The sequence below is a fragment of the Mesoplodon densirostris genome, chromosome 15, assembly GCF_025265405.1.
Source record: "Mesoplodon densirostris isolate mMesDen1 chromosome 15, mMesDen1 primary haplotype, whole genome shotgun sequence".
NCBI lineage: Eukaryota > Metazoa > Chordata > Mammalia > Artiodactyla > Ziphiidae > Mesoplodon > Mesoplodon densirostris.
The window spans coordinates 84,958,803-85,102,981 of record NC_082675.1 but is presented as its reverse complement, the minus strand read 5'-3'; the positions used below and the strand labels follow the sequence as shown (position 1 = coordinate 85,102,981).

Below are 144,179 nucleotides of genomic sequence, written 5' to 3'. Positions count from 1 at the left end.
CTAGAAGACATTCAGGTCTGTGGATTCCTTGTTTAGTGGTGAATTACTAACTTGGTCTAACTGGTCTATGCTAACATCTATTTCCAGGAAGTTTAGCCATGTTTACTGATGTCTACCTACAAACCTTATTTTAAAGGATTCTTACAACATTGATATACTCAAGTTATTTCCCCAAGGAGTTTTGTCTGAAAGTCAATAATGTCCATCTCGCTGTCATGTCCTGCTGTCACTGCATTGTACCTTCTAGAGGAAGTGTATCTTTAGGGCACCTTTGTATAGGAGATTTGCAAAGCGGGGAGGTGGGGAATAAAGCAGTAAGTTCTGTGTTATCAGAAGGGTAGGTTGGGGACTTCCCTGGAGGTCCAGTGGTTAAGACTCCACGCTTGCACTGCAAGGGGCGCGAGTTCGATCACTGGCCAGGGAACTAAGATCCCATGCCACGTGGCCCAGCCAAAACAAAACAAAAAATGGGTAGGTTCTAATGTTAGAGCAATTGCACGTGGGCAGCACAAAGGCAGCATAAAGTAAAGTTCTAAGGGGATGAGCTCAGAAAGGAAATAGAAGAATCCAAGGCACCCTAACTACTGGGCCTTGCTGACCAGGACTATTTAGTCCTCTGTATCACCGACCACCCCAGCTTAGTTCATCCTCACAGGATTATCCGGTCATGCCATAATCTGTAAATTGATTGCAATTAATTGATGAATTAATGGTTAACATTCATAGCATTCTCCAAGGTTAAATCCTGTGAAATGCATAGATTAACATTACATTTCAGTTATCTTTATACTAAAGCTTAAATGTCAACCTGACAAAAAACAGGGAAAGCAAGCAAAACTCAAATGACAAAAACAAAAAAGAAAACACCATAAAAGATGACTGTTGGTTCATGAGTAAGGAGTGCACTTTATTTTCTGAGAGAAGAAAATGAGGAGTAGTAATTTCCTGAAGATAACCAGTCAGTGACTTTTTCCGTTAAAAAAAGCAATCAGTGGTGTTTTTCGAAGTAAATTCTTCTGAATAAGATTCTCTGACCAGTTCTCTTTCAACCATGCTGCTTCTCACACCTTCATTAGGCTGAATTATGTTTTCAATAAAGTCACCAAAACATTAAAATTCTAAAGCCATCTGTCACTACTCATGCTTATTTTTTTAAACATCAAAGCTGTACTTGAAAACAATCAAGGGTAAGTCTTCATTCTCTTTGCTGGATTTGGAGAAATCAAAGAGATCTGAATCATCCACTTGTAATCTGTGTGGCTTTGGGTTAGTTACTTAACATCTTTGTGCCTCAATTTCCCCATCTATGCGAAGAAGATCATAATCATAATGGCCACATTAGTTTGTTGTGAGGAATCAATGGTAATAAAGGTAGAACACTCAGAAAAGACCTACCAAATAGTAACCACCAGAGAAGTGCTCTTTATACATGTCAAATACTCTTTAGCATCAACAAACCTGTTTGGAGAGATATGGGAGTTTATGTGCCCAATTGGAGTTGCTGCTCCCACTGTTACTCAGAATGCAGATATTTGCAAGATTTTGAGTACTGCTGCAAATTCCAACACTTATTTGATGTTTGACTGAACCGTGGAATCCATGCATAATGTAGCTATATTCCTTTAAATAATTTACCACCAACTGTATTGTCTCAAAAGAAATGTAAAAATGAGTGAAATATTAGAAAACCCCATATACCTCTTCTATCTGGAAGTTTAGGACTAGAGATTTAAGAAATGTTTACTCTCTTTTCTCTTATGAGCTTATGCCTCCAACTTAGTGAGCATTATGCTATTTTAAATTTTGTTTTCTTTAGGGAACGCAAGGGCAGAGTATCTTCTCATAACTACAGAGGAGAAGAACTGTATGTGTAGAATTACATGATGACAATTAGAATATGATCTCCCTGGAGGGTAATCAGCCATTATATTGTTTTGGGGGGGAAATAATTGGAAATTTTTATCCCATGAAAGGATGCGGGCACAGAAAGAGCTATAGGGTTAGCGTAAACAAAACAGAACAAAACAAAAACATGTAAGTACTTGGAATAATAAAATCCACACACCTTATGATGATCTAAAAATCTCTACATGATTTAGCTCCTATCTTCCATTCTAAACTCATTTCTAAACCACTTGTACTCAGTCCACTCCAGACCCAATGGCTCCCATTTTAGTTTGTGTTTGAACACGTCAATCTCATTCTTTGAACTTGCTCATCTCTCTGTCTGGAAAGTTTATCTCCTGGACCTTCACAGGTTTTTATTTTCTTACTTATTTTATTCAGGTCTTCACTGAGATTCAAACTGAAACAGTACAGCTCTAAAGATGCATTTCTTTCCATGTGAAATAAATTACGTGAGTCAACACAGTGTTGTGTGGAATGCCGTGGTGGTGGATCCAGCTTTTTTGAGTCCACAGATCGTGGTGCCAGCAAAAACATCATGCACGGTGTGGTGGGGAATCTATATCCAGAATATGTGTCTAATCCGGTGAAGAAAATTGTGGCCCTTCCCATGGTGAAAAATGACCAGTGTATTCTATCTGTCACCAGGTGTCAGGCTAGTCTACCTGGAGAATGGTTTCATAGAGGGGACAGATAAGGCACCCAGCAGTAGCCAGATCAGTCTTGTTGGGGGGAAAGTCCATGAATGGCCTCCACCCGTGCCACCGTGGCCACAGTATCTATGGACACACTGAGCAAGCACTGGATGACTGTGGAAAGAGGCTGACTTACACCCCCAAAGGGCATTATTTTGTCCTCCTGATTTTTAAGAGTCTCTTCTCCAGTTGATGCCTCTTTGGTGAGAGCTCATAGATGACAGAAATATTTTCACACTCCGTTCCCATTCTGAAAGTTCCGGCCACATATTTCTTCCCCCAACTTGCCTGTCACCAATAGTCTAATCTTATTCCTTGCAGGTCAAATCATTATTATTTTTTTTTTCTTTTTTTTTTTTTTTTGCGGTATGCGGGCCTCTCACTGTTGTGGCCTCTCCCGTTGCGGAGCACAGGCTCCGGATGCGCAGGCCCAGCGGCCATGGCTCACGGGCCCAGCCGCTCCGCGGCATGTGGGATCCTCCCAGACCGGGGCACGAACCCGTATCCCCTGCATCGGCAGGCGGACTCTTAACCACTACGCCACCAGGGAGGCCCTCAAGTCATTATTAATGGCTTATGAACTAATAAAATCAGTGCTTCCATCCACCTCCCACTTCAGTATTAGTGGACAATCAAACATACTGCTCAAATTCTTCCCACTGGGAAGATTTTCCTTCACCACTCTCCTCCAGGGTCCCCCTGAATGGTTTGGCAGTGTTGTAACCTTCTATATTCAAGTGGTGCCAGTATATCAGGGAGACCCATCTGTAAATCAGGCTCAAGTTTGTTTCTTATTAAGTTAGTGGTAAAGACACCACAGGTGGCTGCAGGCTTGGATTGAGAGAGAGGAGGTGATGCAACAGTGGTTGGTTGAAGGACTCTGGGTCACCTGTTCTTACTACTTACTTTTACCTTCCAACCTATCTGAGCTCAGTGTCTTACAAACTTTTCTATTTGATGGTAGAGTGTTTCTGTACACACCCAACCATATGAGTATGTGGGTCAGACAACAGCTAGTTTATTATGGATGCTCAGCTCACGTGGTCACCTGATAGCCCATGGTTAAGTATTCACTTTCTACAAGGCCAAATGCAGTTTCTCAAAAAGGAAAATTATCTGCAGAAGAGGGCACAGATGCTCCAGAGTCTGAGAGGTGTGTGCAGTGATTCTGGTACTGGCAATTGCCCGAGGCTCTGCACAATGGCCCTATTGGCCGAAGACACTTGGAGTGACCTTGGCACTGCTGAAGGGCAGAGCAGCCTGAACTTGCTGCAGAGGCTTCCTCTTCCTCTGCGCCCCACTCAGAGAGAGCAACCTGTGGGTTACTCTGTGCCTGGGTTCAAGTAGCACATCATATATGGCATGTGTTGCCTCTACACTCATATCTTGATTTTTTTAAACAAAATTGGGAAGTATATGTTTCCAGAAAATATACAATACTGCTGAAATGGTAACATTAAAAAAATCTAGTTTTATAATCTTTCAAATAATGCCCAAACACTTAACATAGATATAGCTGGATAAAAACAAAAACAAAAACAAACAAAAGACAAAGCCAAAGGTCTCTTGCAATGCTAAAATCATATAATTCCATAAATTATTTTGGGGTCTAAGATATTATTTGCAAAATAATTTACTATTAACAGAGCATACCATTCTATGTATCTTCATTATTCTCATTAATGATTAGCAAGTATATTTTAAATAGGATATTAAAGTTCATTAAGATCACATGTTTTTTTCCTGGTTGGAATTTTTTCTGAATGGATAAGCACAAAATTTTATTTAAATCTCTTTTAAAACAGATAAATAAGTAGAAAAAGTATATATATTAAATATATGTTATATTAAGCTAGGTGATTATTTTTCCCCATTTTAAAAGTCTATAGACTTTCCAGGATAAACCTTTAGGTGTTCAAAGTTGTATGCCAATAACTAATATTTTAAAGTTTTATTTTTTTTGTAGACTGCCTAGATAAAGCAATGATTTATGATGTATACACTAGGTACATAATAGAAATTTGTTGTATCAATAAAATAATTAATTACACATTTTATGGTAAAATAATCATTTAGAATGAACTCATTCTTTAATAAAACATACATTTACAACTGTGGAAAATGAGTATTTGAAATCTATAATGTTTAACTGAATTTTCTTATCAAATTCATCACGAGAGTTGAACCAAATATAAGGCTCAACTTTCATGGCTTCAAAGCATAACTCAAAGCAATTTTTTAGAAATGGAACTCATAGCAGCAGTCAACAATGGGGGTTGTTTTGACAATTAACTGCTATTTGTAACTACAATTTAAGATATACAAGAGGGAATTCAGACTCTTAGGACCTCTGCCAACAGGTACCAAACAGGCTGAACTCACCTGTAATAATTTGCCCAATCCATCCACTATTTCCTCCACAGAAGATGTTCAATGCACATTAGTTGAATGAATGGATATCTTATTAGTGAACTGTGACCTGCAAATGGTTCCCATATCGCCTCTTCACATCTAGCGTTTCCTTCAATATTCTCTGCTATATCTCTTACCTACCTTTAGGCTGGTCGCACTCCTTAATAACAGAAATGTTTAGCTCACTTCCCAGCCTACCGTATGCCCTCTCTGTGTTGCCTTGTCACTCACAGGACTCATTTTTCTGCTGCTCTTCACTTTTATGTTGTTCAACTTTATCTTATCTCTCCAGTAATACACATGCACTGTTAGCCAAAGACATATTTGATGATACACAAATTGCTTTGGTTGTTAGACTGATGTTTACAGACACAGAAAGGTTTTGATTTTCTGATGTTTACTCTAGGATGAGCTAGCATGAAGATTCAGTCTTACCAAGCAGACTATGAATCACACGCCAGAAGTGGCTGTATTTTGATTTTAGAAAAGTCACCATAGAAAATAATTTGTCAAGTGCTCATTGAAAGATTATTTCTTTTAAAAACCAAATTAATCTAGGCTATCCAGAATCTTACAATCTAAGAGGAAGCACACAACATGGATATATGGACAATGCAACGTCAGACAAATGCATAAAAGGCATGATATTTGCCAGTTTTAACTTTTCGGCTCATTAAAAAAATCATTTAATTATAAACTTCCATGGAAATTTATCAAAGGTGTACCTTAAATAGATACAATATTTTAAAAATATTTAGCCCATACAGGGAGACCTCACTGTGCGTGGTTCAGTGTCAACTGAAACTTCTGTGTAGTGGCTGAGGGGACCGTGTTGCTGGGCTCGTACCCGGGCTCCATCCCTGACACCATGGTGCTCTGAGGATGAACATTTGTGGAAGTAGAGAGGTGGGTGAGTTTGGAAGTTGTCTGACTTCCACTCAATGAGTTATCCAATCTACACAGTTGCTCAGTGTGTCCTCTGCAGTGGCTGATCTCCTGGGCATTGATATGAAAAAAAATTCCATACAGTTTTGCCTACTTATATGTTAATTGATAGCAACAACTTAGCGTTCTGGAAATTGACTAAAGGTGAAGAACAGTCTGAGAATCTCTCATGCTTGAAAAACCTCTGAATTTAAGGAGAATTCCAAATTATGTCTGTAGACACTCCACAAGCTGGAGGTAAAGCATAACGTGTCACTCCTCAAGTATCGGGTGCATATAGTGACTGTTAAAGGATGAACACCATGAAATCCACATTTAACATTACCTTTTATTCCCTGAAACTTGCTGGACAAGTTGGAGGAATGTCCTTGGCCCAAGAGACTATAAAGGGCTTGAACCAACCTGGTAAAGACAGGGCAGAGGCCCAAGGCACAAAAGAGTCAGAACAACAAGCCAGGAGCTCAAATTAACCAAACTATCATTTCAAACGGAAAGTATGGCATCAAATTAAACTGGCACATCACAGTCAAGTGTCTGCTTTTAATTTAAGGCCTGGAAGCATCAGCTAATTTAGGGTGGTTGTTAACCAACAATGTGATAAAGTCTGATTACAAATGGCAGATACACCAATGACACATGGCTCTGCCCGCAAGGACCTCACAGTGGGTGAAAGAAATACATTAAATGTTCACAATACAATAAGATTATGGCAACATTCCTAAAGGATATGCAACACAGAAGTGAACGGTCTCGTGAGGTGTGCTTGGGCTTCTACATGAGTTCAAGCATACATCTGTAAATTATTAGCACAGAGGGATTAGAACTGCTTGTAGAAGTAAAACAGGACAATACATAGATTACTACTTCAGGAAGTAGTAATTTCCAGTTGCAGAAGGGATGACTGGACAGCCTACTATTTGCCAAGTATTGTGTGCACAGAGCTTTCAGGTACATGTGCTTATTGCACTAATCTGCTATCTGGTTATCATTAAACACACTTGTTATAGTTACACATGAAAGGAACAAGAAGTCAGATAATTTTCCCAAGGTCAGTTGGCAGGAAGAAAGAGGATTTGAACCCGCGTCTGAGTGACCCTAGTGTTGACTTCCTTGTCGTGGAACCACATTCTTGGCAACCACCAAAACTATTCAATATAGCCCAAGTACCATACACTAAGTCCATCTATAAGATGTTTGTTTAGATGTATCAGTTAGGGTCCAGTTAGGACACTGAAGCCACACCAGTTGTTTTAACAGAATTTGGGAAGAATTTAACATACATATAATCATTAGCTAGGTTTTGAAATCTGAGCAGGCAAAAAAGCAACTCAGATACCAGGGGCAGTGCCAGAAGCAGCTACTTCTTAAAAGGTTGAACGAATAAAGGGCAGGAAGTAAGAGTATTAGAATTTAGACATTTGAAATATGGGCCTTTGAGTTGGGATGCAGATGTCTGAGGAGAGCCCCATCTCATCAGGACCCTCATTCAGGAGCTCAGAGAGGGGTCCGTGTATCTGTCAAAGGAGTAATGTGGTTTGTAGAAGCAAGCTCTTGCCTAACAAAGCAAAATATGCCAGGATGAATTTGAAGCTGGGAGATAGTAGTTTAAGAGCCATCATGCTCATTGAGGCTGCATTTCCAGAAACCCAGATGCCCTTTTTGATTCTTTTAGAAATTCTTCCCATAGGTACAACTAGTTATAAGTTACCACCATTACTGAAATTAACTAGTATCAGGAGCTGCTATTAAGTATTTTGTTCCCCAAATGCCATAATTTACAAAAAAGAATTCAGAATGTAGTTAATATATGATTCATGTTAAATTTTTATTTATCAAATGATAGTTAATTTTAATTTTTATCATAGACCCATGAATAAATATAGTTCCTCTGCTGCAAACTTACATAAAATATTTACTTAAGCATAATTATACCACAAAAGCTTATTCAAATGCCAGGCTCCGTTCAGAGATTTTCACAATTGTCTTGAATCTAGACAGGAGGGTTAATCACAGTGTAAGTACTCTGACCTTAAGCCACATATATCTTTTTTGTTTGTTTTTGTTTTAAAATTTTTATTGAAGTATAGTTGATTTACAACATTGTGTTAGTTTCAGGTGTACAGCAAAGTGATTCAGTTATACATATATTGTCTTTTTATATATCATGCTATTTATATTGGTTTTTGGCAGATTAGCCTTTCAAATGTATAGGAGCCTATTTAGTGAAAGGAGTGATTATAACTGTCATCAAGAACACATAGAGATCAGTAAGAAATGGCTACTGGACTCCACCTACATGCATAAGGAACTTCTGGAGATACAAGGAACTATAAAGAAGCTCTCAGCTCATGCTGAACTGGAATTTCTGTAGAAGATAAGCCAAGCACAGAGGCAAACTACATTACTCACAACATCTCATCAGAACCGAATATATGCTACAATCTATAAGTACAGTAAAAATTGAAAGAGAGAAAGAAATTCCCTGTGAGACTTGGGGAAGCTTTTGAGAATGAAGTGGAAGTTGAGCTCGACCTTGAAGAATCATTGCTTTCTGCTCTCATTTACCACCTGTACCAAACACTGTATCAGCACCTAATAGCCTTCCCGCTCCTTGCCATGTGAGCTGTCTCTCTATCAGTCTCTGAGTTCCTCCAGGTCAGGAGCTTTGCCTTGTTTATCCGTGAGTATCTAGTTTGCTTTGATAAGCATTATCCAAACAGTGTGTTATAAGGATCTAGATTAAACATTAACATCCTATCCATTAAGAAAAAAATTACCAAGTAGAATTTCTTCATTTAGTGAAATGAATATTGTACTATCTTCACTTTTGATTAATAATTTATTAGTAATGATTATCAACACACTTAAATTCGGTAAAGCCTAGTCAAGGGAGAGAAAAAATGTTTAGTATTCCTAAGAACTGGAATTAAATCTTGCTTCTATCAAAAATAAATATCAACACCCTTTAAAATCAGATAGTATTTGTGAGCATCTGTCTACATACTTGTAAAATTAGGGACTTGACCTCATTGTTCCATGAAGTGCTTTCCCATAAATAACACATTGTGTAACACATTGGAAACACTGAATAAATATTAGCCATTTATTGTAAAAAAGACAATAATTTAAGTATCCTCTTCTTCATATTCACTTCAAGTAATTAGTAATACTTAAGTAATCACTTACATGTACCAAGCAATCTTACATATCTAAATGATTTTTCTTTTAATAAGGAGAATAATTTATAATTAAAGCAATCACCCAAAAGAAATATGCTTAGTAAATTCAGGTTTTCTAAATTCTTAACTTGTCTTTATGTGCCTACAATTTCAATAAAGAATATAATCATTCTCATTTATTTGATTTCATGAAAAGAAGTTATTTTTATTTTCTCATATTTCTTTACATAACATCTAATTTACATTGTATAATGGTCTATAAAAGATTGCCAGACTAACATACATTATATGATTTGGGATAAATTGTTTTGGAAATGATTATAAATTTCTGTTTTCCTAACACTAATTGAATACAATATTTAAAGTCTTTGGCATCCTTCTGCATTAATCAGTATTCAGCAGTTGAGAGCCAATGATTTCCCTGGGAATACTGATCAAAATCCTACTCAAGACTTCTAAAAGTTGCTAGTCAGATGGGGACTTAATACAACACTGGATTTGTTTCTATATTATTACTTGCTTATACATTCTAATGCAAAAGTCAGATTATTATACATAGTAAACTAGAAAAGACTGAGAATAGTGGCTAATTGACCTATTTTAGATTGTTTTATAAAATAAATATTTAAAAATTTTACATCTGGCTCTAGAAGACCAGCCTTCACACCAATAACAACTAGAAGATCTGTAAAAGTGATCTTAAGAATCTGTTGAAATGCATCAGAGCAACCAAAGCAGCACTGACATTAAGGTCCACCGTTTTAGAGGAAAGGGAGGCCCAGGGACGTGAGTCCTGTCTTTGGTCTTTGGCAATACTTTTGCAATTGATGCATTTGCCCATTTTAAGGAGCAGCTGACACTAAGTAGAGCTTTCAGTGGTTTCAAGGAGCTGTAGTGGGAGTGAAAAATGATTGAGTTCAGGATTCTCCAAGGAGCATGTACCTAGGTAAGCACACCAGGATTTTTTATTGGACCCAATAATGCCCACAATGTAAGAATAAAAGCAAACCTGGTAAGCCAGTTATAAAAAAAACTCAAAGCCAGATTCCAGTACGTCAGTCCTTACTTGGTTCAAAATTATCTGACCTCATCTTAACTCCATTGCTGGAAGTATAATTCCTCTCTTGGGGAAAATAAAGTCATCTAGATTCTTAAGTTATCTTTATAATTTTTCAGACACAGCTCATTATTCAATCAGAAATAATAATGCATAAGAAGGAAAAGAAATGATGAAAATCAAGAGATAAAAATAAGTGTAGAAATAGACACGTGGGACAGGACAATATTGCAATTCACCAATAAGAACTTTAAAATAACCATGAGTAATATAGAATATTAAGGGAAAATAAAACACTACAAGAAGTAATCAAGAGAAATTGTGAAAAAATATAAAAATTGAAACAAGACAATAAATGGTTTTAACACTAGTTTATACACACATGGATAGAGGAACGGTAAGCTAGAAATAGGCTAGAAGAAAATATACGCATAAAGGCATGGAGATAAAAACATGAAATATACAGACACACATGGAAGATACAAATAGAATATAAAGAAAAGATCTTGAAACAACTGTGATCGAAATCTGAGAAAAGAGGAGGGAGGAGAAAAATGGGATAAAAGCATATTTGAAGATGCATTGGACGAAATCCCTCTCACCCCCAAATATGAAAAAAAAAAACCAAAAATATTCACAGTACTCTATAACCCCAAACAGGGTAAATATAAAGAACACCACACAAGCATATCACAGCAAAACTTAAAATTTAAGATAAAGAATCTTAAAAGCATCCAGAGAAACATGGACTTCTCAACAAGTAAAGATAGAAGGTTTAAGAAAATGAATAATTACCTTCAAAGTAAAAAACCAAACATAATACTGATCCAGAATTCTATACATAGCAAAAATGTCCTCAAAAAAAGAAAGGCAAATGAGTACATTTTCAGATAAATGAAAATTTAGAAGATTAGTGAACAGCAGGTCTGCATGAAAGGAAATAATTAGAGGACTCTTCAGACAGAAGGAAAATGATCCCAGATGGAGACATGGATGTGCCACAAGGAATACAGAGCCCACAGCAAGTAAATATGTGGATACATCTAAATGGCTATTGATTGAATAAAACATTAATGATAAAGTCTTGGATATATGAATGTATAGAACAGTAAAATAATTGACAACAATTGCACGAAAAAATAGGAGTTGGTTAGAGAATAAACCAAGAGTTAAATTGTTTTAAGGTCCTTGCAATGACTAAGTGTTAAAAGTCTACTATTTGGATTTTAATGTTAATGATGGATTTTATAATTTCCATATCAAACTCTAAAAATTAGTAAAATAATATATAATAGAGGAAGAAAATGAAATACAATAAAATTTGGTTATTTGAAAAATAGGAGAAAAGAAATAAAGGAGTATAAAGAGTTGGGACAAAAAAGTGCAGAGAAGATGGTAGATTTATGCATATATACCTTTAATGACATTAGATAAATGAGTAAAATTATCCAATTAAAACTCTAACCTTATCAAATTAGATCTTACAATAAATCTACTATAAGCTTCTTATAAGACATATCCTTTAAATATAAAGCTACAGATAGAGGGTGAAAATAAAAATATTGCAAGAGATATATGTTGCAAGTATGAAACAAAAGAAAGCTGGGAACAATATACAAAAAAACCCACCAGACTCAGTGTTCTTTAAGAAAAGATTACTGAGATAGAAACATTTCATAATATGAAAAAAAATCAATATATTGGGAATATATAAAAAGTCTAAATATGTTTGCGCCTAATAAAACAGCCCCCAAATATCCAAGGTTAAAAGAAAAACAGAATTAAAAAGAGCACCTGACATGAAAAATCACAGTGGAAGATATTAACATGCTGCTTACATGATTAAGTCATCATCAATTAAAAGTGACGACTAAAGACAGGAACGATTTACTCACGCCTGTCACAGCATCCTTATGAGTTTACAATTACACTCTCATGGGTTTGTTGAATTTTTTTTTTTTTTTTTTGCGGTACGCAGGCCTCTCACTGTTGTGGCCTCTCCCGTTGCGGAGCACAGGCTCCGGACGCGCAGGCTCAGCGGCCATGGCTCACGGGCCCAGCCGCTCCGCGGCATGTGGGATATTCCCGGACCAGGGCACGAACCTGTGTCCCCTGCATCGGCAGGCGGACTCTCAACCACTGCGCCACCAGGGAAGCCCGGTTTGTTGAATTTTAAATCTGTAATTAACATGTGAAATACCTGAGGACCAAAAAGAGCAGAGGTTTAAAATAAATAAGTTGGTGATGCTGTCAACAGCGAAGTATTATTTACTGTCCTCTGAATAAAAATGAATTCTAGTGATGCCTTTAAAACATCTCGAGTGTGATCATACCTTACAAAATAAAAAGGATCATGAAAAAACGAAAATAAATAGCCATGAAAGTTCATGTAAACATGGAAAAGGTTATAGAATCCTGGAGAAACAAGTTGACAAAATGAGGACTACAAGAGGCACTGGAGGTTTAAGAAATATATGCACTTTGTTCCATAAAACATTGAGGGACCCAAATTTGTAGCAAATTCCACGGCAGTTTTAAAGTTGAGCTGCTATAGTAAACTGGGCATTCTTGATACTTGAGCATGGAATGTGTGCACAGGGAAAGAAAATAGCATTGCACTTTACAAGCACTACATTGTAAGTGGAAAATGCAATGTCTTAAAGAAAACTGTATTTAAAATTGGCAAAAAAAATGAAAGAAAGAAATGCACAAGCTAGTCCATTCTGAACTACACTCATGATAATACCCCTGAAATCATAGCTTTCAGAATAAGTAAGTGCCTTATCAACTTTAAAATGAAATACTGTAGTATTGTGCTGAATTAGCTCTTAAATAATCTAAACTGATATTACTAGGAAAAGGTTAATTTGTCAGTTTCAGTGATTGTCAATGAAAAAATTTGAAATCAATAAAATTAATATCATTTCTCATCCTATTCTTTATTTTCTACTCTATGTAGAAAATTTACATCATGCCTTTATATTTGACTAACATGGAGGTGCTTTGTATGGGAAGTAGAATCTTTACTACTATTGTTTCCAATTTGAAGCCCTCATAAACCAATTTTAACAGGTATCCAGTGAACATCAGTTAGAGGTTGTGGCACTTCACTGTACATTATTCCTACTGCTTATAATATGAATAAAATGCTATTTTCCCATGATATGCTATCAATTTTTTTGCTAGGCATTGAGCAAAACAACGATGATAGTGAAAAATAAGCAAGAGCTTGACTTGGCCCAATTAAATAAAAAGCTGTCCTCCCATGGATCTGCTTTGACTATTGTTTAATGTCATAAACCAAACTTCTCAGTAGCTGTTGTAGAACAAGGCATAAATGATGGGTTTCTACACTTCCAGAAGAAGGGTGGAAATTCCTCCTTATCAAGTGTTCTTAGTGGATTACATACATATCACTTAAATACATGGAAAATAATTTACATTGAGGGTCTTCTACCTTTAGGTAAAGGAGATGCAAGAGTTCTCAAGACATAGCGCCTATAAAAGAAAACACTTTTGAATCATGCCATTACAAAGCTGTGATCGATGCTGTGGAATGGACAATACAGGCTTCAGAAGATATAAATAAGAGAATGTTTCCTAAAGAAAATTAACTTTAAGACAGAATATTAATGAGTTGTTATTAGCCCAGTGAAGAGGATAAGGATGGGGCTTGAACCAGGTAGAAGTTTCAAAATGACATTAATCAAAATAATAGGTAAAATATGTATCACCTATAATATATACTAGGCATTGTTCTAAGTACTTTTCTTAAATTAACTCACGTAGTATTCGTAAGAGCCTTGTGAGATAGGTAATATTACTATTTCCATATTGTAGATAAGGAAGTTGAAGCCCAGAGATGTTAATTAACTTCCTCCAATCACACAGCTAATAATACTGGCACCAGATAATCTGTCTCCTGAGTCTTACTATGGCCATTGTCCAAAGGAGAAAGCCTCTCTGAGGTGTAAAAAAACTCTTTAATCAAGATACACATATAACCCTTCTGTCTCATTAAAAGGTACATTTCCAATAACATTTTGCTTCTTATGCAATTTACAAAAGTATCATATATTTATATTGTTTTGATTATCTGTTTACCAATAATAATTATGCTACTCCAATTAAGAAGAAAAAATTTGACAATTTAGTGTCACGGGAACATTTTAAGTTTTATATATATATATATATGTGTGTGTGTGTAGTATACAAACAAATACATATATATCTACATATATATGTGTTTAGTAAAATATTTTCAAAATTAAAGCATATTATTTTAGGATGGGACACTGGAGGGAAGGTAATATGCAATTAGAAATTCAAAAAGGAAAATGCAGCAATGTAAAATTCACAACTGTTAAAGAAGAAAATTTTCTGTATTTTTAAAAGGACTATGGTGAGTATTGAGTGACATTGGTGTCTATAATCTATGGTATATATTTAAGTGAGGGAAAATAGTTGTAGTTCATATGTCAATATTTCCAATATTGCAAAATACATCCTTTATAACTATTTAAACTTGAGGTGAGAAACATAAGATACCAATTTAAATGTGAGAGGATGATGCTCAAGCACTTAGTGAAAGGATCTGTTTTCCCTCCAAAATCTAGAAATTTTATTCGTCTTTCCTCCTTCCCATCACATGGAAGGAAAATGAGATAACCTTCAATTTGGCCCCATCCAAGAGAAGGTCACAAATAACCACCCGGAGGGTATTAGGAAAAAATAAATTACTCATGAGTTACTGATTAAATTCTTAATATACAGGGTATGAGAAATGAACTTATAATGTTTTTAGATTACAAAATGTTGTGGACATCTGTATCTTTACAGGACACATCTTGATGAACTTTTCTGATTCTTAGAAATGACATGTGTCTGCAGATGAGATATTTCACCAAATAATTTTTTTAGAAAGAAAAGACCCAAGAGATTTGTTCTCCTTTTCATGTTCACTTAAGTTCAACTGTTGTGAAATAAAAAGTACTTGGCAATATATCTTCTGAGATTTTTAAGAGCTATATGTCTATGGCCTGGCAAGCCGCCAGAGTAGTATTCCAAATTCAGATGAAAACAGGTTATGCAGGAAGAGCTAACCTAGTGACTCAATAACGCTAATTATTTAAAACTCCTCATGAGAGTTAAGTACACTCTACAAGCCACTATCAATGTGACAGAGCTGTTTAATTCCCTTTATATTGTAATTTTAAAAGAAGTAATTGTTGCTTTTCAACAGTGGAAAACTTTGTCTACGATTGTTCCTTCAACCCCACCCTGTGGCAGATGGAGGTGGGCAAATCCTCAGAGAATGGAAATAGTTCCCAGAGACCTTATCTTTTTTCTTTTTTCACACCTACCAGGTAACCCTAGGTAAAAACAATAACAGAAATGAAAACTTCAAAGTTCAAACTTTCTAAAAGCAGAAGAGAGTCTCTGGGCCAGCATGGAATCCATCAGTGTTCTCAAAGTGAGGTCTCTGGACCGGCAGCATCAGCATCACCTGGGACTTGTTAGAAATATAAATTCTTGGGCCCCAACCCAAACCTACTGAGTCAGAATCTCTGGGGAGGGGTCCAGAAGTCTGTGTTTTAACAAGCTCTCCATTTACCATGGCAACAAAAGGAATAAAATATACTTAAGAATAAACTTACCTAAGACTTGTACTCAGAAAACTATAAAACACTGATGAAAGAAATCAAAGCTGACATAAACAGATGGAGAAATGTACCATGTTCTTGGACTGGAAGAATCAATATTGTGAAAATAACTATACTACCCAAAACAATCTACAGAGTCAATGCAATCCCTATCAAATTACCAATGGCATTCTTCATAGAATTAGAACAAAAATTTTTACAATTCGTGTGGAAACACAAAAGACCCTGAATAGCCAAAGCAATCTTGAGAAAGAAAAACAGAGCTGGAGGAATCAAGCTCCCCAACCTCAAACTATACTACCCTATCCTTTTAAATGTTCAATCCCTTCAGAACTATGTAGACATAAGTGATTTAATTAGAAGCCCATCCTGTAGGCTACTAAAAGTCTTCTCAATAGACAGAATAAATGTATTTAGAACTAAACTTCTTTTCAGGGAAGTGGTTGTTACATATACTTGATACATTTCAAAATATTTAACTATATCAATTTCAATAATTTTTGGTCCCTGTCAAAGTTTAAATGATAATCTTCATGAATGCATGTCAGTGCCCCATGTGCCATATGCTATAAATGCAAGGAGATTATTGAATTTAGTTATCAATATTTATACAGTAGCTTTTTTGACAAATGCTCAGAGAATTATAAAGTAGCTATTATGTTTGGAGATAAAGACTGAGATAGATTTGCTTCATATTCCAACAATGTTTGCTATTGTTTTAAGCCTATACTGTTGCCATAGTTACAGCATGAGGCTCAAAAATCCTCTCTTCTTTGTAATATGTTAAAGGATAACTTTATAATATTCTGGTAGACTATAATGTTCACTAAATATACCATCATATAAATACAGTTCTTATTTTACTATCAGGCCCCACTATATCAAACATGAAATGAGCAGGAATTTTTTGATATTAACTATGAATAATAATGTTTAATATTTTAGGGATTCTTACCAAAAAAAAACTAAAGGAAAGGGAGAGAAATAAAATAATTTTTAGTTTAGTTGGTTTTGTTACATTATTACAATTATGCATTATCATTTTTATTCACAGTACTCTAAGGCAGCCATTTGTTTTTCCAAATCAATGCTTGAAAATTAGAATACAATTTATAATTTCTACATCAGTGGAGACTTATTGTGTCTTTGAAACAGTGAACCCTGGAAGGAAGCCCTTTGAATGGTGGCTCTCTCTTTCCCTCTTCCCGTATCTCAGATCTCTCAGACTAAATGTTCTCCACTCCCCCTTTATCATCGGATTCTGTGTATCATGATTAAGTCACTTATCTTTTCAGTCCTTACTTTCTGCCTTGAGAATGCAAGGATGACAGATAAGTACATGTGACATTTGACATCCTCCTAGCAAAGATGGGAAATGAATAGGATCGAATGCTGTGAGAATGAATGAAACTGCATCTGCAGAGAGAATGTTGAGCTTTTCAAGAAAACAACTAACACGTTGCAGGTTGTCTGTTGATTGTAATTAATTCTTCAATTAGACAGGCATGTATAAAAAAGAGCAAACAAATGTAAAGAAACCCCTTGCCCCAAATGCCAACTGCTAAGAATTTTTTATCTTGAACTTTTTGATTTCCATTCTGCCTGTGCACTTTCAGGACAAGGTGAGTGCATTTGCAGCAACGAAAGCTTTTGTTGAATAACTGAATCACGCAACTCTTCATAAACCATCTACTACCTATGCCTGCCTGAAGTTGCCTCCCTGCTCTAGTGGCTAATTCCTTAAACGTACCAGTCATCTGTCACACTGAAAAGTCCTATGAACGGCTTCAACATGATTGTTTTTTTAAATTATTTTTTTGCGGTACGCGGGCCTCTCACCGCTGTGGCCTCTCCCGTTGCGGAGCACAGGCTCCGGACGCGCAGGCTCAGCGGCCATGGCTCACGGGCCCAGCCGCTCTGCAGCATGTGGGATCTTCCCAGACCGGGGCACGAACCCGTGTCCCCTGCATCGGCAGGCAGACTCTCAACCACTGTGCCACCAGGGAAGCCCAACATGATTGTTTTTTTTTTTTTTCTTAACATCTTTATTGGAGTATAATTGCTTTACAATGGTGTGTTAGTTTCTGCTTTATAACAAAGTGAATCAGTTATACATATACATATGTCCCCATATCTCTTCCCTCTTATGTCTCCCTCCCTCCCACACTCCCTATCCCACCCCTCTAGGTGGTCACAAACCACCTAGCTGATCTCCCTATGCTATGCGGCTGCTTCCTAGATAACATGATTGGTTTTTAACGAACAAAGAAGGGTGGTCTCTATTTACTCCTTTCATTCTCTTGAGGTAAAGAGATTGGTTCTCAATTTAAAACCAAATACTATTATCAATATCCCTTGGAAATTCTACTTAATTAAAATGCTCTGGTCATAAAATCTGCCAAATAAAAACTTAGTTAGGTTTTTCAATTAACTGCATTTAATTAGAATTATATAATAGGAAGTAGAGCTGCTTGTGGAGCTTACCTTAATCAAAGAGGTTTGGGTTTGGTCAAAATAAAGAGAACATTTAAAAAGGAATGGATATCGATAGGATAAAATGTTTTTCTTTCCAAGTTAAGTCTTCATCTGGCTGACACAACAAAGGAAAAAGTCTCACGTTCTTGTTTAGTCTATTAACAGGAATGTATTCTCAGGACTCAGATCGGCTGCAGTCTAATTCCTGCACACCTGCAGCCTCAAGGCTGTAGCTCAGTCCATAGGGCAGCTCTGTGTTTGTACCCAGCTCAGACCCAGTTCAACAGGCTGTTCTCATGGCACTTACCTGAAAAAGGAAAAGGTCATAAAAAGCTGGCATGTATATCCTAGGATTTATTAATTTTATTTTCCTCAGTTCAAAAAGACAAAAATAATCTCTACAGTATTAAATTACAATGCAACAACACCCTACCCCAGTTCTTAAAAAGAAAGGATTAAAAAGTGCGTCATTAGGAAAATTATGTGGTCAAGGTGTGTCATCTGCACTTCTCTTTGAGGTCCTACAAATTATTTTCAAGGGTGTTGACAATAATTATGTATGAACATCATCCCGAGTTGAAAGCAGGCTTCTTTGCATGTGAATCACATCTATGACAAAACCTAAGGAAATAAAATGTCTTGAAGTCAGCTTGGATATTGCACATTTAGAAGCATAGGTTAATATTTATGAATTTGTGTAAGAAAACTTTTGATGCTCATAAAATCTTAAATTTTAGGGTAAAGAGCTTTGTTTCTTATTGCTCAAACTACTGTGGAAAGAATAGAACCATATATTTTAGACTTGGAGGCTTCATGGCAGTCCTCTTGATCTGGTATTCTGGTGAAACAGGGCATTTTACAGGAAAAGGGGAACATAACTTGGCATAGGTCATGGCTTGACCTAGGTCAAAGGGAAGACCAGAAGTGTAGATCCTGAGCCTAAAAGTGTGCTACTTTGACTTAACTGGACAAGATACTACTGGTTTGTTTGCTTTCATTTCTTCAATTTAATTAATGTATTTTGAGACTTTCTATTAAGGTAATGCTAACTGCTATATCACAAAAGCAGAGCAGAAGTTTAATTATTACTCACATAAAGTCCAATTGGTGACTGTCATAGGTGCTTTTTGTTTTTGCGGTATGCGGCCCTCTCACTGTTGTGGCCTCTCCTGTCGTGGAGCACAGGCTCCGGATGCACAGGCTCAGCAGCCATGGCTCACAGGCCCAGCCGCTCCGCAGCATGTGGGATCTTCCCAGACCGGGGCATGAACCCATGTCCCCTGCATTGGCAGACGGACTCTCAACCACTGCACCACCAGGGAAGCCCCTGTTTTAGTCTTGACTGGTGGGTATCACCTCCTTCTCCTCCACCTGCTGTTTCTCCAGGCACCTGGTTCCTCTCCCAGCAAGTCTATGCATTACACAACTTGTAGCAATGACTTAATGCAAAACAATATTTTTTTCTATTTGATAATTCTTGAAACTGATTTAGGAAAAAGGAGATGGGATGAAGTATGACATGCCTTCTGGCATTACTAGCTGCAAGTTATGCATTTGATGTTTTATTTTCCTAATAACTAATCCATTTTTTGTGTGAACGTCACAGGGTACTTGTTCAAGGCCCCAATATTACTGGAATTTTTTTCATCATAAATGTTAAATTTCAATTCAGACAAATCTATACACAATTTTAAAAGCTGTATAATCAGAAGCTAAATTTCAATGTGTATTGGAGAAAAATTATTTCATATCTTACTGAAAAATAAAACAATAATAGCATGTATTATTCACTTACTGACAATTCTGGAGGTAATTTCAAACACCCAATGATTTCATCAACAACACATTTCTTTCAATACTCCATACCGCCATCTTCAGATATTAACTTTAACCATGAGCTTGCTCCCTTATGGTCAAAGTGGCCATGAAATCATCTCTTTATACATCTTCAGTTATAAAGATTTATATGATAATGCTCATAATTGCTGTGGATTTGCCTCTAGGCTGACATCATAATAAAAAAATAATGGATGATATCATCTTATAACTCACTATTGGCTTTTCCTATAAAACAAAGCAGTTATTTATCAATAACCAACTAAAACATAGTGATGATGTTTTATTCCTTAAAATAAGAAAATTATATAATTTCTTTTGTATTTATCTAAAGAATATTTTGGTTAATTTAATTTTCCAAAGTTGGGTCTAACTCTTAAAATTTTTCTAAATGGTGGTTATAGTAATTTTATTAATTTAACAGATAAACATTATATTTAAGTCATATTCTACTATCATGTCAATTTTCTGTTTATTCATTTAACCTTGAATTCATTCACATATTAATGCAGTTTATGTTTTCAATTAAACAAATGATAACATAGTGGGGAGGCAACACGATAAAATGTTCAAATATGTGGATTCTACAGCAAAACTTTCTGTGTTTGAATCTACTCCTTGGTATATCATTCAGTCTCACTGTGTCCAAGTTTTTCTACCTGGAAAAAAGAGATAAAATGCACATACCTCATAGGGTTATCATCTTTGTATGAGTTAATATATGTAAATTGCTTAGAAGAGTGCATGGTTCCTAATAATTACTAAATACAAATAAACAAATAAATATACACAATTGAAGGAAAAGATATACTGTTTCCATAATTGCCACACTTAGCTGTTTCTGTATGATTAAAAAGCTCAAGCATCAAAAGCAAAAATAGGCAAGTGGGACTACATCCAACAAAAAAGCTTCTGCACAGTAAAGGAAACAATCAACAGAGCGAAAGACAAACCTACGGAATAGGAGAAAATATTTGCAAGCCGTATATCTAATAAGGAGCTAATATCCCCAATATATAAGGAGCTCCTACAATTCAATAAAAACCCCCCCAAATAATCCAATTTTAAAATGGGCAAAGGACGTGAATAGATATTTCTCAAAAGAATACATACAAATGGTAAATAGATACGTGTACAGATGCTCAACATTACTAATCATCAGGGAAATGTAAATCAAAACCACAATCAGATATCACCTCATACCTGTTAGGGTGGCCACTAACAAAAAAACAACAACAGAAAATAACACAAGTGTTGGTCAGGATGTGGAGAAATTGGAACACTTATGCACCATTGATGGGAATGTAAAATGGTGCAGCCTCTATAGAAAACAGTGGGGTGTTTCCTCAAAAAATTAAAAAGTGAACTACCATATGATTCAGCAATCCCACTCCTGGGTATTTATCCAAAAGAACTAAAATCACAATCTCACAGAGGTACCTGGACTCCCATATTCACTGCTGCATTATCCACAATAGCTAAGAGGTGGAAGCAACCTAAATGCCCATCAGTGGATAAATGGATAAAGAAAATGTGGTTTATAAATACAATGGAATATTAGTCTGCCTCAAAAAAAACTAATCATGCCATATATGACTACATAGATGAAGCTTGAGGATATTATGTTAAACAAAGAAGGACATAGTGCATAATTCCATTTACATAATATGTCTATGGTAGTCAATCTCACAGAAGCAGAGAGTAGAACTGTGGTTCCCGGGGGCTGGGAGGGTGCAGAAATGGGAGTTGCTGTTCAATGGTATAGAGTCTCAGTCACACAAGATGAAAAAGTTCTAGAGACCTACTCTACAACAATGTCCATATAAATAACAACACTCTACTGTATACATACAAATTTGTTAAAAGAGTAGATTTCATATTATGTGGGGTTTTTTTTAAACCACAATTTAAAAAACAAAGTTCAATCAATTCAAACCCAGAAAAACTGGGTTTGTTTTGGTTGGATACACCACACAACCAATGGTCAGCTGATGACCTATATTCTCCATTTTCAAATTCTACTCCTGATAGGACAAAACCTAAAGAGTTTGGGCTTTGTGCTACCACCTGCTGTCAATCTGACTGGAATAAGATTTTGTCAGACAAAATTACTTTAAATCATATTATATCAATTAGGACTCTTTTCCTGTGCAAATGACAATAAATCAATGCACTCTGACTTTTGCAAAACTGAACTTATTGACTCATAAAACCAAAAAACCCAGGAGTAGTACTTTAGGCACAGTTTAATCCAGAAGCTCAAATTATTTGGAACAATTTGTTTCTGTTCTGCTTTTCTCTCTATTGGCTTTTTTCCCTGTGGGTCCTAATCATCCCCAGGCTCACTTTTTCCTTTCTGGCAGCTGCCCGACCCTGAACGCTGCATGCTTCTTTCCAAGTACACCTGTGTTATCTTATATTACATATGTACCATATACATAATATATATAGTATATCATCCTGTTTAACATAAATATATATAGTATATAAGCAAAAAATTATCATTACTGAGTAGTCCAGTAGGTTCAGTTATACTCAACAGACCATTTAGCCATATTATTAAAGCCCTAAAGGAAACATCCATTTGGCTCCTATTATGTGCAGATCCCTGTACCAATGGACTCTCTGAATACTTGACAGAAACAGTGTCATAGTATCATTTGCTTGATTTGCTGAAGTGTTCATCACTGATCAGTCACTTTGGCCGTAAAATTTAATGTATTAGTTGGACGACCCTAAATCACCCTCTACCCTGGAGGCAGGAGTGGATTAATATATTTTTATATTTTATACTGTTTAAGGAAACTGCAAACTTGTTATATTTTAATAATCTCTTTAAAAACTATGTTCCATATTTCATTTGTTTTATCCAAATTCTGCTTACAGTAATGGGCTTTAATTTTATATTCAGTATTCCAGAAGAGCAGATTTTCTTTTCAAGCACCTCTATCCATATGTATGTAGTTATGAATCCTAAGTTATGTGCCTAAAATTTTAAAAATGAGTCAAAGGTATATACTAAGAATAAATTATTAAAAAAATCCTTACTGCTAAGGGTAACAAGAACTATATGTTTCATCTTTAAAATAATGTCCTGATTACCTAAGGAAGTGCAAATCCTCATTTCCAAAAGATGGACAAGCTGGTACTTGAAAGTAAATTCTAGATAGATAAGATATTACATTCTAACATATGTATAAATATTCACTTCTTATCTATCGATCTACTATCTATCTAATATATTTTCATTTATTAAGCACTTTTTTCCCATTTTGGGGAATCAAAATTATAATTATTATTTTTGCAAGTAATCTATACTATTAGTATTATTACCTAGGTAAGTTGGCCTTGGATGTGCAAAGCATATCCTGTGGCTGTGTAAGGAGTGTTATTTTAGGACAGCACATTGGCTCTTCATGAATCAGTCTGACCTTCTTCTCTCACTCCCTGGCAAATCTACTCTGTTTATTCAATACCGAACCTTCTTGAAAAGGAAAGCAAACACTCAAAAAGAAGAGGCTTTATATAAGAGCTCTGTTCCTCCCTGGAAGATTTTGTCATCTGAAAACTAATATGGGAGAAACTCCAAAAACAAACAAAAGAGATAAATGTCTACTCACCAAGATGATTGTCATGACCACAAATTTACACAAATAATACATTTGGCATTAGTTTGATTACCCCTCTCAATTATTTGGAATCATTCCTAATATATATTGTAGGCTTCTGCAGCTGTAGCATCTATTACAAATATTTTTCCCATTTTTAGAGTTGAGGTTTCAGGTGGAATCTTCATGGTAGCTATATGGATATCGTGGGGAACATCTCATTCAAACTTGGAAATAAAATTGTTTTGTGGAGCAAAAGAAAATACTAAATGGATATAAATCTAACAGAGTGTGTACTCAATGCACAAAAATATGATGAGCTCTAGTTTCTTATTTCTAAAATCAATCTAACCTCAAGCTCTAACATTTGCTCAAATACAGGAAGACAATTATTTTCTAAATTGAATATACATAACCACTTACGATTTAAAACTCACTTCCTAAATGCCATTAGCTGATTCTCGACTGATGACTGGGCTCAAGGATCACCATGTCCCAGTGGCAGAAATTCTGTTAGTGTTTTGAAGGGAACAGAATTATTAGTAGGGCCTTGGAATTAATGAGCAGGTGCCATGCTGGGGACAAAATGTAAATACCAATAAGACATTTTTGACATGGGGGAACTTTCCTATAACTCAGAATTTAACGACTTGACAAGGACATCTAAAGCAAGCACTAATAGCTACTAATAAATCACTGGAATATTTCTTTGAAGCGTTAAGAAAACAATGGCTTACAATGGATCAGCTGGAGATGCTGCTTTTGAGGGCATGTAGCATCCTCAAGAACCATTCTCAGTTTCTGCTAATAATCTCTTTCATCTCAAAATGGAGACAGGACTTCCCTAGTTAAGCCACGCTGAGATTTGAACCTAGTATTTGGTCTTGAACCTTGTAGCAGGTGAGGTTGGATCTTGAGAGGGCAAGCATCATTCTGTACGGCCTTTGCCTTGGAGTAGGGAATTACATGGATTTGAGACAAGGGGAGGCTGCTTTTCTTGAGCAATTGTAGATGAGACACCTGCGCTGACCCAGAGGATTTAGGGAAATCTGAAAGTTCAAAGTTCCCAAGCACAGCCACCATGGTATCTCCATCACAGGTCTCAGGGTCCCACTTCCCTACCCCAGCCTGACTTTAATATAGAGATAGTAGCCATATGGCATATGCCAAGGCACCCTATTCTGTTTTCTATCCCAAATTTCCACAGTGCATAGTTGCTTGTCATCCTTCAGTATACTCCATATCAAATCCTTCTTGGGTTGAGCAATTACAAAAGAAGCCAGATGCTCTGGACAAGAGTAATACTCGGGACGGGGCTATTATGAGATGGAGCAAGGTATAGGGAATGGCTAAATCAAGAGGGAAACATTACAGTTTTTCTGACCCAAGATACACTGCAAAGTCCCATCACGTAATTTCAGGTGTAGAAGAACAAGCTAAGACTTAAATTTTTGTTCTTTCTTTACATAAGCATCATATCGAGACAGTTTCTAGTCCCAAGGGAATAATGAAAAATTTCACAATTGCTGGGTAAGCACTCTGAAAGGATGCAAGGCATCTGCATGAGACAATCTTAGTACATCACACACTAATTTAGCCACCAAGTGACTACTCCTGAATGAATGACCTGAGGTCAGACCAGCAGGAAATCTACCCAACTGAACCCAGCTAATTGTTGACCCACAAAATCATGAGCTAATAAATGGATTATTGTTTTTAGCCATTAAGTTTTGAGTTGGTTTATTTTATAGTAATTAAAAACTGACACACAAGGAGAATATATTAGAAATATTGGGCATAACAGTAATCATTGTTAAAATGTTAAATGAGTTGATTGAAACGGTCAACATTGAAGTACTTTCCCAGAAGGTATCAGGAAAAAAAATTCTTGGAGATGAACAGATGTAAGATTATGCACACATCTCAGAATGAAAGACGGGTAAGATAATAAAAAATGGGAAGAAATATTTCATGTTAATAATAACAAAGAATGTTATAGGACCTCGAACCAAAAACACATATGAATACTGAACATAATATTTTGGAGAAAAAATAAGCAGCTAGAATAACAATAATAAAATTTAATAAAATCAAATGCAAAAGAAATTTCTAAAAGATTATGAAGAAAGGAAAAAAGAAAACAACCAATGCAGATCAACAGAAACAAACACAGATCTCAGAAAATAAGAATTACATTGACAACAATCTTCTGAAAAGAAACATGGGGCACAAAAAAGTCAATAGAGCTATATTGTTAGTGTTAAAGAAAAAACACTTTGAAACTGAAATTTAAAAGCATGTAACCTATTACTTAAATTCAACAGTGAAAAGAAAGATATTTTTAGCATACCCAATTTTAAAGAATGCTTAGATGATGTGTTATAGCAAGAAGAATAATGCCTTCAGGAGGATATATTACTGTATTCTGATATTAGTTCTGTATGTTTATCTTTTGAATTTACCAGGTTTGTTTTTTGCATATGATGTATTTGTTTTTAATAAATGCTTAATAAGAGTTTAAAATGAGTAATAAACTCATTTTGTTTGTTACATTGAATTAAATTTCTGCTTACATCAAATAAATTGAGCTTATGTTCATATGTTCCCAACATTTGCTAATTTTAAATATATTTAAGCAGTCAGTTTCTGAGAGGATTGTGTTAAAAATCTTAAACTGCAATTATTATTTCATATAATTCACTATTTTTTCAGTTGTTCTTTTTTACAAAATGTTAATCAGGCTAAATTTTAGCTGTATATATGGTGAGGAACATTATATCAACTTGTCATATTTCTTTTTTTTCTATAAATATATGACAACTTTTTTTCTCATGATATTTATTTTGCTTTGATTCTATTTGCTTAATATAAAAATTACCATCTCAGTGTACATACCTGACTGGGACATCTTTTGCCCCACAGTGGCCACACCCCTGGTCTCCCTTTAGTTTTTTTGTTTTTGTTTTTGTGGTCGCATTGCTCAGCTTGTGGGGTATTAGTTCCCTAACCAGCGATCGAACCCGGGACCCCTGCAATGGAAGCGTGGAGTCCTAACCACTGGACTGCCAGGGGAGTCCCGTGATGTTCCTTTATACTGCACTCAGCCTTACAGTCACATTTATGCTTTCCAGCCCAGAGATAGCAATGGGGCATGTATGAGAGATCATATATTCTGAGGATAGGCTCCACAATCTCTCCAGTCCCTCATGTTCTTCTTCAATGTGACCATGTCACTTTGCCAATAGGAGGTAAATTCTACTTCTCTCTTCCCTTGAATCTGAGTGGACCCTGTAATTGCTTTGTTCAGCAGAATATGACAGAAATGATCATGCACTAGTTGAAGAGGACAGTTTCACTGGCCTAGCAGCTTCTATTCCCTGTTCCTCATAAGTCAGAAACCACTGTAAGATGTGCAAATAACCTGATACTACCATGTTGTGAGAAGCCCAGCCCATGCGGAAAACACTGGGGAAGGAAGCATCATTGCTTGAGAGTGGAAGAATGAAAGAGAGAAAAAGGGGCACCAAGGCATCACATATGGGAGTAAAGAAGTTATCTTGGAAGTTGATGCTCAGTTCTAGCTACATCAGCTGGTACCACATGGATCAGAAACAAGCCATCCTTCCACAATCTTCTTGATGGTTTGTTGTAAGGCAAGGTCTTGGAGCAGTATGTTACACAGCAATATATAACTGGAATAGAATTAGTAGCTGGAAGTGAGAAGATGCAGGTGTTAAAAAAAGAAAATAAGGCTAAATCAAGTGTCATTGGCTTTGGGACTGAGCAGAAGTTGGAAGCCTAAAGGTTTTTAAGGAGATTTAGTGGGAGCTGAGAAGATAATGCAGAAATTGTTACCAGAGGCAGGAGAAAAGTTGACATGCATTGTACAGTGGTGGAAAGTTTAACAAAACTGCCACCTTCTTTAATTTAGAAAATAGAAAACATACCTAATGATGTGATCAATCTGAGCTTTACTAAGAAAATGCCAATAGGCTTATTTTAGCTGTGTATGATAAGACACACCTAGAGAGAGAAAAGCTAATGATGGAACTGTTGACATTTCAAGCAGAATTTAGAGAAAACATAAAGGAGTCAGAACCTGCTAAATTCAAAAAATAAAACTTTTTGTCATCCTCAGACTTTGCAGATAGCAAAATACACTCACAATTAAGAAACGACTTCAAAATAAAAGTTAAAACCAGGACATAGCCAGTAAAACAGGACTTCAGGATAAGTTCAAATCAAAGTTACCACTGTAAGAATCTTGATTAATAATTCAGCTAGAAGAAAAGGTCTCAAGAATCTTACATGTACATTGTAGATTCTCTCAACTAGACAATAGGGCAACTAATGATCTTAAAAGGCATATTCCACAGCCCCTAACTCTTAGCCCAAAGCAGAGAAGGAAATCTCTCAAAGAGATTTATTAATGTAATTTTTATCTTATGGAGGAGACCCCAGTAAGATCTATAGGAAACCCACAAAGCTTTTAAGAAAAGTGTATTGGCAGAAGCATCCAGAGCAATGAAAGGGAGAGTTGTGACATTACTATAAAGCTCTCTCAGCAAACCCCACTCACAGCCCCTAGTCTTCTCTATCTCTGCTGCAGGCTCCAGGTTTCCCAACTCAGGACACAACTATCTTCTGTTTTCTTAAGAGTTTCTCACATTATTTGTATTAGTTATTTTGCTTGGCTGTGATATATGCCAAACTTTCTCAGCTTAGATATCTATAAGTATTTTTATATTAAGCTATAAAAGTATATAGAGCTTGATGATATAGCTATCCTACAGCTATAGCTATAGATAAATATATAGATATAGATGTAAAAATAGGTATAGGTACATGTATAGATATAGGTGTAGGTATAAATATTATCCAGGTACCTAGGTTTTTATGGAATTGTTTCCATCTGCAAGACACAAAAATAGGTGTTTTTGATCACTGTGTTAATAAAAACTGGCATAATTATTTATGCGTGCCTGACACTGTGTTCAGTGCTTTATCTGTCATTCCATTTAATTATTCAATAACTCTATATATTATTTCTGTTTTAAAGATAAGAGCAAGTAGGCTAAGAAAGTTTAAGTGATTTTATATATCTTCTAATTTACAGACCTGGCATTCTAAAAAGACATTACTGATTCCAGTGTTCTTAACTTCTATGCCTCACATTTAAATATTGTAAAAATCTTATTAAAGAATTGCAATTTCTTCTAACAAGTCATATGGTTATTATTCAGTTTTGGATATATGCAATGTCTACCCACCTTCTGTCTCCTTATGTTGTGTGTGTGTCTGTGTGTATAATTACTCATTTATTCCAGTAAGACTATAACAACACAAAAAACTCTGCCATTCTCCATTTTTACCTTCTATGTCCCAAGAAATTTCTGCTCCCTGAGCTTTTTCTTACAATGGACTTGCTATTTTCTTTAATTGCTTTTTGGATTTTTTTTAAGCTAAGGCCCATGGATGCACTTATTACATTCAGCAGTGGCTCTGGAGGCATGCACACTCTGGCTGAATGTGAGTAGTGAAAAAAAGCAGAAGAAATTAAGGCTTTCCTTTGAACTCAGGTGAAAAGAATCCAAATTGAGTAGCAAGCTTTTTTTCCTACTTTTCTTCCCCCTGTGAGTTAGAAGATCTAGGATTCCATCAGTTATTATGTTACAAATAAAGCAGCATTGGGGAAATCTCTGCACTTCTTTTGGTCTCATTTTCTTCATTTGTAAAATTATAAGACAGGATAAGACTGAGGATTGCTCACTCACATGCACACAGAGACCAGAAAATCACCACTCTATTGTGTCCTAAACAGTCAAAACTGGTATTATAAAATTGTTGACAGAGATGAAAACTATATGTTAGTGCAGATGAAATGGTAAAGTGGAGCAGATATTCCCTACATAGTATCTCAGAGTAGTTGAGGATGGAGGAGATTGTACTGAATTATCAATTGCTCATTCGGATTAAAAGGGCTGCTGACATTTAGGAATGTCAGTAAACTGTGGTCCACTGAGGATTTTTAAGTGAAGCAAGAATTATCCAGAATTGGATTGAATAAAATACATTAGTCAAAAGCATCAGCTTATAACTTTTGGACAAACAGAACTATGCTGTGCTTTTCAATTACAAACTAAGATAATTTTAACTTAGTCCTCTGTGATTTTAACTCAGATATTAACTCGGTTCTCATAATCTGACCTGATATAATACAATATATTCGTACTGGGAAGATAATCATAATTTATATTCCCTATTCATTTTCATAACATATCCTGTCTGGTTTAAATGTGAGATTTCAAAGGTTGTATCTGTCTTCTATTTTATGAAAATTTTCTACTCTGTCAGGATACATTTACAGACTGCAAGGAAATGGCTTCATCAATACTGCTTAAAACCAGTTTCATACTAGAATATTGCAGATAATTTTCCAAAGAAATTCCATTATTTGGCGGCAATTATTTATCAGGTGTTTTTGATAAACTAATATTATGACTTGTATATTGAGTTAATAAAATGGAAGAAACAGAACTTTACAGCTCAGAACTATGTCGATTAAAATATGGTAGGAAATTTTCAAGAAACTAATATAATACAGAATGTATCAGAAACATTATTGATTTTGGTCATTTTTTTTTGGTAACATCACTTATTTTAGCTATTAAAAAAAACCCCATGAAGATGTCAATACTGCAGATGAATTAATGAAAGATCCCTAGTGGGCCTGGAGCTTTATTATTTTCTATAGAGAACTACCTGTATGTAGCTAAATACTACTTACTTTTGAATCAGAAGAGCAAGTGTCCTACACCGATTCTTTATAGGGTTTTGGAAATCCTCCTTATCACTCATTGTTATAGGGTGCAGGCTCAAAGGAAGCGAGTGATAGTATAAATTGGGTTCAAGAGGCATTAATTCTGCCTTATATCCTATAAGTAGTCTCTACTGCAATGCTAACTTTGGAGAAATGTGACAAAGCACCCTCTTCTAGGACAGCACATTGAACTTATAAAAGCTAGCAGTTTATAAGCTCTCTCTTTCAACAAAATCACATCTTGAAATTTGGCCATATGTGTGCAAAACCTTCCCTTGGAGAAGCTGAACTTTTCCCATATGTCAGCTTTTCTCAGAAAGTAAAAACTCGTGAGTCTCCGTCAGGGAGGCAGCATTACTCAGCAAGCAGTAGTTTAGAACTCAAAAATGAGAAGAGTTTGCCAAGCAAGCAGGATGTGGTGGATGGTTAAAAGTCCTTGTGCATGTGTGTGTGTAGGAAAATGAATGGACTCTTCAAGGAAAAAGTTGCAGCCATAACCTGGAAGGATTAGGGGAGCAGAGGAAAAGTCTTAGCATCTTCCTGACTCTGTCTCTTGGTGAGTGAAGAAGTGAATAGAGGACCTGAGAGCCGCTGTCATGGACCAGGTCTGGGATGTGCACTCTCATTCCATCAGCACTGAGGTTTGAGCAGAAGTGCAACCCTTCAGCCCCAGGCACAGCCCAGGAGGCAGGCCCCTATTTATGAGAATTTGATCTCAAATACAGACATGCTGGCCAATGGGATATGGGAGGAATAAAGACATGGACAAAAGGTTTGGGTGCCCCTCTTTTTTTCCCCCTGGGATTTCCTTCCTGAATTTCCTGGATCCCCCTTCAGATGCAAGGACCACCCATTGGTCTAGGAATATTTCAGTGGCCACTTTCTTGGCTACATTACAACGACCTGTGTCCTGGGAAAGCAAAGAGAAGGGAAAAAATGTTAGACATACTTGAGTGGACGGATTTAGCAACGACCAACTTTCCCTTCTTCTACCTTCAAATTGCTATTGAGAAATACAGTGGTTTCCCTTAAGAAAAATGTTAACGTTGCCACTGTTTCATTGAAGGATATTTTTTTCCAAAAAATTGTTTCTGTAAATAAGATTTTTGGATGCAAAAAATAATTACTATCCATTCTTAAACACCTCAACATTCTACTACCAACTTGCGTCACTGACCAGTTTTCAATGACCCTCCCTCCCCCATCGGTGACCTGTTTCCTTTGTCATCTATTCACCATCTACTAACCGCTCTAACCGTGCACTAGCCACTCTTTCTCAACTCCACTCCCATCCACTCATTCCCCCGCCCTAACACACACACACACACAAAACCCCCACGCTGGCACAAGAATCGCACGTGGGTCACACAACTCCCTCGGGACCTTCTGCTATTTTTCCCCTTTGATCCTTTTACAAGTACATACGTGGGCAGGTACACCCGGATTTTCTGAGACACTCCTCCGGGCTCTTCATCCTTCAGCTCACCCCTTGCTCCTTTCTCAAGCCTGTAGCTCCCCTTGCAGGCACCAAGTTCAGATGGAGTTGGCGTTCCGCGGGCGCGCAGTCTCTCTCCCTCTCTGTGCTCTCTCTATCTCTGCGTCTCTCTCTCTCTCTCTCTCTCCCAATCTCACCTCTCTTTTTCTCTTGGTATGGCGGTCTGGCGGTCTGGCGTTCTCCTTCTCTCGCTCTAGCTCTCCATTCCATCCTGCCCCATCTACCCACTTTCCATTAAATGGACGGAAACACACACGCACGCCCGCACGCAAGCACGCGCGCGCCCTTCTGTATTTGATCACTTTACCCCACCGTCGAGGGCCTGCAGCTTCCGGGAATCAAAGGGTCAAAAGCTTGATGGAAGGAGTCTTCCAGGTTGCTTCCAGGGCTCGGGGATTCCCCCCGGCCCTGGGGGTGACCTCATTGCAAATTATTGGTCTGTAGACCTCTACCCTCTCCCAGCGGCTCTGCTGGGAAAATGAGGGCAGGACAGCAGCGAGCGGTCACCCGCCCCCGCGCGCATGCACGCGCCCACGCGGGCTGCCCCGAGCCGCAGCAGCAGGTGCTAGAAGGTGGAGGTCAGGCCGGGAGCCCGGCGGCGGCAGCAGCCCGGTGGCCACCAGTCTCCGGGCCACTCTCCCGGCCCTTGCCTCTCTCTTCTGCCTTTTGAGGTGACCCTAGTCTTTGCAGCAAAGCGCCTCTCCGCTTTCTACCTCCTTTAATTCTCCCTACGCCCACCTCCTCACCGCCATCATCCCCAACAGGAGTCCCAGTCCGGTCTGCGGAGTGGGAGGCGCGGGGCCTGCGGCTGAACGCCCCTGGGGTCCCGCGCCGCCGAGGCGGGGGCCGGGGGTCGCCGGCCTCTGCGTGGCCCGGAGGTGCGGCTAGCGGCCAGTGGGCGCGGGCGGAGTCTGCAGCGGCTGGAGGGCGGGACGCAGCCGGGAGGGTAGGAGGTGGCGCTGCAGCGCCCAGGGGGGACTCCCCGCTCCGCGCGCTCCTCGGGCCGCCCCGGGTTTACTGTTTTTCATATTCATTTATTTGCATTTTACAAACTGGGTTTTTTTCGGAGCTGTTTGCCTAGCAACTCTTTTTTCTTTCTTTCTTTCTTTTCTTTTCTTTCTTTTTTTTTTTAATTTCCTCTTTCTCTCCGAGTTGAACGCGCTGCGCGCGCGCGCGTCTATCCATGAAGGGGTGGGGTAGGAAGTGATCTGTGTTTGCCTTGGGGGTTTTAAATATTTTGGGGAGGGTGAAGGAAAATTGCTAGAAGCCCGTGTCTTTGCAGGAGCAGTTTGTTGCGGGCGACCTCCGCAACAGGCCAGGTGATAAAACGCGAAACTTTTAAGGCTGCCTTTGCCTCCGGCGCGCCCCTGCCTCGTCTCCCAGCCCGAGACCGGAGTAAATGGCAAAGCCTTCACCCCCGAAGGGAGTCAGAACCCATTTCTTCTAGACAGATCGAATATGAGGGGTGGGGGACAGATCGGCCGAAAATTCTAATCGTTAAAAAGTGAACATTTGAACCCCGAAAGGGATTTTCACATGGCGGCCCCTCCCCCTTGCACGCCTTTTATCCGGCACGAGGATGCAGCTTCGGATTTGCCGGCGCGCTTCTGGCCCCCTCGGCCCAGGCTGGCCGAGTGACGGAACCCAGCCTGGTCCTCCCCCCGTCCCCCTCCCCCCGCCCCGGGATCGGAGCTGCTGTGCTGTCCTTGCTGCTGCCGCCGTCGCCGCCCCATTCCGCTGCGCACCAGCCCCGGGGGCGCCGGCCGCGCGGAGCGGCCCGATTTCACGCCGGCCCCGGGCTTCCCGGAGGACCGCGCAGCCCCAGGCGATGACTCAGGCGCCCACCTGGTAACTCTATCATTTTCCCGCTCCCCCACAACCACCGCCCTCCCGTCCCCGCCCCCCTTTGCCACCTCGGTTCCCCTCCACCACCCTCCGGCCCTCCTCCCAGACGCCCACCCCCCCGCTCCTCGTTCCGCGAGATCGCAGAGGTGGCGCGCAGCCCGGCGAGCCGATGACGGACCCCTTCCTCCGGTCTTCAATGCCTCAGCGGAAGATCCCCAAGGGCTGGAGAGAGGAGGGCTGCTGGACATCCTCCCGCGGAGGCTGCTCCGACCTGCTGCTCGTGGCGTATGAAACCGGGGACTGAGCGAGCCCCACAGCCGCAGCCGTCCGCTCCGTGGCTGCCGTCGGTCCGGACTGGGCCCCCCTCCTCTCGCCGCGCCCGCCGCCCGGCTCCGGCTCGGGACGCCCCAGGGCTCGCCCGCGCGCCGACTGCCCGCGCGCCCTCCTGACGGCTGCGGCGGCGGCGGTGATGCAAAGGAGGAGGGTGCTGTCGCCGGCGGCGCTGATGGTGGCGCCCGGCGCCCGGGTGTGAGGCGCGCTTCACGGCAAGGATGCTGCTGGCCTCGCGGCGCTGAGAGGGCGAGCGCGAGCCCGGGGCGGAGGACGCACGGGTCCGGATCTTGCTGCCGTGTGGGCTCCGATCTCCTTCTCCCCTCTCTCTCCCCCGCCCCCCGCCTTCATTTGCTCTCGGTTTGCGTATCCAAAACACCTCTCGACTCCCACCTCTCCCCGACCACTGGAAGTCTCCCTGTCTCTAAATGGAATTAGTGGAGATCGGAGCCTCGGGTGTAACGAACAGACATGATCTATGGACGCAGTTTGTTTCACAGTGAGTACCTTTCCCGCCGCGCCGAGGCTCTCCGGGTGCCGTCCTCCCCGCCTGCCCTCCCTCGTGGCCGAACGCGCAGGGAAAGCCCGGCCACCGCCGCGCTCCCGCCGGACCGTGCAGGCCCCGCGAGTCTGGGGCAGATGTAAACTTTCTGTATCGCAGCATCATAGAACCGGCGTGCGGGCTGCGCAAGGCGGTGGTCACTGGATCGCAGAATCTGCCGCGGAAAACAGCGTTTCCGTGGGCAGGAACGTCCCGGGGCAGAGCATGGCGAGTAGTTCGGGGGTGGGCACGTGCGCAAGAGCGAGGTGGCCTGTGGAAGGAGGGAGAGAGCTGGCCTGATAGTTCCTTTCGGGGGCTTCTGGAGCTCGGCCGGCCCGCCTGCCCACCCCCGTGGGTAGTTTGTGGTTCATCTGAACGCAGCCCCCCGAGGGGAGGGCGAGGGCCAACCTCAACTCTGCCGGAGAGTAGATAGCCCTCTAGTGTTGCTTCACGAGTGTGGGGTGCGCGTGCAATTGGGGCGGGGGGGGGATTGGAGGAAAATAGTGTCAGAAGTCATCGAGTAAACGGCAGTGTAAGAAAATGTATGGTGGAAATCTCACAGTATAAAGCAAGGATTAGGGTGGCTATGCCACGCAGTCAAAGGACCGGCTTTGCCGCTGTGTTAATCACAGCACACGCTCCACGATGTGATGCCAGCAGAACAGGAAAAGCAGAGTGAAAACACCCAAACTCCAGCTTGATACTGATGGCTGTACACCCGGGTGTGTGCGCGTGCGTGTGTGTAGGTGTAGAAACACGGCAAGTTAAAGTAAGACTTTTGTTTTCCTGCTTGAACACAGACAATAGCAAAGACTGATATTTTAATCTAAAAGCAGAGAGCCAGGCTAGAGTACAAAGTACAATAATTGACATCATTTCTCAAATACTAATAGCAAGGCCCACATACTTTTCCTGGAATAATCTTTAAGCATAAATTTGTAAGATCCTGTAGTGACCTTTAGTTAAGGAAAGCATTGTGAATTATACCTTCCCTTTTCCAAATGCGTTTTAAAGTGGACGTATGATTATACACCTAATGGAACTTAGGGCTTTTAGGTAATCGAGCAAAAAAGTCAATAATAAAAACAGAAATAGAGAATGAAAAATCAGACATTATGAACACTAGATGACTTTCATACTTTTCTCAGTTTTAGGCTTTGCAAAAATATTAAGTAAATCAAGGATACGGAAGTAAAACAGAAGGGCAAGTTTCAGTGGTCTTCGTAGATTTACTGTTAAGTTACAGATCAGAGGCTCTTTCTGATACTGGAAAAACTGACTCAATAAAATGCTTATAGAAATAACCTTTCTCAAAATTATAAAATATTTCTGGATAATATTAAATAGTAAATCAAAGTTAAGGCTAGAAGAGATTAATTTCAGAGCTTAGAAAATGTTGAGGACTGGGGTTACTTGGTAGTTCATCAGTTTATAAGAAACATTTTTAATTATGCTGCTTAATGCCTTCAATCCACATTAGTCTGATTTTCTTCTGTTCCCCTCCCCGACCTGCCATAGGATTTTGCCTAAGTATTTATTTTCTAAAACACAATAACATGGCTGATGAAAACACAACTTTTCCTTTTCATCCTTTTACCTGCTGTCCCTCTTTCTTCCTTTAGAGATGCTAGCAAGGTCATACACAAAGAGCAGCTCAGACATACTCCTGAAATCCTGCTGTAATGGGACATGAGTAGGTGACAATATTGACTCTTTAGTCATGAAGTCTGCATTTGCCTTAGGAGTTTGGGTCTCAGCCATTCCTAACTGGCATTACTTCCTGAGGAGATTCCTAAGTTGTCCTGATTTGTACATTTTATCCGTACAAATTTGTAAATTTCATCAGTTTTTGCAAGTTCTGAGTCTACTCGGAACAGTTAAAAGTGATAAAGTAATCTTCTTCGATATCATTTTATCTTTAAATTGTTATGTTGTTATAGAATTTGATCATTTTGGTGTACATTAAGCTTTCTAATTTTTCTTTTTTTGTTTCAGTTGTAGCAAGTTTAATCATCCTCCATTTGTCTGGGGCAACCAAGCAAGGAACAGGTGTGTTTCTTTGGAAAAATGCAAGTGGAAGACCTCCAATCACTTGCATTTTCCTATTTTCCCCACATTCTTAATATTCCAGAATATCTGAGCATTTTATAGTGTGTATAATTGATTGGTTTTGACTAAGACAACATTTAGAAGTTAATTTACTAATGGATATTGTAAGAATGTCCTATTTTTAGTTTTATAAAAAACTGGATAATGCTTTAAAAAACATTTTTTTTTCCAGAAAAGCAAAGCACCTCAGAAACGAAGTCTGTGCAGTGTGGAAGTTGGACAAAACATGCAGACGGAGGTGTCTTCACCTCTCCGAACTATCCCAGCAAGTACCCCCCTGACCGGGAGTGCATCTACATCATAGAAGGTGAGGAAGCCAGTGCCAGAGCTGGAGAAAACATTCAGCCAAGTCTGGCCACCACTAAGCTTTGGGTGGACAATATGCATATAGACATTACAAAAATTGGTTTTGGAGACCATATACATAAATATCTCTGAGTGAATCAAATAGCTGTAAATTCTGGGGTCCAGCTAATTATTGAAATTATTAGTAATGGTTTATAAACAGGTAAATTCTGGGAAATAAAAAGAAATCAACAACAGTTTATTTCGCAGTTCATGTAATTGATTTGGAATTCTACATTAATGTAATGGATGCATGGTTGGCATAATAGTACCTAATGTGTAACAGTTTTGGCAACTAGTATTTTTTGGCTGAATAATTAGTAGAATAACCCATACATTTGTTATTTTTCTCTTAAATAATATGAAGCACAAAAAACATTCTCGTCGGAAGTACATCTATGATCATATTTTCCAAATGTCCATCTGAATCGCAGTTGCCTTAGTTTGTGCTCACAAGTGATATTTTTGTACTTTCATGCCAAAGTCAGGATTCCAAATGATGATGCTTCTTTTCATCATTTTTTCCCCAGCTTGAAGGAAAAAAAGTGCTGAAAAAGGGATTCAGTTCTCTTTGAACATTTTCCATTTCCATTACCCTTGTAGACACGTCTCTATTAAGGACGATACTGATACATGAACATTTCATCCAGTGATAGAAGTTTTCAATATTATGTGTTAGTACTTAATAGCCCAAAACTTTCAACCTCCCCAACCCTTGTGTTTCCCCAACACACACACACACACACACACACACACACACACACACTCACACACACAGTTACCTTAACAAAGATGGTATTTATGCTCAATGTTTACTTATAAACAAGGGACATGTTAATTTGATAGATCTTTCAAATTAAAAGATGTCCTGGTTAACTGATTTAAAGAATTTCATTTAGAAATGATTCTTTTTGTAATTTCTGGACCAAGATCTTTCCTCTCTTCTTGTCATGCTTCAAGTTGAACTTTTAGCAAAGATACACCATATAACAAGAAGAAGAGAAAGGAATAAGCTCTGATAATAAAAGCATAAAGCTGAGAAACTGAGCTCTGGCAGTTTTTCTTCCTCTTATGATAGATAGAAAAGGAGACTGAAATGTGGAAATTCTGGGTTAAAATTAGCTGTTCTTTCTATCAAGTTAATATTACATATCTGTTATATGTAGTAATACATATACTGTATAATTGTATCGGGTAGTACTAGTTTAAGATCCTCGGCTGATTGAATTTGAGGATGTGAAAACCCACAGATATAAATACAGAGGGCCAAGTAAGGGACTTGAGACTTGAGCATCCTTGGATTTTGGTGTCCACGGAGGGTCCTGGAATCATCCGCCTCCCCTCTCCCCTGCTGCCTGCAGGTACCTAGGGACGACTTGTGTATGTATACATATATATACATATACATAAATATCTAATCATAGAAATTTGGTATTTATGTTGTCCCTACTGTACATATAAGGAAACTGAGGCACAGAAGGGTTAAATGTCTTGCTTAACTTCATATAACATAATTTGTGTTTTGAAGCAACAGTATTTCAAAACTACAAATTATTAAAAAGAATAACATCAACTAATTCTCTTGTAATTCAGAAGAAAATCTTTGCATGTTAATTGTGCTTTCATGCTTATTCTTATTGATAATTTAAATGCATTGCTAACATTTGATTCTAATATCATGCACATATTTGCATTCATTCGTAGTCATGTCAAGGACAAAACTTAAAGTTGGGAAATAAATAGAATCTCCTGTCACTGTTAATCATACTTCTATACCCATCTTGAGATACTTCATACTTATCTTTTTTTCCATTCATACATTCATTTAACAAATATTTGCTGAACCACTCTTGTTTAGAGAGTATTGAACAAAATAGACATGGTACTTGCCTTATGGAACTTACGATGTGGTCTGGGGACTAAGCTTTTTTCAGTAAACAATCTAAAGTGGCCCTGAGATGAGCAGTTTTGGAATAAGGAGAAAGACAAGAAGTCTATAAGGAGGAAGAGATGCTTACATTCAGTTTTAAAGAACATTCAGGAGATAGTCTTCCTCTGTGTAGAATAGCATGTGCAGAGGTTCAGAGACGCGGTGAGGTTGGTTACACACGTGTAGTATCATAGGGTGTCTGCAGAGCAGCAAGTGAGGAGTCTGAAGGGCAGGTGGCCTCAGATAAAGGAGAACTTGGCATCCATCTTGTACCCAGGCAAGTTTGGACTTTATGTTATAGACAAGCGAGTGCCATTGAAATAACTCGAGAAAAATCATAAGGTGAGATTTCGATGAAGAAACTGGAGGAAGAGAACATAAGCTGAAACTATTGTGAGAGACAGATTAAACCATAGGAGAAGCCTGAACTACAGAAGTGACATTGATGGTGGAATCAAGAGAACAAATGAGAGGTATTTGGGAAACCGAGTCTTGCGTGACTGGATGTAGGGATGAGAGAATAGGCAATCTCAGGGCTATTCTAAAGTTTTGGCTTGGTGATGTGTTACATGGAATTACCATGTCAGATAAGGAATAGAGGTGGAGAAAGGGGGGTTAAAGGAAAAATAATGTGTTCCATTTGGTGTTTATGGAGATGTTTCATGAAGAGATTGGATGTGTGATCTTTAGTTCAGTGGATAGTTCTGGGATAAAAATATATATTTATAGGTGATAAATATAGTAATTGCTGTTGAGGCTGCTAGTATGAATAAAATTACCCAAAGTGTATTTGGAGCACTTTAGCTCTTTTGGAAAATACAGATGCTTGGGTCTGCCTCCAGGAATTCTGATTTAATTGGGCTTAGATGGAGCTGCAGATATTATTATATTATGATCTCTTTCCATTGGGATGCTAGTGGCATCCAGAGCCCTGGTCTAGAAAGAGAGGAAAGAAGACATAGAATAGATTTCTGGAAAATGACATGTAAGGGAAGGCAGAGTAAGGAGAAAGTCACCTCGGACTGTGAAGGAAAAGCCAGAGAATATCTGGATCGTATTTTTTTGTAAGTCTCTAATTTTCAAGTAATCATGTATCTCAACTCTATATACATTTTGATACCCAGGCATGCAAGGCTTTAGTTTTAAAGCCATTCAAGGGAGATATTCAATATATATTTAAGCACTGGTGTGGAGGGGACAGTAGTCATTCAGAATGATTGCTGACCACGTGGGAAGCAGGCCCTGCCGTGCCAGGACTTAACATTCAAGTTTCTGGAGGGGATTGGTCTTTAAAGAGGATCAAGTGGCTGGAAAGCAACTGAAGGACTCAAGACAGCAGTTTACTAACTAGGATAAATGTGTGGATATTTCAACAACTGTAATGGCTATTCTGGGGGTACTCTGGCTGAATATCAGCCTGTAATGCCAGAATTTTGAACAGTTTTGACCATGACAAGGGAAGAATGGAAGGACACTAGCAAATGCATCCATGTGGAGGTTTAAGGAGCTGCTCACCCTATCAGGCTCTTCCATGATTATTTAAAGAGCTGTAAACACATTTATAAAGATAAGTTCATTTATAATTCACCCAACAAAGATTTTTTTTTTTGAGAAATTCTCAATGACGAGTATTGTGCTTGAATGCTGAAAAAAGAAGGTGAATAGATATGGGTTCTGTCTTTAGTAAGTAGATGTAGAGAGGAGATTTTTTTTTTTAAGCAAGATTTTCCCACAAAAACAGGAGTTGGATTGGAGGTATATATGTACTCAAGAAAGTGGGAAAACACACGAAAGCCTAAAATAGCATGCTGTCTTAGAAAACATGATATGCCTGGAGTGGCCTGAACTTAGGCTGTATGTGAGGTGAAAAGACCCTGGCAGGGTGAGTTGTTGGATACTTCTAAGAAACCTATATGTCAAGTGAATTGATCATTTTCCTATAGCTGATAGAGAGTTGCTGAATAAGTTTAAACCTGAGAATGACATGATAATATTTGTGTTCTAGGAAAATTACTCTTAATATCCCTCCACACACATTTCAATCTAATCAACACATCTAATTGGGACTATTTGAATGGTTTAACTCTATGCTGAACAGTTTACAAGTTTCTGACCTTAAAACTGGATTCTCCTGAAGATGTGGGAAAAGTGACAGAGAGATGCCTCTCTACTTGTTAAACCTGAGTCAGCAGGTTTTCACAAAACTACTGTGATTTGTTCATTCTGTATTAGATATTGAAGTGGTCATTTTATATCAGGTAATATTTTGTGCAACATCATCAGTTTTAAGAATCATCTCTTAGACATTATTATGGAAGTATTATCTCTTAGGATGCTAAGAATAACAAAGTTGCTTAGTATTTCTATGCATATCACAGTCAAAATTTGATAGGAGTTATACAGATAAAATCTGAAGTAGAATCAGAGAAACCAAACTACGGATTTAAAAAGGACCTTCTAGACATAATCTTTCTTTCTTTTTTTTTTTCCAGCTGCCCCAAGACAGTGCATTGAACTTTATTTTGATGAAAAGTACTCTATTGAACCTTCTTGGGAATGCAAATTTGATCATATTGAAGTTCGAGATGGACCTTTTGGATTTTCTCCAATAATTGGACGTTTTTGTGGACAACAGAATCCACCTGTAATAAAATCCAGTGGAAGATTTCTATGGATTAAATTCTTTGCTGATGGAGAGCTGGAATCTATGGGATTTTCAGCTCGATACAATTTCACACCTGGTAAGTGGGGGCTTGTTTTTTTCCCTATATCTTTTTCTTCCTTGTTTTTCTATCTTCATACTCTAAGAACTTTTATAAGACAACTTTATAATTTCCACAGGGTTGCCCAGTTCTATTTAAAACCAAACCTACAATACTTTCTCTTTTCATTTCATTAATTCTGAAAGGAAAATAATTTTTCTTTAAAATTTAGCCTACACTAGGGTACAGCATAGTGACTCAGGGGTCTACATGGTCATCAGCAACACAGTTAATTAGTTGGACTTCCATTATGCTGAAACGTGTAATTTGAGAGGCCGTCTGTAATAGAGAAACTAATTATGCATTGAATCCCAATAAACTTGAAAAGGCAATTGCAATATTGTAAAATGTATCCATCAAAATGATCTTTGGAGAACTCAAATAAAAAATTCATTTGTTCTGAAAATTATAATTTTTTTTCTTTTTTTTGAAAATTATAATTTTTAAAGCAAATGGGTCTTAGTAAAAAGCAGTCAGTCTAATCTCTTTTTAGAAATGCAAATTACTAAGAGTTGTGATAAAAGGAAAAGTGAGCCCCATAGCAGCCAAATACCCATTTGCAAGGTCTGGCACCCATTAGCTGTTATTATATAATTATCTATTCTATGTCAATTTTCCTTTTAACCTGTTGATATTAAAAAGGGTCTGTGATGTTGACTGGCTCACTTTATGATGAGTTATCATTTAATACAATAAAAATTGGTTATATTTTTAAACTGCAAGAACATCAGGCTGAAGCAATTTGAGATTTGATGAAGTCACTTTTTTTTAATGGAAAAGTGACTCAACTTACATAAATGACATTATTTATTTAAAATTACATTTTTTTAAGTTTGTACATATTGTTTTACTCAGGTTATAAAAGGCAATAAATTAAATTGGAATATATGTAAAATTTGTTCAAGTTTCCATTCCATGTTACAGAGGTAACATCAGAGCAGGGTTATGATGCTCAGTTCAAGCACTAACATTGTTGAAATAATTAATATAAGATTAATGATGACTTTTATTGTGATATTATGGTTTAATAATATAATAATTAAAATAAGTAAGATATTAACCCTACCATATGCCTTAGCCTTAAACATTAGGAATGTTTTTATAATATTTCTAAGAGATTGTGGTTTTTATTATGCTTTGCTAATATTGGATTGTTCACAGAAGTCATGGGTATTTCACATGTGGCCATCAGGCTAATTCAATGTGTTCCAGAAAGGTGTAAACACTGAGATTACTTTATTAGTGCTAGAGTTTTCAATGGAAATATATATATATATTTTCTTAACTGCTAATTTTGAGTATAACTAGGACCTAAAAATAATGGCACATGGTATGATCTAGGCTTTTGTAAGTTATATTTTCACCTTGAGACTGGTGATCATGGGAACAATGTGAGGATCTAAAACTGTAGTTTCATTAGAAATGTAGGGTCAACTAACATACTTTATCCACTTAAGCAATTCTATCCACGTTTCTAGCTCTACTTGAGATACATAAATGGTGGCGTTCAATCTGATATCCTAGGTTTTCCAAATCTTCTTTGTACCTGAGCATTGTTCTTTGCTCCTTGCTTCTTTAGATCCACTTTGCTTCATCTGTAGAAGGAGAAGATTTTATTACCAGGAACATCTGAATCGGAAGGGAATGTGAGGAGATGATTCCACGTAATTAAGAATGAGTTAAGGATAGACTGAGGCTTCTGCTGTCACTCAGATAAACTTGAGTGAAGTGTGCTGGGAAACGTCCACTTGGCATCTGAGGGGAAAATAGGACCATAAAAAGGAGTTGTGTAAAACTTCCATGGCTGTACAAGTTGACATGCTATGGCCCAAGGACATTGCCTGAGTGGCACAGTAATCTACAGCTCATTCCAGAAAGAGGCAATATTGAGGAAGCCACTTAGTTAATGTAGGAGGAAGGGGGCAGGGATTAGTGATCATTTAGACAGCGTTTAGGGAATAAGGAGTCAGGCAGGCTTTAGTTTAATTTGGGCTTCATTTTTACTTGGTGGTATGCTTCAAGCAGTGACCTGTGGGAGTCGAGAGAGTTCCTCAAGTCAACTTAATCATTTACGTGATAAAGCATTGCTGAAATCTCGAGGGTCCCAGAGTGGGATGCACATTGGAGGAGAGATCTTCCCACCAAGTCACCCGAGAACTGGAGTCCAGTACAGCTGTGAGGAACACTGGTTTTGGAAGCAGATTGGGCTTCCAATTCTAGATTTCTTATTTCTCGCTTGCTGTAAACTCTGGACATGATCCTTCATGCTCTATGCTTCAATATTTTTATTTGTAAAGTAGGGAGAATATTGATTACTCACAAGATTGAAGATTGTTTGATTATCGACCCATGCATATTTATGGATTTCTTCACTTCCTATAAGATCTCAACTGTTGATAGCTATTATTGTATTAATTTGATCACGTGTTCTTTAAAAGTAAAGGAGGCTTGGCATAGTTTATTGGGAGAGCAAGTGTCCCAGATTTTTTAAATTACAACTTCTCTTTCCCTGATTTTTTGGGATGGATATGAAAAACTAATACCTACACGATGTCACTTTTCCTTATTAGGTTTAAGTGGGCCTAAGTCTCCACATGAGGGTTATAGTTATATCTGATAGCTGTCATAAAATATGTTAGAGCAGAAATAGCAGTAGGAAGGCTGGGTGGTCTTTATTATTTTTGAGAATTTACCATAATCTGGGATCTGGATCTTAATTTACAGTCCCAGAAACTTGATGTCAGCACAGTGAGAATGTACCCACTCTTAGGAATGAATCACATTAACCAAGCTAAATATACATATATACATACATGTGAATGTACACAAATATATATACATATGAATATACATATATACATGTACACATACATACATGTACACACATATAAACATACATACATTTTTAGTAAGAATTCTTAGAATCACACAGCTCAGTGTTTCTTGTAAGCGACCATACACGGGCATCCAGATTATAATCAGAACATTGTACAGTGAGTGTGAAATCCAAATATTGAAGCATGTTTAATAGCATCCAGCGAAGGTACATGATGATTCATCTTTATAACATGGACCATTTTTCCCAATGATGCTCTAGGTCCCAAATTGCCATGGGTCAGTACCCCTGTCCAGTCTTCAGCTTTGGCCACGCCTGACTGGGACACTAATTTGTGTCAACTCTTATCTCAAAACTTGTTTCTATCTCTTAATATCTGAATATCTTTGACTTCCTTTCCTAGTCAACTTTAAAACATAGCCTTTTAATCCCTAGCTCCTGTGTTCCTAGGAGCTACTTCTGAACTGGTGGTCGGTGAGAACTAGCCAACTGGAGGTCATGTGTGGACTTGGAAGGCAGGAAGGCAGAGCCAGAGAAGATGCCACAGATACACACTTAAAGGGGTTTTCCATCTTCTGACACATTTTGATGACTCGTCAGTTTTTGTTATGGATGTGGTTGTTGGTAGATACTGAGCCATTACCTGGGTCTACAGCGCAATGATGAATCACCTAGGAGTATAGTCTAGCATGCACAAGAAGGATTGTGAGACTGAGCAACAGTCAGAGAGAAGTCAGCCTGTCAAACCCCCAGGGCTTGCAGAAATGAAGGACAGTGTGAGGTTTGAAAAAGGGCCAAGGAACCCAGAACACTGGTGGGAGCCTCCGGGTGATGCCAGTTGGGTAAATCTCTCTTCTTCCTGTGCAAGCACAGTTGTGTTGTGAGGTCTCCTCAACATACACTCTCCTACTTCCATGAAGAGAAATGTCAGAATCACTGAAAACGTTAAAAGTTACATGATGGAAAATTTGATAACCCACAGACAATTTAACGAGAAAACATATAGAAGTGTTCATTGCAATAGACTGATATTGTTTTCTCATCTTAATAATGTTTTCTGAAAAACATTTAAACCAACTGTATTACAGAAAAATGAATCATGAGAAAATATTTTATAATGAAATTACCTTAATAATACTGGAATAACATTCACCAAACTCATAACGATGATTATCTTAGATGATGTTGGTGGATGAGAAGGAACTGAAGGGACCAAGAGAGAGATATAGTGAACTTCTATCAACATTATCAGTAATGCTTAAATTTTTGAAAAGGATACAACATTGTTTTTGTTACTACTAATGTAAACAAAAGTATTTAAGATAAATAAAAAAAAGAGAACATACCATAGTTGGTAATTATTAAAGGAATTGTTATTAGAATTTAAAATGTATTTTTTAATGAATTTTTAAATTTGAATGGAAGTTTAGAAGAGGGAATCCCATTTCTCCACAATCTACATTTTTAATATTTTTTACTTACACTGAGAATGCCTTTTAAGTAGAGATTAACTCTTCCCTGCATCCAGCTGCCCCCATGCCTCAATTTTCTTTGTTACTTGAAAATATGAACTAAGGAGAAAACATGTAACTGTATTCGCTGTATCCCCAGTCCAGAGGCATTATCAAGGACTTTATTAGACATTAAGAAAGAAGAGCATCCAGGATGTTCTACTCTTGGGGAAAGTAATCCTTTCAATCTCTGTAGGAACAAATATCTCTTGTTAGTCTTGTACTTTCCTTCCTAATGGAGAGATTTTCTCCTCTTTACAGACCTAGAATGTGATGTTTTTGGAACCTTCCTCTTTTGATGTTATTTTTTTCTGAACTAGTTTTATGAAACAAGGTTACACACACCCTACTGGAGAAATTTAATTTAAGGATTATGCCTCAAAGTACCAAATAGGTGAGGTCGTGTTAGGTATTGGCTTGGGAGTGAGTGGAGTTGTTAACTATGTTGAAATTATGAGGATCTTTGTACTTAGCGCCTTTGATCTGAGCAGCCCGAGGTGTTGTAGGGACGTTCTGCCCAACTCCTAGCCTCCTGAGAAACTCCACGCTGATTAACTTCAAAGGCAAAGGAAAGGATACAGTGCAGTACAGTGATTTAAATTGAGTGTTTTAAAAAGATTTCCATGCATATTAAATGAAATATATTATTTAGGTAAAATATTGTCATGGACTCGATGTTACTTCAATTATCTAATGCAGTGCTTTTCCTCTTTCTGTCTGAAATGTGAATGCATGTGTGAGTATTAACCATGTTGAAAATTCCTAAATTTTCTTGTCTAGAATATCAGAGTTCAGATATATGCTTTAGTGAGAAAGAAAATAAATATTTCACCTATCTATCAATATCAGTTTTTCAACAGCTAAACTTTAATTTGAATTTTGCACTAAAAGATGAAAGAAGTAAAAGAGGTTAATGTTAAATTAAGGACTTTCTCTGATTACTTTATTTTTAACATAGAAATAAAAGGTTGAATACATTTAGGTCAGATAGTATCGTATTGTCTTTCTATTATATTTACACTGTAGACCCAAAATATTCTAAAGGCTGTCAAATGGAAAATGTATGAAACAAATTCACATTTCTCGTTGAGGCTTATTTTTCAAGAAATGAAATTAAAACTTGAGAGTCACGGTAGAGACAAAATTATCAACGTGTAATAGTTACCAAAGATATTCGTGTGAGGGCAATTTCATCTATCTATCCTTACTCTCTTCTGCCCAGCCTGTGACTTGGTTGATCTGATGTGTAGAAAAGAGGGCTCAAGGGGAGGGCTGAGGAATAGAGAAAGAGAGAGAGAGAGAGAGAGAGAGGAAGGGAGAGAGAGAATGCTGTTTGGTCTAGGTGGGTGTTCAGGAGAGATGTTGAGAGTGGGAGAGAAAATTTCCAGGATTAGCTCCCATCTGTACAGAGAATATTGAAAGCAGTGGCAAAGGAGAAGGAAGACTTTTAAAGAAGTTTCCTGTATGGAAAGAATGCTTTCCTTAGCTTGTTGTTTCATGGAAAGGTGGAGCAGAGTGTTCAGGTGTGTTTATATTTATTTAGTGATTAATTGTTGGACTGCATGTTTTTGAATATGGTACATTTGAGACTGGACCACATGGAATCTCAGGTATATTTCCATTGTAGGTGTGTATTTTCTTTTGATCTGAAAGAGACCTTGAAGTTCATCTCATTCAGCCTTTTTATTTTAAAGATAAAGGAGCCAATGATCTAGAGAAAATGTGTTACCCAGGTTCATGAACTCTGTGTAGAAGTGAAGTTACTGCTTGTTTATCAGTTATATAACCACTGTGCTGATACACCTTCTACAAAGGGTAGAGATCATGACTTTAATTACATCACATATTGCAAGCACTTTCAGTTTAGTTCTATTAAGAAATTTAATTAAGGGATGATACTGTATCACCCATATTTCACCATTGCTGGTGTATGAATTTTAAAATTCACCTTTCCCATGTTGCCTGAAATGCTTATTAATTCACAGTGATGAAAAAGGCAATGATTTGTCTTCCTTCCCTCTACCTCTATTATAAAAATCTGCCTTTTCAGTCCTCCTGAGCTGGAAGTGTATGATTCATTTCCTGTTCTCAAATATCTGCTGTTAGTGACTTGGTCAGTTGTATGTAGAATGCTCTCATGACTTGGAACCTGTGACTTACGTGCTGAGTACTCAAGGGAAAAACTAATTTCTTTCTCCTCGATCTCCTACAATTATTCCTGCTTCCTAACACACGTGTCTCTCTGACTTCTTCTGTGGCCACTTGCTTCCAGTCACCAACACCATCCCTCTCCCCAGGGCTGCTGCATACAGCTGCCATGGTTAAGGACACTAGGTTGAGGGAGAGAGAAGGGCTGATTCCTTTCACATTCAGATGCCCAGGAGCAGACCCATATCCAGAAATGGGTACCATTTACTAATTGCCACAAGGGGGTCTTACGGACTAGCCCTGATCACGCATTGATCAATCACAACATCACCTCTGGACCCAAGCACACAGTTGTGCCAACATCCAAGGACCAGCGTCCACCCTTCACTAAAATTGTCCTAAAGAGAAATGGTATCGTTTGAGCCAAAGAAACATTCAAGAAACAAAATGAAGAAATAATGCATATGTTCTATCTCCATCCTGCATTCTCATGTTTTTTCTAGGTGTCCATAGTTATCAGGCTTTTTGGTAAAATATTCTCCTAGAAAACTCTAACATTTAACTTATTATTACATATTCAAGAAGTATGTTTTTCAAATGATAACATCCTATGTATTTTGCCTAATAAAATATTATAATCTAGGCTTTTCTTTTTTAACATTTTTTCACAATAATTTGCTGATAGTTTGAGGCTTATTATTTTCTTTCTGTGCAAAATAAATCAAACAATTATCAGGAAAACAACCCACAGTGTTAGTTTCTTGACCAAAAACGTTTTTTTATATTTTATAATTTGTATGCCATTATAGCTATTTAAGTATAGCTCATGTAACTGTTCTTAAAGTGAATTCACAGAATAACAATTTTCACTAGGCTGTATATGCCACTTACATGTATTCAACAAATATTTATTGACTTACTATGCTAATACTGTAAAAATACAGTATGTACAAGACATTATCCTCCCTACAATGAGTTCAATTTCTATAAGAAGAGAAAAATCATGTGTAGTAGACAGACTAATGCCCTTCCCCCTTCAAAAAAATGTCTATGATCTAATCCCTGGAATCTGTGAATATATTTGGCTACATGACAATGGGAATTGAAGATAGTACATTGGATTAAGGATGCTAATCAACTTACTTTAAGACAACAGCTTTGGATTATCTGGGAGAGCCCAAGGTATTCACAAAAGTCCTTCTATGTGGAAGAGGAAGGCCAAAAAGTCAGTGTTGGAGTGATGCAATGTGACCAATACTCATATGGCCATTGTTGGCTTTGAAGATGAAAGGTCCCATGAGCCAAGGAAGGTGGGCAGCCTCTAGAAGCTGGAAAGACAAGGAACGGATGCTCTCCTGGGGCCTCCAGAAAAGGCACAACACTTACGGACACCTTGATTTTAACTCAGCAAGACCCATTTCAGATTTGACATACAGGACTGTAAGATAATATATTTGTGCTGTTTTGATAAACTTGTGATGATTTGTTATAGGAGCAAAAGGAAATTAACATAACAAGTAAGTAATGTTTCAAATATGTGTTAAGATACGAGAAGTGATGTAAAAAGTCAACAAATGATGTAAGAATTCACCATTGAGACAGAGAGTTTAACAATTTGAGTCTATCAGTTCAAAATTTTAAAATAGTTTTGTTCCAGATATAAAATATCCAATACTCTCAGCTGGACTTTCCTATACATAAATTGATACTCTTTCTATATGTATGTATGTATCTCTTTCTCTGTCTATATATATACATATCTTTTGATTTTATGTAAATGCCATCTTTATGTATAAATATGGCAGAAACCCCAACAAAATAGCAACTTGTGATTCTTTCCAAAGATGTGCATGGGATGGTGGTATTTTTCTTTGTGGCAAAAATAGCTATTTGTAAAACCTGGCACTCTTTAAACCTCTGCCTCTTCATGGCATATCTGCCTGATGCCTTTGCTTCAAAAGAGCTATGCTGTCTGTTCTTGCTTGCTCACTTGGCTAGCTTCCCACCATTCCACAGCTATGCTGACTTGCTTGAAATTCTGCTTCAGTACATCCTTATGGCATTTTCCCTTTCCAACTAATTTCAGACACCTCACTTCAACCAGACTACCACAAGAATTACAGAGTGATTATAATATAGTAGGACTATTCACAATCAGCAAGGCAAGTGCCACAAAAGAACTAAACTTGACTTTTTTTAAGCAGAAGGACATATTAGTCATACATATGTCACTTATATTCTGTTGTCTATTGATCATAACCCAAATCAGAAGACGGTTCTATTCTCTTGGAACTTTTCTTCTGAAATTTGCACTTCAAAGCCCCAAGGAATTTCTCTAAATGATTCAAAGACAAATGAGATACAGAGATCAGTACTACCTTAAAACATTCCCAGACTCTATTATGCTTGCTGGTGCAGTCTGAAAGGAAAGTGTATTTCCTTTAGCGGATTTGGCAGGCAAACAAAGTAGAATTTGTAGAATGGTCAGTGGCTGTGCTGATGAACTAGGAAAGCAGAGAGGGGGGTTGTATGGGAATGGTAGGTAAAGTCTGAAATAGAGGGTTTCCATGGGCATGAAAATGAACCAGGCTTGCAGAGATCTGCTGTCGTAGATAATTGTTTAACTGGTGAAAAAATTATTCTTAGCTATTTTCATGTGTAAATTACTTTCCTTTAATAAGCATTTTCAAATAATACTTACATCTCAGTTTTAAATTAAAAGAAGATTATCATTTAAAAATAATACAACCATGCTTATTTTTTGTTGACAACTGTTTTACCATTTGTATCATTTCCATTCTGTCCATTTCACTTGTTATCCTCTTGGCTCTTCTTGTGCTTCTGTGGCCACCCATTCCTTCTCATCTCCTCTCGGTACCCTGAGCAGTGGTTACATACCTCTTTCCTTGACAACTCATAGGCAATGTGTCTCCCACTAGCTTCTACCTACTGCTTACCACCTTCTATTCACAGGCTGCTGAGTCCCTAGGTTCTACATTATGCCTCCTGACTCTGCCAGCCCCATTTTTGGGGTCTGCTCCCACATTTTCTAGAAAAAAATTCAGATATCATTTCCATCTTAACTATTTATGAGCCCTTGATATAGGAGAAATGTAGTGTTTATATGAATAAATAGGGTGTTCAGTTTCCTGTTCAAAATGTCAGTGTTGGTATTTATGTTCTTTGGGCTAAACTTTTCACATCTAGCTTGAATTGGATATCGGTTTTTCTTCTAACAACAACTTACATGCTCCGTTTTAGATCATAAAGTAATCCACAATAAAGCCCAACTTTTTGTTAACTTAAGGCAAATTGGTTCTAAGGGTGTGATTTGGTATGTTTTCTCATTATCTATGGATGGACTGTTCTTTTATGCCTGTGAGGTACCCATGTTCTAGAAAAGTTCCTCATGTTTTCAAGTTATTTTCAATGTAACCTATCTTTCCTCATCAGGGAAAAAATTAATAATTTGAGGCCATAATTTACAATACATATTTAACTGAAAAGAGTTTAGTTTTGGTATTTCCTTTGAAATGTACAGGAGAATGCTCAGTTCCTTTCAGAGCATATTGGCACTATGTTAAATCTTTGTTATAGTCTACCTGTATGGGTCTTCAGTTTTTCATTTCTGCATAAACCTATTTTTCTCAGTTTCATGGTTTTCTAATAGTTCCATATTATATGTATGTGTACATATATATGTATACATATATATATATATATAAATATTTTTATTAAACATGGTCAACTATGGGCCATAGTGCTAGATTGTCTAAGTTTTGGCTTGGAAACCTTCTCATTATGTGACTTGTGGCAACAGCAGTTTCCTTAACGTCTTAGAGTTTCAGTTTCCTCATGAGACCAGCATTTGACACATTATCATTATGGATTTTGCTACCTAACGGTAGAGTCAAAATGTTAACATTACTTCCCATGTAACATGATATTCCCTGAGATCACATCTAAGCCTCTGATTCATTATTTCATAGATTCATTCAACAACAAGTAAAAGATTATTGACTCATAATTGGTCCAGGCTGTACACTAAATGCTGAGACATGAAAATGATTGAGATGCAGAATCTACTCTTGAGGAACTTATCGTGTATTTGAGGACATGAATACTTATACCCAATATAGTGAGTGCCATGGCAAGTGCACAGAGTGCTGACACCTAAAGGATAAGTGGAGGCATCACCAGATGTGGCGTGAGATGTGTACCTCAGTGGGATTTGCCTGCACACCCCTCACTGCATCCTCTGGATGGATCATGTGTCCTCTTGTGCTCACCCAGCCATAGCTCCATCATGCCCTTGTGACATGCATTATAACATGTCATACCAAACTTCTCAAGGGGAAGGAGCTTTGGTTTATACCTTTAACATTTCTAGAGCCTCTTCAGTGTCTAGCATTAGCTGCTATTTACTGAAATTTATATGAATGAATATCTAAATGAGTTAATGAATGAATGACTGGAGTTGAGTAACCAAAGAAGGTAGAACAAGTGAGATACCAGGTATGGAGCAGTTGGTAAAATGTACAGCAGGTAGTCAAGACTATTTGGAAAGTAGATGTGTGGCTTTGAAAGGAGAGAAGTTGAGGTGAGACTGATTCTGATAATGAATGGTTTTGTAAGCCATGGTAATGATACATACATAATTTTAGGTGAAGTGGAAAATATACTAATATTTGAAATTGAATTGCAATTTTTGAGACCTTTACTGCAGGCCTGTGATTTATCAGAATGTGGAGGATGGATTGAGTCAAGAGAGAATAGAAGCACAGGAAACAAAGATAAACAATTAAAACAATGCAGGTAAGAAACTGTAAGAACCAAGATGAGAGTAGCATGTGCAGCAATGTAGTGAAAGAAAACATTTGGAATCAGTGAGATTTAGTGACCCATTAGATGTGCATGTTGAGAAAGAAAAGTAGAAATGACTGAAGTTTCCATCCTTAATGATTTGGTGATTATGTCATAACTTCTGTTGGAGAATAAAAGGATAGAAAATGCTATGTTTGTTTTTAAAGATGTCAAAAGAGAAATACCAGTGTGGTATCTTTGTGGGCACATTGCAAAGGCTGTTAGCAATTTAGAGCTGACACACAGAAGAGCAGCCAGGGAAGGTTAAGAAGTGAGCTAATTAGAGGACTAAACACAAAACCCCAGCTAATTATGACATCCAAAAATTAAAATAGAACATTATATGAGTTTGAGCTAATACTCTTGTCTAAGTAAATTAGAATACAAAATTATACATTTTGGAATTTTACATTTTATTTGGTCTTAGCTTCTTCTTTTTGGACAATTTTAGCTGGTAATCAATTGGCATCAGTTTTTCTTTGAGTATAGGTGAACTTCAGCAATGCATTTTGTTTTTTGAAATAAGGGAAGAATATTTCTTCTGTCTCATGCTTGGAGTCTTCCAATGATTAGAGACCTTTTCTTGAATTATGGAGAAACCTACTTCCATGAGACTGGTTACAAAAGATGAGCTGCCCTGGGATATTTTGAAAGGGGCAAGGGTAGATGTGAGCTGTACTGCATATTAAATGACAGATCATTTAATAATATTTTCATTTTCTTTCTGTATGGCTTTGCCCTACTCCCTTTTAGGAATGATGTCATTTATTTATACTTACTTTTGAATACATAATATCTCAATTATCAGGATGATTTCAAGTGTCCCGCAAGATTTGAAGAAATACATTTTGTTTAATTTAATGAATGGGCCAAGGGTGGGAGGGAGAAAAGAAAAGAGTTACTTTTATCTATTCATTATTTCCTTGTCATTCAGACAGTATTTACTACTTTATCTGTTGCTTGATTCTATTGGATTTATGCTAATTGCAATTGCAAGCTATGATATTGTAAAACAGCAATGATATTCACTCTTGGCTACAATTAAGATGGTAGGGATACGAAAGGGGAAATAATTTTCGAAAATAAAAATTAAATATATCCTACATATTTATAAAAAATAATTACTTTCTTATCAAAAGTATTTGGATTGTTTATTAGATAAAACATCTCCCAATTTTCTTAATGAAATTGCCCAGCAGAAAAATACGTGATAAATGCAGTCATTCAAAATTAATTTAAATGAAATAATAGTATGATTGGGCAGTGATTCTTGCTTTCTACAATCTGATTATAAGATATTCATCTTAATAAAACTAATGAATTGTTGAGTTCTTATTATATGCCAGGGGTTGTTCTAAGCATTATCTCATTTGATTTTTATAGCCCACCTATGAGGTATTGTATCATTGCCATTTTTGTTTTGAATTTTTGAAGAGATATTTAAAATGTTTAAATATTGTGCTCAAGGTCATCTCCCTAGCAAAGCTGAGATTTGAACACAAGAAATGTATATATTTAGGTATTATGCCCCGCTGTCAACAAATGTCTATTTGCTTCAGGGCTAAACTTCTCAAAAATATTGACCATTTTTCACCCTTTGTGATTTTACTGTGGGGCATTGAGGTGTTTTCAGTGATCCTAGAATTTATCCTTTCTGTATATTTTACCATCTTTCAGACAACAGCAACATTTGTCCCTGTAATAATTAAGCAAAAAAAATTTTTTCCTTGGATTTTTAAAACCATAATTACAATATATTACTATTATCATTGGCTTCATCATCATATAAATCATCAATATTAGTAACCAATAATAAAAATAATATGACATAATTTATATCTTATGAGTCAACTTTAAACCCATACAACTGATATTTATATTTGTGAAGTACATTATAATATGTACTTGCCATAGAAAATAATTAGCTCATTCGATATATGTTGTCAACTAGTTTTAAAAAGGTGAATAACAATTTCAGATGCTGAAATAATAATGGACTACTTCATTTTGAATATTCCCCCCATAGGTGTACTACTTTATATTTCTGTGTCCTTGTTTTAAAAACTAATTTTTAAACAATTTCAAACTTAAAGAAAAGTTGCAAGTATAATGAACATATCATCCCACCCTCTTACAAACCTTTTCAGGATGCATTTTGTTTTAGTTAAAAAATAGTATCAATTAGCTTACCTGTTCACTAAATTTCAGAAATAATATATTTCCACCACACTTTCTTGACCATGAATGTCAACATGATACAACCCCTTGTTTTAGTTGGTGGTGACAGGTGAGAGTGCCATGCGACACAGTAAAAAGAACACAGCTTTGGAGTCAGCCAGGCTGAAGCTAAGACTTTGCATCTGGGAACTCTGGCAACATAGTGGCCAAAAGGACACAGATTTGGGAAGTAAGGTGAGCCTTAGTCAAGCTGCACTTAGGATACTGTCCAGCTATTAACTAAAACATAACAATCAACCTTTCTGATCTCATTTGCCATCTGCCAAGTGATTGTTACATTGACTGTTTGATCCAGTTTTGTAAGGATTAAATAAGATCAAAATGTGTGTAACCTGTTTAGTAGGATCCTTTGCACCATCTTCTCCCACCCTGGACCTGTTTACGGATGGCTAGAAAACATTTTGTCCCACTATACTAGAACCACAAATATAATAACAAGGTCATGGATCCATAGTGCAGATTTTAATGAAGGTTTCTTGTGGAGCTGGGTTAGGCAATTATTTCAAATATCAATAAAGCACATTTTTAAGTATTTATTTTAAATATTTGCTTTCCCTCCAAATAAATATTCTCTTCCTCCCCTAAACTCTTTCCCTCCAAATAAATATTCTCTTCCTCCCCTAAACTCAAATGCTTCTCAGTCTTTCCATAAGCCTGGCTTCAACCTTGGGCTCCCAAATCCTTCTTCTCCAGCTCCTTGATGACCAAGCACCAGCTAGAAGAGCTGTCACCAAAAGAGAAGACTGCCAAGAACTCTTCCCCAAATTTATGCTGCTGGTAGTGGTGAGGAAGGGGCTCCCTCCTTTGGAAGATATTTAGTATGGTGCCCAGGACTATAAGGGTTAGTGGGCACTTTACAAAAGGTAGCTAATGGCTTTATATTCAACTATTATGCTAGTCACCTTTCATCTGCTCTACTTAGTGACTACCAAGCTTTTCATTAGTCTCCTGCTGTGGTCATTTCTACTGTCAATCATTCTACCTTGAATCCCTAGAACAAACACTGATCTCACTAGAAATTTTACCTTCCCTTAAACTTACATTAGCCATAATCTTATACCTAGATTATTTGTTAAATCCCAGAGCATGATTTCCAAAAATCTCCTTTTTTTTTCCTTTACCCCTGAACGTGCTGCTGGAGCAAGCTCAATTTTTTTTATGGAGTTATATAATGTATATTTGTGGAAAATTTCTCTAGGCCACTAACAGACTTTCTGAGATCTTTATACATCATCTTCAATAATTATGTGCCTATTGCTTGTATCACTGAAAGAATAATCCTTGAAATATGAAATGTTTGGCATGCAACGTTTGTTTGTTGGGATGTTTGTTCGTTTTTAATTAGCACTCTGATAAGATGTACGATGGCTTCTAGATGTAGGGCCAATAACTGCTACATGTAGTAATTGGATGTTACTAAACCAAAGATTCATACTTCAGAGTTATTCTGGCTTCCTGTGGGAATAAAAGTCACATTGATCTAGGCTAGAGTGGAGATGGGGAATTGTGTGCAGCCCATTCATATCTTCCATTTTTGTACTTTCCTACTTCTTACAATGTTTCCTTCCCCTCATCTGTTTTCAGTGTTCACCTTAGAATCTTATTTGCTATCTCTTTCATGTAGATATTTATTCTGAGTTAGTGTCCTGGCTGGAGAATGGCCCTATAAACCAATCTCTACTGATGAGGAATATTATCTGATGAGGAATTTTATTCACCCCAGCCAGAGCAATCTGCATTTTAAATGGTGACTTACAAGGACTGAAAAAATATGCTGGTCTCGAAAGAATGAAACATGGAGATTATACTTCTAGGCAATGGGACAGAGTATGGAGAGATAGAAACAGCTTCTGACTGTGAGAGCAATGCAGAATCCTTACCCCTGGACTCCATGCGTTCATTAACCGCATGTTCACCAAGCACCTGCTATGTGTAGGCACTGGAAATACAGACACAGAGACTGTTCCTGTCTTCCGGGGGCAGGAGACTAACAGATGAATGTAATTGTAGTACATATAAAGGGCTAAGCCTGAATTAAAAACAGGAGTAACTTAATAATAACTTTTCTTGCTTGACTATTAGAGCCTCAGACAAAAATTAGTCTTTTCCCTCTTTTCTATTCTTTCAATGTGGATAGGATCTCTCTATGTACACTGTCTGTATATCTTAGGGAGAGTCTATACTTTTCTGTGACAAGAATTAAAAGAACTAGGCATTTTAAAGGCATTTGGGGTGTTCTACCAAACCAAGAGAAAGTTATTTCACCTTCAAGGCACTTAAACACAGCATCGTGTTAGATGACCCTGGATTCAGAACGGGACCATGTGACCTTGGGCAAGTCCTTCATCCCTTTAGGTTTCTATTTGCTCATTCATAAAAAGGGTGTGTAGAACTTGCTGTCATCCAGTACTGTTGGAGCTCTAACATGCTAAAATTGTAGAAGCATTCACTATCTCGTTAAAACTGGTTTTAGAAACAATGATCACTTGATTTTTCAAAACAAATTTGTGTTGTTTTCCATGTTCCCCTGTTTTATAGATGAGCAATTTGAACTTTGGAGCATGTCTTAGTCGGTTTGGGCTGCTGTAACAAAATATCATAGACTGAGTGGCTTATAAACAACAGACATTTATTTCTCACAGTTCTGGAAGTTGCAAGTCCAAGATCAAGGCACTGGTAGATTCAGTGTACAGTGAGAGACAACTTCCTTGTTCATAAACAGCACATCCTTGCTGTGTCCTTAGGAGGTGGAAAGGGGAAGGGGGAAGGCATCTCTCTGGGGTCCTTTTAAAGGGCACTAACCCCATTCATAAGGGCTCTGCCCTAATGACCTAATCACCTCCCAAAACCCCTACCTCTTAATACCATCGTCTTGAAGATTAGGTTTTCAGGGTAATGATCATACCCACTCTTTCTAACTCTTCTATATTCTTTTTATTCAAATTGGGGGACAACAGGTTCAGATTCTTTACTTCGTATATTCAGCATAACTTCCCCTTGCTGTTATTTAGTTCTTAACAATAGCTCTGCTTTGAGAAAATGATCATTTATTTTATTTACTTTTTTTGGACGTTAGAGTAAAAGAATTTTAAATTTGTTAAAGGACATGTGGTTGTCTATGTTTAGTTGAACAGTAGAGAAAATATGTAACAGGCAATGTCTGCTTAGGTTCTTTATGCATTATTTCCTTTAACCTCCACATCACCCCTAAAAACTTAAACATTATTATGACTATAACAGGATGTAATTTTCCTGTTACTTGGAAATTTTAGTCAAAACCTTACAGTTGATAAATATATGTTGAAAAAAATCCTAAAACTCTAGAGACAACTGTTAGATACATCCATGTCAAGTGTAAGTGACCAAGATTGTGCTTCACATTTTACCGCCAACTACCCAGCAGCCTTTATTAAATAGAAAGCTGAAAATTCACAGAGTCTTAGAATAGGAGAATTTTTATCCTGGTGAGGGATTCTCTAAGAAAAAACAGACTTAGAAATTGCTGGTTCCTGCAAGAAATGGAGCACCCCACCCAGATGTACTGGAGCAGTGCAGGAGAGAGTGAGACCCTAGGGGAATGTCTGTGCCCAGGAGTGTGGAAGGGAACATGAGCAAAAGCATGGTGCCTGCGTCTTACTGGAAGCTAGTCATAGGCTAGAGTCTATAGGGTAGAGCAGCCTGATGGCCCTAGAAGTATGAGGGAGGAGTAGGTCAAGGCTGCACCCTCTCATTTTAGAGAGTACATTTCCTGTGGGCCATTGGTCACTGCCCAGCCAGCTGGACTATCAGAAGTAAAACCTAGAGGTGCCACATCAATTGTCTCAAGATGTCAGTCAAAGAGAATGAGTGAGGGAAGAAGGGTCCAGCCTGCTCACCTAACTGTGACCTGTGCATGAGAACTACCCTCAGCCATTCATCAACAATCAAGAGATTACTAACTACAAATTTCATCAGCTAAACATACAAACTTCTGCTCCATTTCCTTTAACCTCTTCCCCAACCAGGTAGTTGCAGAAGATGAGAGGCTCATGAGAACTGGAAGAAGAAAGACCAACCGGTCTCCCCTTTCCCTCCACAGGGTTCACATAGAGACACCTGTTAGGATGGAGATGGGGGAGGGAGGATGCTTTGATGATGTGCAGCTATTGGATTTTGAGAAGCTGAAATATCAGAAAGTGAGTCTTCATGATCATAAGAAGAAATATCTTAGAAATTAAAAAGCTATAGGACCCTCTCAAGCTCTCATTCACTGACAGGGAAAGAAATTTCTACATCAGTCAAAGCCTGTAGCTGGAAGTAAAATAAAGTAAGATTATTCCTCTTTGAAGTCCATAGACATAAACCTAGTAAATTTGTTCAGCATGTAACTATTTTCCTATATTAGAAGGAAGAAAACAGAAGCTTAGAAAAGTTTAAAAACTTGCCCAGCCTCACCCATTTTACAAGTTTCAATAGAAAAATTAAAATCCCATGCAGTGTGACCCTAACTCTTGCTTTTTAACTCCCATGCAGTACTTCCTAAGAAAATTAAATTGATAAACTAAATGCAGTCACAGATATCTTCACAGTAAGGAAGGACAATATTTTGACAATTTTTACTTTGCTGACTAATGCAAAGATTGTTTAATCTTAAACTCAAGCCATGGATATTCCTTCATTTACCTTACTGCACTTTCTCCAGAAATCCAATTCCGTAGAGAACTACTTCCTAGGAATCCCCCAGATGTACACTAGCTCTTATATTTATGATGTTCTAACTTGAACTTATTAATTCCACACTCCAAATGAACACCACACACTGAAAATTCTCCCAAGCTTATGTCTTTTCCTGTTTTCTATTTGTTCTTATTCAAGAGTACCATGGTTCACCCAGAAATTCAAATCCAAATTATATGAACCCTATTTCATTTTCTTTTTCCTACTCCCTAAGTTCTCATCACTCACCAAGTTCCTATGAATCTATATCTTAAAAGTTCTCCTATGCTTTTCATCTTCTCCATTCCCACTCACATTATGTTTGTTCTGGCCCTCAGTATGCCTCATCTGGCCAAGTGTAATATTCTGTGTCCTTTTATTCAGACACATTTCCCCCGTCTTTCTAACCCACTCTTGCCAGAGTTATATGAGAGAATTCTAATTGTAGCCATCTCCTGATTAAAACCATTCAGCAGCTTAGTATACCATTTCTTATCATGACATTCATGGGCCTTAACAATCTGATGTCTGTCCAGGTTTCCTCCACCATTCTTTGTGACTCAAGTCCTCCATTCACAAAAAAACTATTTGCGATTACACTCTTCTGTGCTTCTGCACGTTTCTCCTGCCTAGAATGTCTTTCTCAACTCGTTCATTTATGTATGACACTTAGTAATCAAGTATGTATTGTGTATTTGTTCTGAGTCAGTTTCCACTGTACTGGGCACTGAGATCCACTGATGATCCAGACAAGTACACATCTTCATCTTAAAGATATTAAACATCTGGTTATAGATTTTAAATAACATTTTAAATGATTAATTAATTACAAGTCCTGGAACCAATCCTCCATGGATACCTAGGGATGACCCTATGTATATCCCTCTCTTATTGCTCTTTCACATTGCATTGTAATTAACTATTTACGTAATTTTTCTCTCACTGAACTGTGAGATTCCTAAGGAAGTAACTGTGAGTCATACTTGTGTTCCAAACATTAGCCATAGTATCAACATATGGAAGAATATGCTTCGAGTATTTCCTTTTTCTCACCCATTTATTTCTCAACCCACTCCTATTTTTACTTGCATGTCCCAGTGTCCTCTTCAAATTCAAGCATATCAATATTTCCTTCCCAGAAAATTATGTTTTCCTTTCGTATTTCATGTTTGGGATAATGGTGTCACCAGTCCATTGTCCTCCAAACAACAAGCTGTGCAGTTCTTCACCATTCTTCCCTCTTATTTAACCTCCACATGCTTCAGAAATGCTTTCTAATTATTTATTGAATCTTTGCCATACCTTCCTACCTCAGCACTGATTTCAGGCCCTCCTGATTTCTTATCTGAGTTGCTACAACAGTGTTTTAACTTGTGTTCCTACTTCAGAATTGTCCCTCCCATAATACCCAAACATCTACTAGAGCGGGCTTTCTAAAATTCACAGCTGCTCATGATACTGGCCTAATTAATCTCCTTTATTGGTGGCTCTTTGCCTCCAGAATAAAATCTAAACTCTTTAGCAGGACACACAGGGTATTTTGTGATCTTGCTTCTCTAGTCTGATGTCTAGATGCTCCAATGCTCAGAACTCTAGAACTCTAATCTAAAGCATCTTGAACCACACTCAGAGCACCCAATGCATCACTGTGCCACCGAAAACGCTGTCCATCTAGATGGCTCCTCCACCCAGCAAATGTCAGATGAAGACCACTCTCCTCTGTGAGGTACCTCTAATGCGTATCCCTACTCTGGCGTTCATGGTCTTTCTATTACAATCTTAGTAGTCACTCCATCCTCCCTGACTAGCATACTGTGAGTTCTTCAGCACAGAAATTGTGCCCTAGGATTTAAAAAATCACCAGTGCCAGGGAATTATCATATATTTAACAATTTTTTTCCCAAACAATGTGCCAATAAAAATTCAAGATAGTATTTTATTTCTCCAAACAATGAGAGATTTGGAGATGATTCCAAGACCCAAAATAAATACAGAAATAAATTAATGAATTACAAGACATGAATTTTCTCTAGCTCCAACCTCATTATGATTTGAATAAAAATGTTATGAAATTGACAACTAAATTATTTTCATTACTTCTGTGTTTCTCATAAAGAAATTAATATTGTTTAGAATAGTTGATTAACTTTTTAAAATGTCATATAACTTAAAAGTGGAATTGGAGCTGGGGTCCAAATATTTTTTTCTGTGTTATATTGTCTAGTATAGACTGTATTTCTGTGGGAATGGTTTGCATTAAGTGCTAGAGATCTGGCATAAAGTTACAGATCCTTTTAACTGTTGTTCTAAAGATTTTGCTACAGCAAAATATAACCTGTGGTTCAAAGGGAAGTAATTCACTTTGGAGAGTTTGGTTAAAATCCTGCTCCATCACTCTGTAATCGTTTGGCCTTTGGTGCCCTTCAGATCTCTCACCTATAAAGTGGGAACAGCAACACCGAACTCATTGGGTTACTGAGACTATTTAAAATATAAGGCATGCCGAGTTTTGGGTACACTATATGGATAGATTGCTTAATAAGCATTTACTGCATTTATTATTTTTCTCTAGATTACACATAAACACTTGAATCTTTGGTGAACATTTGAGCAAGAAACATGGTTAGATCTGTCTCCAGGGCAGGAAAAAAATTTCCAGTGGACACTTTTAGTCATATGCTAAATGCAACCTGCAAATTCCCTGTTTTGACTGAATGAATTCTTTAATTAAATGATTGTTTTGTCTTATTTTTCCCTTTTAATTTTACATATCAAAATCTACTTGCTGGTTGTCAGGGCCATCAAAGAGAAAAAAACTAGGGAAGGGAAGTGATAAGATAGTAACTTTTTGTTTTCTCTGAAAAGCTTTTTATCACCCTTTGCCATGTTCTTGTTAAATTACTCACCATTAATTATTAAAAGTACAGCTCTCCCTGCATTTTACCCTGTTGAGAGATAATGTTCTTCTTTCATAAAATGTTTTTCCCTAACCTTGCTGACTTTTCTTTAAATTCATATAGCATACCCTTCCTAGACTATATCCCCAGATTTGGCGGTAGTTATTTTTTATTGTTGTGTGTTATTCTGTAAGTTTCATGTTGATATGTTAAATATTCCTAGGTAGGTTTTACTTCCCTTGATCTGATTCTGTATCTTATTCAGTGCCTACCATGGTTCTTTTGAAATCAATGTATACATAATGATTATAGGTTGATGACCAGCAGAAAGAAAGCACAATAAGTACTTTTAAAATCTTTAAATTAATAACACATTTCAAATGAACAATGTTCAAACTGTCCAAAAGTATTTCTAACTTTTGCTCATTTTGTTTGTTTCAAGTTATCGGCATAATAAACCACACATTAAAAAGTTGAATAAAATAGTATCACTTGCTAGTAAAAATATATCATTATTAAAAACAGCTTTTTATTACACTCCTATATAAGTAAAATATACATATAAACACCAAAACTATAAAATTTTAGACAGAAAGCTGAATTATAATAAATGATATTCAGTCTATTCATTACTAGCAGCCTATATAAACATGAGGGCAGCCAGTGGAGTGTATTAGGCTAGTCTAGTCACATATCAATCCCTTGGATCATGCTAATAAACCAGAAGATGTTGTGTAACAGAGATTATAAACATCAACTGCCAGATGTTACCTATGAGCTCAAGAGACAGAATTATAAGCCCTGCAGTATATGGGTTAATAAAAGCCTAAAGAAGATGACTTGGTTCTTTCTTAATTCGTATGCAATATAATTTAGAAGTGGCTCTTCCTAAAGAATAAATGTAAGTAAATAAAATCCGAAGTGTTTATATTTTCCGGAAAGAAATTTGATCTTTATGAGAGTGATGCAAACTACTCTAATTTCAAACCTGAGACTTATTAACTATTGCAAGCAATAATGGTTTTCCTAAAAATATTTTGAGTCCTACTGAAATATGTAGGATGTTATGAAATATTTTTGTAAGTAAAGTTCAGGGACTACATTTGTATTTTATTTTCTAAGAATTACAAAACATTTTATGTTGCACTAAAATTTAAGAGTAAGCACATGGTAGAGCTAGCAGGAATTCTAAAGACAACAACTAGTTCTTCTATCAGTTATTTATTCATGTGCTAGGCACTGGAGGTAACAAATAAATGAAACTCATACTGCTCATATCCTACCTTAGGAGATAGAAGGTACAATGTGATATATGTCATAATAAAGATAACATATGGTTTATGGAAGAGAGCTGCCTGAACTCAGGTGAGGCTAGGCAACAGAGAAACATTCTCAAGGGGTAAATCCAAATCCTATCTTGAAGCACTTAGAAGAGGAAGCCCTAGGAGGAAGGTAGAACAGGCCTTCCAGACTCTTGGGCCACAATGACCAAAGACAGAAATATTGCTATTGCTTTTCCTTCAAAACAAACAAAGAAACAAAAAGAAAAAGAAAAACTGCAAGCGATTTGGCTTGGTTGAAAAAAAAGGCTGTGCACAAAAGTATAATGAATGATGTGTTTGGAAAAGTTATCCAAGATGAAAGTCAGTATTTGCTATGCTAACATATTTGAGTTTAGTCTTGAAACAGTAGAAACCACCAAAAGATTTTATGTATGGAGATGATCATAGTTGAAACACAGAAATATTGTTGGATCACAAGATAGATAGAAAGTAAATTGGGAGGAGGTGGACTTGTTTATGAATCAGGAGGCTGTAAAAGATGTCCAGGTGAATTAACATGAGTTCTAGAGGCAGCACCAGAGATGGATAGGAAGATATAGCTTCAAGAGTTATGGAGATGTTAAAATTTATAGCATATGTTCTCTGATTATATGTTAGGAGAAAAGACAGTGAGTTACATGGGAACATCTTTGGTTTGAGGTATCTTTGAAATACAGAAGTGAAGTAACCCAGTGTGTTTTTTTTTAATTATCTGATGCACCAGACTGTAATTCTATGCAGAAATAAACCATTTTTAATTCGTTGTCATAGCACCACTTGTTGAATGGAATTTTAAGTTATAGGAGAGATCTGATCAGTGGAATCAATTGTGTTAGTCATTGACATGGGGGTGGTAGTGGAAATCATGGGTGTAGATCATATTTCTCAGCAAAAAAAATATCAAGAAAGATAAAGAAAACATTTGAGTAGGTGTGTTGGCAAGAAAACAGACATGTTGCTGTTTGAGACACCTAAAATAAGTACTCTGATGGGTGGCTAACTAGTGTCAGAGCTTCAAATGGTGGAGTGGGGGTACAAGAAACCAAGGGAAAGAGACCTTTTCAAGTAAGCTGGTTTGTGATGTATACGATGGAGTACAATTATCAATCTAATTTTTTGCATTAGAAGAAGTAATTGATATTTCTATCAAATACAATTTTCCTGAGTGGTTAAGGTAGAATTCAGACTGCAGAGGATTAAGCAGTGAATAAATCTGGGTAACCAGCGTTTATAAGTGTAGGATAATCTTCAGGAACCTAGTCTGTGAAAGGAATAATGTGACGGGAGGATGAAGAAAGAGTAGGTGTTTGAATCTGAGGCACAAGACAGCATTAAGGAAGGGGGCGGTTAAAGTTCATCTTTTGTTTCTTCTTTATGCAAGACTTGGCTTCACTAGGAATGAGCCTTAAGACAGGTTTTCCTTATGACTTGTTTCTACCTGTTGAAATCCACCTCCTTCCTGCCCATCCTACCCTCCAAACGAAGTCTGCTCCCCCAGAATTCTGGCAGTCTTCTTTATTATATCTGCTCATTGAGGCATCTCAAGCCAAGCAACAGCCCCTATGGCCTTTGTTTTTTGGGTCCTTTTTCTACTTCTTCCTTGGGATCCTTCTTTAGATATCCCATTCCCTTTCAGTGCCCAATATAAGTGATATGACAATGGTTTTCTGAAGACATATGTGGTGTTACCGACTTTGCTGAAGTTCACACCTAGATGCCAGCCTCAGTTTCCGGTGTTTGGATACTGTCCATGGTGCTGAACATGTGGACGCAGATGCCACAGCTTTTGCCAATTTCAGCAGCACTGTTCCCACTCTCTCAAGCCCGAGCCAATATAGCCCTGCTGTTCCTAACTCATGTGGAGGCTGCTTCCTCACCCATGCTGCTGCTTCCCCAAATCTGTGGATGACTTATATACTCCATACGATAGGATGATAAAGCAATAGATATTTCAGTACTTCCTCTTTGATTTCAGCCACATATGTAGCTCTGGGGACTGGACTGAGACCATCTCAGAGACGTACACTATGAACTCTTCCAAATCGCCCCTTCTTCTTTATTTGTACAACCAGGAGTCTCTCTTTTCTTGGGGTGAGGTTAACTTTCCCATCTGTGGATACACTCCAAGTATATTCAGATGTATCTTAACCTGCCTGGCTCAGTCCTGGGGTAATGCATTTTAGCTTCAAACTATAAGGCAGTGCTCATCCCTACACATGGGCATGTTGTCTTTAGAGCTCCACAAATGTGACAGAATGGTACACCAAGAGGAGGGCTACCTTATGCTTCTGACTAAAGAACAGTATGTGTGCTCCCTCATTTTCAGAGAAGCTGGCCAAACATCGTTTTGTTCCCTAGGGTTTTTCTGCCCTTATTATTCCATTTATTTTTCAGTCTTCCTTTTGGCAAAGGAGGAAATCATTTGCTTGAATTGTTAAAAGTAAACATATGTTAGAGTAAAACAAACATAGATTTACTTTAACAGCTAAAGTAGAAGTTGGATGTTAAAATATGCATTTAAATTTCACAGGTTTGAAGAATGTCAGGTGTGTCAGGAATGTGCTAGGACTGTGAAAATACAATAATAATAATAATAATAAATTGTATTATAATAAGATTTAATAACTAGTTGGAGTGTCTTGGATATTTCTGCATCTTTATTCTTCCATCAAAGAAACTGAGAATCAGCTTGTCACATTCCACCAAAAAAGATCACTGTTGGGATTTTGGTTGGTCTGTAGATCAGCTCGAGGAAAGCCAGCATTTTTAATATGTTGAGTCTTGTATTTCATGACCATGGTGCATGGTATAACTTTCCTCCTATATAGGTCTTATCTAATCTCTTTCACTGCCATTCAGATCTAAGTCTTTTAAAATTTCTTCCTTGGTCCATTCTTTTTTTGCAATGATTGTGGTTTTCCATTTCTAAATGAAGTTAATTTATTTTTGTTATTAACTTCTAATTTAAGTTGTATTGTGATCAGAAAATGTGGAGTGTTCCTTGTTACCATTTCCTTTGTTTTCTGACCTTTCCTGTTCTCGGATCATTTTTCTTTGGGAATTACAACCTCAAAATTTCCTTTAGAACCAGTCTCTTGGAGGTAAAAATCTTCCCATGTTTACTTGCTGTCTAAATGTCTTTATTTCCCCTTCATCCTTGAAAGATCCTTTGGCTGACTGACAATTCTAGGTTGACAGGTATTTTCTGCCAGCTCTTACTATATATTATTTGACGGTCTCTTGGCTTGTGTTTTTGCTATTGAAATGTCTGCCATCACTCTAACTGTCATTGCCTTTAATTGACATGGCCTTTCTTTCTGCTCCTTCAAGGTTTTATCTTCATCTTCCGTTTAGCGATTCTACTACCACGTGTCTACATGGATTTCCTTTTATTTATTTATTTTCCTGGAAGATATTATACCTTCTAGATCAGCAGCTTCATAGTTTCATTTGCTCTGAAAAATGTTTAGCTATTATTTTTTAAGATATTGACAATTTTCAATTGTGTTCTTCAACAAATTTATATATGGAAATTCCATTTTCAATCTCTTTGTTTTCTTTTTCAATAATTTCTTATTGTATACTTCTTTTTGCAAATGTCTCTTTTCAAATCATCACATATATATCTACAGAAAGTATACTCTGTATTTGATGATTCCAAACTCTAAGATCTATTGTATGTTGTTTCTGCTGGCTGCCATGTAGAATGATGACCCTTCTCCTTTTGTGAGCTTTTTATATTCTCTTTTAATCTATTGCCATGTGTGGACTAATTTACGGAAACTTTCATCTTAAGATGACTTTTTCTGCTTCTGATTTTTTTTTCTGCCAGTAGCAAATGGTAACACCTGACCAGTACCACTTCAGCACCCTCGAAAGTGTTGGTTTCCAAAGTTCAAACCTCCCATAGAAGTGTCTATATAGGAATCACGCACCAGCAAAACCCTCCTTTACAGCATGCTCAAACATTCAGACCAATTTATGTTTGAACTTCTATTCCCCAAATTCCCTTCTCCTATGGGCCTGTCTACTTGCCCTGGATTCCAGGTGTTTGTCTCTCAGCTACTGCAGATCACTTCAACCCAGGCTCCGTCGGTGCAGCAAGGGCTCAGCTCAGGCTTGTAGGATTGTTTGAGCCTGAGAGTCATCCTGTGGCTAGTGGACCAGTGAGGCCTCCATGAGTGTGATTGTCATGGGACTATCCTTGGGTAATAGTGTGGGTGTATGAGTGTGGTGCTTCTCAGAACTTCTACTCAATTAACATGACAAGAAACAGAAGTCCTCAGAGTCATTTTCAAACAGTTATTTTACTATGAATATATTGAACATCAAGAAAAAATAGACTAAATATAAAATTCTGCAAACCCACTTCTGAGCCTTTACGAATATTGGAAGTTTACCATGAAGCAGGTAACTTGAAAATTTGAGAACAGCCACTAGGTGCATAGAAATACTGTCTATGGTTTCCAAGCCAGCAAAGAATTAGAAGGGAATACAGAAAGCAAATGGAAGGCAGGAAGATTGGAGAAAGGAAATGTGAAGAAAAAGGAGGTTTAAGAAAACACAAAATTTGGTGGCAAAAATAAACCCACATATATTACTAATCAATATAAATATAAACAGAGTAAATTCACCAATTTAAAAAAAAACTGAGAAGTAGATTAGATTAAGGAAAATGCCAGCTATATAATACTTATAAGAAACACACCTGAACTTAATTAAAATATACATACACACATACAGGAAGATAGAAAATTAAGGAATATAAAAAGATAGATAGAGAGGCATTAATGAAAAGAAAGCCACTGATTTCTGATCTCTTTCCACATCCACCATTATTAGCTTAAGAGTTCATGGCTGGAGATTTCTTAATTTATTGGAACTTTCTCAAGAAATGTGACAACTTTTCTTGTTCTATTATTCTAATAGAAAGACGTAATTTTATATTTAATCCAAATCTCTCTTATGGTACTTTAAGTCACTTTTCTAGTCTCAAGAAATGAAATGAATATTTGGGAACTATTCTCATGCAATGATGTCCTCATGACAACATCCCATTGTTCAAAGGGGACACCTAATTCATCTGTACCAAGTATACAGAGCCAGATAATTGTAAGTTCAATTTGAGATCATAATTCTAAGATTGAGGCTCACAAAAATTTTATGAGAAGAGAAACATACTAAGAATAGAACACCATGAAAATATAATTAGAAATAAAATTACCTTCAGACAAGACCCAGTACGTAATGTGAGTGCATTACTTCTTTAACAGTTGTTTCATGAGTACCCACTAAATGTTAGGAATTCTGAGAACTATGTTTACTGAGATTAAAACAAACCAAAAAATCTCTACCTACTCTTAAAATACGTATCTACTCCTTTAGGAGTTTTGGATGAGTATACATTATTGCCATAGAATAAAATGCTGTGATACAGACATAAGATTGTATAATAAAGTCAAGCCCTATTCCCAACAGAATATTTTCCACATGGCAGCCAACGTGATCTCTTAAAAATAGAGTCAAAGTCATTCCTCCACACAGCCACACGCAGTTTTTCTTTTCCATCAGAGTCCTTCCATTGCCAAGATGCCCTTTAGTAAAGGGCTAGAAAGTAAATATTTGGGGTCTACACAGCTTCTGTGGCATTTACTCGGCTCTGCCATTGTGGGGGGAAAGTAGTCCCAGACGATGCATACAAGAGTGGGCGTGAATGTATTCCAATAAATCTTATTGTGGAAAATAAGATTTCTTTGAATATCTTTTTTTTGGGGGGGAACAGGAAGGAGGGCAGTTGAAGTATTTATTGCTACTGCTGCTTTTGTTTTTCTTGTTTTCCCAGAAGTTTGATTGTTTATGCAGTTTTAATAATTTCTTTTTCAAAAAGCTTAGAGAACAGTGTCTGCCAAGAGTTAAGTCTTCAGCTTTTATTCCTATGACAACCCATGTTGTTTTGATAATAGTAGCACAATTATTATCTATTTTACACTTAAAAGATGCACAAAACTCGGGGATAGAAAAGTGTCACTGTATTTCATAACTAAATTTCTGTTCTTGACTCTGAGCTCATAGTTTTGCTTGGCAGTAAACAACTTAATCTTATCCAATAAATTGTCTCTTTTTTTAAAGTCATAGTCAAGCTTCACCTCAATTCTTTTGATGCCTCCTCGGCAACTGGCTCTTGCTCTCTGCTCCACTTCCCAAGTCCTGCAAGGAGACACAAGAGGGGCCGTGTTCCTGACACTGTTGGTGTTTTGTTGCTGGTGTCAGGGCACTGTAGCTGCCATCCTTGCAGTCTGATCTGTGGCTTTGGTTGTGCCAGTGCTCACTCTCCTACGTGGCCCACTGGTCAGTCTGCAACTACCTGGCATCACGAGCCCACGTGGGCTGACTCTCTTACCTGGTCCACCTGCCTGCCCCGTGAGCAGCTATCCCTCTGGGGCCCATCTCTCCCCGCCCCCTCTGGCCTCGTGAGACTTGAGCCCCAGTCAAGCTCCCACCCAACTTCTGACATCCCCTCTGTGTCTGTGAGCTACCCACGCATTCCCCTCTAGCTGTGAGAAGTCAGAGATTGTACAAGACCTCTGCTGCTCTCCTCATAGAATCTTCCCTTGCTGGATCTGGGATTAGGTATCTGTGGTCACCCAGGTGTCTCGGGAACGTCCCTCACTCATCAGACCCCAGCAGGGGAGTAAATTAATCAGCTTCTCTGCTCTTCAATTTATAGGACATTGGGACAATTTAGAAAACTAACAGGAAGCCAGCAGGTGAAGGTCCAGTATGTAACCTAGGTGAGCATGAGCCCCATGTCCCATTCCAGCCCTACACCTTTCTCCTTGCAGTTCCATTATATTAAATCTTAGAAGGGCACTTTAACCCCGTAGCAGGGAAGAGTGTGGACTCTAGGGTAAGATTACCTGCATAGGAATAGACTATGTGTACATACATAACTGTCCTTCCATTTTTATATTTTTAGCTTATTTTAATTTTCCTGTGCTGTTAATATTGGAAAGTTATACACATAATAAAATTGCAATGACTATCATGGGAGTTTCAAGAGAATGTATTACTTGTTGGTTTTATTTGACTAATAGATACATGAGAAACTCTTTTTATAAAGTTATAATTACCATAATATTTTGTGGTATAAAATTTTCCCAAAGAAATATTGTAATATAGATAGTAACACTGTAATATATATTTTTATCAAGTCAATCATGTCTCAATAAGCAATGGATCCTCTAGGATGAAAAAAATGCCTCATGCATGTGTGTGTTTGTGTGTGTGTGTGTGTGTGTGTGTGTGTATTTATTTATTTATTTTAATGCCTCATGTTTAATTATAAAATCTGAGAACACTAGGCTACTTAAAGTCTTCTTTCCTAAAGAATAGTCTTATAATGGTAAAGGGAATATTTTGTTCTGAAAGCAAAACCATATATTCTTATTTTGAGGAAGAACTACACGAGAAGCTTCTACATGTTTTCCACTCTATGGCAACCGAAGACTCATATTATTTAAGACAAAAAAAAAATCGACAGGTCTGTGTGCAAGATAACCGCAGTTATCTCAAGGCTCAGCTGGGTGAGGATGCACTAGCTCATCCACACAGCTCTTAACAAGGCTCACTCCTCACTGGCCGTGTGGGTTTCTCTGTGCGCTTCTCCATTGGGTAGTTCATAGTAAGTCTGTTTATGGGGTTCTTAATTTCAGTTATTGTGATTTTCTTTTCTAAATCGATTTGGTTGTTTTTCAAAAATGTTGGGCTCTTTTTGATAACTAGTCCCTGCAGGTATTTTCAATCTTGTTAGTAATTTCTTTACAATATATTTTCATGGTTTTATCTACACACTTCCTGAATTTCTTATTATTGAACATTGGTAAATTCTCCAACTATATTCCTGCCTCTTATTTTCCAGGGACATGTTCTAGTTCTTATATCCTGATAATTGTTAAAGAAGAATATATTTATTATCTGTATGCTGTTCCTTTTGCCACTGACTTTGGCAAGACATCCCTTCATCTTCATCATTTTCCTCAAACTTTTCTCGAACCTTCTTTTGGTATATCTTAAAGAAATCTTCCCGTGCTCATTTGTTTTTCTTTTTTGTACTTTCTTTGAATTTTTTCCTAGTCCCTTTCATTTGTCCCTGTGCTGTGGTAACCAAGTGGCCAGCAGTGACTTAGCTATGCATGGGTCTCCCAGAGGAGGAAGTCTTGATAAGTCTCAATTGGTGGCATTCCTGGTGATTCCTGGTATTGTAGAATGGGAATTCTAGGGCTCTGTGGGAGAAGTGGGGCTTCTCAGAGTGATAAACCTACATTTACTTCATACGCCGTGGTGTACGACCTCCTGGTGTTGGTCACGTGTTAAGTGGATCCTTAGCCCACTCTCATTTTATTCTCCTCACCTGCTGGTCCACCTCTAAATTCAAGTTCTCCTGGGCCATAAAGTTTATAACAAATAATGGGAATTAATTATAGCAGGAGTGATTTTCTTCAGATTAACTCATTGTGGGCAGTTTGTTCTGAAGAGTACTATACACTGCTAATTTCAGGTCTTACATTAGGTCTTTGATCCGTTTTGAGTTGATTTTTGTATATGTTGTTAGGTTAAGGGTCAGACTGTATTATTTTGCATGTGGATATACAGTTTTCCCAGCACTGTTTGTTGAAAAGATGGTCCTTTTGCCTTCAAATGTCTTGGCACTCTTGTCAAAAATCATTTGACCACATATGGGTGGGCTTACTTCTGCATTTTACATCAGTTCAACTCAAAAATTATATCCAAAGCACTGGATAAAGGAGGGACTAAGGCAGAGACTGGTTGAGATTCTGATGCCCTAAGCCTTAGGGCTAAGGTGATAAGGGTTGGGACAGAGATCATAGCAGACTAGAAAAGGAGGTTGGTAGTGAGAGATTTTACAAAAAAATTGAAAGCTCTTGGTATCTTGCTGATGAAAGAACAGTGTGAAAGAGTCAAGTTAATTTTGTTTTTGAAGTTTTCAGTTCAGAGAATCATGAGAAGGCTAATGATTGATAAAATGAAAAGTCTAAGGGAATAAAGCTAATGGGATCTCATCAATCGTACTCTCTGACTAAACAGGAGAGACCTAATTCTCTCCTTCCAACCTAAAATGTATGATATTGATTTATATTGCTATAGACCATTACTTTGGAAAAACCATGGATTATTTTCACACCTCCAAATGAAATAACTTTAGGTGCTCTTATACTTGAAAGAAAAAATAGCAAAGGTAATGCAGATTTAGCAACTGTCTCAATAAAGAGCTGGGTCTTAAACTGTAGTCTAAAGGCCAAAAAACTATGTCAATTTTTATAATGCAATACTATTTTCACGATTACACAAACATTTTTAAAATACCAGTGGAAAGAAATATCAGTATAGCATTATTAAAAATTCTAAGACATATTTCAATGAACACTTCAAATTGTGCTTGATATAGGCTGAAAATGAACTTGATTCTTACAATCTTTAGGAAATGATAGATTTGGGGGCTGAATGGACCCTGAGAGTCCAGCTCTGCCTGGGGCTCTAGCATCTATAATTCTCCCCAAGATGGAGGTTACACTTTTGAGAAATAACTCTTTCTCAGAGATGGAGGGGTTTAGGAAGCTCTAGTCTAACTTTCTTAACAAGTGGTTCAAAACTAGGTACCCAACTCTGATCACCTGTATTCTCAAGTGAAATACTCATTAAAAACACTGGTTTCAGACACTCATTGAAACCTGCAGAATCACTGTGATATGGGGGACATGTGTACCAGGGGGATGAAAAGAGACGTGAGAAATGGAGATGGAAAGGTTATGAACTTTTTGTAACTGTTTAATTCCCCTAGACTTAAAATGGGCCATGTTACTTGCTAGTGGAGAAGGCAAAAAAGTGATGATCATTTCAGTTTCCAGATAGTTGCATACACCTAGGAGTAGACCTCTGAAATTGCCAATTGTGATATTAGACACACTGCTTTCTTACATGGCTTCATACATATTTAGATCAGCTCAATTTTACTGTTATCTAAAATTTTGATATAATTTTTGAGCTAAATTGACATACAAGGGCTTTTTGTACCTAGTCTATGTTGTTATATATTAAGGGGAAAATGGATATCTGGAAATTTACCAGGTATCCAGCATTATTTGGATGTTTATAAAAATTCAGTAAGAATTATGTTATGACTTTTCTGCAGAAATTCTCCAGCTGATCTCAGGCATTTGAGATAGTGAGATGAACTTCCCAAAGTTAAATACTTTCCAATGGAAATAATTGCTGTGTGAAGAATATACAGTGAAGATACAGGAATGGTATTTAATTTGTAAATAATGGTTTTAGAACCACAATAATATTTTACATATATAAAAATAATATTTCAGGTATTTTTCATCCATTTTTCACCCAGGAGCTAAAATTCTGAACTATACATGGATAAGATAACTTATATTTACACATCACTTTATACTTTAGGAAATCTGTATCCTATCCATTATCTAGTTGACAGTTTGTGAGTCCTCTGCTTTGTACCAAGCCCAGTTGATATTTTTATCCTAATCTCTTAGAAAGAAGCCTTATTGTTGTTACATAATACAAGTTCAACATCATCAAATTTTCTGGTGAATTCTTCTTGATGAAATTAATATTTACCCTACCTTTTGATTTTATATTTTGGTTTTTCTTTTAAGTCCATTTTGTTTAATAGAATATCATTATAGTTTTCCATTTTTTAATTATTTGACCTGCATATCATTTTGTGTCCTTCTAATCTCAATCTTTCCACATCACCACGCATTGCTCATGGCTTTTATATAAAAGTGTGTGGCCGGGTTTTGGGATTTGAAGAGCAGAAGGATAGCTAGAACTCAAAGATACTGACCTTGGTGAAAGGAGATGAGAGTTGTGACTTAAAAATAAGAACACACTTACACTTAAAGACACAACAAGGTAACTTCAGCACCTTGTCCAGACTGGCAGAAACTCAGTCTGTTCAAGTCATTCCATGGGCTTCTCCGGGGTTTATTCAGGAGGACCCTCCTGTGTGCTCCCACACCAATTGATTGCCATGGCCAGCTCCTGGCTTTTTGCATTTGCTCTTTTATTCTAGTCCCATTATGGCTCTACTTGCCCATGGGCACTGCTAGTGCCTGGCATGAAAACTCTAGTGTCCTTGCCAGGGGCACCAACAGAGGACACTCCCAAAGTTTGTAGTTAGAGGCTGTTCCAGTTCTATTTAGAAGGGGCTAAGGCTCATCAAATTGACTGGAAGCACAAAAAAATCTTGCCTTGAAGCTAAGTTTGCTTGGCTTGTACCACTTTATGTGTCCGTAGTATATTTACTTGGCTGTAACTTATAAGGCTTTTTCAGGATATTTGCATTTATATTTTTAAATAAAATTAAGAAAATGTAGTATTTTAATAAAGTATTTTAATTTTTTCATTTTCAGTGATGTAATTATTTAGCATACAGTGACTTAAGTGAGATGAAAGATACTGATGTAGGATAATGCCATTCCTCACCACGCACACACAACTTGTGGTGCCACCCTTGCTTTCATTTCTTGGCATATCAGAGCCAGGAGGATTCTGTTCCTCTGCAGCCATGTGCTACACGTGCTGGCTCAGGTTCCAAAACAATTAGTTATTCCCAGACTCTCAAATTGCTCTCATGAAGTAATTTCCTGTTCTGACCCTTCTAGGCATAAAACCTCAGATCCAGTTTCATACTACCTGCCAAAATATCTACCCTAAGCCCTTCTATGGTCAACGTTCCACCCTTCCTCCTGATTACCAGACAATACTTGCTGTGCATGTCAAAAAACATGAATAGGTATTGAGAAGGGAGTAAATGGGAAGTAATGGTTAGAGAGAGGAGGACACTGGAGGTGTTTTACTCACTAACGGTGCTGGCACCACAGTTGTGCCAGCAAGAAATGTCCATTAAATCAGTTCTAGTGAAGAAGATAGTTCAGAAGATGGACTCATTTATTTGAGGTTTCACATGATTTAGGAAGTCCTTATGAAACTGAATCTGGCCTCTGTACCATGACACTGAATTAAATCTTGGAGACAGAGTTTTGGGTGAAATAGAAAAGAAGAGCTTTATTGCTTTACCAGGCAAAGGGGGCCACAGCAGGCTCATGCCCTCCAAACTGCATGTCCCGACCTGGAGGGGGTAGCGAGGAGCTTCAGAGAAATTGTTCAAAGAGGGCGTGGTCAGCTCGTGGACATTGTTCTGATTGGTTTGTGGTGAGGTAATGGGGAGTCAGCATCATCAACCTTGTGCTTCCAACTGTCTGGGGTCTACGGGCTTGTGGGCAGCATACCGTTAACTCCTCCCACCTGGCAGGGATTTCTGTACCTGCAAAACAGCTCAAAGATATTGATCTGTGTATCCCTTTTTAGGGGGAACCAGGACCCTGCCCCAAGGCTGCACTATTTTTTCTTTGACAGTTCCTCCCTGATCTCTGCATCCCTTCCCTTCCTTAATTAGCAACTGTTTGGACCTGCTCCTTGGAACTCAGGGAAGGTCAGGGGGGCTGAATGAAACCCATTTCCTGTAATCCAGAAATGGGGGACACAGAAGGCTTTTGTGCCCAGGAGATCCAGCTCAGTATCACTTACTGGATGAATGAATAAGGGTATTCTGAGAGAATTTGGTGGCAGGGGAGCAGTTTGCTAATAATCAATCAAGAACTTCCCTGGTTTCCTTTGAACAGACAATTTAATATGTTCTATGATAGCTAATTCAAATATACAAATACCAAACACCAGTTTTGGATGATCTAGTTTTTAAAAAAAATGTCTTTATTATATATTTTGGTCTTCTGATGATTTCTTCTTCCCTCCTTCCCGCAAGGTTTTTCTCTATTCTGTAAAGTAAATACATATTTTCTGCATAGAATAATACTATTGCCTTGTGACTATCAAGAACAAACATTGTAAAAGCCTATTTAATATGAACACAAGCAAAATCCAGCACCAGCATCTGTGCATTCATTTTATAAGAAAGAATATATTTTCTCAATATATTTAGAATTATGAATACAAGTATCTTGAGGAAACATAATATATTACAGCTAAGTAAATAAAATAAGGAAGCAATACATCTCTACAAGCCATGCAAATGTCAATAATATTTTATGGGGCTTGCAAGCTTCCCTCCTAAAATTCTCATAAGTTTTGATTTCTAAAACTCATATATGAATACATTTTATGTTAAACGAGAAAAAAGAAGTCATGGTGTGTAAACTCTATGCCAACATAAAGACCCTTTGGGAGGCAAACTCAGTATGAAGCTGTAATTGTCATAGATACCAGTAATCCCTTAAAAGAGGCTTAAAATAATTGTGCTATGAATTTTGTACTAGAAAGATGTTTCTTCTAGAGAAGAGTGAAATAAATTGGATTAGTAAAATACTATGATGACGCAAACTATCTTAGTACTGCACTGTCAAGTTTTTGTTTTTGTTTTTTTGCAATCGATTTTTCAAACAGCATCTTAAATTCAGTTAACTGATTTCCAAAACCACAAACAGTGCTTTTCAATCTTGACTAGGAAGCAAGGTGTCGACAGTGGTGGGCTGAAGGCAGGTAAAATAGGACAGGAAAGTACCCACTGAAGTGGACAGTTAGTTTTGTTGCAAAAGCTGATTTAATAAAGATACGCATACAGACATTACAGGCTTTCAAAGGTAAGCAGAGATGAGAAGTGGAGACGTTAGGAGCTCATGACATAATTCAGGATGTGTGAGATGGTGGAAATTTGATGAAAATATTGATTATCTTTCTCTAAGACTAGCCCATCAGGTGGTTGAGCTGTGCATTGCAAACATATTAAAGTATCAAAGTTGATTTCTATAATCAGAGGGTTTTGCAGGTATAGTTACATGGCCACGTCAGGCAATTACATTTTCCCATAACTGTTCTTCTAGCAATGCTACTGTGCTCTGTGGTATAATGGCTCACTTGTGCTATAAAAGCCTAAACTAGGGGGCTTCCCTGGTGGCGCAGTTGTTGAGAGTCCGCCTGCCAATGCAGGGGACACGGGTTCGTGCCCCGGTCTGGGAGGAATCCCACATGCCATGGAGCGGCTGGGCCCGTGAGCCATGGCCGCTGAGCCTGCGCGTCCGGAGCCTGTGCTCCACAACGAGAGAGGCCACAACAGTGAGAGGCCCGTGTACCGCAAAAAAAAAAAAAAAAAAAAAAAAAAAAAGCCTAAACCAGCATCTTGATTTTAGCTAAGAAAAATATGTTTCAGAACTACTTAGTGATTTGTTCAACGTTTTAGGTTTAGGTTTTGGATCAGAACAAGTTTATTTTTCTAAAGTTGTTGAACCCCCGTCTTGTTCATTTGTAAAATGAAGATGCCTCTGATTTTGATTTAGTCATAATCTAATCAGATAAACAGTAATTTACTGAAAGTCCAACTACAATGTGGCTAGCATTGTGGAAACTTCCTTGGAATATAAAATAAATGAATTGCACAGTCCTGAGTTAATAAATTGTAAGTTAGATTTTTGTTGGGAGAAGGCATTTACCCATAATTCAAAGATGGGGTTCGTTCAGGCAGAAGTTTTGAAATATTTTGGTCTCAAAAACCCTATCTTCTCCTAAAAAAAACTGAAGACCTCAAAATGCTTCAGCTTATTTAGCTATATCATTCAATATTTATCATATTAGACATTTAAACTGATAAAATTTTAAATAGTTATTTATTAATTCATAGAAAAATTACCCTGAAAACCAATTATGTGTTAACATAAAGCATATTTAAAAAACTGATTAAAGTGAACATATTTATTAATAAATATTAAAAGAATAATTAGGGGAATTACATTGTTTTACATTTTTGTAAATCTAATGTCTAGTTTGTTAGGGGACAGCTAGATTCTCACATGTGCCTCTGCATTACATCTTTGCAATGTGTTCTTATGGTCGAAGTATATGAAGAAAATTCAGCCTCACAGAGAAATGTAGGTGGAAAAGGGAAGAGTGTTTTCATAGCCTTTTCAGATGGATACTAGCGCAAACCTCAAAAAGTGATAGTTTCTTAAAGGTTAGTTGCAATGGGGAATGTGAAGCTATATCAATGGAGTTTTTGTATTCTGTTAACATTAACATCTATTAATGTATTTTGCTCTTCAAATGCCTCTTTTAACCCATGCATAATTATTTAACACCAAACATCACTAGATGACAGTTATTGGATCACGGTTATGCTGCTCTTCCAAATACGAGCATATTTCATTATTCAATGTCAAAAAGCATACTTGTTCACATAAACAACAATCACATTGAAAAATTATTTAAGTATGAGGAACTGTCAGATACACAGTGATGGATACATTTTTGTTTGATCAGAGGTGGAATTTTATCTTTGGCAGCAAATATTTTCAATTTGTTTTCCTTAAAGTCAAAAGATTCACTATGTTCTTCCTGCAGAAAAGTCAGCAAATTCACTGTGTTCTTACTGCAGAAAAGATATGTATTCAAAATGATACATTTTTAAAAATTAGCAATTTTGAGTGCCTCATCAAGGAGACTTTAAAGTAAAATCGTTTTTTTTACCCCCGAGAATGCATGGAGATGAATTATACAATGAATACTAATAGCTAAGGTTTGGTGCCATTGTCTTGATTCGGGGTAAAGCATCAGCAGTTTTATTCACCACTGCCTTTGCACTATCAATGCAACTGTCAACACAGATGTTTCAGTATGTCATAAGATTTAAAAGTCATCCAACATTTGGATATTTCAGTACTTCTTGCATTTGTTGCCAAGCATTCGCATGAAAGAAGATCTATGATGATTGGTCCATGCTGACACTGAACGAATTCAAGGAAAATAAGCAAGCTTAGCCATGTCTGTACATCTGTCTATCTGTTAGACAAAAGTAAGGTTCTGTAGAAAGATATTAACTCTGTTTTCTTGTTTAAAGCTAAAACTTTCTATCAGCAAGTTACTATATGGTTGGAAAGCAATGGTGTCCTGGGTTTGTCTTTTTTTTTTTTTAACTACTTTTCAACCAGTAGACATTCAGCAATGGCAGCTGACTAAAGACATTGTTTTATTAGTTTCTCAGGTCTTATGTGTGCTTCTCCAGCCAGCACAATATAATAACCTACTTTGTAACATGTTTCAGTGACTGTCATTTTTAATTTGAAAAGTGTAACAAATGACTTTTAGCTTTTGATTTTGTTTTGTTTTGCAGTATTATTTTTTGTTTATTCAAAATTTTGTTTATTCAAAAGTTATATGTAATAACTATATAATTATATAACATTATCTCATATACTTTTACAACTATTATATTAATATGTGTTATTTCACCATAAAATAAAAAATTATTTTTTTTAATATTTAAAGACTCATTGTAGACCTTTATTAGGAAAATTAGAAGACTTGCTTTCTCAACCCAACTGAACAGTTTAACATCTAACGATGCTGAAAAAGAAATTGGAATAACAGAGTTCTCTGACTCATGGAAGTGAAGGATCTACTCCAAAGAAAATGAACTAAACTCTAAATAAAAAACAAAAGTATAATGAAATCTGTTCTTTCCCAGGCTTCAGAGATGTTAAAATTTAGCTGATTGTTATGCAGTAGGACATTTTTGAATGGTATTATTGCATTTGTTCAGTTGTGGCATAATTTTGAGGTTGATCATTAAAGAAAAAGAACTGAGTTTTCCAACCATAAATGTGATGAACTCTTTAAAATCTGAAGATTAGCTGTTATAGCTTTCAAACTAGATATGCAAAAGCCACCGAAGCATCTTACAAGGTAAATTGTCACAGTGGCTGGATAGGGACACACAATACTGAGAGAGCTTTAGCTTTTAAAGAGCATATTAACGTCTACATTTAAAATATTCAATACTTCCCAAACAATTATTTGTCTCAAAATAATGTTGCAATCAAACTGTCACGATAAAACTACCAGAAACTATTTTTCTTCCTAAATCACAATAGGACAAATTATTGACATCAATGAAGCTGAAGGAAAGATAGTTTTTGTCTTCTTTTCATTTCTTATGTGAAGCTTTTTCATTTTATTCAGAGTAGATTTCTCCTTTCCATAAATAAGAGACCACTTTGAAATATCAGTTTCATTCTTTTCTCAAACTTTGGATATAGACAGTGTAATGGTGATGGAGAAAGTAAGGTTTAGTCTCCTCCACCTCTGACAAATGTCCATCCTTCACAGTAAGAAACCTATATTATAAATATATTTTATTTCAGGGGAAATACTGTTAAATTTCATAATACTTACACTTTTATCTATGTGTGTGTATTTATAAAATAGGACAGAGAAATGTACTAATTCTAGCTGTGCTTCCATGCAGGCTCAAGACAAAATTCAAGATTTCAAAATTAGAACATATCAGACAAAAATGGGGTTACAGGGATTATAGCAGGGGAAAATTAAAGATAACATGTCATTTTAGTAGGATTATGAAACACTTTAGCCTTTGGGTCTCATGAAAGGGTCTCATGGACCCTAGGGGCCCTTGACCATAACTTCAGCCTTGAACAACGCTGGGTTAGAGGAATAATAGCTGTAATAACAACAACAAACAATCTAAAACCTCAGTAATTTCACATTATTAAAGTTTACTTCTTGCTCATTTAACCTAATCAGGAAAAGGCTGTGCTCCACACATTCATTTAGGAATTGGAGCTGATGGGGTTCTACATCGTCAATGTCTGCCTTCTGAGGTTGACCAGGGGAGAGCAAAAGTGGTAGTGGATAATTTTTTCAAGAAGTTTTTATGAGCCCAGCCTTCAAGTAAACTTCAATGCTTTGTCCACATTTCATTAGACATGGTATCCTCAGTTGCAAGGGAGGCTGGAAACATAGTCAGCTGTGTGCCAGGAAGAAAAAGATGCAGGTTTAGTAAATAGGAGGTCAGTCTTCAATATAGCACCTAATTTGATAGATTTCCTGTGAGAGCCTCTGAATTGGAAAAGTGTAAGTATAAAGCATTGTACATATGTCAACAATATAAGAAAATCAAGTCAGTGTAATGTAAATTCAATAACATTCAATAACATTTATTGTGCACGCACTATGTCCAAGCAGTGTCCTTGGTCCTGGATAAAGGGGGGAAGGATAGACATAAAGGCCATTGTAGAGCGTACTTCCTTATAGTCTAGTGGGAGTAGGTAGTCAATAAAAAGCTAACAACTGGCAAAATAATAGTGAATTGTGATAAAAGAAACCATGAAGGGAGAAAAGAATGTGGGAGTCAATGCTGCCTTGGAGAGGGTCATCCAGAAGACCTTTCCTCAGAGATATTTGAGCCGAGAACTGAAGAATGAGAAAGATTCACAGGTGCAGAGCCCTGGGGAGAGATACTGAAGACAGAGAAAAGAGCAAGATCAAATTGCTGAGGATGAGAACAGCCTAGAATGTTGTAGAAATAGAAACGGTCCATGTGGTTTGAGAGGAAAGAGCAGAGATTAGCAGTCTAGGGTATGTTGGCCCAGGTGGTCTGGGGCAAGAACACACAGGACTTTATAGTCCATTACAAAGAGTTGTAGCTTTAACTTAAGGGCAATGGAAAGCCAGGTGCATTTCATGATTTGATTTGTATTTCTAAAAGTTTATTCAGGTTGCTTAGTGGAGAATAGATTTGGGGAGCTGTAGAGTAGTAGATGACTATTAAGTCCAAGGTCATTGTGGTTCTGCATAATAATTTATGTCATTGCCCTGGACACCCTGAAGCAATAAGTCAATCTCAATATTCTTAAATTCAGTGTAGGCTGTTTTTAAAAATTGTGTCGTTTATTTTCTGTCTTTTATTTTGCAGCTTGTAGGGGCCATGTGTTATTGTGATTGTAATATTACTGGTGCCTAATTCAAATGGAATTGCAGAAATGATTTTTTCCTAAAGATGTTTTTTAAACAGTGCTCTCACCATTAATACAATGACAAAAATACATTTTCAATTCTCAGAACTGGAATTTGTCTGAACGTTGTCTAGCATGAGTTATAAAAATGACAACTCTTCGCCTTCAAGCTAGAGAATAGAATACTAACTACATTCTCACAAGAATCATAGCAACAGCCATGCAAGGCTGAAGCATTCTCATCAAAAAGGAGATAGTGAGTAGCAATAATGACCATTATGAAAAATAGTAAAAAGGATATAATAAATAATAAAGAATCCTGATAACTGGGGTAGGCAAGCTTGATGGGTGGGTCTCTTCAATACCAATAAAAGTGCTTAACCGTGACAGCCAATCTGAGTAATTCTATACAAAACTGTTCTTTTCTTGTACATAGTAGGTATTACATATACTTTTCTTGAAAGAATAACCAAATATTCATTGATTTAGATGAAGGAAAAAATCTCCGCCAGGAGGAGGCCTGATCCAAATAAACTATGTTGTCCTCATTTCTATTTCTTTCATGGATATTGCATACAGGTATTTCTTTCTGTCTTTCTTTTCCAAAAAAAAAGCAAAAGAACTGTTTTCAAAACAGTTATACAAAGGAATTTGTATCTTGATTCAAAATTTGTATTTGAATTTGTACAAATTTGAATTTGTATTTTGATTCTAGTGTCCTGAAATAAAGTGAGTCTAAATAGGTGATATAACTAAATTGTAGGGGGGCCAATCCAGGACTTTCAGATTCAACAGATCAGTGCACATTACTGTTTAAAAACAAACACACAAAAAATTAAATATTTTCTTTACTTAGTAGAAAAAAAAACCCCTGTAGTGATGATAAGTACCCTAGTAAAATCACCCTGCGATTAAGGATTTGGTGCATTCACACACACAAATGCACTAGGAAGCACACTTAGGTACACACGGACATACACGCACACATGGTCTTAATATGCAGAATTAATTCTATCCAGAAAGCGTGGTACCCTTTCATATTTCAGCCTTAGATCATTATTGAGTAGTGTCTTATGAAACATTTCTAACTTTGTAAGATTTTTGATTTATCGCTAATACCATAGTAGCAAAAAGTAATTAAAATTCACAATCATCTTTTATATTGAATACCATGTGTCTCCAAGATAAATCATAACCTCTGATGCCCTCACCCATAAATAAGAGAAAATCAATTCAAAGTAACTGAGATTATAGGGATGTGTATTGTTTCAAAAGAGCAAGAAGGAAGCCCAGAGAAGTGCAACTCCAGGCGAGGTGAGTACAGTGCCCCAAGGATATTCTTAAGGACTCACGGTTCTCGATGGTTCTATTCTGCTCATCATAAGAGTCAGCATTTTCTTACCTTAGCATCTGTCAACATCACAAGTTGCCCACCACACATGATCCCAAAGGCGCCAACACAAACACGACCACAACTTGAGCTGGGAAAACTGTATGCCTTATGTCTGTTTATTATCAAGGAAAATGTTCTCAGAAGCCCTCCAGTAGGCTCACCTTTATGTTACCCTGGCTGTATACCGACCTCAAAATCAAGTCCAGGAAATGGAAATGAGACTATCATTTTTGGCTTATAACAATTAAGATGTTTTACAGGCTCATGATAAATCAAGCTTCCCTGAAGCACACAAATGAGTAGAGAAGGACAGTTACCTGGACTGGAGTAGATTGAGAAGACTGGGGAGAGACTGGATGTTGAGTAGACATAGCAGAAGACTGAGTGGTAGTTTGAAAACCAGAATGGGATGAAAGGTTATGGTAGAAGATTTGATGAAAACAGGATAATGGAGTCAGACAGGGGAGAAGGACCCTAGGGTTTACATCTTAACTTTGTGTTTCCAGTATTTCAGTTGAAATTGAATCTTTTAAATCAGACAAAATAATTGTGTCTAGAAGAGATGGAAGTTTACTCAAACCTTGAATTATCTATGGACACATTTTACAAAAACATCTGTTGTCTGATTATAAAGAAAATGAGTAAGATGTTTACTTGGTTATTAGATGAAGTAATGACATGGGGAGGTTTTTTAAAATGGCTTCTTTTAATTGATAAAAATCCTGTAGTAATAATATTACATTATGTAATTTAACATTTCAGTCTTAACATTATCATACACTTTTTATTTAATCATTTAATTTCCCCTAGTATGTTTTATAAGGCAGATTCTGGAATAATTTAATGGTATCTTACTCAACCTCATTTTAAGTCATAAATGCAGAATAAGACTAATTGTCTTTTTCTCAATTTTTAAGATCCTGACTTTAAGGACCTTGGAGTTTTGAAACCATTACCAGGTTGGTAAAATAGATATATAATACTGTTCAGAGGCCTTTGTTTTCTGCTATGATATATACTTTCGGTTTATTACTCAAGCTCCATTTTTGTATGTTTGTTTGGCATTTCGTTATTTAGTGTGTGAGTTTGAGATGGGCGGCCCTGAAGGCATTGTGGAGTCTATACAAATTATGAAGGAAGGCAAAGCTTCTGCTAGCGAGGCCGTTGATTGCAAGTGGTACATCCGAGCACCTCCACGATCCAAGGTCAGTCTTAAGGTGAAATGCAGGTTTGACAGTTGGCTTGCAAAGTGTCTCCAGCGTGCACTGCTTTGAACCAACTGGACATGCTTCGTTCATTTCAGAGTGCAATCATAAGCTATCATTTTCTTTTAGTTTTGAATTGCAAATCATCTTCCTCTGTTTAATGTAACTTTCAAGGTCATAACTAATATGGAGAGGATGTGGAAGAGCTCATTGGATAATCTTGATAAGAGACTCTGGGGTAAATCTACCTCTCTGAAAAATGCATTGAAATGTCATATATAAGCTATGGTTCTGAGCATAACTTATGTCCTTATTGTCAGTATCTGTAGTTTACTTGCTTTTAACCTAAAATCATATCTATGGAAGAAATTATCCAGGGCTCACAAAGTCATGTGTCTCTGGAATATAAAATAAACCTGCAATAGGGCTGAGGGACAGACAGCGGGGATCAGGACCATGAAAAAGGGACAGCAGGTCCTTAACTATCTATTAAACTCCTTGACGATCATCATGAGAAAATGTTGGTCCAACATCACCAAGTCCTCCATTTTCTTCATAATATGCCCCAAATCTAGATTTTATGTTGATTACTTTGATTTTTTTTTAAATTTTTTGGCTATGCTGCGCGACGTGTGGGATCTTAGTTCCCTGACCATGATCAAACGTGCATCCCCTGCAGTGGAAGCGTGGAGTCTTAAACACTGGACTGCCAGGGAAGTCCCTAATTACCTTGATTTTTAAATGTTGTTGATAAATTTTAAAAGTGGGAAACATTAGGTGTATTAAACTAAATATATTGTGGGCCAGATTCAGACTCAGATCACTGTTTTGGAAACACTTGTTTAGAACAACCCTATGCATTCTATTATGGATGTATCTTAAGAAATATTGGGATGAGTAATTTTGTGCCAGTAACTGTCACAGGTTTAGAGTGTCTATTATTTGCTTATTCTCCCTTTATTGTCATCCTTCATTTATAGAATATAGTTACAACCAAGCTTTACTGATTTATTAGATGTGGAGTTGCCCATTTATTGAGGTTGAAACAGTTTGTTATTTAATTAATTGACTTAGTGGTGCTATAAACTCTCAAGCACTATGCTGAGGAAATGAAAAATTATGCTGTCCTCATGTTTCCAGTTTAATCCTTAGGCAACTATGTATCAAAATAATCCATGGAATATGACAAGATCATTAAGGTATTTGTAAGGTGTAGTAGAGTGAGGGAAAAGACCACATATAGCTGGTGAGGAAAATCAAAGGTGGAATCAAATTGCATTGCAGGGCATCCTCTGAATCTTAATGAGAAATGGTGCTGTCAGGTAGACAAGGTGGGAAAGACACTCCATGTAGAGAGAATAACATCTGTAAGGTCATAGGATCATAAGAGAGCTTGCTTTTTCAGGAATTAAAGTAACTGCATGTGGTCAAATGAAAGCAGAACTATGGAGGTGAGTGGTTAAGCTGAAGGGCTCTGTCCATTCCCCTAAAGAGCCCAAATTTATCCTGAGTGCATTAGTGATACATGGAAGAGTGTGAAACAGGAAAGGGATGTGATCAGATCTGCATTTTTGAATAACAGATTTTCCCTGTCTAGAAAATACAGAGGTGTTAACACCTCAAGCTAGATACGAAAGAATTTGGTGGCTGGATATTTAGGATGAGGGAAAAATAAAACTCATCTCTGAGGGAGTTGGTATTTCAGGAAATATTTTTGTCCTTCTTCACTTGATTTCCCATGAATATGTCTTTGGGGTTTGCATATAATTTGGAAGTGTGGAACACTTTCCCCAAACTTCTGGTTATGGAGATTCAGACCATGGTCCAAGTTCCAGCTTTGCCATTGCAGGTCTCTTTGCATCTGAACAAGTCTTTTTAAAGTTAATTGCATTATGAAGAAAGACACAGTGATTCCTCCTTCAAAAAAAAATCCAAGGCTACTGGTGACATAAAACCCAACCCACTACAAAGATAATGTGAGAGCTAGATTGCAGTTGCTTATGCTCCCTTACATAATATGTGGGTTCACATGTGCTATTTATTTTCCTTAAACTCTATGAGTGAAAGATTTTTTTTCAACAGGAAATATTTGAGTCCAACCTCATGGTCATAACTAGCAACTTTGTCACCTCAGTGGCAAAGAGACAGTTTCTATGGAATTGCAAACACACAACCATTTCCTTCCAGCTGGTAAATAGACTATCTTCTGTACAATTGCAGAACAACAATACCCAGTATACCTGCCTGTTACAGAATTTGGCATTCTGTGACCCAAAGGGGAAGCCGCCTGCAGAGCTGGACAAAGCCGCCTGCAGAGCTGGCTCTATTGTGAACAGACTTTCTCTGTTAAATTAAAGGTTAGAGGGTAGGAAGTGGCTTTGAATAACTGTCAAGAAAAGCAAGAACTGGAGATGATGGCCTATGTGGGCTCTCTATTTATATGGAGTTACTAGCAGCCTCGGAGAACAGACTATCAAAGCTCAAGTTAAACCTGAAATGGCTCATGTGAATATTTGAATGATAACTAGTGATGGAAACATATTACACAATGAAAGTGCTAAATAGCTTACTGGGCTTCTATTAAAATTTACATCAAGTGTATCATTGCTTCTCAGCCTTTTCACAAACAGAAAGTACAATATCTGATATTTCCTTTGTTTGAGAATTGTAATACAGATGATTGCCTTTAATTAGAATGTGATTAACCCAGATTTCTTAGAAACTGGAATACCAGAGCCAGAAAGTTGGAAATCCGTTACTGATGTGCTCCTTTAACAGATGAATACGTTGAGTCAGGAGAGAGAAGTTGGTTAACGATGGGATGTCGAAATATGCCTCTGTAAGCAGCGCTTTGGTTTTCATACAGATTCTAGAGCAAGGGTAGTAGGAGAGTGTTATGGTGTCTGGTTCTGGATCTGGTCCAGTAAAGAACCACTAGAGAAGAATTTTGGATGAGCCAGTCGTGGTAACAATGTTAATTTCATGAAGGCTGAGACTTATTTCTCTCTGGATAGCCAGTACCAAGAAAAATCTGTCATTCTGTTAAAACTCGTGGAAAAAATAAACTGATGTATATATATCTAGAAAAATGGACATGGTGACAATCTTCAAACATTTGAAGAACTGTTAGGAGACAGAAATAAGAGGATAAGGCTTAATCTGCATGTTTTCAAGTACTGCAATTTATTTGTATGCTTGAATCTAGAGAAATATTCAATATAAAGAAGGTTTTTGTTTTTTATTTTAATAATGGAGATGCCCAAAGATCAAATGAGATTCCATGGGAGGAATCCAAGTAAAGTTTGGCAGGGATTTTGTATAATAATTAAAAAGTCAAGTAATTTTTTGGCATAGATAATATTAAACTCCTTTTAAGACCAAAACTTGATGAATCTATGATAAGTAACTGCTTAAATATTTGATTAGTTAGTAAAAGGGCTGAAGCCAGTTCTCCTTGTCCTGACTCGAAGTCCAGTGTGATGTCACAAAACCACATTATTTGGGGAAATTGTCAAACTTGTTTAGACAAGAAAATAGATAAATCAAAAGACTTTTCAAAGTGTATACATGAAGATAATTAATTTAATGATTAAGGTCTTGGGAGAATAAAGCTAGCTTTTATTAATTACCCATCATTTAAAACTTCAAATTAATTTTTAAAGGTTACTTAATTCAAAATACCTTGATTAGAATTAGGATAAAAAACAGAAAAACTTGACAAATACAATAAATCAATCTTTTATAGTGAAGTTGAGTTTTCAGCCTCATAGACCTTAGCAAAAAAACACAGTCCAGCTCACCAACATTTCTAACCTATTGATAATATATGGGCATTGTTTACAGCTGCTCAATTTGTGGTAATTTGTTATGGGATCAAGGAGAAAATTAATGCAACAGGCGCAGGGTAGCAACAATAATTGATGACAATGATAAGTTTAAGGATTCTAAAGATTGAGTCTGCTCTTATTATCTCCAAAATGAAAATAAAAATTGGGCAAACAGATTGAAAATCTTAACTGACTAGATAACTACCAATGTTATGGTTCAACTTTGTTTTTAAATGAAATCTCAGTTTTGTAGCATCAGATTTTGGAGGGTTACTCAGATGGACCTGAAATATTTTGATACTTGTCTGTGAATGCCAGAAAATCATTTTAATATGGTTGTATCTGGGTTTGTTGTGTGGGGTGTGTGTTTTTTCAATAGTATGATGCTCTGGTTTTTTCCTCCAAATAAAGTGCTACCTTCTAAATTCATGGGATATCCTACATAAAATTATAAGGCCTGGCAAGTCCAGCCACAAATAAAAAGCAACCACAGAAGTCCTGGGCTACATGCTTTTTAGAATGTAGCTTTATTTATCAAAGTGTAAAGCAATATGGAAACCGTGGTTAGTGTTTCTCAGACTGTGGTGTATTTAATTTGTATTTATCATGGAGAAAACTTTTCTGGCAAATCTTAAATAATTGTGCCAAACAATGTTTGTATTTTGCATATCATTGTGACATGAGAGGAGAGAGCTGGTTGAATGGTTGGTATTACGCGTTTGTAAGTATATTAACTTAGTAAATCGTTAGCTAGATTTACTTGCTTTAAGTATACGAAAGGGATTCTGCTGTCTACATTAGTGTGATTTGGAAGACAGATATTACTAGAAATTGTGTATGTGTTCTGAAGCCTCCCACGTCCTATTCAATAAATCATTTTGTCAGCTCAAACTCTTTGTGATTGATTAGAAAGAAGAATGCATCAAAATGATTCACGGAGAGGAGATTCTAATCTGACTATTTTACTGGAGTTATATATGATTCTGTTTATCACTTTCTCTTTTCTTCAGCAGAGACACTGACGAGCTTTCTGTGGTTTTCTACCTTAAGTGGAAACATTGTCATATGGCATTCTTCCCCTTAGTGACATTATGGCACAATGTTTCAGCTGATGAGATATCATTTAAATCCTAATGTAGGGAGGGTTTTTATATGATATATACTATAGCTAGTGTGGGAAAACTTGATCACTTTTCTGGCTAATGGCATTTGGCTTTTGCAGCAACAGCTCTGTACCCAGTAAAGCTAATACCCACTGGAATATTTTATTTCTTTTTTTAAACTATTAAAAATATTTTTAAATGATTGAATGCTTCAGAAGTGAATATATAAAATGTAGTGACTGTAATCGTTCACTTCCTCTATGAATAGTATTCTGTCTAATAAGAATAGTCTTTAATACAGAAGGTTCTTAGACTTCAGCCATTGCCCTTCACATAAGAATGCAAACTATTCACCTCCCGTGGAAGTTCGCACTCTCTAGAACTGTCAAATGAGAAAACATGAGCCGAATATGCAAATTGTCTTTCTAACTACAGCAGTATTCTTCTATAAGATAATCTTATTTTTAAAGAAAATTTAAGACAGCCATTTACTTCAGAGAGACACATTTATTTTCTGTGAATGTTATTCATATCTCAATTGTCAGTATGTTTCTTAGCCCCTTTAGAAAAATAGAAATGGTTTTGCTTTGCTTGCTTATTTGTAGATTTTGTTGGAGTTGGTTTTTATTCAAGACTACAACATTCTTTCTGGAATATCAGTCTTTGAAAATTTTCAAAAAAATTATATAAGGCTGCAAAGTTTGATACTAAGGAGAAAAGTGTCAGGCATATCTGAGTTCAATACCAATCTATTACTAAAGGGCCTGTGTCACTTTGAGAAAGTTACTTAGCTTTTCTAAACCTTGGTGTGTTTTTTCATTTTAAAATAGCTATAATAATAGTGTGTATTACTGTTGAGAGATTTCAGTGAAATAATGTGTTAGCTCAATGTCTTAAGTTATTGCCAGTACACGATGCAAATACTAAGTTAGTATGTTAAGTTGTGTTTCTGAAATAATTGTTCAGACATGTTCGGCCACTGAATCACTCAACCTGAAAATGTCACAGGATCAAATATCTTTCTTTCTTGAATTAGTCAAACGATTACTTTATTTTTCTTTCTGTGGGGATGGTGTTTGCTTTTTATAGCTTTATAAGAACATTGGGGGGAGGGGTTTTCAGTTACCCTACTCAGTGTTTTCTCCTGTTAGTAACTATGTATGTTTACAATTGTAATTGCATATTCTTTTGAGGTCTAATAAACTATGTTGGAGTCATTGTATAGTATTTGAGAATATAGATATATATTTGATTTTTGTTGCATTTAACAACTTTTTAATTGTCTAAGAATACCTAGATTTTATAGGTATTTACACTTTTTATAATTTTATAGCATTTTCAATCTGTTTACTTTTATTCAGGATGGGGCTAATGAAGAGCTCTTTAAAACAAAAGTTTGGGATTTTAATACTATTTAAAGCTCTCACATTGATTTACTTACATTGATTTACTTATTTTCCTTGAGCAAGCTATTTTGTCTCCTGTGCTCCAGCTTCCTGGTAAAGGTCATCTAACTACAGACCCAGTTCCTTTTTACAAATCCTTGTGAAAATTTGAAAAACAAACCAGTTAGTAGAAACTTGGAAGGTTTAACATTTTCAGATATGCCTTCCTAAGGTGGACAATTTGGAATTTTCTGGATAATTTTGAGGAGTGTAACATTTGGTTGGGAAGAGTGGATCCAAGATGGGCTACATGAGTAATATTTGAACTTTTCATAGAATAAAACAAAGCAATGACGGAGGAATGAAGAACAGGCAGGCTTTCTTAGGCTGTATGTTTTATAAGAATGCAGTAATGGCAGTTAATTTAAAGTCAGTATCAAAGTATTTGGGAATTTTGGGATAGCTTCCAACTGAGATGTGACAAATTGCATATACATGAAAACCTGCTCACCATGCAAAGCATAATGAAACTACAGTGCTTTCCATTGTTTCTTAGTTTTGTCCATTTCCCCCTATTTTTCTCTTTTTGTTCTTCCTCCTGAGAGCTATATGAGGATTTCCTGCCATGGGACTCACATTTTATTTACACTCAATTCCTTATAAGTCTGCAACATATGACGTATATGCTTTTATGTCATAGTTTAGAGTTATAAATACCTTGTTTTGAAAATTATTGCATGTCATTTTCTACTGCAAATAATAAAATGTCAATTATTCTGTGTAATTATCATGATTTATGGCACTCAAAACAAAGTCTGGTGTATAGGTGCCCAATAAATATGAGACAGATGCTGAAAAAATGAAGTTAATAAAGAAAACAGAATTTCCAATCAGTAGGTCATTACATGTGCATTCGTGCAAATTTTATGGAGTGAGTGCTTAACATATGTAACACATGGTGTAACACTAAGAATCAAATAAGTACACCACCACCCCAGCTTTTCAGGAACTCACAGTTTAGCAAAAGGTACATATAACCTGTAACTAAAGCTTAAAATATGTTCAAAATACTTTAGCACAAAGGGAGAATCATGCCGCTGTGGTTGGGGAGGGGGAGGACTGAACATTCTTTTTTAATATTATTATTATATAAGTTACAAGTGTACAGCATTATAATTTACCACCTGTGTACTCTACAGAGTGGTCACCACCACAGGTCTAGTTACCATCCATTCCCATACAGTTGACCCCTTTCACCTGTTTTGCTCACCCTCAACTCACTTCCCCTCTGGTAATAACTAACCTGTTTTTTCTATCTAAGAGTTTGATTTTTGTTTGTTTGTTTTATAGATTCCACATAGGTGTGAAATCATAGCATTTGTCTTTCTCCACCTGACTTACTTCATGTAGACATAATACCTTCAAGGTCCATCCATGTTGTCACAAGTGGCAGGGTTTTGTTCTTTTTAATGGCTGAGTAGTAGTCCATTATACATAAATATTTATCATTGGTTGAATTAATTGTTTGTGATTTTTAATGCACATTTGTGCAGAGTCAAATAATATCTGTTGCTCTTAAAACAGTATGTCTGAAGCAGTATAATATTGTGGAAGGATTATGGACTAGAGAGTTTGAAGGAACTTGTGTCTAATTTGCAATTTATACCATCCGAGTCTGCATTTCCTGAACATGACAATAAAATGTGCCAGTTTATAGAGTTGTTGGGAGTATTTAACAGTAATCTATAAAGTAGGTTATACATACGGTACTTTTTACTCATTAAGTGTTAATTTAATTTTTATGTATGTGGACTTAAAATACCTTGACTCTGTTATGGTGAGAATGATCATAGATTAGCTGTGCTTTTTAAAATATTCTGAACCTCAAAAATGAAGCAGCATAGTTATGTGAAATAATCTAAACAAAGTAAAATCAGAGACTGTCTTTTGAAACCATTTCTGGTTTTGTTTGATATTTGTACAAATTATTTATTTCCATACATCTTTGGAAGTAAATTGAAGCCACGGAACTATAACAAAAATGTATCAGGAATACTTAAAACACATTTGTGCTGATTAAAATGAAACAGTGTGTAAGTATGAAAACTAATAAATGATTCCAGATAAGTTATGAGAAGAAATAAGGATCATCTGTGTAAAAATACTCAGCTATGGGAAATGGTACATTTACCTAAAGAAAGGACAATAACATTTGAAAACAATTTTAAACACGAGTTGATCTGAGTCATACATCTTTACTTTCCACAGGGAAAAAATAATAAGATTGATTGCAATCAAGACTGTCTTGTGAGACAGAAAGAGAAAGGAAGTTCTGGTGCTCAGTGAACTACTTTCCTATATTCATTCTGGGAAAGTATCCTATCTTTGTTGTTTTACAGATCTACTTACGATTCTTGGACTATGAGATGCAGAATTCAAATGAATGCAAAAGGAATTTTGTGGCGGTGTATGACGGAAGCAGCTCCGTGGAGGATCTGAAAGCCAAGTTCTGCAGCACCGTGGCCAACGACGTCATGCTCCGTACAGGTCTCGGGGTCATCCGCATGTGGGCGGACGAGGGCAGTCGCAACAGCCGGTTTCAGATGCTCTTCACATCCTTTCAAGAACGTAAGAATCTCTGCACTTCACTGTTTATCCTTCAAATGTGTCAGATGATGCAAATCTCATAAACTGTTGATGGTGTTTTCTTCATGCAATTTGAGCACAGCAGGCTGAGCCTCAGTAATTGTTCACATCGCTGAGATTCTCTTTCCTTCACTTTGGTCCAGGGACAGGAGCGTTACGTATTACCTTTTGGTTACCTATATCAGCATATGCATCATAGCCTTGCTTAAGACACTTCACACTATTCAATTGGGAAATGATGAAGTTTGTTTGTCTTTTGTTTAGCTCTTACCAAGCTATGGAACTGAGGCAACAGCTTCCAATGAAGTTTAAGTCTTAAAAACCTGCATAGAAATATTTGGTAGGTTCTCTTTAGTAAGCTTCTCTTGCCGTCCCATTGATTTCAAATAGGTCTGTGACTACAGAGCTCCTATTAAAGTAGACAAAGAGGGAGAATTGCTTGGGAAGAGAGTAAATAGAAAAAGTTCCAGAAAATAGTTTAAACGGCTCAACGGATGACACCCAGAGTCATGGGCAAAGCACAGAAATTTTAGAAAATCATGTTCTATCAAATAATGAATTATATTAATAGATATATGTTTGAACTGTTCTTTAGAAGCTTTGAATAATTCATGTTTAATAAATTTATACAAATGAAAAATAAACCTAAGAAATTCAGCTTTAAGGAATCAGTACTTTACCATTTGAAACTATACATTTTTTTAAAACAGAAAAGACAAAATATTTTTGAAATGTCAAGGATTTCTCAGTGGTAGGCACAGCAGTCACTGTTTTTTCAATTCATAAACGTTAAATGTATTAAACGATTACTTTGTATCATAAATAAATAGTTTGGGCTTTAAGTTGCTCTTTAAGTACCCAGTTGGAGAATTCTAGGGCCCCAGAAGTACTGAATGTCACTCGGTCTTTCTAAATCTTGATACCATCACAGAGTATGTTAAATCTCCCACCCAAGATTATTGCAGATTTCAACAGCATGTTGCTATCTATGTCTTCATTTCAGGAGTTGATCAAAATGTTAGAACGAGTGCATCTTTATTTCAGCAAGGTATCTGGCCAAAAAACCCTCATCACTTTCTTGTTTAGAATTTGAAGAAATTCAGGCTATAAGATAGCACATTTGGTGTTTTCACCGATGATTGCTTTACCATATCTGGTCGATTGTGCCTTTGGTGAGGCACAGAGTGTACCTTATTCAATATTTTTGTCTGTCTTGGATAATCACAGATTGAGAACTTTCTAATTTAACACATATGGAAGTTCTAGTTAATATGTTAGTTGATATAATCAAGTTTTTAAAACTATCACAAAAATATACAATTTTTATCAAAGCTATGTCATAAAGTGTAGTAAGGATAAATTAAAATATGTATTCTTATGTTTCATATATCAAGTAAAGAAACTCTGACTCCTTCGGCTTCCTAAGGTTTTATTGCATTCAAACTCAACATAAGCCAATAATTTTTTAAATAATTGACAAAAAATATCTAATGCAGTATTGGCTTATATTAAGGAAAATGCAATAAGCAGCTCAAAGAAGATACTTCTGTAGGAAGCTGCACTGGTCAAAATGCAAATTGCATAGCCTGTTCTCTTCTGGGTGTTATTACTGAGAAGCAGAGTCATCAATTAGAAGAGGCTGACCAGGATGCAGAAGCATCTAGAATCATGGGAAAAGGGCAAAGGAGAAAGAATGTTTATCTTACAGATTTCTTTTTTTCAAAATGTGATAACTACCTTAGACTTAGGTGGGTGATATGGATTAATGTTTGAGAGGTAAGATTAATGTTTGTTAAATTAATTATAGGAAACTATTTGAGTGTAACTTAGGAAGAAGAAATGTCTAGATCATAGGAGCTGCAATATTCCAAAATTGAATGGGTTCCCACAGGGGATATTCCACAGAAGGATATATGAGAAAAGGGTTCTCATTGGGCATGAATGGTGTAGAGGAAATGTCTAGGTTGGATAGGGGAAAAGGAAGACTAGCTAACGTCTAAGGTCCCTTTTATCTCGAAGATTAAGACCTGTGAGACTTTAAAATTCTGCTTATATAAGAAATGGTGAGTTATATCATTAGAGATATTTTTGAGCTAAAAGACAGAGTTTTCATTCTGTAATTTAATGATATCTGGAAGTCATTCAAGTGGGTGAACTTTCAGTGACTAATCCAGAAGAAACAGGGTATTCTCCCTAAGAAAGCCACTTAGTGTTCCTACACAGTGGAAAGATGATCACTCTCATCTGAGTGAGTATTACGTAGCAGTTTCCATGATTATCTCATAAATTTACAGGAAGCTTTGACTGAAACAAATTTATCCTCTGTGTTATGTTGCCTATGCAGTTTTGTTATGATATTTTGTTTTTTCTGCCTTGACTAAAACTGTGCAGAATTCTACTATTACATGCCTACGATCAAAGTCAGCATGTGATGGAGTATATGGGTATAGACTAAGTATTTTTGCTTTGAAATCAAGGTATTCCCGATAAGAGATGAAAAGTTTCAAAACAACAGGGAGTACACTTCAATCAATTCTTTTATTCAGAAACGGGTGATTCTAATCTTTATTCCACATACACACACATATGGAATAAAGGTTAGAGATGTGAATCAATGACCAGCTTTTTCGTACTCAAATAATGAGAAACTACCTTGATATTTTTCTTGGTTCCTATGTTTATTGGATGATATCCCCAGTGCAGTGTTGAAAAGTGCTTAGGGCATAATCAACACTATTCTAATATCTGTCAAAACGTCTTATATTAGGACTATAGGATATTTTTAGCCGTTAGATAAGAGCTTAGAAGCCATCTATTTCTATCTCAAACATTTTATGAATTCAAACAGAAAAAGAAAAGACCCAGGGAAGTTAACTGACTTTCCCTGAATACCCTCAACACCATGCTTAATGATTTGAAAACAGCACGGAGGCAAGAATGTAAGACCTGACTAATGGATGCAAGTGGGAATATATTTTCAACTCATTTTATTTTTACATTTGTATCTGAATAAATTACAGTAAATGGAAAGGATGAGTGTATAAGAGAGAGGCGTAGAAATTCTTACTATGAGTCATCCCACTTTGAGGTTTTACAGGCACCTTAGAAGAATTTTAAGTCTGGATTAAATGCCAACATTTGCAACAATGAAAACTATCCTCTAATATAATGGGAGGAATATAAGATCACTGAATTGAGAAGTATTTACCTTCAAATGTGTCATGAGAAATAACATCTTCCCTAGATAGGTCCTATAAATATCATACTCCTGCCCCTACTGTCTTGCTAACTCTTCACCTCAGCCTTTTCTCAGCTCTGCCTGAGATTGCTGCCCTGATTAATGGTATCACACTGCTGTTGGCTGCTGTTAAAAAAATGTTTAGAACAACTTTGAAATCTATCAACTAGAGAACAAACAATCAATGTTATCACCAAATAGGCACTGTCTTACTTCATTAGATTATAGTCTTGTTAATACTTCAAATGGCATTTTGTACTCAGATTACTCAGAATGCTCAGTCCACTCTTAAATAATTTATACTGTGGAGATGAACACATATATGGGCACCCAAAAAAGACCTCAAATTTTTAGGTATTAGTTTTGGATAGTATTCTCTACGAAAGATGACTTATTTAAACTTTAAATATATTCTGAAATGAAGAGGAAAATGTATTAAGCACTGTGACTAATTTGCTTTCTTGGGTCAAAAATCAACAATTATGAGAGAGAATCAGGTTAGAAACACAGCTGAGGATAAAGAAGAATGAATCCAACTTGAGATAAAGATGGAATAGTTTGAATAATTCTCACATTGATATTGAAAGTATGCTATATTTTATTTTAGTGACTCAATTTAAGATTGCCTATAAGAATAGAGTTTTACACATTTGCATCATTTTTTATAAAGACATTGGTCTTGCTCTAAAAAATCATCTAAAATTTTTTAAATTGATTATGGTTAGTGTAATTTCAATGTTGAGCATACTTATACATGAAAATGCATGATCAATTATGATAGAACTGTATATTTAAGTATTGTATATGTATAATGGAGACATTAGTGAAATGTACCTCTTCACACTGAGTCACAAGCCAGATTTTCTGATCCAGCCTTTTCCTGAACACACCGTGAATTTGCAGTAACTAGAATGAATGAATACAATAGTAATATCTCATTGTGACTTCTGAAGTTCTACCTTCAGCTGTTCTTCGGCTCTTAATTTACACCATGATAAAATCTCAGTCACTTAATGCTTGATTAATGGGCAGCATATTTATGTTAAAAACAGACATGCAAGTAAAAAGAGATGAAAAGAAAATTGTTCATTTTAAAGATGTGGGAATAATGTTTACATTAATTTACTAACATGAGATTATGTATTTCGTTTCATATCAATTTTTTTATGGCAAAAGTCCATAGAATCTAAACCACAGATTTATTTACAGTAAAGAAATATATATATATACAGTAATATTTAATTTCAAAGAGAAGTTGAATTGAAGGATTCTGTAGAAGGCACAGAATCCTACAATATCATTTTGTAATTAAATTACATTCTACGGCAAAAGTTATTTTGCAGATGTAAATAAGGTCTTAGTCAATTGATTTTGAGTTCATCAAAAGGGAGATTGTCTTGGGTGGACCCGACCTCATCAGGTGAGCCCCCCAAAATAAGGTGAAGCATGAGTCAGAAAGACTGCTGGCCTGGAAGAAGAAAGCAAACAGGTATGTTGTGAACTGCCTGACTGTTACAGGGGTGAAATCTAGGAGCTGAGAACATCCCTAGCCATTGACCAGCAAGTAAATGGGGACCCCAGTTGTATAACTGCAGGGAACTGAATCCTACCAACAACCCGAATAAGCTAGGAAGACAACCCTGAGAATCAGATGAAAACCACAGCCCCAAACGATGCCTTGATTTCACCTTGTAAGAATCTAGCAAAGGATCCAGTACTTGGGCTTCTGAAATTATGTGATTAAAATTGGGGGTCATTTTAAGATATTAAAATTGGGGTGATTGTTATACAGCAATAGAAAACTATTGCAGATTTTGGTACTGTATGTGAGATGCTGTTATAACAAATACCTAATAGGTGGAGGCAGGTTTGGGATCAAGCAGTGACCATAGGTTGGTTGAATTTTGAGAATAATGATAGAAAAAGCCTAAATTGCCTCAGACAGGTGGTTAAAATATACCTGGACTTGGAGGGCTGCCAGTGGGGCTCAGATAGAAGTGAGGAGTATTTATTAGAAACTGTGGGGCTCAGATAGAAGTGAGGAGTATTTATTAGAAACTGGAGGAAGGGTGATCCTTGTTTTGTAGTGGCAGAAAGTGTAGCGAAATTGTGTCCTGCAGGGATGTCAGAAGGCAGACTCGTAAGTGACAAACATTGGCTCTATAACTAAGTAGATTACTGAGAAAAGTGGTGGAGGTATAGCCTGGTTTCTCTTGCTGCTTATAGTAACATGAGGAAGGGGAGAAATAAATCTAAAGAATTATTAAACTAAAAGGAATTAGGACTGGATGGTTTTTAAAGCCCCAGCTTCTCCTGGTGGCAAAGATGTTAAAAGTTAGAAATGACGCTGAAAATATGACAGAGAAAAAAGGCTGAATATGACTGTATAACCTTTGCTCAACCATCAGAAATACCAAAAGATCTCAGTGTTTAGTAACTAAAAGGCCCTTCAAAGAAGAGGTTAAATTTGAACCTTATAGATCCTCTAAGTCAAGCTAGAGGGTCTCCAGGAGGGGAAGGACAATGACCCTCAGCCATTACAGTGGTAACCAAGGGAGCAAAAGGATTCTCTCAGATACATTTATGGGTGGGGCATTTATTAAGAGAACAAAGCCCAGTGAATTTCAAGCAAGACCCACAAGGCTCTTGAGAAAATTATTTCAGCAGAAGCACTGTCGGCTTGGACTGAAAGGAAAGGAGAGAACCAAATGAAAACAGTTATCAGAACCCTAAAGCTCTAGTGGCCTGAAGCAGTCTGATACTACCACTCAGCTGCATATACATGTTACTTTTCATGAGAAAAGAAAGATGACTCAGGGAGCAGAACTGAGAGCCTGGAGAGCAAAGTCCACAGCTACAGAGGCATAGTCCTAGAACTGGAAATATAATCAAGAAAAATCCAGCATTTGCCCTGCTGGATTTCAAGACTGTTGTGGACCAGTGACTTGTATTTACTCTTCATTCTCCTTTGAATCAGAATCTCTGTAACTATTTTCTGATGCCTGTCTAAGCATTGTGTTGGGAGTTTGGGGAAGGTGGCTTGTCTCTTTGGTTTCATGGGTCCACATGGAGAGAAACTGTACCTCAGGAACTGAAGTCCAGACTTCTTCAAGGACTGCCCCCAGGAGGCTTGTCTGCACAATATTTAGGTGACTTAGATGGTGAGATTTCAGACTTGGAGCTGGTGAGATTTAGATGAGATTTTGGGCTTTGAGTTGATGCTGTAATAAAACAATACTCTTGGGAGTCTTGGGAAAGTATGAAAGTATGGGTTCATTTCTGGGCTCTCTATTCTGTTTCATTGATCTATGTGTCTGTTTTTGTGCCATACTGTTTCTATTACTGTAGTTTGTAGTATAGTCTGAAGTCAGGGAATGTGATACCCCCAGGTATATTCTTCTTTTCAAGAGTGCTTCGATTATTTGGGGTCTTTTGTGGTTCCATACAAATTTTAGAATCATTTGTTCTAGTTCTGTGAAAAATGCCATGGGTATTTTGACAGGAATTGCATTGAACCTGTATATTGCTTTAGGTAGGATGGACATTTTAACAATACTAATTCTTTCAATCCTTGAGCATGGTGTAGCTTTCCATTTGTGTCATCTTCAATTTCCTTCACCAATGTCTTCTAGTTTTCCAAGTACAGGTCTTTCACCTCCTTGGTTAAATTCATTCCTAGGTACTTTATTCATTTTGATGTAATTATAAATGGGATTGTTTTCTTAATATCTCTTTTGGATAGTTTGTTATTGATATATAGAAGTGTACCAGATATCCTGGTTGGTCTGACAATACTCAACAAATATTAATAATAATCTTTATGCCCTTTTAAAAGAAATTCTAAAGGTCAGGGATGGAAGAAGTCAGAGACATTATAAGCTGCAGCCAGTACTCCTGCTGGCCTTAAAAGAACACACTGCCACATTACAGAAAGGGCCATGTGACAAGAGAATGATGGTGGCCTTTAGGGGCTAAAAACATCCCCTAGTTGGCAGCCAGCAACAAAGCAGGAACCTCAGTTCTACAGCCACAAGAGACTGAATTCTTCCAACAGCCTGAATAAGCTTGAAAGAGGCCTCCATGCTCCAGATGAGAACCCAGTACAGCTGCCTCCTTGATTTAGCCTTGTGAGATCATAAAGAGAGACCTTACCCAACCCAGACTTCTGACCTGCATAGCTGGAGATATTAAGTGGGTTTCATTTTAAGCCCAAAAGTTTGTAATAATTTGTTACTCAGCAATAGAAAGCTGAAGCATATTTGTTGTAATGATGGGTAATTTTTAATAGAATGGATAACCCAAATGCAATCTATATATGTTCCTTAATATATTGATTAAATATATTAATAAATATATTATTATTTAGTAATGTATTACTCTTCCTAAATTTGGTAGTTCAAGACATGTGACAAGATAGAATTGTAGGCAGTATAAGAAAAATAATCACTCCAACATCAGCTTGACCCTAAAAGTTGAGCAACTACTACTGTTTTACCTAGTCATTGATAAGTTTTTGTTTTTATACTTCTTTGAGTTCCTCCATTCATTCTGTCGTTCCTTCAGTAAACAAGGAAGTGCCCAGGCACTGATGGCATGAAGATGAATAAGAGGTTTGCTCCTCTTGAGGTGCAGCCGCACTCATTCAAATTGAATTCAAGTGTGTAACTCACTTCAGAAAATGTTCCCTTGTATCTGGTGCTCTGTCCCTCCTGCCACACACTTTCTCATTTACTTCAGTAAATTACCCACTAAAACACTGTATTCTAAGAAGCCAAATTCTCTTCTTGTATAGTTTTTTTTTATAAATGTATTTATTTATTTATTTATTTTTGGGTATGTTGGGTCTTCGTTTCTGTGCAAGGGCTTTCTCTAGTTGCGGTGAGTGGGGGCCACTCTTCATCATGGTGCGTGGGCCTCTCACTGTCACGGCCTCTCTTGTTGCAGAGCACAGGCTCCAGATGTGCAGGCTCAGTAGTTGTGGCTCACAGGCCTAGTTGCTCCGTAGCATGTGGGGTCTTCCCAGACCAGGGCTCGAACCTGTGTCCCCTGCATTGGCAGGCAGATTCTCAACCACTGCGCCACCAGGGAAGCCCCCTGTATAGTTTTTTTTTCTCCAGCATTTGTTTATACTAGTAGGATCCTTACTCTTCTGTCACCATAATTGTTTATTATTTCACTCTTCAGTTTTATTATCTTATCCTTTCTTGTCTGGAACATGGTTTGGCCTTCCATGTGCCTCTTGTATAGCCAATTTGCATTCTGTCCTAGGTAGTGCAAATTCCCCATTTTGTAATGCACCAGTAAAATTACCATATCACTTCAATAAACTAAATTTAATGGCTCCTAGAGGGAAAAATATATATATAGATTTTAATTTGATTATTACTGTAAAAGTGCACAGAGGTCAGTAACACTCTGAGAAAATACACCAAAAAAAGGTGGATAATAATCAACTCACAACAATAATATTTAATTTTCCCTCTAGAAAAAATCTAGGCAAAACACATGTACAAGTTTGGGGTAAATGCTAAGATCAAAAGACATTATATTCTGTATGTATTTCAGCAAGGAAAGAAAATTGTAAGTGCTAGAGGGAGCAATGTGACCAATTACAACATAGATTTAAATGTAAATTGACATTTTATGAGTATAGATCTCCATGCCTCATCATTATGAATTGGTGTATTTTTAAAAGATTAAGACCACTTTATTAATACAGGGATTATTTACTTATATATGTCTTATAGCAGTGTAAATACCAGATGGCATAGATTTAAATATCAACAATACACAAAATATGATGGGGAAATTGCTGACTACATGTCAGGTTTGGGCATATCTCAATAAAGTAGACATAAAACACACTATGTTTAAGGGAACATATCACTATATACAAATATACAAAACTCAAGTTGTATCATTATTTAAATTTTTACATTTAATTTAAATTAAATTTAAATAAAAGGGAAAAGCTGAGCTGGAGGACAATTAGCAACATAAAGGTTAGGCAGTGGACAAATATTATTATCCTGTAAAGAGTACAGATTGTATGGTGTGTAATCTATAAAACCACTGAATCACTATGTTGTACACCTATAACTAATATAATATTGTAAGTCAACTATACTTAAAAAATAATAATAAATAAGCAACAATAAACAAAAAAAGAATACAGATTATATAAGACAATAAGAAAATGTTATATAGCAATAGAAAGTGGGGCAAATAAAGTAAACAGTTAATTCATAGAGAAGCATAAATGGCCTACTGGTATAGGAAACAAATACCTATTCATATTAGTAAACATAAAGACATAAATTTCAATAAGAATGAGACATCATTTTCATGTATCAAATTGTTTTAAAAAACTAGCAATGTTGAAATACCCAGTTTTGGAGATGGTGTGGTGAAATGAAAATTCATGTATGCTGGCAGGAAAATAAAAGTTTTCTTAATTTAGCACTATATATCAAAATTCTAAAACAGGTAAAAAACAAAAATAGGGTCTTACCTGTTAATCTAAAAAATGAATCTAAGAATAGGTACTAGCGATGAGAATGTTTAGAATCATTTAAAAAATGAAAATTGCTTAAATGGCTTGGTTAAATGGCTCTTGAAACATGCCTATATTCTTGTAACTGCTACAATGATGTGTTAGATGGATACTGACAATGAACTATATTAAAAAATAAAATTCTAAAAACAAGTGGCAAGCAAAACACATGTACATTACAAATATATTCTTTTAAACATGTGTGATAAATATTTAATATACAGTATCTATTATATATGTAATACATATGTGTAGGAGGCAGTGCAATTAACTGATTATTTTTAGGATGAGGCTTATTATCAGTATTTTATGATTTTTCTACAACAAAAAGTTGTTGTTTTAGTAAACATTTTAAAAGCAATACATATAATTTTGTACGACTTTCTGAAGGGATTTATTAAATCTAGGAAAACAAGATATATACTTTTTTTCTTTTTAAAATTTAAATATATTTGATTTACAATATTTTGTTAGTTTCAGGTGTACAGCAAAGTGATTCAGTTATATATATATATACATATTTTTTATCAGATTATTTTCCACTGTAGGTTATTACAAGATATCAAGTTATACATTATTTTCTTTATTGGGAAAATTAAGATTCATTTATGATTTCAGAAAATAATAATTGATCATTGGAGGTTTTGTTGGAGGGGTGATAATTATGCAACAGCTGAGGATACCACATTTCTGTCTCATAGCATACTCTTTTAGACTTAAGAGTCACTACAGCCTACGATAGAATTTCTCCACCATTTACCTTAAAGACACACTTAACTGAGGGCTGATTTACTGCATGGCAAATGCTGATGGTCAAGCCCACATTTCTGCAGGGTCCTTAGAACAGCAGAGGTAGAGTAACATCAGCCCTTTCTCTCACAGCAGGTGATATGAATAAATGTTTGCTCTGATATCTTAAGCTATGTAAATAATTAGAAAATGTTGCTCTTAACACAGTTCCCAGCTAATTGTGACTCACAAATTGTAAGGGTGTCCTGGTTCCAAACTGTTGCTCTTCAACCTCAGAGATCTCTTTCCTCCCTTTTCCCACTTCTGACCTTTCCTTCCCCATTTTGATATTGTGCAGCCATAGCTACATCTGTGGAACCTAGTGGGGCAGGTCTCTGATTACCCTGAGAAATCAGCTACGAGTTTTCCTATTGCTGCTGTAACAGATTACCACTAACTTAGTGCCTAAACCCACACAAACGTATTATTTGAAATAGGTTTCCCTGGGCTGAAACCATGGTGTCAACAAGGCCACCTTCTAGGGGAGCTCTAGGGAAGAATACATTCCCTCACCTATCCCAGTCTCTGGTTTCCTTCTATTCCTTCTTCAAAGCCAGCAAGGTATCATATCTCTTTTTGCTATGTTGTTAAATCATGTTCTGTCCCTTGGAGCTTCTAAATTCCTCTCATGAGGACGCCTTTGATTACACAGGCCCCTCCTGGATAATCCAGGCTAATCTCCCCATTTTGAAATCCTTAACTTTATCACATCTGCAAAATCCCTTTGCCATAAAAAGTGACATTCACAAGTTCTAGGAATTAGGGTGTGGACAAACTTGGGAGCCATTATTCAACTAAACACAATAGGTTAGATTTTTTTTTTATTATTATTAAACTGACAAACTCTTGTTTGAAATTATGAAAACATAACTTAGTTGACTTGAAGACCAATGGTTCATAGTGCCAAATGGTAATCTTATACCTAAACACATGTTCCCTTCATTCCCTACCACTGAATAAATATTCTTCTATATAAAGAAATTATTTAAAAATTAAATATCTTTTCACTACAGAAAAACACACAAAAAAAGAATGTATCATGAAGATCAGTATGTACTTTTTGGAAAGTATACATGTGTTTGGAGATTTTAAGATTAATGTTAATATTTTAGAAAGAAAATCACAAATCTGTCATTTGAAAAAATAATTTTTGTTTTTTAAAAAATATGAAATAGGATGAGAAAATGTATAAAAACATGAATTTGGTGCTGGTCAACTAAGTTTTCCATTTTCCTACCTGTAACACCTTAACATTAAACGTGAATTCTCCAGAAAATGAGGAATCATTACAGGACAGCTGTAAGTTTTAAATATATGTGTCTAGAACGGAGCAAATAGTCAATAGATGGTTCTACTATTCTGTCTGTTAATGGGATAACAGTATACTGAAACTTTTTACAGTCAGTAGTTTCTTACTTTCAAATATAATGAGGCTTTTGAGCAAAGGAAAATGATATAAAATTGTGTAATCTGCCAGAGACTCACCCTTCTCTCTTTCTTTTTAAATGTTTAGATGAGTCCTATTGTATCATTAAAAAAAAAAAACAAAAAACTGTCAGACATATCTTATTATTTGAAGTTAATTCTCGATGGACATTTATTACTGGATATTAAATTATTTGGTCATTTAACTCAAATCACTGAAGAAAAGTTATACATATAGATATATAGTTTAGTGATATAATTAAAATTTAAAATCAATTTCCTCAACTAATTTTTAGACTAAACATATTAAATAATTTTGGCTACCATATTTATATGTTGAATTACTTAGAAAATTTTGTAGAATTTTCATTGAACTTTTTAGATCAACATTGTCTTTAGTTAAGTGTCTGCCAGGGATCCTGGGACAAGAATAAACGTAGCAAATTCCTTGTAATTTTTGGTAGGATCCTTGGGGATAATATATATTGATCTCTTTGATTCTGCCTTTACAGCTACATAGTTTATGTCTGTCAATGAAAATAAAAAATGTATGCTTGCTATGGAGAAAGGAAATTATTATTCCAAATCGTTAGTCTTTGAACTAACAGAATCACAAGCCTGAGGCTATGGCTCTCCGTTGATGCTTGGCTTTAATCCTTATTTACTGCAAGTCCTCCTTTGGGGAGTTGGAATGTTCCATAATGAAACTAAATATACATGAATACCTTTAACAAAACAATGAGTCTACCCTAACAACTGTTGCATATATGTGTGCCTCAGCTATGGAAACAAACCCTGGAGCCCATGTCCAAGTCCTAATAATAGAGTGCAGACCCCAAAGAAATATAATATCTTAGTTACTGTAACTAGAGTCACGTCTAATTGCACACAATGAATAAATCATGGGGTAGCTGACCCAATGCAGACATAATCATAGTATAAAAATGTATAATAATTTCTTGGCATCAAATGGAATGGATAGATCGTGACATGGTCCTTGCCTTCTGTGAATAATGAAAGGGCCTCTATCTATGGAATATAATTTTCTCCTGAAGATGCTTCTTTTTCATTATAACGTGTCTTTTGGAACAGTAGGAATATGCAATTTTAGCATAGAGATTGGGGGGATCTAATAAATGTGAGTGGGATTAGATTGTGAATAGAATTTCTTGTATTAGAAAAAAATATTAAGCTATAGCTTAATAATGACACTGGATATTTTGACTGATAACTAAGTCACATTGGAACATAGAGTTTTGGAAGCAGATATTGATTTTTCAAAAAAAATATATGAAGCTGATGAAAGAGGTGATGAGAAGATGTACAAACCTATTTCTGGCCTCAAATCTGGTCAGCATTTTTCAAGTAAAATGACATTTCCTCTAATTGCATAGCCCAAGGGCCATTTCATGTTTAAAGTATGTTGGCAGGGAAATTATTCCATTCATTTTGGGAAAAACAAAACAAAACATTTGTTTTGGGAGGCAATTCTAATGACCAAATATATTTAAATTTTTTTTTTACATTTTCTTTTTCTGTAATTAGAATCTCACCATTAAAAATGGTATTCAGCAGCAAGCTAAATTTTTTAATCCAGTTTTTGAAGTCTTTGAAAGCTGACACAGATGCTTACTCTTAATTGGGATCTCTGATGTTTTAGATATTTTCTTCCATCAAGTTCATGAAGAAAAGTTTAGCTATTCCTTAGAGATCAGAAGCATTGTTAGAATTTAATGAGAATATGGCATATCCGTTTTACTGCTTAAAGAAGTTTTGTTCCAGTGTCTCATGAACAAGTATTTATTAAGGACCTATGATACGGCACCTGATGTTCTGAGCACAGTGATAAATTAGTGAACAGAACAACGCCTTTGCCTCTCATTCTTATTAAAGGAAGCTAATGATATACAAGTGAGTTAATTTAAAAAGATGAACTCAAATCCTAATAAGTGTTGTGGAAAAACACAGCACGGGGTAATGTGCTGGAGAAGGATGTGGGCATGAGTGCCCTGGGTTGTGTTGGGCGATCCTTGTGCTCAGAAGTAAGTTGGGCAAAGATTTGGGGTAAGCAAAGGAGTACTAAGGAGTTTGAGATTTGATTTCACTTTATTGGGAAGGTTTTGGAGTGTTTTAAAAGGGGATGAAACTCCATCTGATTTACACTTAAATATCCAAGGCTTCTCTGGCCACTGCGTCCGTGGATCCGTGTAAGAGACCATTTGGTGAAAGACAACTCAGAAGTACCAGTGGAGACGTTACCAAGAGCCTGGAGTTGAGAGAGAGCTGACAGACCTACAGGACAGTTTGATGTGGGTGCCAGGGCAGAGAGGACTCAGTGATGACCCTGAGCCTTTAGCCTGGAGTGAGGCGATGCCCCTTATTAATGTTGGGAGGGTGTGTGAGGGGAGAATTGAGGCAGGGAAGAGGAGTAGGGTGATCACCGTTATCTGAACCCATCCAGCCATATTCCATTTGAGATGGTAATTAGAAAGCCAAGTGGGGATATTACTTAGGGATTTGGATGCACCGAACAAATCTGGGTCTCAGATAGGAGTCAGAGCCGGAGGTGTGAGCCCATGAGAATGAAGCCAAATGCAGCCTCTGTACTCTGACACCAAATTAAATCTCAGAGACAGAGTTTTGGGTGAAGTAGAAAAGAATCACTTTATTGCTTTGCCAGGCAAAGAGGACCACAGTGGGCTAATGCTCTCAAAATGTGGCTGGGCCTGGAGGGGGTAGTGAGAAGTTTTATAGTCATGGTTCAAAGAGGGTGTGATCAGCTCGTGGACTTTCTTCCGATTGGTTGGTGGTGAGGTAATGGGGAGTCAGCATCATCAACCTTCTGGTTCCATCCAGTCGGGGGTCTACATGCTTGTGGGCAGCATACAGTTAATTTCTCCCACCTGCTGGCGGTTTCAGTATCTGTAAAACCGCTCAGAAATATTAAGTATATCCCTTGAGGGGGGACCGAGACCCTGTCCCTAACCTGCTCTACTGTTTCTTTTGACTGGTCCTCGCTTCCCTAATTAACATCTATTTAAACCTGCTCCTTGGAACTCAGGGAAGGTCATGGAGGCTGAATGAAGCCTATTTCCTGTAATCCAGAAATGGAGGACACAGAAAGGCTTTTCTGCCCAGGAGCCCCAGAGGGTCCTGCTTGGTATCACCAGGAGCCTGACTGCAGGGGTCAGCCAAAAGGCCTCAGAGGAAATGAAGGAACGGACATGTAAACGTTCTCCAAGCTCTTTCCTCGTTCTGATGTTTCTCCATGCATTTTTGTGACCATTTCCACTCCAAGTTATGATTGGGAAAATAAGAATAAAAAAGAGCAGAAGTAGAAAGCTCAAAGACATGTGTGTGTGTGTGTGTGTGTGTGTGTGTGGTCTATTCTCACACAGGCCAGCACATAGAGGCGTGAGCTTTTGACAAACCTCAAATTAAAGAGGTTAAAAGATAAGAATTTGAGAGAAGCAAGAAGCAAGGAGAATACCTGTGGAATGAAACAAGATATGGGTGGGGGCTGGGAGACGGGGTCTGGGGATGGCAGGGGCATCTGATCTGAAGCCCCAAGCAGTTTTTAAATGGTATAATGATTTTTAAAGAAAAATAGGATCGAGCATCACTTCTATTTCCAAATTTTCTTGATGAAATATGATGTAATTTGACTTTGAACAGATCTACCAAGTGATAGTTTCATTAACAAGAAGGCAGAGGTATTTGAAATATCAAGGTTTCAGAGAGAAATCTGACAGTTTTTATTTCCATTTTGTGTTAATTTTCCCTGAGTGGTATTTCTGGACTTGAAAAGAAAGGTAATGGGTGAGGAAAGAAATGACTCTAATAGAATGAGCGTTAGTGCTGGTAGCGTTAAACAGCAATTATGAATTACATGGCTTTTAATTACAGAATTGGAACAGTATTTATAAGCATGTGACATGATACTGAAAAATGATGATACATCCACGATTAGACCTTTAACACTATAAAATATATGTTTGGTGAGTCTTTATTATATTTTAAAATAAAATTTCCTTTATTTTGAGTGTGTGGTTGCCCTTCTTCTTCTTGTCCTCCTTAACCTAATTAAAATATGCCCAAAATTCGTTTGTTTGTCTCCCGATGACGTTTTTACTCCTTAAGAATCAGCAATATGTAGGTATAAAGGCTGTTTGTCTCAGATGCCATCATGACTTAAGCATCTTGAAGGACTGAAACGCTATTTCACTGAAGAATGGTAAATGCTCCCCACCTAGTGGGGTGAATGGGAACATATGAGGATTTAAAACTAGAAAAAACGTCCAAAAGAAAACAATGAATTCAGTGAAATATTGAGCTCATTAAGTATCTTTAAAAATAATAAAGCATTATGTGAAATCTATTCTTTTACTGGTTAAAATGTGAAAGATAAAATAGACTTGTTTGGATTAATATTAGGCTTTTTTTTTCATGAAAAGTGATCAGATTTTTCCCAATCTTAAGAAGTAACTGTATGTGTATATGTTTGTGTATATACACACATATGTATATGCATATATGAAAAAATTTCCCAACGAAAATTAAATATAACTTGTAAATATCCTAGAAATAGTCATTGCTAACATTTCAGCTTAGTATTTCCAGTAAAATTTTTCATGTTTGTTTGCATGTGAGGCTTTATAATTTGAAACAATTTGTATCCTTATTTTTCACCCAACTTTATACCTCAATAATTTCCATACTATTCTATGACCCCTTAAGAATTAAGAATCCTACCAGTATAATAATTTTTGAGCTCTGGGGAAACACTTGCCAAGCTTTTGTGTTTGATTTTGTTTTTGTGTTGTCTATTAAGTGGTGTACAAATAAAATTGGAGATATTTGGATTAAACAAGTTTAAACATATGCTTTTTGGCATATGACTTCTCTAAACAAGGTTCTGAGAACCACTAGAAGGGTGACACACAGGAACACACTGTATTTCCCAGGCTTCCTACTCTGCAGTACACATCTTCCTTGCCAGAGCAAAATGTTGAGTTAAATTTTGTGTTTCTAAAGAATTTGTTTTGAAATATTTAGATAACTGTTCACTTAAGGTATTTTAAATTGGAATTTTAAAATTGGGCTTAAAGGACCTTTAGATAATTTCAAAATCTGCATCTGTGTATTGTGTTTCTCTGTACTGAAAATTCTGTTAATACAATTGTAGGACAAATGTCACTTTAATCCAAGCCTCAGTTTCATAGTATCACTAAACACTTCAGAACACTCCTGGATTTACATTGGAACCAAAAGACAAAGATCTAGTCTCTTTTCCACACTGCTTGCCTTGGTTTCCCAGGATGGGACCTGAATATCTCTCTTTACAGTGTGGTGTTAGAAAATGCATGTTATCTTGATGGTTTTGTTATTCTGTGAATGATGGAATATCACAAATACCTTATATAGCTAAACCTTCCTCCTATAAAGTAGTACAAACATTTAAAATCTCCCCTTGCTATTGTATTGATATTTCACATGTGTACATTCTGTTTTGCTTCTTTTTTAGAATTGAACTTTAATGATATTTTACATGGGGTTTGAGTGTAGCAAAGAAATATACCCCCAAGATGTTAAAATATCTCAGCCAGGAAGTCATAGTTTTAGGAAAGTCCTGGGCATGTCTTAGAAAGGTGTGTTTATTGTGTATTTGGATATAAAAAATGGAGACTGGTTATAGACTATTTTTTTCTTTTTACATGTAAATAGTACAGTAACACAGAATCAAAGACCTTGAAGCTGAAGGGCTCTGGTGTATTGTTGACTTTGTTTTCACATTCAAGTATATTACTAAGCTCATATAATGACTTTTAGGAGAGCAAGAGGATAAGAACCTTCTGCAAATTGTAAAGTTAATTGTTTGTATTACCTGTCATTGTGCTACTTCATGTAATATCAGAATTAATTTAAAACCACGTTTTGAATCATAGAAGGGAGTTGTCCACTTAGTCCTTGGGGTTGAATTTTTGTGAAATACATAGTGTGCTAGAATAAGGACTTGTAAGAAGATATGGTAGGAAAATTATTAAAATAAGCATTCCCCTGTCGTTTTTGAGAAAAAGATGTTTCATTATCCATTCGTTTATTTTTCAGTTTCTTAAAAGTGACTGTAAACTGGAGTGTTGTAGAACTGGTACACACAGGTAGGGTGGAAGGCACTGGTGTGGTATGTCCAGCAACACCCCTTTAACTCTGGTTGGTCAGTTCCCATGAAGTAATGATTGTTAAATATTTTAAATATTACTCCCAATATAACATCTTATTGATCTATGTAGCATAATCCATTTAATTATATTAATTTTATTACAATATTTTACTATCTAAAGAATAACTATCTGCTGTTTTATCACATGAGAAAACAAACAGTCCTATGTATAACTCATCTTTTTAAACAGCATTTATTGCGTGCTCTTCTGCATAAAGGGCTGTGCTCTGTTCTTTCAAATTTGCATTCTCATTTAGTCTTAACAAGAGGTCTGTGAATAACTATCGTCACTTTACAAATTAGGAAATTGAATATAAATCACTTAACTTTTATATCATGTATCTCCTTACACTTATCCCATTATATAGATGTAAACTAAAAAGTGGAAAAATTTAAGGAATATTTGCTCAAGGTCACACAACTTAGAAGTGGTGAACCCAGGATTCAATCTCAGACATTTTGAATTCACAGCCTCTGTACAATACTTGCCTTTGAGAACAGCTTACAATGACAACTACAGTGCTTGCGTCCATATGGCCGGCACTGTCCTACATTCTTTGCATAGTTAAATCACTTAGGGAAACATTATCTGTCTCCCTATTTTATAGATGTGGTAACTGAGTAAGTGCTCATGGAAGATGAGATCTCTCCTTAGGAATTATCACTCCCTACAGCCTGAGATGCAGCCCTACCTTCTGTAGTGTTGTCAGGACTCTACCCCAGGATGAAGTGCCTGGAGAAGCATTCTCTAAGCTTCAAGTTCATGGACAGTTAACCTGGTCCAAAAAGGATGCTTTGCACAATTGCGTATGTGTTAGTGTATGAGAGAAGAGGAGAAAGTGGGGAAAGACTCACTCTGCAGTGTTAAAGTATCCATTTTCTATGTCACCCGAATGATTTAAATCAATAACAATGCTGTGCTTACACATATGACATTCTTTTGTCTGACTAGCATATTTCACTACATTCCGCTTCTGGCTTTTCTCAAAAAGAAACACTTAGCCTTAGATCCGGATGATAAAATGGTGATGTTCAGTAAACCCTTCCAGAGAACTGAGTTTGCAAAAGCTGCAGTCATTACGTCTAAATATGCTTTTAAATAATTCAGAGTCAAAAAGCAATGCTAATACTTTCTTCTGTGTACTTAGTTTTTATCATCAATATGAGGCTATGTTTGCTATTCTGAAAGCAACAGAAGACCTAGTCCCAGAAATAAGTAGATTCATCTGATCATGGAAACTGCCTGTGTGAGTTACTCTGAATTTTGAGGATTACGTTATTGGCTGCCCTGTATTATTGGTAAACCTTAATTTTGAGTTTCTTCCAGATAATTTTAGGGAATAAGGGGGCTGGTTTTTAAGAGCCAATAGCTTTTGACAATTATATTGAATTTCTAAGTAGAATAAGTTCTGTAAAAATTGGTAGAATATGTGCTTTTCCAGCAATAGTAAGAGAGTCAAATAAATGAATGGGATTTAGTTTCTGAGAATATCACAATTTGTATTGTATTTGAGGGCTCATTCTCCACAGTAAACACACCTGTGAGAGTCTTCTGTTCTCTGGGATACTCAGGTCAGCAGCCTGGCCAGAGCTAAACTTTTGCTCGGTGATATTAATCAATTAAAAATATCTGTTGACTATTTACTCTAAGCCTAGAGATATTAAGCCACATAAGAGATTACAAATAATTTTTTTAAAAGCATGTCCCTAGCCTCAAAGAACTTGTGGGGAAAGATGATAAGCATATACTAAGTGCTAAACTCTTTTAAAAATTGTAAGTAGAATAGGATTTAAGGAAAAGATAATTTTCTGATAGATTGGAATGATATTTTAAAACTGTAAAGATAATACAGTTCTGGTATGATTTGCATAGCAGAGTGGAGAATGGGTATTCCAGGACAGAGAGAGGGAGGGAACTGTATGGCCAATGAACCAAAGATCTCAGGAGCGTGTGGGGAGCAGTGGGAAATGCTTATGTGCAGAGTGTATGTACTCAGATATCCTTGAAGGAGCAGTGAGGACATGGCTTGATTTCGGAGGCAGGAAGGTGCCATTTTATGCTTTTAGCAGGAGGTAGAAATAAGAATCTTTATTGAACTATTGTGTGTCTGCATTTATATGAGAGAAATATTCAGATATGCAATATAAAGAAAATTCAGAATCCAATCTATTTTATTTTTGGTGTCTATGAGACAAAATTAATTTTTGTTCAAGGGGTATGTTGTGATACATTGGTTTCTTAGCCACTGAAAGATTTCCTTGTTTGTTTTTGTTTATTTATTGTTTGCACAACAGTTCTATAAATGTAGCAAAAATAAGGAAGAAAAGATGGAGTAGTACTTGGAATAATAGTGATTTTTTTAAGGGAGGATGATTTCAGTTAACTGGCACATTTGCGTAATTATTTGATGTAAAGTAGTGTGTCAAGAATGTGATTCATTGACAGTCCTGGATGATCTGTTCCATTCCCAGTCAAACCACCAATATTTAATGATAACTGATACTGGCACATTGATTGGTGTTTTGTAAGACTTTCGCAACAGCAGCAGAAACAGAAACAAAATTACATTTGGAGAATTTGGAAGCCAAATCTCTAGTGCATTTACTAACATACTGTTATTACTGTTAGTACTAACATACTTCACTGTTGCAGAATGCAATGCCATTTTTATCTGTATATTTAAAATTTAAAAACAAACCCATCCTATTTAATAGTAAATGTAATAAATTTTCCAGCTCATTCTGGAAGGTCAATAAATATTTATGCTCTTTTCGAGGTATTCTTTACTTGATGGATTAACTGTACTTTCAAAACCACTGCAATTTATCAGGTAGTAAGTGTTCTTTTTTTGCATTTTCTACTAAAGCAATTTGCAGCTGCTCTAATCTATTTGCAGAAAACTACTTTTTGTTCTGTGTACATTTTGACAACATTCATTACCTGCTAAACAGACCATATCAGTTCTGCAAAATGGTTGACTACAGAAATTCAAATTTAGTTCCTTACCAAAAAGCAGATTTTTGCAGTAATAGATAGGATCATTACATTTTACACTAGAAAAGCTTTACACCATGTTGAAATCAGGAGCGCAATAAAATGTTCAGCATGATACTTTTCAAAATGACTACTGCATCTGCATCTTTTTTACTCTTTAATACTTTGTTTTTCAAAACGACTATTACATCTTTTTTATTCTTCAACCAGGGACTTAAAGGCAAACCAAGCAGAAGGAAGAAGAAACTCTCCTGGGAATTGGGACTGGGGGAGTGGGTAGGGGGAAGGGCTTGGAGAGCCAGGGGAATGCTTGGCTCAAGTTACCCTTGTCTTTGCCACACTTTTGATTTTCAAGACTTGATCTTTTTTTTTAAATGATTCCCCTAGGAATGTTAAAATATTTTAAATTACCTTACACAAAGCATTTTCTTAACAATTTTCATTAATATGGAAAATACATTTAAGGAAGACAACTTTCTTAAAAAAAACAACCCTGCAATATGCGGTTTTGAAGGTGAAAATTAATTATAACATGACTGCACTGTTTAGATAATACTGATCATTGATAAAACTTTACTGATTGATGAACCTCTGTAAATTACGTGTTTTGTGTCTAATATATTTTTCTAGAATACCTATCCTTAAAAGGGTCACAAAACTATAACTGAAAAAAATCAATGCTAAAATTACCTTTTATGAGATATGTGGGATGATTACAAAGATAAAAGCAAAAACTACCTTAAAGGACTGTCTATAAGCTATAATTCATAGTGTAGCATTACTCTAGAGATGCATTACTATAAATAACCAATTACTCTGACAATGAAAGAAGTGTATTTTTTTGTAATATTGAAGTCATAGCTAACATTAGACTTTGCTATATTAGACTTGTCACTAGTTCTCTTATTTCTATAGCCAAATTGTATACTTCTTGGAATTCTTATTTTACCTCCTGATGCCCTAAATGTGCATTGTAATCTGGAGAGCATGGATCATTGTACCTAAAGTTAGTAGAACGTGTGATATATATGCAAAGTAGGCTAATTTCATCACTGTATATATTTTAAACGTTGATGAGAATAATGTACATTTTTCTTATGTTGTTCAGAATAAATTTTCCCTTGTTCTGAATCTCTGTGATATTCTTTGTTTCTTTCATATGCTTAAATAATATTATACTTTCTTAATTAGTATTTTGTAAGCACATACTTTCCAAAATATTTCAATATTTCCATTAAACTAAACCTTTTTTGCACAGGACAACTAAATTTATACATACAGAATTTCAGTGTAAAGCATAATGTTATGCATGTGGTCGGCACTTAAGTTTTGCTAAATGAATGCACCAAGTTAAATAAAAAAAAGAAGCAGAACCCATATGGATAATGTACTTCATTTTTATGATGGAAAACTTCCCGTGCCAGTTTTATAAGCTGAGCACATCTAGAAGAACTCTAGCTCTGTTAGTAACAAGGAATAATTACCACTATGGCAACACTTTTGAGAATGGAATGTCAGTCTTATCATTTATCTCAATTTGACAGCATATTATCACACTAATCTTTTTGTTTTTAGATTTGCAACGTGAGTGATTTACAACTGAGCATCAGTTAAAACTTTTTTCTTGCCTTTTTCTTCTCCTTTTTAGCTCCCTGCGAAGGCAATACATTCTTCTGCCACAGTAACATGTGTATTAACAATACGTTGGTTTGCAATGGACTCCAGAACTGTGTGTACCCTTGGGACGAAAATCATTGTAAAGGTAATCATTCGTCCCTAGAATCTGCAAAATCCCTCTACCTGTAGTGTGGGAAGAAGTTTATCCAATGTTTATATGTGTCAGACAGCCTTAAAAATATATTGTATATTGGCTTTATGAACTTCCTGTAGGTTTTATAATTGATTTGTTAGCCTTTTCCTTTGCTTTTACTTGTTCTGTAACCAGAAGTTTTCACATTCCCTAATGCACAGTGGACTATCCTTAGCACTTGATGTTCATTGGCAAATCTCCTTTTTGGAGCCTGCAGCAGGGCATTGGAGCTTTTCATGCAAAGCAGGGTTTCCTATCAGAAGCTCCTTCATCTGTGGCTGCACCTCTCATTTATCCAGTCCATCTTTACCAGACATTGTGCACATACTCTAGAGATAAAGGTGTATCGAAGGAACATTAGGGCTTTCAGGTACCTAAAGCCACTTACCTCGACTTCATTTTTCCTACCAAACACTCTTCTTCCTTTCCAATGAGAATCGCTTCCAGTGTTCCGGCTTCCTTCTCTAGCCTGTATGCAAAGGTTTGTTTACATGGAAAGCATCCCTTGGCTTGGTTATGAATGTTGCAAGTTTTGGTTAAGTTCAAAGTGCCACATATCCTCTTTTGTTCAGATCCAATATTAACCAGTTTTCAAAGGAAAAGAAATGGGCAAATAACACTCCATGCTTAATGTCCAATATCTTCTATTAAAATGCCCTCTGTGGATAGAAGCAGAGAGACATTGCCACAGTACCCATGGTTCATAGAGTCAATAAGAGAAGCCGATCCAGTATCAACTATTTTGAGGAGATGGGCAATGATCCATGTTGTGTCCAAGCAACCACTTTGGAATGGATGGGAAATTAAGCATTTTGTGAAGAACCTTATACAGCACTGTTAGGGATTCGTTTTACTTGCCTAAAGTGGGTCTGTTCCCATGGTTCTTGGTGGCCCACCTTTCTCCATGGATAAAACCTCTGCACCACTGCTCTGGATGGTAGGGTGGGGCAGGGACAGTGGTTCACTTGTCTGAGAGGAACACCCCTGCTTTATGAAGAAGGCACTCAGTGAGGATGGAGAAAGGGGCCATCTGGTCTTCTGCTTGTCTCTTCAGGGAGCTCTACACTGTGAGTGAGCTGCAGCCAGTGTGACCGGGGCCCTGTATTCTCAACCTGCTGAGCCTGGTGTAGACCTTCTTTCCTTCCAGTGGGGCCTGGGAGGAGAAGGGGAGACCCCGCATTCCAGCCACTCCTGCCTGGAATCTAGCATCTGCAGTATGGATCTGGGGGTGGAAAGGGCATTGAGAAATGCAGGTGGCTTGCCCCTCCTGGGGAGGTACTGTAGCTCCAGACTGGGGGCCTGTAGGGAGAGGAGACTTGTGTTGCCTGAAACCACCCTGGGTAGAGCTTCTACTGGGATAGAAGCTTCTATTGGGATAGCTTCTACTGGGTGGAGGAGCTCAAAGGCCACAGACCATCCCCATTCATAAAGAAATTCAGTAGATTTTCTTGAATAAATGTACTTCCCTTAAGACAATTTCCAGAAACTTTAAATGTTATTTTTAAACTTTTACCATGATGGGAAAAGACCCACAGAAGCCCTCATGCCAACATCCCTGAAGTGTCTGTCTTAAAGTGTAATCACCTTCCAGTATCAGAATACTTAGACTTCAGTTATCCACATCAGGAATAAATTCAAAACAATTTAGGTATATTCATGTTCCCATTAGTGGAGTTTGTGGGGTTTCTTATACAAAGAGAAATGTTTTTACCATTACCAATTGATTTGCAAATGACATCCTAAAGGTTTTATAAGACCTTCTTCAAAACATATATTTACATTTAAAGTAGGGACGCTGTGCAACTGTAGAGCGGTTTCTAAGGCTAGAAGATACGGTTCTTGTGAAAAGTGAAACATTTTGTTTCTTTTTAAAGACTTGTTTATGTTTAAGACAGTGAAAATTTTATGCTCAGCCTATTTCATTTAAAGTTGTCAACGTACGTTTGACTACCATATTAACGCGTGGTGGGTTGTTTCTTGTTTTGTTTGTTGTTTTCACTCTCCTCAACGTGTAGAAAAGAGGAAAGCCAGTCTGCTGGACCAGCTGACCAACACCAGTGGGACTGTCATTGGCGTGACTTCCTGCATTGTGATCATCCTTATTATCATTTCTGTCATTGTGCAGATCAAACAGCCTCGTAAAAAATATGTCCAAAGGAAATCGGACTTTGACCAGACAGTTTTCCAGGAGGTGTTGGAACCTCCTCATTATGAGGTATGCACCCTCAGAGGGACAGGAGCTACAGCTGACTTTGCAGATGTGGCCGATGACTTTGAAAACTACCATAAACTGAGGAGGTCCTCTTCCAAATGCATTCATGACCATCACTGTGGATCACAACTGTCCAGTACGAAAGGCAGCCGCAGCAACCTCAGCACAAGAGATGCTTCTGTCTTGACAGAGATGTCCCCACAGCCCATCAAACCCCTCATCCCACCCGTGAACAGAAGAAGTATCCTCGTCATGAAACACAACTACTCCCAAGATGCTGCAGATGCCTGTGACATCGACGAGATTGATGAGGTGCCGACCACGAGTCACAGGCTGTCCCGACATGATAAAGCCGTCCAGCGGTCAGTATCTATAGATTTTTTGATGACAACTATAACCTGAAGACTGAAATGCTTCCAGAATATTGTGTTCTATTTTGTCTTCATTTTTCAGTTTCTCTTTTTATTAATGACTTAAAGCATAGTATTTCAACTTTTGCCTCTTCTTTTTCCGTGCTCTCCATACTTTTCCTAAATATCGTTTGTGTACATATGTGTATGTGTGTGAGCACACACAGACCAAAGAGATTTCATTTATTTCTACACAGATATAATATTTATTTCTATAAAAATTATGGCTCTAATTTATATGGCTAATTTGCTTCCATGTGGTCATAAATGTTGCTCCAATCAACATTTATAGATTTTAAGATATGAGATGATATTTGGAAATAATTGCCTTACCAAGATGGTTAACCCATCTTGTTGAATAATTTTAATGTAAAAATAACATATTTTGCAATATAATGTATTATATTTTTGGTATGAAAGTTAAAACACTTTTTTCCACATATCACATAATACTTACATTACAAATTGCATATGATAGCATGGTATACTAAAACAGTAAACATTGATATTTAAATGTAGCGAGGATTAGTAGAAACATTTTTCTTTTAATATGGAGACAATATTATCTATATTGTATTATTAGGCCTAAAATTAATAAAAGTCTTGAGGAAAGAAGATTTAAATTGAGAAAAATATTATTTAAAATTCCCAAACCCAATCTTCCTGTGTTTTGTTTTGCATGTTTACTAGCATTTATTTTATTTTGTAAATGTACGTAATTCCTCAATTCAATATATATTCTCAAAACCTAAACTACTTTTAGTTGATTTAATATTTTTGCATGCTGATGGAAAAAATTTTATTTCCACAGTTTTATGAATTTTTAGGAATGCTTTTAAGTAAATATTTGTGTGCATATTTATTTTTTGTGAAAATATTACTTTGTTGAATGAAATAGCCATAACATTCCAGGTTCTGCCTCATTGGGTCTCTAAGCAAACATGAATCTGAATACAACACAACTAGGGTCTAAAAAGAAAATTCAAGGTAAGCAAATGCCCTTGGTTCCTTCTCCGACTTTGTTGTACTTTGTTTTGTTTTGTTCTGTTGAACTTGTCTTGTAGTTTTTTAGGGAATGTGCTATTTATTCATTCTTTCTTGAGATATGTGTTTCATAGCATTTCACAATTAGAAATATACAGGATTCAATGCTGATGGAAGGATGATTCTTATTATACGTATCTTTAAAATAAATCTTAATATTCTTACCATCAAGCATTGTACTATAATGTTATTGAAAAGGATGTTAAGTTAATAAGTTAAATTTTATCTATTTTAAGGTAAAGATACAAAAATTGGTGAAGTCTTAAAAGAAATACCAGAAGAAACCCAAGGTTTTCATAATTTAAAAAATTGAATACTGTCTCAATATAACTGAAGTTAGTATATAAAACTGGTAATAATGGTATTGATTGAATTTGCCAACATTCTACTCACAACTCATACACTAAGTATTCTGTGGTACTTATACAATTTGTGCCCTCTTATTTTTGCATGAATATGCAGCTTATTTCATCAAAATTAAATGCAGCATGTTATGTCAAATTTTATAATATAAAATTTGAATGCTTGGTAATGTAAAATGTTCCATAAATATCAGTTGTCTATGTGTACATCTATTTTGTCATCGGGTACCATAATGGCTTTATTTTTAGCACTTAGAGTCTATATCTCTATTAGACTAATTTGTCTCCAATTAAATTTGCTTGACGGTAAATCTCTTCAAAACTCTTCAAACCTATCAATTATTCTTGAATTAGGTGAATGCATTTCCATGCTCTATATTACTTTGATAAGTTGGTGTATTTGTGTGCACATTTCATTGGGAGAAAATGTTTTAACTGTGTTTTATTTTCAGAGAAGAACTATTTATACAAACATGGGGACTGTGAAAAGAAAATTCTATAGTGAATTGTGAAAAGTGGACATATTTCTAAATTCATTCCACTGCCTTTATCCAAACTTAAGAATTACAGACATTTGTTATCCCTTCAGCAAGACATACCCGCTGCACAATGATATGTTCATTTCGTAATTTGGTTGCTGGCCACCAAGTGCTCCTTAGTTTTTAAATACATTTTGAGATTTACTGGAAACTTGAAGAAGAAATTAGTTCCTGATTAAGACTATCCCAACTTTATTTTTACTGTCAGTTTCACTTTGTTTCTATGTTGTTTTATGTCTTTGTTAGATAATTGTACATTGTGTGATATGTGAAAAAACACGATTTTGGATGAACTTTGTGTTACATGTACATTGTTTTCATTATATAGACTGCTTGAGAATAGTGCGTTCCTGAGTGATTTTGAACATGCTACAGTGAAAAGTGAGAATATGGACCATGGAAACACCAGCTAGAGGTTTTATGGACTATAAACATCTGTTGTTGTATTAAGATTAAATGCAGCCAAAAGTACTGAGTAAAATTACTGGATTGCAATAAGAAAAATCTCATTTTTCGTCTTTCCTATATACCCCCATTTCCTTTATTTTTTTAAAGAAAATCAAAGGAAGATACCGAGTTTCAGAAATTGTTTTGAAATCAGGTATCTTACCATTCATACCCTTCAGTAGAAATGATTTTTGATTAAGCACTTAGCAATATGATTGATTGACACTTTGAGAAAATACCTTGCATGTCAGTACTGGATATTTGAATTGGAAAAATATCCTTTTTATTAGACACATTGTAAAAAGCATGCATTCTCCAATACTGCTGTTACTCTTCCATTTCCTTGTGTCATATGCTTGCTACTTGTAACTTTTTCTATAAAGATATATAAAAGTGTATAATAATTTCCTAACTTGAGTTAAGAGAAATGCTTTCTTCTATTAGAGTGATAAAAACTGACTTACGTAAGTACACACTTTATATCTACTCTTTCTACATTTTAGGCTACAGGATGTCCTTTAGTATTAAGACATACTTCTTCAAATTTTGATTTCTAAAACTTTATGGAGTACTCAGTCCACAAGCCAGTCAGAAAGAATTAAATTAACTGGGGTAAATAGGATTCCTACATTACATCAAAAGCATATGATATTCTGCAGAAACTGGGAGCATTTTCAGGATTGGCATGTTGTCCTCTTTACAACTAATTTTATCAAAAGTGTTTAAGAAAGTGGACATTGTACCACTATCAAGCACATTTAAAAGTGACATGTTTTTGTGCTAATCTGAATGACGTAGCTAGTCACCAGTAACTTGGTCACCAGGCAAATCAAGCCTGCAACAAAGGGAGCCAATATTCAAATTACCATGTTATTGTCTGACCCACAGAATTTATTTTCAACATAAACATATAACCTCAACATGAGATGTCTAACTAAAGCAAGCACCACCAAGACCAAGACAGCATCACCTCTTCTAAGTTTTAGGTTTTGCCCAAAATTCTCGATACATGGAATAGCCCATAACTAAAGAAAAAGAATGCTAGTTAAGCATTTAAATACTTTTTTCAGTGTTAGAAAATTAAAAACAGTACATAAAGTAGCTAAAAGTAGCACCCTTGCTAGCGTACAATACTTACAAAGGGAACAAGGCCCTACACTGCTCACACTCTTGCTTTCTTAAACAATTCAAATTTCTAAAATTCTTTTTACACAATTTCCCAAGTATCTCAGGCCAGAATGACTAGCTCAGACTGTTAAAATATCAATATTTATCTGGCAACTTTAAAAGGAGTTACTCTTGCTGTATAATACCAGATAAAGTCAATTAAAGTCAATTATAAAGCCTATAAAAGCATGTAATATCTTTTCCACCTTCAAAAACTCAATAAAACAGGAATCGCGTCTCGCCCAGATGATGGATCTTATTACCAATCCTATTTACATATCTAGACTCTTCAACAAAATCATAAACTCAGTGAAGGGCATTACTATCTTTTCTTTCTTTCTTTAAAACCTTAGTAAGATTTTATCATAGACAGTAAAACTATGTCACTACTTGAACTATTTTTATTAATTCAGTTTTTATGTGAAAATGAATATAAGTGATATTCAAACTTCTTCAAAGTCAGCTAAAAGTATCTATCTTGTTTTATTTACAAAGAAATCCATTAACAGGGAACCACAAATTTGAGATATCCTGTAGGAACATACCCAGGGTCATTGCTCCCACAACAAAGCCTTGGGCTGCCACGAGCATGTGGATCAGGTGAATAGACACTTTAGTATTGCCCCTGCTCTTCAATTTATGTAATCCATATGCAACGATTCCTGCAAAACCTGCCATTCCTGTAAAACAGACAGTCACAAGTATGTCAGATGCATGGGGGCAGGGAATCAAGATGATTTTATCATCAATCAATGTTCTATTTTTTTTATAAGGATGCTTTAGGAGACCGTTAACCAGCTAACGTACAAATTGAGTTTTTAAATTTTCCCCCTCAGAACTAAAAATCCACAATTGGAAGCAAACAGTAACAGATCCAGAAAGCTAAGATCATCTTTAAAATGTGGGCTTGTGAAACCAGAAACTAAATTCCTTTAACCGTGAAAGGGGAGCTCTTCTCTGTCCTACTTCCATCCCCGAAGGCAATCAGTTAATGTGGTACAGACTGTAATAAACCATAACTGTGAGTATAACAGAAAAAAAAACTTTATGGAATATATTCTCCTTTTAGAATAGGAAAGTCTTTTTTAAATGCTTTAAACCCACAAGCCCTTTTATGACCCAAATAACACAATTCTGAGTTGTCCTTATACTCAGGTATATATATGATTCCTGAAAGCTTACTAATTATGGTGTGTTTAATATAAATGAAGGAAAATAATATTATAATTAATTGCTATTGAATTACATACTCTATAAAGTTTGATTTAGTGAGTGGGTACTTTTAAAATATTGAATGTGTATTCTCAGAAAATAATTTCTAAACTCAAATTACTGTAAATCTGCTTACCAGCATTTCCCAAATGGCTGAATTCTACAGAATTTTATCCTACAACCACAAAGCCATCTGGTCTATCACAATGTCAACCTGGTAACTCAAGCAAGTTCCACAAAGCCAATAGATGAGTTATTCACATACATCCCTGTTAGGAATTCAACTTCACATGTGTTACAGAAACAAATAAATAGGAAAGAAAAAATTTTCTGATAGAAAAATTAATTATCATAGCAATTCTGAATAGTCTGTATTGAAAAAATGTCAATCCACAGAATTTGATAAACTGTTAACTAGAAAATATATATCAAACATTATAAAGAAAGATTATTTTCTGTTGTTTTGCTATATATTTTATATACATTATGTTGAAATTTAACCTTTTTTGTTTGACTTAATTCTTTTATTATCATGCCTATTTTCATTCCTTTTACTTCAAAGTTGATGCATCCAGAGACTTTTTTAAAGTGATTAGCCATGTTTTATATTACTGTCTCTATTTAGAAATCTTCATAAGACCCTGTACACTTTGAATAAATAATCTAAAAAAGGATGATATACATGTGAACCACTTACTATCCACTGTCCTTTCAGCTGTCCACAGGACTTTCATCTTTCCAGTTCTTCCTAAATAAGCAGAATGCTTCTGATCTGCTGGTTCACTACTGAAAGGATATTTGCACCAGAAATCAAGGACTTAAAAAATAAATCCAACTACATTAAGTATAATGATAAAGATAGATTGCTTATATATATTTAATACACAACAGCTCCATAGGAAAACAAAAATATTGAAATGAAGAATAGGCCTCTTCAGTGGTAATACTGAGAATGTATAACTCAACGTATAATTGGGCATTACCTAATCAGAAAACAAGATAGTGATGGTTCTGAGACAGGGGCCTGGAAGCATCCTGTTGTCCCTGTCTCAACTCTAGATGCTGGATCTTGAGTGTGTAGGGGTTCCATGATGCCTGGGGGTTTCCTGAAGGAAGGTCTTTAAAAGTCAGTAATGAAATCTACCAACACATTCAAAATTCCTGTTTACTGGCTACATCAGACCCTGTCACCTCAATATCAACCTTTGGTTTATATTCAAGTGGAGAGACACATGTAGATATGGCATGAGACATTTCAAGACTTTCAAGATGTTTCAAATCAAGTTATTTTAATAAATAGTTATATTTTTTGATAAAATGAATTCAAATATTACTTGCACGAGTGCTTTATTAATCTCATAAGATGCTTTCTGATAGCGTAATTACACACCATGTTAGTTAATTTGAAAATAGCTGGTTTTGTTTCATTTCCCTGTTTGAATTCACTTTCAAAATCTGGGAGGCATATCATGATTATGTGCAACACCTATGAAACCCTGAATTAAGCTTTTTACTTCCGTCCAAGTGCATTTTATTTGCCTAATTCAAGGTTGGCATGTTGATTTGGAAATATGATTTTTGTGTACCTGATTTTATACACAAGCCATTTTTATGCATCGTATTGGAAGATAAACATATGTAATATTTGATTTACCATAATTCAATTCCATTTGATTAGATAATTAAAACGTGGCTGTAAACATAATTGGAGATCAATGTCTTTGGGCTTTTAAAAGAGAACAGTCCACATTGTGGAGATGCTGGTTTTTCTGTTTTGCATTATTTTTTTCACCAAAATTATTTCAATGACACCATAAACCATTATTCTTAGCATTTAATAAAGTTAGGTCTTTGACATTTCTTGAATATTCACTTAATATTGAATCAACTTTTTCTATATTTTTCATTTAGGAATTTGGCTTTTCCTCAAATTTGATAGCATTTTTTTAAATTCCGCAAATGGATTTTCCTCAACCTAAGAATATCTTAATAAATAACAAAATATGATACTGATTCCTATTCCTTAATTAAAGTAATGACAAATTATTTATCTTTTGGTGGTAAAATAAATAATATCATTTTATCTTCTTATTAAATTTGTATATTTCAATTATGAAAATGAATCCTGTCAGATTCCAACTCTGGAGGGAGATTAAATAAATAAAATCATGAAAATATTCTGAATGCGAAACGCATATGATTTGAAAAGTGAGTCTTAGTTTTGTCCATCTTCGCTGAAGCAAATTAGTTCCTGTATCATGCCTACCTGTGCATTTTTCTTCCTTTGGCTCATTTTTGGGATCACACTAATGGCCCAGAGGGTCCATCCAAAAAATTGTCAAATAGATAAAATAATTTTTAAAATCATACTTGAATTAATGATCAGTTTCTTATCCATTTAATTAATAATTCCCATTTCTCTCTTAAAGGTGGAATTAAGTAGCAGAATAAAATATATTGTTAAAATAGCCAGAGATGTGTTTTTATAAATAATCTTGTTCAACAAATCAGAGCCCTTTTCTAATGTAGAATTATCCTGATTAATTTTATTAATGAGTTTGTTTAAATTGTACTACAGATTTCTTTAACTGAATTTTATTATTCAAATAAACCCAACAGTGTGATAGAAATAACAAATCTAGGTGACTGACGTCAGGCACTTGTAACATCTCAGCTTTTTTTTTATTATGGCCTCTGGTTCTGTACTTTCTTATGTGTTATTAAAGTAAATGCCTTCTTACTATGCCTTTAATTCCTCAGACTTCAAACTTACTAGGGCTGGTTTCCAGAAGGTTCTTATTCCTGCACTAGTATGATCATAAAGTTAAACCACTTCTTTGTGTCCATAATTGTGCAGCCAACATGTTCCTGTTTATCCCCAACTTCTATCACCTGTCCAAACTCTGAAGCATGTCACTTTACATTGGTTCATTCTTTGGAAAAAAAATTTTTTTTGCCCTCTTCTTAATAGACACATATCTAGACACAAAATGTAAAAGTGGTCAGAAAACATAGCATATAAATTATTTAAAATAAAATTTTCCTTATTATATCACATTATAAATTTGTGCTCTTTATTCGCTTTCTCATGAGTTAAGTTTAATATCAATATAGCCAGCGTTTTTCTTTAGCCTGTACAATCTATATACCAGGATTCTTCCTAAGTGCTTTGGGGATGAAAATAAAATGTGACAAACTAATGGGAAGCATAATTATGGAACCTTATAGAAGGAAGGGTTCTTAGCGGAGCTCAATAAGGAAAATGAAGCTCAAAATTATTTGCTAAGCTTTCCATCTTGAAAAGCTAATTAGTTGCTTCCTACTAATCTGGCATGGAAGATGAAATATATTCAACTGTCAAGAGAATACAATACCGAGAATGTTTTATAATAAAGAAGTCAGTAGCATAGATAAGGGGGTCAAATATATTCTCAGAGAGATCAAAAGATGCTTGATGAATAGTTGTCCTTCTAAGCAGGTCTTGAAGATTGAGAACCATTGTCAGTGGTGGAGCAGGGAGAGATTTCCACCTAGAGAAATTAGAGCAGAGAGTAGTCTCCCAAGGCCATGTAAATATTTGAGTTGGCTGGAGCATAGGATTAGACTAAAGGAATAATAGTCAATAGAGTTGGAAGAACAGGTTGGCATTTACATCATGATCTTTGAGTAGAGGTAATGACATCCAAAAGACTTCACGTTTTAGTCAAAAAAGAATTTTAATGTCTCTTAGCAAAGTTGGGCTGAAAAACTATACTCTAAGTAGAATCCTCTGACAGCAGTGTATTTGCTAAACTGAGTGAAACTGGAATAAATAAAGGAAATCAAAACAATACAGACACAAGATATTAAAAAAGAATAACCGATGGATTGTTAGATATCCAGAAATATCTGTCTTACTTTCTATTTATTTTCTACCATTTTTTTATTACTTCAAGATCATGGTTGGGTAACTAGCCAAAATACTGAGTGTTGTATGCTAAACACCATTCTGAGAGTTTTTCATGTAAGTATTCCTTTAGTCGTCTTAGCAATTATTATTATTAATAATAATAATAATACTTGTTGTTATGGTTGTTTTATTGTTATTCCATTGTACCTATAAGGAAATTGAAGAGAGTTTTGGTAGCTTTTCTAAGATTGCACAATAAAGAATGATACATCCAGGTCTGAACTCAAGCTGATTAACCCCAGAATCAGCCAGCAATCCTACTGATATGAATACAACCCTTTAATATTCAATACAGTATGTTTCAGTGAAATACGTTGATACATATTCATAGAAACCCCATACTTTTGTGTTTTCTCATCTGTAAAAATATGTATTATAGCAACTTCGCTCCACCCTATAGCTTTTGAGGACCAAATGACAATGCATTGGAAGATACTTTTTATACCCTATGATACATTATAAATAAATCATTTTTCCTAAGTCATGTGTAAACTTCATTTTATAATGGACATGGGACAAATGTATCACCTATACAGAGCAGTAATGAAAAATAACTTCCAGCCTCCTCTTGTCCACAGTGAAATGTATGACTTCCAGAGTCCACTGATTCTTATTTCACTTGAATGACACTTTTCCCCAGTGCTTATTATATTGCATCATCTTATTGAACAATATTGAACTCCAGAGCTCCTAAGTGATCCCCAAAGCCCTAGTCATCAAGTACAAACAGAAATACTAATACTTGACAGAAAATTCTGTTTTTCAATCCCAGACAATTGTTTGGTATACATGCACATGATAGCCTAATAGTGGGATAAGCAAGCAAATAGATAGGTAGGTAGATAACTGAAGTCTCATAACCATAATTATGGTATAAAAATGTGGTGTAATGCAGTGAAAACAGCTTTTCAACAGGACAATTTCAAATTTTAGTTTCACTTCATACTTCTCTTAAGGGTGTTGTTGGAATCCTTTGAGCTTCGCTTCCTTTATCCTTAAAATAGAGAGTCTATACCCAATAATGAAAGTTGCTCTGAAAATCAGAGATGACACCATCCATAAACAAACAACATGAAATTGGTGGTACCAATATGGGGTCTCTAGTTTTCACATTTGTGTCTTACTAGTTTGTACTCCAGAGTGGGCAAAATATCTCCTCTATGCCTGACTTTTGTCCATCTGTGAACCAGTCATTGCTGACAAAAATGGACTTCTCTACCTCCGTGATCAACCCTGGGTTTAGACAACTCAGGAAAAGGCCTCACCTTTCAAAGGTGACATCAGTTTAGGACAGATTCTTAGGATAGAACCAGATGGAAGGAGCGTAGGTGTTAGTAGGTGGGAGAGAATGAGGTTAGTCGTTGCCTCTGAGCTCTTAGTGTGCCACCATCTGGCATAAATGAGGTTGACACTGGAAAAGACATCAACACAGATATGCTATTAATGATGTGTAATGGAGAACTGCTAGTTTCTAGAATTTAAGGATTTGAAAGTAGTCATCGGGAATGAGCCATTTGGGGATCCTTCAAAATAACTGTTAAGTGCATAGTCAATACGGTTCTGCTTAAGTGAGCAAATGAGTACAAAAGTTACATGTAAATAAATAAATACATTCCTTTACTTGTCACAGAGAAGCACTGTCCTGACCTGACACGTGGCTTATATTCATTAGCCTTTCCTTCTAGAAATGACAGAATTAAGCCAGATTCAAAAGTAAACTTAAAGAAGTACGGTTTAATAACCATTGTTATGGGAACATTATCTTTCTCCTTTTTTAAAAGAAGTGTAATTTGCAGGTTGTGTTTTCAAAATAAACATACCCAAAATACAAAAATGGTTTTAGAACACACAAATTTAGAATAACATTTAAACAGAATTGCTTGAAGTATATATCAATTCAGTATACTTACAAACCATGGATCTCTCTAGATTTTTATATTCTTACATATGCTAACTTTATGAATAAAAGTGTCTTTTTAAAAAATCACTCTTTAAGTGGCAGCTTTTCCAAGTAGATCATTCTTGTTAAGGTGGATACTACGAGCATAGTTTCATACAAGATACTTGCCCAACTTTCTGAAAGGACAGTCTTTCTGTGTTAAAAAAGAAAAAAGAGTAATGAACTCTTGTTAATTGATAATATTGAAGTATTTTATAAAATATTAATGCACTTGTGAGAAAACGCCTTCTCTCTCTACAAGTACTCCTTTTTTATAGTCAAGGTTTTTCTCCCAGCTCTGTTGAGACTTTTATACGATACATATAGATATCTCCTGAGCCTGTGCTTATCCTTTAGTCACTTGTAAACAGGCATCATTTTTTGAAGGACTGCTGGTGGGTAAGAAGTTATATCTCATCTTCAAATCGACTCTGCTCTGAATTGGTAGGGCTGGGACTCTGCAAATGAATCTTTCCCTCTGCCAGCTGATCCCTGTTCAGGTCTCCTAACAGATGACGGTAGAGAAAGATGGGAAGACAGATGAGGACCTGAAACACTTTTATGTTCGCCTCCTGTTCCTGTCAGCATCCTCTAAGAATCCGAACTTGGATTCACCGGCAGCCTCCAGCCTCCTTCAGCTCTCGGAGACCAAGCCTCCGAGCTCCCCCTCAGAAGCATCTGCACCAGCTTGGCGTGTCCTCCTCAGAGCTCTGAGCCCTGCCTCAGAAGGACTCCTTCTGGACTCTAGATTCTGAAAACTTCCATTCATTTCCGTTGTTTTCTCAGTCCTAGAGCAAGCCAGGCTCAGTATGGCTTAATATCGGCTACCTCTGTATTCCCTTTTCATTTTTCCAGTCTTCCAAACCTGTGTAACAGATTCCCAGGATCACAGTCTCTCTGTTGATATATCTACTATGTCTTCTGTTTTCCTGACCCGAGGATTATGATTGATTTTAACTGGAATGGTTTTCCTTGCTAAGGGCTTTTAAAAATTCTTTCCTGAGATTCTTTTACTTAACTTATGACAACTTTGCCTAATTAAATTTCACACAAGAATGAAGTGTTTGGCTAAATTCTTTCTGGACTACTAGTTCTATAGCATGAGACATTCAATTATATATGAGAACAGATACACATGTTTATAATGAGCAAGTGTTCCCTTTCATGGGGTGGGGATTTCTCAATTCCCATGGGGATTTTAAAGGGAGACTATCAGCTATATTAAAATGACAGTGAAATGAAAAAGCATCATGGGTCCTCTTTCTAATTTATATTCCTGACCTAAACAGCTCTAGTCAACTCTTCTTAATTTATTTATGTGGACCAAAATCAATTCCTGTGGATCTTTAAATTTTTTCTTTATTCTCTGGGAGTAAACACCCCCGCCTTTTTTTTTCTTTTGCGGTACACGGGCATCTCACTGTTGTGGCCTCTCCCATCGCAGAGCACAGGCTCCGGATGCACAGGCTCAGCGGCCATGGCTCACGGGCCCAGCTGCTCCGCGGCATGTGGGATCTTCCCAGACCGGGGCACGAACTTGTTTTCCCTGCATCGGCAGGCGGACTCTCAACCACTGCGCCATCAGGGAAGCCCTAAAGCCCTTTTTAAAATGGTTGGCCAGTCCCTTCAGGAGAGCCTGGAGACCCTACCCTGGTCTATTAGACGTTTCAGAGCATTTCCTAGGAGGGTTAATAACTTAAATTCTAACTAATCAGCCACAGAACTTAGAAAGTTAAAATTTTATAACTTCAATTTTTCACAAGGAATGACTTCAAATCTAATCACCTAGTGATAAGAATTTTAATCTTTCTAAACTCAACCACCATCAGACTTTTATCTCAAGGGAACAGGGAGACAAATAAATGTGGCTGACAGGTTCATTGAGTAATTTGACTCAGTCTGGGGTCTGTTAAATTTTGATTCCCTGCAGTTTGTGACTATACAGAAGGAAAGATCCATTTCTCTGGCTTAATTGGATGAAACTATAGCTTGTTATGATAAACTCCTTTCATACAAAAATATATTCTCAATACGACTTAAATTTGGATTTTTCCCAGAACACTCACCTGTACATATTCCTGTTTTCTTAGTGAGTCTAGCCAACTTAGCCATTTCTGAAGGTACAAAAAGAAAGAGCTTTGTCTCAAAAGAGCAATGACCAGAGAAAGCATAGCTCCATGTTAAAGTACTAAAAATAAGAAACCATGGTTGAGTGTTCAACTTGTGTGAAACACTGTTCTAAATATTTTACAGGTATTTATCCAGTCAGTCCTCATAACAACATTATAAAGTAGTTATTATTAGCTTTATTTTATAGATGTGAAAATTCAATCCAAAGAAGTTACATAAAATACCCAGTCTCATGTAACTAATAAATTGTAAGGCCTGGATTTAAACTTTGGAGTTCTAGATACAGAAACTATAGTCTTAACCATGCATCACTTTCCTTCTCTTTGATTAGCCACTTCTTCATTTTAAGAAATGGGAAATAAAATGTTAGCCACTAACTTAAAACCACTCTTCCTAACCTAGTGAGCACAGACAGAGGAGAGACAAGGAATAAAAGATAGAAATAACAGAATATTCTCCTTGAAAACATGCTTTAGGAATTACTGATGAGAATCACTGCAGAAAAATAATGGGGAATAATCTTCATCTGTGGAATGATTGTAGCATGATGCATTACACTGTCTACGTTGCTTATGATAAATGTATTTACAGTTTATGGATTTATGGTACAAAACCTGCTAAAAACTGTCAGAGTCAGCATGTGACTAAGTAATAAATGGCAATGTTTCCTAACTGAAATCTCTCTCTCAGTAAGCGATGCCCTACATGGCCCCCTTAGAGTGATCCTATGCTTAAACTGTGTTGGGTGGTCCCATAGAAGCTATAAAGGACCGAGAGTCTTGTGTCTGCATCATGGTACTTCCACACGATTTACCTTCAATTCATAATTACCTGTATCCTTTGAAGTATTAGTGAATTTTGATCCTGTGTAACACGTGATTCTTGTATGTCTGATTTGAGAGTCTGACCCTTTTTGCTCTATCAAGGAGTTTCCTGCAGTTCCTTCTTGGAACTTTTTGGAGTTCCAAGAAGTTCAGTGCCTAAGCTGTATGCTCCTTTGGCTTGTCTTGGTAGTTATCAGGGACATTGTTAATTTATTCAACAAACATAGCATAAACAATAGCAGCTCATCCAATAAATATTAATTGCAAACAACTAGGTGCATGAAACTGTTTTAGTCACAAAACAGATAAAAATATTCACTCTTTTGTGTCATGCAGTCTCATTAAAGGAAACATACAGTAAAGAACAAACAACAACAATCATGATAAAAACTATTTGTCATGTTATGAAGGTGCCTGGCCCAAAAAATTAGGCATCCTGGGGGCACAGAGAGTGTTGAGATACAGAATTGGTATTTTATGAGGAAAAGACATGAGCATCTCTGGTAGTGTAATGTTTGACCAAAGCTTTAATGAAGTAAAATAGTGAGCTGTGAATATCTGAAGGAGGATATTTCCTGGAGTTCAGAAAATGTTTGCCTGATATGTTTGAGAGGACGGTGTGGGAAGAATGGAGTGAGAGAGTGACCGCGGTAAGAGATAAAGGGAGAAGCAGGTGGGGGTGAGATCAGATACGGATGATCAAGCAAAACTTAAGAAATTAAAGTTTATTCTGACAGAAATGGAAAGAGGCTGAAGCTTTTTAAGAGAGCCGAATATGGCTAAGCTCTACCTGGTCTCCTCTGTGGCTGTGCTGAGAATAGTTTATACAAGCGTCAGTGCTGAGGTCAGTGAGAACAGCTAGAAGGCATTAGTGCATCGACAGTGCAGGTGAGAGAGGATGGAGTGTGGTGACCTGTCAGGGAGCAGTCAGGAGAATCAAAGCCACTTGAAATATCCAAGCTATGAAAGAACACAGCTAGGAATGCAGGTCTTCAATAAGCTGTGGAAAAACCTGAAGGAACAGAGTTCAGAGAAGTTTCACCAAAGGTCTCAGCCTGAAGCACCAAAGGAGCTCTGATGTCTAGAAGATTCTGCAACTCTCAAGACCCTCTGGAAAACCCTACAAAACCATTGGCATCTACAGAAACAGAGTGAGGAGGGGAGTTCTGAAAAACATGCCTGCACATATGGAATATCTTTACACACCCACGCCTCTGGCTGTATAAGTCTTTGGAGGAATCTCTCCCATTTGGCAAATCTCGCATGAGTGCTCATCACTGACAAATCCTATCGTTAACTTACACTTTCTAAAATTGCTTAAATAGGAATCATTACTTGTTTATAGTCTTGCTTTCAGTGTAAACTTCTTTTCCTATGCCATTCATTATTCAGTGGATTGGTAGAGAGGGAACATAAATATTTGGTCTTACTCTCTCTCTGGAAGTAGAAGTTTACCTTAACATATTTAATTAAATAAATAATTAAATTGCTTATTTTTATATTTTTTCTTCCTACTGGTGTACCAGCTTTTTGAGGGAAAGAAGAAACTTTTTTCACTTTTTGTAACCCCAGAAGATAGCGTCATTCCTGGAATATGCTGGATGCATAATTAACACTTTTTGGTTGAATGAAAATCTTTTCCATAATAAGAGGAAGAATCATAGGGCAAGCTAATGCTAGTAGGCTAAGAGAATCAAGATGAACAAGTAGAGAGTGTATATTAGGGTGGTCTACACTGAGAAAAACTTAATTTAAAAAATTTTGAAAAAAGCAGCCTACACTGAGAGAAAGTATCCATATGCAATTATGATTCAAATTTGAGTGAGTTTGTGAAGGAAGTATTGGACCAAAAGGGTGTAGTGTGAAGAAAAGAAAAATATATAAGAAGCAGGAATTTTAAAAATGCATGCAGGGCACAGCCAGGCTTAAAAGAGCTGCAAAACATTTTGAGTATACCATTTCATTTTTTCTATTAGTTTTTTTTTTCTAATCAGGGAAATCTTTCAACTATTCATAATGGACTTGGAAAGAAAAGATTAGAGATTTACATTCTTATCAAAGTTTACCAAGAATGATTGAATTCATATGCTTGTATTTTTTTTTCAGATACCATTACAATTCTTGGTGCAATTCTTTGCAAATAGACGGCTCAATCTTGTCAAGCTCTGAAAGGATGTATCTAAAGATTATCTAAGAAGTTATTTTAGAAATTGTGCTTTTTAAAAAACAACAATGAAATGACAACAAAACCCTTTTAGAACCAGACTAGATTCATTGCTTTCCATAGAGTATTCTCAATTTACCTGATGGCCGTGCTCAGATTAGATTATGGCAGGAGCTGGAGCTTGGTCACAGCAAAGGCAAAACAACATGTGCATCTGTTAGGAGGATCTGATTTCTCAACAATAGACACCTAGTTTTCTCATGTCAGAGTGAGCATTCTTCCTGAAAATGACAAGTCACTATGAAATAAGGTAAGGTTAACTATAAAGTGATTCTTGGACACACATTGTTTTCTTTAATGGTATCCTGACTGTAGTTCTGAAGGAAGATATTATATTCTCCATTTTACAGGTAAGCAAACCGAGTCTTAAAGAAGTCAACTGATTTGTCCAGTTCACAGAGCCAATAAATACAGGGACTCCCAGACGTTTTGCACTGACAAACTCATTTCTACCAAAATGATGACTTCATGTATTGGGCCCGGAGATGTGCTACTGTTTGATATACATTATCTAATTCAATTCTCAGAACCTCACTATAATGTGGATATAAGTAACCCCATGCTTTTCCTCGGGGAATTGATGATCAGTTACACTATATGACTAATGCCAAGGAAAGGATTTAGAACCATTGGGGGGGTTAAAAAGAATAACAAAACAAAACAAAATAATATGCATGCATCTGCATCTCTGTGAAAACTAATTGTCCCATCAGCAGTGAGTTATTTCTTTGGTTTCTCTTTATAGGAATTAAGTTGGATTGTCTGTTTTTAATGAAGCACCACCAACACTCTCTACTAGGACTGGAAGCTAGGTTTCACAGTACTCCTTCCCTCTTTGGCTCAGGGTTAGAGTTTGTCAATGAGAGGAACTCACATAGGATTTGGAAGGAGGAATGGAGTGGATGTCATTTTTTTTTTTTTTTTAGATGTTGGGGGTAGGAGTTTATTAATTAATTAATTTATTTTTGCTGTGTTGGGTCTTCGTTTCTGTGCAAGAGCTTTCTCTAGTTGTGGCAAGCGGGGGCCACTCTTCATCGCAGTGCACGGGCCTCTCACTATCGCGGCCTCTCCCGTTGCGGAGCACAGGCTCCAGATGCGCAGGCTCAGTAGTTGTGGCTCATGGGCCTAGTTGCTCCACAGCATGTGGGATCCTCCCAGACCAGGGCTCAAACCCATGTCCCCTGCATTAGCAGGCAGATTCTCAACCACTGTGCCACCAGGGAAGCCCTGTCATTCTTCTCAGGAGGTCCAGGTGGGCAGATGCAGCGGCTTCTGGCCATGTCTACAAGGTCCCAGTTCTCCGTGGTGGTGACCAGACACGGAGGCTCCAAAATCTCCTGAGCTCTGCCTTCTCTCTGACCCCTGTGCTTCAGTCCTAAGTCCTTATGGAACATGTCCTCAATCCTTCAGCTGCTGCCTTCCTGATTTGTACTACTCATCTCCTCTCACATCTGTGGAATCCCCAATTCCTATAGTAAATTCCTTATTCTCATAATGCTATAGAGATTCTACTTTCCTGACTCAACCCAGACTAAATACAGGTGGAAGATTTGTCCTGTGTCCTGGTATTGCCAGTAGGGGGGCAGTGATTCTTTTCTAAAAGAAAAAGAATGGTCATTGGGTGGAACACACTTGAAATTTTTAAAATTATATATATTCCAATAAGTTTGCTTAATGCAACCCAGTGAACTGTACAGAAAAAAAAAATAGAAAGCATCAGAGAAATATTCAACATGTTCAAGGAAGCCTGTGTATCTAAAATGAACAAGTTTCCCTATTTCTTTTTCTGATCAAGTAGTGCCTTTGGCTTTGACATGAGGTGAATTGTGCACAAATATGCAAAAGGATTTTGATGTCATAAAAACTGAAATAGTAACAATATTCTTATCAATATCTAGGAATGAGACTAAGGATTTAAATAGGCTGACAGTAACATTTGTATATTACATATGACTATATTTTTAAAGTTTGTACTCTAGAGAATGTATTTCACTTTTAATTATTAATATGGCTACCATTTATTGAGAACATACAACATTTGAGCCCACTGAGTTTATAAGAAATTACATATATTTTTTGTGATAGTTTATGTAGTACAAGAACATGAAAATAACACTTTCAGGTTAGCACATATTTAAAAAGCCTGGATTTTTAAAATCATAGATTGTAAAGCTAAGGTCTTACTATGTACCAAGTGGAAGCATATTGAACTATATATGATGGGAAAAAAACACACCTTCTTGTGTGCAGAGTATACAAACCTAAACATATAAAATGATAGCACTGTCACTGATGCTGTCATAAAGATGAATGCAGAGGAAGTTTTTTGAAAACAAAACCTGCTATTAAATGCTCAATGCAGTTACCATTATGAGATTCAGGCCCATCTATCAGTATCCACTAAATAAAGATTAACAGCCTTCTCTCTATGACCGGTGTTACTCCATTCTATCCATGTTTCTGAGGAATAAAAGAATCTTTATCCATAATACTGCTGCAGAGTTATTATTGAATGGAGTTACTATCAATGTATACAAAAATATATAATTTGACTCAATAATCTAATCAAACAGTTATATATATATATATATATATATATATATATATATATATATATATATATATATATACCATGCTGCCTCTTTGTGACTAAAAGAGATTATAGACAATGTTTTGTTACATGTAAGTGAATACTGATTTGTGAATTCAAAATACAACATATTGAGTGCAGTATTTCCAGAGATAACATGAAAAAGAACTAGGTCTATAATATGGTAAATGTGTAGTGAACCTTTCCCACACGGTGTCACGGAGAACGTATCAGTGGCACGCTTGCAATTCAGAATATCACTTAAAATGACGCCCAAAACACCTAGTTTCTGCCTCTTTTACTTGAAATGCTGAATCCTTTGCAATCATCACAATGACTGTGATGAATTGCATGAATGCCCAAGAGGAAACCTACCTGGTGGTGTTTGCCTTCACATATGTTCAACAAGGTCATGCCAAGTATGAACGTATAAAGCTAAAGAATAAAACAATTATCTCAGAAAAAAAGGAAATTGTTATTGTGTTCTAGGGAGAATTATATCTTGGTTACTTAATGCTATAACTTCTATAAGATCCACTTTTCCTGTTTATCCCTGTTGTTTAACCTTGATTTTGGCTAAAACACTGTTACTGGTCTTCAGTGCTCAGTATCCACGTTCCTTGTGTTTCTATCGGGTGGTGCTCAATCCCACATTCCTTGACTCGCCTCTCTACTGAGATAAATATTACTCCAATATGCCAACAATTAGTACGGAAAAACAGTCACCCGTATAGGCTGAAAACAACATAGAGGGCAGGCACTATTTATGGTATGTTTTGATTACCTCTCTGTATACGTACAGTCTCCAACATAGCTCCAGGGACATAGCAGGCTAACAACGTATATTTGGTGAAGGAATATATATTCATTATATTATTCATCAAATGATATAGACACATATTTTATTTTATTTTATTATTTTTTATTAGTTTCTGCTTTATAACAAAGTGAATCAGTCATACATATACATCTGTTCCCACATCCCTTCCCTCATGCATCTCCCTCCCTCTCACCCTCCCCATCCCACCCCTCCAGGCGGTCACAAAGCACCGAGCTGATCTCCCTGTGCTCTGCGGCTGCTTCCCACTATCTATCTACCTTACGTTTGGTAGTGTATATATGTCCATGCCTCTCTTTCGCTTTGTCACAGCTTACCCTTCCCCCTCCCCATATCCTCAAGTCCATTCTCAAGTAGGTCTGTGTCTTTATTCCCGTTTTACCCCTAGGCTCTTCATGACATTTTTTTTTTAAATTCCATATATGTGTGTTAGCATCCGGTATTTGTCTTTCTCTTTCTGACTTACTTCACTCTGTATGACAGATTCTAGGTCTATCCACCTCATTACAAATAGCTCAGTTTCATTTCTTTTTATGGCTGAGTAATATTCCATTGTATATATGTGCCACATCTTCTTTATCCATTCATCCGATGATGGACACTTAGGTTGTTTCCAGCTCCGGGCTATTGTGAATAGAGCTGCAATGAACATTTTGGTATATATCTCTTTTTGAATTATGGTTTTCTCAGGGTATATGTCTAGTAGTGGGATTGCTGGGTCATATGGTAGTTCTATTTTTAGTTTTTTAAGGAACCTCCATACTGTTCTCCATAGTGGCTGTACCAATTCACATTCCCACCAGCAGTGCAAGAGTGTTCCCTTTTCTCCACACCCTCTCCAGCATTTATTGTTTCTAGATTTCTTGATGATGGCCATTCTGACTGGTGTAGACACATATTTTAAATAAGAAGTTCTGCTTACTTTTAATTTCTTCTCTCTTTTCATATCAAAGGGCCAATGAGCATTTAAAATATTCTAGACTGACATCAAGATGGTTAACTTTATCCTTGTGGTTTCCAGCACCAGGGCATTTTTCTTCTACAATAGCTTAGCAGCAGTAAGTTATGACCCATGAACTCAGTGGCTCATGCAAACAAACTCTTATTTTTCGCTCTCCTTTCATGTCAGAGGTGGTGGGTTGGCTCCTACACTTTTGTTCCCCATGGTTCTCATTCTGGAAGCTAGTCTGGAGGAGGAACCCTTTCTGAAGATATACTATTCTCATGGGAGAGGAAGAAACAAGAGAGCTGGAGGATATTTCTGACACTTCTGTTTGGTCTTGGCTTAAGCCACATGCACTTGCATTCCATCAGCCAGAACTGTCACATGGCCAGACCCAGAATCAGTGGAGAGGGATGTAATATCATCTCACAAAGAAAGAGGGAGCAAACAGCTGGAAATAATGACATAATCCTCCTCTCTTCTCTATAAATTTGATCCTGTAAAGGATGTAAAGGAGGAAAGTTTCAGAAAGTTATCCCCATTTTAAGAATGACATTCAAGGACCAGAATGTGTTATTCAAATGTTTAATTAAAATCATAGAAATCAGAAAGGTTTCTGTCATCCTACACATTGAATTCGAGCTTTACAATCAAAATATCTGTGAACTTTATAGGTCTCATGGTTACTTGCCCTCTCTGAATCTTAGTGTCAGTATATGTAAAAAAAAAAAAAAAAAGAAAAATGAACAGAAATACCCACCTTCTAGAGTTTTTGTGCAAATTATATAATAACATGTTGAAAAGTACCAGTGACAGCTGCAGACTTTCAGTAGCACATACTACCCTCCTCTGTCTCTCTCCCTCTTTCCAGCCCCTTCTCTTTTCTCTAAAATATCTTTTTTTCTCCCTCTTCCTTCCTGCTTTCTCTAAATTATCTTTAGCCTGGGAGGAACAGTTTTAGTTTCATTGCTTTGTTCAGTAATTTTTGGCTTCCTGAAATCTGTCTTCCCTTAACATTTTTTAATCCTTCAACTACTTGTCACCAACTACCTTTGACATTGAAAGCTGGGTATTTGTTCTCCACCTCATGGTCCTGAGGCTTCAGCTGATTTTCATATCTTCCTGCAGGCAATATATTCTCTCAAGCTACACTATTAGATGAAAATCAAGCAGTGGTTTTACTTTTTCTCTTTAACTTTAGAGATCTGCTAGGTCACTGTCATTCCTTCAGTCTTTTCCTGGATCCTCCTTCATAAGAAAGGATTCAGAAACATATGAGAATATAGTTACTGGCATGCAAGAAACTCAACTTTTCAATTTTGTTCTTGAAGAAAAATCTCTTTTCTCCTGCCCACATTCTTTCAAAGCATCGCAGAATAAAGTGACTGTTTGTACTGTCTTCCAACCTGAAATAATTTGACATATTGCTTCTGAAATGAATCTAAACTTAAAGTCTAAAACTTTAACGAATAGAAGTAATGCTGTACCCATAGATTTCACAGCTTTATGACAGTTTGACACTTTGCTGTACTGCTTCTCAGACTCTTGGTAAAAATTAAATGTTTATTAGTTTGACTTTTGACTAGCAACAAAAAAATAAATATGGTAAATATGTAAAATATTATAATGTATGTGTAATTATATATGTACATGTTATACATATACAATAAAGCTTTGCAGTAATTTGATTGTGTTTATGTAAAAATGTTCTAATTTTTATATTTAAAAAATATTTACATGTCCACTTAATCTTCAATCATGGCTTTATATATTAAATTAATATTTATAAAGTGCAGACTCTGTGCTAGACACCTACCCTGTGACCTAGAAATTTAAATATGGACATTCACATTCTCATGAGGAAGACAAATAAATAGATAATTACAGTACCATAGATTTAAGCTATGTAGAGATATAAAGTATATTTATACTTGTATAATATAAATATAATTGAGTATTGCGAAAGCAGCTAATTCCATAAGAAAATTAAAAAGATATTTCCTACATGCCTGATATTGGTCTGGTTGTTTTATATACATCGCCTTCTTATGAACTCACAGTGGCAACCCTGTTCTCCAGCAGAGGCAGAGATCAAATGCAGTTTTCCTGGCCATGAGACCTGTGCCACTTAAATGACTCTTAAGCTGGCAGCCAAAGGAAAACTAGTTTTCAAGGTAAGGAGGCTTGTGAAGGGTTTTCCAAGGAGGGCCTGCTGCTGGTGGTTGAAAAAGAGAACAGAGTTCCAGATACTGCACCTGAGAGGTGAGACCAGCCAGTGAGCAGAAGCCAAGTTGTCTAATTTCCACGGTGGTGGTCTTGCTCAGCTTACCTTCTTGTAAATGAATATAACCATTCACCATTCACTCTTTTTTTTTTTTTTTTTTTTTTTGGCCATGCTGCATGGCATGTGGGATCCTCGTTCCCTGACCAGGGATCGATCCCACGCCCCCTACCTTGGAAGCACGGAGTCTTATCCACTGGACCGCCAGGGAAGTTCACCATTCACTCTTGCAATTCAACCTTTGCTGAACACCATGCCAGATCTTGAGAGAGACAGTGATGAACAAAAAGACAATGGTTCTCTGACTCTGAGAGGCTTCTAGTCACTTGCTGAGGAGAAGAAAGTCATCGAGTATTCACACAAATCACTGCAAGAGCGCGGGAAGAACAGGATCAGATGCTTGGAAGGTTGGTGTGAGAGAAACTGTCCAGTAAAAGCAGAAAGCAGAGGTCTAATTGATCTGAACCTATCGAATATCAGCGATGCTCTTGGCCTCTTGGTGAATCAGGAAATTACCTAAATTTCTGTCACTGTTGCTAGGCAGAGTTTTCTGGATCCACTTTAAAATTGCCCATTGCTGTTAATGCTAACCACCACCCTCCCACCTCTTGTTCTACAAGCTTCAAGGGTTTCCTAATGTTTCTTTTAGCTTCAATCAGTTCAGACTACAGTTGATCAACTTTCAACAAAATAAGTTCCTCCTTAAGTATCTTTGAAGTTTGTCTGGTCTTTCCTGTCTCAGTCACCACATATATTATTTCCCATCTATCACCATTACTGACATTAAGACATCTAAGTTTTTCAATCTGACATGCTAGATTAATTCACCTTCCTTTTGATGAAGAACTTTCTGGCCCAAGTATCTTTTGGTGCCAAATTGGCATTTTGGAGAACCCATCTGCATTATAATAACCTCTATTTTAACCTGAGGGCTTCCATGTCCTCTTACTTTCTTCTCCTTCCAGACTGACTCTTGGCAACCATAAAGAGATTCAGTGTCTTTCTTGCATTCCAGAAATTACCTGACTTTCTCAGTCTGGTGCGGTTTCCTCTCTATTCTGCTCCCATAGGCTTGAATTAATCTACAATAACCTGTCCTCGCAATGATGGATTTTCTTGATTATTTCTCGCCATTGTATTTGAATATTTGA

The 144,179-nt window shown here is 36.6% G+C and overlaps 1 protein-coding gene across 1 annotated transcript; it reads left to right on the top strand.

Moving 5' to 3' along the window:
* The first annotated feature begins 34,736 nt into the window (after positions 1 to 34,736).
* Positions 34,737 to 121,512, top strand: NETO1 (neuropilin and tolloid like 1). Its single transcript, XM_060119092.1, has 10 exons — positions 34,737 to 34,764; positions 36,802 to 36,855; positions 37,088 to 37,222; positions 41,683 to 41,931; positions 85,639 to 85,680; positions 85,799 to 85,926; positions 94,641 to 94,869; positions 117,756 to 117,869; positions 119,933 to 120,491; positions 121,452 to 121,512. The coding sequence occupies exons 1-10, from the start codon at positions 34,737 to 34,739 to the stop codon at positions 121,510 to 121,512; spliced, it is 1,599 nt and encodes a 532-aa protein (XP_059975075.1).
* The last annotated feature ends 22,667 nt before the right edge of the window (positions 121,513 to 144,179 follow it).

Coding starts and splice junctions, on each gene's coding strand:
- NETO1 (XM_060119092.1), top strand. CDS start 34,737: ATGATCTATGGACGCAGTTTGTTTCACA. Junction 85,927..94,640: donor GAGCACCTCCACGATCCAAG/GTCAGTCTTAAG, acceptor GTTGTTTTACAG/ATCTACTTACGATTCTTGGA. Junction 120,492..121,451: donor CATGATAAAGCCGTCCAGCG/GTCAGTATCTAT, acceptor ATAACATTCCAG/GTTCTGCCTCATTGGGTCTC.